General features: G+C 40.6%; 1 protein-coding gene across 5 annotated transcripts; it reads right to left on the reverse strand.

Annotated features, from left to right (window-relative positions):
- Positions 1–788: 788 nt before the first annotated feature.
- Positions 789–118,960, reverse strand: Atp2c1 (ATPase secretory pathway Ca2+ transporting 1). 5 transcript variants are annotated; one of them, XM_051140453.1, is made up of 28 exons: positions 89,957–90,020; positions 89,494–89,676; positions 56,353–56,463; positions 53,927–54,043; positions 52,366–52,455; positions 50,348–50,383; positions 46,938–46,999; positions 45,529–45,637; positions 41,287–41,442; positions 40,441–40,509; positions 39,384–39,459; positions 36,552–36,618; positions 32,791–32,915; positions 31,738–31,835; positions 30,198–30,293; positions 30,022–30,111; positions 27,516–27,620; positions 23,735–23,891; positions 20,470–20,640; positions 19,407–19,504; positions 12,693–12,743; positions 11,458–11,624; positions 9,839–9,907; positions 8,433–8,549; positions 6,738–6,885; positions 6,201–6,296; positions 3,855–3,996; positions 789–2,015 (listed from the first exon to the last, which is right to left on the reverse strand). In XM_051140453.1, exons 2-28 carry the CDS (start codon positions 89,497–89,499, stop codon positions 1,885–1,887), a joined length of 2,760 nt encoding a protein of 919 aa, XP_050996410.1. In that variant the 5' UTR covers positions 89,500–89,676; positions 89,957–90,020; the 3' UTR covers positions 789–1,884. The 5 variants fall into 5 exon arrangements, with proteins under 5 accessions (XP_050996410.1, XP_050996411.1, XP_050996408.1 ...); XM_051140454.1 differs by lacking the exon at positions 89,957–90,020 and adding an exon at positions 57,065–57,137 and having other exon boundaries at positions 89,494–89,714; XM_051140451.1 differs by lacking the exons at positions 89,494–89,676; positions 89,957–90,020 and adding an exon at positions 118,567–118,960.
- Positions 118,961–144,179: the final 25,219 nt, after the last annotated feature.

Genomic DNA, 144,179 nt, shown 5'->3' on the forward strand with positions numbered 1-144,179 from the left:
TTACATCAGAGAGATCCCAAATTAAAGCAATTTCAGAAAGATTACATTGTATCAGATGTATAGTGATATAGATGTATCTGGATCTGTATTAGAAATTTTTTTTCAAAACTACTAAACTGTTTGTATCTTTCAGCATCTACAGATGTAATATTAATATTAACAATACTAACTGGGAAGTCATTAATGAACTTATGAAAAAAGTCATTTTATTTTTATAGTTCAAAAACCAAGTGAAAAGATAGGCACATTCATTTCATGAATCATATTCTCAACCTATAATGTAAAACAAGTAAGACTGAATATGCACTTCATATGTATTTTCAAGTCTGTAACAGAATGTAAAAACCATTATAAAATTTAGCTATGAGACGTCAGATCTCTTAAGAGTTGATTAGACAATGATTTCATGTCCCCCAGTCAGACAGAACAACGTACACGTGACAGTTCAGCCCGAAAGAGTAAGAACAAAGTGCAGACACTCTGGCTCCTTATGCTCATGCTTCAGCAGGAAAGACTCACCAACAGAATTCTCCTACCAACAACAGCACATCAATGTTAACAGTCACCATTAATGTTAAACAAGCTTAGGAACAGTTATTTTTTTTCTGACAGTTTATGAAATACAAAACTTAACACTCACCTTTACTTTGCCAGACTTTTATAAAAACTGATGGTATTACACAAAGCAAATCCATCAGTTTCCCAAGCATACCCAATGAAACAGAAGACAGAGCACAAACAAATCGTAGAAAGGGCAGACTCAGGGTTGTGCTACAGTCTAGGCCATGGCAGCTGCCTAGAAGGTTCAGAGGAGCAAGGCCAGCACAGGATCTTCCGATGTACACCCTGGTTCATATGTTATCTCTCTGAGTTTAGAACTGTTTTATTTTCTAAGTATAATAGTCTATATTCTCTAAGAAATAGGCTTAAAAATACACATATGAAATAGTAATAAAGGTCAATTATTCAGCTGATGTGTTGATTTATAAGCAAGGAATGACAAGATGATACTGACAAATACAAAGTGTATCTGTATTAAACTAGAAAGGTGACAAGGACACGTTAATATAATCTGTTATAAATTCCAATCCTGCCTTAACTGTTTTAGACTCTATAACTGTGCGTTAAGTACATTACTCTAAACTGTAATACCAAAGACAGCCATGAACTAATTCTGCTAGACCAAAGACTCACACCTCTATGAAAAACAAAACAACCATTTACACTAAGAAGAGCAAACATTTACTTCAATTATAGTATATGCTTTTCAGTCACAAAAAGAAAGAAAAGAACAGTGATTAGACAGTGGTTGCATCCTGTGACAAAAAAACAAAAACAAAAAAACAACTTGAAATACAAAAATGGTAGCACAAAGTATCAGTCTGCTTACATTGCAGGAAAAAGGAACACAGTAACTGAAACATGGCACTCCTGGCAATTTCTAAACCAAATAGAATGCCTCTGAAATGATTAAATTTATTTATTAGTAAGAAAGCCCCACCACCATAAATAGTACAATATTTAAAAATAAAAAAAATATTTATATCCATCTAAGACAGATAGTGTATTTGTACATTAGAACTCTTTAAGTGCAGAAGGTGGTTCAGGTTTTGCCTTTTGTACTTTTTATTCAGTAATTGCCTATATGTTTATAAAGTTCCATTCAATTGCAAAAGCCAATTCAAATCAAGAAACGTGTCATCAAAGTTGCATAATTTCATTTGGGACTACCAACAGGTTAAAGGTTCAAATCAAGTCTTCTTATATTAATGTTCATGGAAAGTTAAAAAGTCCTTAAATCTTCATTATCCTCTTGAACTTGCCCTTCTAAATGATTCTCAGACTGCAATTCTTAGTTTGCAAATTAAAAAAATGCAATATGCATCATACTTCAAGAAAAGACGATGATGTCGAGCTAGCATTCTTCTGGATCTTTTCCCTGCTTCTTTCAACCTTCTTTATAATTTCAGACACAATGCAGACTGACGAGGTAAGGCCCAAAAGAAACAGCAGATCTGCAAGAGAAAACAAGCTGAGTTTTACAATTCTTTGAAGCAGATTACATGTTAGAACGCACTGTTTCAGAAGAATTTCATGAGGTAGAGATGATTAGTATAAGTTTAAAATGTTGAAAAAGAAATGTAGGAAAAGCAAGATAAATTCTTGCTGGGCAAGCTGGACTGCCCAAGTTCAGCCCCAGAACCCACCCTGGAAGGTTAAAAGCAACTCTGGAAGTTGTCCAGACCTCTGTTATGTGTGCTGTGGCACAAGTGCTTGTACACACATACAAACACACACTAATAATAACTAACTTTAAACATGTGTGTGAAAGAAAAATCTTAGAGAAGTCAGAACTGGAACCCAAATTCTCTGACGACCTTCTCTGAATCCTAAGATCATGTGACTAACTTTTAATAGCAATGCCAATGGTTTCCTATCTGACAGATCTCAAGGCTTTTGCAAAGCACTATTCAAGTATTAACAGGACCTCTGATTCAAAGTGCCTTTCTAGTGATTGACAAGTTTTGCACGTTACATTTCCAAGCCTAGAAGACTGTTTTAATAGTATTCATACTATCTCTGTCTTATTTATTGCTTTAGAAAACTGGAGCTGACTTTTTAAATTTTATTTTTAAAAAGTGGAGGCAATGTGAATATAGAATTAAAATATTAAAATTAAGCTAGCTCACATTTTAAGGTAATCTTCACTTTATATCAAAACCACTAAACTTATACTAAAAAAATATAGGAGACTATAAAACTCACTTTATAAATAAAGAAACGAATTTTTAAAATATGTAAGAATTAAGGATACATTTTCCAAATATACTCTTCTACACACTTAATTATATATATATATATATATATATATATATATATATATTTATTTTTTTTTTTTTTTTTTTTTTGGAGATAGGGTTTCTCTGTGTAGCATTGGTTGTCCTGGACTCACTTTGTAGACCAGGCTGGCCTCAAACTGACAGAGATCCATCTGCTTCTGACTCTGCCTCCCCAAATGCTGGGATTGCAGGTGTGCACCACCACACCCAGCTCTAATTTTGAGTGTATTTTATATTGTTGGTTGTTAGTAATGCTGGATCAAACCAAGGGCCTTGATTACCACCTAAACATTTTACCAGTGTGCTCCACATCTAGCCCTGTAGCATATAGTTAATGCAAGCCAAATTAAAGAATTATAATTTCCACAGAAACACTATAAAGGTTAATATCTCCTGGATCAGACTGGGATATCATGAAATATGAATGTGTTAATAAGAATGGTGAAATACTGAGTTTATTTTAAAATGATTATGTTTTAAGGACAATTTGATTTTCAATGAGCTTAAATATAGTTCTCTCATTTCATAATGGAAATGTCCACATTTTAAAATAAAATATTATAAATTACAATTGGGGCTGGAGAGATAGCTCAGAGGTTAAGAGCACTGGCTGCTTTTCCAGAGGTCTTGAGTTCAATTCCCAGCAACCACATGGTAGCTCACAACCATCTATAATGTGATCTGATGCCTGTTCTGGCCTGTAAGTGTACAAGCAGGCAGAGCACTGTATACATAATAAATAAATAAATCTTTACAATTAATCTACCATAGGTTTTCTAAGTTGTTATATTTAAAAATCATGAAACATGATTTAATAACATATACAGAGTGCAGAGGGTCAAATAAATGAAAACAAGTTTTCCCCCTGAATATCCTAAAATGAAAATATACAAGACCTTTTGTTATAAGTCCTGTCAGTTATGTTTTTATTTCCTATTTTAAAATAGCTTTCTAACAAACACATTTTAAAAAATACAACAATTATCAATGGTACATAGACAGCATTTTCTTTACCCAGTATACTTAGGCTCTCGGTCTGAAAAACCTTCTGAAGTGGAGGGAAGTAAATAACAAGTAACTGTCCCATGATGGATCCAAGAACTGCGTAGCAAAACATCTTATTGCTGCAGAGTCCAATCTCAAACACAGACTTCGTCTGTTGGCAAAACAGAGAGTTCCGATTACTCAGCCCTGCTCACAGAAGTGACATCATGATTATACTTTATTCAATTTTGAATAATCAGTATCACTGAACTCTATCATGCCAACACCACAAAATGCCCTAACTTTATTATTTTTTTGTAAAATCCATATGGAATAAGAAATTCTAATCCAACTTTTTATTTATCAAGAAAAAGGTTGGGGTGGGGGCAAAGATTGTAGGAGCCAAAAGTGGGGGAGGTCTATAGCAGCACAGCATTTGCAGGGGTGACAAGGCTGCTGCTGCACAAGGCAGAGATGGCACAAGACCTGTACAAGATCTAGCCAGCTAAACCTCAGCTGGACAGAAGAGGTCATGACACCCCAACCCTAACTGGGAAGCTACTGGCAACTGATGGCTGCTGAGGGAAAGAACAGGTATGGCCCCTAGGAAAGCAGCCCTGCTCAAGTAAGATGGTCCTACAGCTATGCATATATGGGCAACACTAAGCAGACTGTTTTGTTTCGTTTTTTTAAAGAGAGCAAATGAAGTGGGAAAGGAGGCTAAACGAGGATTAGGAGAGGAGGGGAGTGGATGTGACCAAAACCCATGTATATGTATATGTATATGTATATGTATATGTATATGTATATGTATATATGAAATTCTCAAACAATAAAAATAATTTAGCAGGTTATATTTATATATGTATATGTTTATATATGTGTATATAACAATGAATAACTAATAAAAAGAGCCAGCAAGTTGAAAGAAAGTCAGGAATGTGAAGGACTGGAGGAAGAGGACATGAGAAAGTCTGGAGTGAGGAACAGGAAGGGGGAAATGATGTAATTATGCTTTAACTAAAATTCAAAATAATTGCAGGCTGGGAATCTTAATCCCCAGCACTAAGGAGAGAAGTGGAAGTGACAGTGCTGCCTGTAATCTCAGCGAGCTCCAGCAGGTGCAGACAAGAAGGTCTCAGGGGCTCACTGGCCCTCCTCTCTCTGTCCCTCCCTCCCTCCCGCTCCACTCCCCACCCCTACCCCTACCCCTACCCTTAACCCTACCCTGTGGAATAGTATGTAGCCTCAGCTCCTTCCCCAGCACCATGCCCACCTTCTACCATATTCTGGGTCATAATGATAATGGACTAAGTCTGAAATTGTAAGTGGGCCCCAAACTGAATGTTTTTTAGGAGTTGCCTTGGTCATGGTGTCTCTTCACAACCACAGAACACTGACTAAGACAGTATCTCCAAAATATCAGTAAATTTTTTTCATATTTTGTGAAATTTTTTTTATCCATTCACTAAGGTAGATAACCCCAAACTCTTACCCAACAAATACACTTAATTATGAACATATGGAAAAAGTAAAACTACCTTTCATAAAAAAAATACATGTTCTGCCTACATGTAGGCCTGCATACCAGAAGAGAGCACCAGATCTCATTATAGATGGTTGTAAACCACCAGGCTGTTGTGGGAATTGAACTTAGGACCTTTGGAAGAACAGCCAGTGCTCTTAACCTCTGAGCCATCTCTCCAGCCCCACAAGTACTAGTTTCTAAATTAATAGTCTAAACTAGTGATAAATCACTATACTTGGAAAACTCTAGTATGATAAATGCTTAAGGAAAGAGTTAGGGACTATCAAAGGGTTTCAAAAGGGTAAAAGACTTCTGGAACCAAAAAGAAACAACAGTACATAATGTGCTTTGAAACTGCAGTGAATGGCCACGCAAAGTAAATTATTTTTCAAGGACACTACACTCTCAGAAAGCACCCCAGGTTTTGGTGCTAGTACATTATTTTCTATCAAGAAAATGCAAACATCAATTAATGTACAACATAGGAAGAAAAAAAATAAGAATTCTAAACTTTGACACAATGACAGATGTGACGAGGAACAAACTATCCTTATAACAAGCCTTTCTAAAATGGGACTAAGAGCTTTATAGCATCGTGATATTTGTCCTATGGTCAGATGTTAGTCTAAATATATTCTATACTTATCTAATAATTGAAGATCAGACACCATCTAAGCTCAAATACCCCTTCTGTATTGTTGACCATGGCACATCTTTATACAAAGATGTGTGATGCTGTAATCTGTGGCTACAAAAATAAAAGCTAAAGTATCCATAATCTCTGTCCATTTCCTATGAAAGGCTGTTCTTCTCAAACGGGTGAATTAAGTAGGACATTTTAAGCATACCTGTGACCTGGAACTTAGTGCATTGAACATGTCAAAAAACACAAAGCAAGTGAAAGTCATTGTTGTATCTCGTGGTGTTATCACGTTGTCACGAAGCTGCCAAGAAGAAAGACAAAATGATCTCTTTTTTTGTTTGTTTGTTTATAGCTGAATAAAATGGGCAAACATTGCATGCTTTTAAAATTAAATAGCTTCATTCTAAACATGAAACCTATCTGAACTTTCTACAAACCACCTAGTGAACAAATACACTCTTCATTAAAGTTTAAAAAAAAAAGCTCATGAGCTGTGTTCAGGAATTAAAATACTGGCACTATTTTAACACACCTATGCAAGGACTTAGATTTTCTTATTCTCCCCAAATTTCCATGCACATACTTTACTATATACTTAATGACTTTAAGCTATATTCACTTAATCCATATTTTTCATTCAGAGGGCTCTTCACTTGCCAATCATCTGTACAACACACTGAAATAACTAAGAATCCCAGTACACAGATGCATGGTAACACTGCAGTTTATCCAGTGAATATACCTCTCTCCAGAAGACAAACAAAGTCCCACAAACGATGATTATTGATGAAACAAGTATTTTAAGTATCAAATTTTTTGTCAAAATGCTGTCCTTCCAGTTTCGGGGAGGTTTCCGAATGACATCTTTATCCACTGGCTCTACTCCAAGGCTTAAAAACAAAGAGAACAAAGTACTTTAAAATGTTGTTTACACTTACTTTTACAACCTAATTAGCTTCAATTACCTAGGAAATTAAATGCTTTCTTTTGAAAACAAAATGTTGAATCATAAAGAAGACACTGGCCCCACTGTGGGCCATGCTGGCAGCTGTCTATAGCTACAAGCAGGAAGAAGGAAGCAGGGGACAAAGGGAAGAACAGGAAAGGAAGGAAAGAGAAAGTGAGGGGAGGGCAAGGGAGACAATTGGTTTTGTCATTTTTCTAAACTCTTACGCTTACGCATTTGGCAAAGTATAGCAGGCAATTGATAGCCAATTTTCAAAAAAAAAAAACCCATCTAATTTCATTTACATATAAATTGATTGTTCAAATCCATAACCTACCAAGAAAACAACGTATTTCATACAGGGCGTCTTTGATTAGGCAGATTTACTGCAATGGCCATGACAGACACCATTCACCTACCACACTACTAAAAAATGAGGCACTGAACTTTTTAAACACATATCTTACCAAGGCTCTTAAACAGAATTCAGATATGAAAGTAAATTTGGAGAGTGTTGATTCAGTATTATGAAAGCGTCTCTTATATACAAGAGACTGAACTGTTGCTAGACCTCAGAGCCACTAACAACTGCTATGCACTCAGCATGTGTAACCTGTTTTTGAGAGAACAGTTTAACAAAACCAGTCTTGCCTTGATTTCCCATGCAATCAACGTTTACTGTGTGAGCTATTACATAGCTGAAATCTTAAGTTACATACTTGTCCATGCCCTGACCCAGAGTAGTACATATGTATTTTCATGTGCACCATAATCATTTGCTGGAAACAGCAAACAGGCTGAAAGAGGCCTTATAAAATGGATATCTACAAGTGCTAAAAGCAGCATTAGGAGTCAGTTGAGTCAGTGACTTGATTCCTTGTACAACTCTCATTAAGACTGTTTTAAAGTACCCTTCATTCCTTCCACATGTGATGCTTTCTGTGCTGTTCAATAAAAGAGCCCTTTATTGGACACAGATACGCAGACATACAAGACAGCCTTCAGGCAGGCCTAAATCCTCAGATTCACACGTCACAGTCAGAAAACAGAAGACATGGGGAGTGTGAAGAGGAGAGTTTAAATGCTGGCTCACTCTTGGTTAAATAACAATAACTGGGTGGGGAAAGGGGTGGCACTTCTGATTTCTTCCCCTCAGCCAACAGCAATGCATTAGTGGTGACTGAGCTTATTACTACTGTGTTCAAATTGACTGCAGGAAATGTCTTCACTACAGCCAGTTCTTAGAACTCAGCTTATGTCCTAAGAACAAGAACTGTGATTGTTCCCTGTTCTGTTCCTACCTAAAAGCTGGCACCTCACACAGTGTAAAGGAACAGCACTACAATGAATAAATGCAAAATCAAAAAGAATAAATGATATGCACATATGACAATTCATAAGCAGCATGGTGCTGAAGAGTCCATGAGGAAGGTTTGAAATGTCTCATTCACAGCTGCCTTGTCTTTCCATCATTCATGAATAAAGACTTACCTCTGAGCTGGGGGTCCATCCATAATAATATTGATCCACAAAATCTGCATTGCATTGAGAGGGTTAGGAAAGTTCATTAACGTAGCCAATGAGATTAAAGTTAATGCTGCTATACTCCTGTTGAAAAAGAATCATGTAAAAATTAGCACAGTAAATTTTATACATTTTACTAGTCTCATGTCACTGCAGCTGAGAAGCCAGCTTAGTTGTGCAACACTTGCTGAGAAAGCATGCGGACCTCAGTTTAGACCCTCAGGACCCAAGGGAAAAGTTAGGGTTAGTGGTGCATGCCTGTAAACCCCAGCATGTGAAGATAGACAGGAGGGTCCCTGCAGTTTACCAGGTGGTCAGTCTGGCTAATCAGTAAGCTCCAAGTTCAGTGAAAACATGTTATCAAAGATTAAAGGAAGAGATGAATGAGAAAAACATCCAATGCAAGCACATACAGATATGTGTACACATTCATTACACACACACACACACACACACGCACGCACACGCAAATCATCATGTTCTACATATTTTAAAGTTTCCTATTAATTCAACTGACCTATACTTCATTCATAGGAATATTTTGTTAAGAAGTGAAGAGGCATTTTTAGAAAGTGAGTATGACTCTGCAGCCCAGAGTTGTGCTAATGTAGGCTGAGCTGGCTCAACAATCTACTCAGTCTCCCCACCCCCAGGTGCTGGAATCCAAAGGGAGAGCCACTCTGCCCAGCAAGCAGAGTGTTTTAACAAAAGTGTTGTTGTTGTTGTTGTTGTTTTAAATGCTTACACAACAACAACAAAAGTAGTAAGATCTCCTAATTCTGGTAAAGGCTCTCCCTTAAGTAATACAGACCAGGCCTCTGTAAGTCTCCTGCCTCAGCCTTCTAGAATGCTAGGATTACAAACATGTGCCACCAAGCCCAGATGAGAAGAAGAATTTTTAAACCTACGAAACAATAGTTTCAAAACTATTTAACCATTTTTTGACTATAGAAAACTATTCAGTCTTTAGAAAAAGATAACCAAGAAGCATTACTGGGATTTGACACATCCTCTGTTAGATTTCAGGAACAATTAAATAAATCTCAAAAGATTATCCAGGTATCCTTTAGTATTCATGGGAATTGGCCACTGAATCTCCTTTGAAATGTCAAGGCCCCAGTCACTTATATAAAATGGCAAAATAGCTACTACCTATTATTTATACATTTCCTATTACATACTTTAAATCATCCTACATAATTGATATCTAATATACCTAAACAGTATATTAATAGCTGTTAACACTTTTTTCTTTTTAGAAAGCTACTTATAAGCAATCTTCAAGATATAGGTCAGAACTTCTAGGCATTCTGTTCGTACTTTTCAAATAATTTCTCTTAAAAACCCATTAGTAAAAGTTCTTACAAACTTACGTGCTCAGTTGGAATCTAACAAAATTTTTAATGTTATTATAAATGCCTTTACCCTCTTCAATTGCAGACCTGAAATTTAAAAATAGAGAAATAAGAAAATATCACATAAAGTATGCCTATACGTTTTGAAACTAAGTTTCTAACCAAATAATAATACGTGCTTTAAAAAAAAAATCTATTGTTAAGTAAGATTAGGAAACATGAAAATATTTTAATTCACCAGAGAACTAAGCTCTATTTAAACTATTTTCATTATACAATATTCAAATTTTCTTTCCTCAAAAAACAAAAACAAACAAGCAAACAAAAAACCTGATAGGGCTGAAGTGATGGCTCAGTGACTGAGAGGGCATTCTGCTCCTGCAGAAGACCTGAGTTCTGTTCCTAGCACCCATGTCAAGTGGCTCACAACCAGCTCTAGCCTGAGAGGGGCCGCCACCTCTGGTCTCCATGGGCATCTGCACCACTATGGACACACATACATGTAATTAAAATAAATCTTTTTTTAAAAACTAAACATAAAAACTACATATTCTCTCTCCACCTGAGACAATATTACACATTTCTGATACTAAAACAATGATATTCTATATCCTTCACAGCTCATTTTTTAAAGTAGGTTAAATTAACAGGTCCAAAATTAAATGGCCCCAGGCAGTGATGGAACATGACTTTAATCCCAGCACTTGGGAGACAGAGGCAGGGGGATCTCTGTGAATCTGCGGCCAGCCTGGTCTACAGAGCAAGTCTAGCACTGCCAGGGATGCATCAAGAAACCTTGTCTCAAAAAACAAAACAATACCAACAAAGCCGTGAAAGAATTATGGAATTTCCTTATTGTTCCTTCATAACTATTAGACTAATATGCTATGAAGAATTTAAAGATGTGGTTTACAAAAATTTACTTAAGAATTCTCACATTCACCTTGACCAAGGCTAGAAAAAGGTGCATTCTTAAAATAACTGTATCTTCCAGGAGGAGAAAAAAAAAATACTTCTTTCCTTGCAAAAAGCTGGCAAATGTGGAATCCTGCACTCTAAAGTGAATCCCTTTAGGACACATGTGGGTAACAAAGCATGACAGGACTCATGATTAGCATGTACCATTCACGGCAAAGAGTGCAGCTCAGGTCATTCCATGGGCTGTGCAAAGTGGGAGTCACAGAGCTCTGCCCTGGCATTCCCCTCGAGTCCCAATCAACTGGAAACCATGAGCAGCAAAGGCATTCAGAGCTCAGAAGCAGTATCATGAGCTGAGGGCAACAACAACACTTAATAATATAAGAAAATACACATGAATGTGAACTTAACCACTAATACTACATACATGTCTCTCATAGCTTTAATTATAATGAAGACTGGAGCAAGAGAGTCACTGTTGTAATATCACTCTATGCCCAGAAAACTGTGAAAAATGGCTAGCACTCAGTAAATATTTCTTAAAAGAACAGACTCATCATTTATTATGTCTGTTCCATTTATACCATTACTTTTCTCCTGAATTACATAAAATAAGTTATCCAAAAAACATGGTTTAATCTGCCCAATACTACCAATTCTTTTCCAGCTGAGTTATCTGAAGGTGAGGCGCGTGAGACAGAGGAGACCTAAGGTCTTACATTATGGTCTGGAAATCGTCATCCACCAAGATCATGTCTGCAGCCTCTCTGCAGACATCCGTGCCAGTCTGGCCCATGGCTACGCCGATGTCTGCTGCCTTCAGAGCAACTGCGTCATTTACTCCATCTCCTGTCATGGCTACAACTGACCCATTCTTCTGCAGAGACTAAAGAGGGCCAGAAAGGTAGAGCAGAGAGAATTATTCTGATTTTAAAGAATCAGATAATGGGATAAATAAGTATTATCAACCACTTTTCACAAAATTGAGATTAGAAAAAATATAACTTCATTTTTCAATCAACTTCAATAAAATTTACAAAATAGCTGTTACAAGCACTCTCATCCAAGAGAACTGCGTGTCTGAAATATGACAGTGCACTATATTATGGTTTGTAACTAGGGGATTTTGCTTTCCAGAGAACATCTAACAATGTTTAGTGGCATTTTGACTGCCTTGGGTTGTAAGATGGCACTGACATCTACTGGGCAGGAGCTAAGTATGACACTAAACATTCTAAAATGCCCAAGACAGCACTATCTCCCCTAGCTACAAATAACCCACCATAAACTGTCAACAACCTGAAAATTCAGAAGCTCTTAATTATATGATGGCTAGCTACTATATATAAGTAAATCTGCTTATCAACTGTTGGATACAAATTCAGTTGTCCTGTACTTCAATCAAATGGTATATAATAATACTCTAGTCAATGATGCATTAAATTAAGACAGCAGATGAAGCTGAAATAGTCTTAATGCCTGTTGATATGCAAATGGCATTGGTGTGTCACACACTGCTCACTTATTTGTGGAACATGCCACATAATGAAAAGTTATTTAATGATACAGTTCTAAAACATAGCTTTATTAACAAACTCATGGCAATAATAAGCCTTTCTTGATACTGTGCACCCTCTTAAAACATCTTTCTTAAATTCACACAGTGTCTAACTATCACTTCTCATTCTGGGATGATTCAGCTATGGATCCCTGCCAGAATACACATCTACACTCTGTTTAAAGAGGCTCTACTGGAAAATGATTAATAGCTTCCTTCTATGACTTCCTATGCTAACTAAACTGTTATCGTTTCTCTGTAAAGCTCTTCAAGAACTGTGTGTTTTGTCTCAAAATACTTTTAAGTTTGATATCCCATCAATACTCTTTGTAATGAAGACAAAGTAGCAATATTTTATATAGTGAATTTAAGATAATTTGGTTTTCAGGCACCCACCTTAATAATTTTCATCTTGTGTCTCGGGCTTGCTCTGTAAAATACTGCAACCTGTTAAAACACAGCTACAATAAGAATCTCCAATGTTAACAAGTAGCAGTATTTCTAGATAATAACACTTTTAACAACTTAATTTGGCACAAAGACTGAAATCAATACCATATATGTGCCAACATCCACCTCATGCAGGAATGAAACCTTTACCAAAGCAAAGGGTATATTATATTCATCAAAGGGAACTGCCTACTTGTATAAAGCCTTCCTCTGCAGCTGCCCAGCAAGATTCCAGGACACGGTTTTTGCCTTAAAACTCCCTTACCCTTCTGTTTCTCCCTTCTCCAATGTTTCTCTCACCTAGAGTGCCAATAGGGTCATTATAACAGGAGGATCTGGGCCCAGGGGTCCTGCTCAAACTATGGTACCAGCCAAGGACAATATAGGCAGTAAACTTCGAACCCCTACCCAGATCTAGCCAATGGACAGGACATTCTCCACAGCTGAGTGGAGAGTAGGGACTGACTCTCACACCAACTCTGGTGCCCCATATTTGACCACGTCCCTTGGATGGGGAGACCTGGCGGCACTCAGAGGAAGGATAGCAGGCTACCAAGAAGAGACTTGATACCCTATGAGCAGATACAGGGGGAGGAGGTCCCTCTCAGTCACAGTCATAGGGGAGGGGAGGAAGGGGAAAATGGAAGGGAGGAAGGATACAAGGGATGGGATAACAACTGAGATGTAATATGAATAAATTTTATACACACACACACACACACACAAACACACACACACACACACACCACATATCCCTACCTTAAACACTTGCTGCTACACTGAAGTAGTGAATGCCTGAGTACAGTACAGTCCTAGCCAACTGGAATAAAGACTTCCAACTGGCTATAAACTGTGTCTGAGTGGTCATCCCTAGTGGGCTCCCTGTAACATTTAAATGTATTTAAAAAAAACAAACAAACACTAAGCCACATATATACTCAAAGCATACTTGTAACAACATATGTAAAAGTCCAATTATTCAGAAATCAATGATGAAGTATATGCTGCACTGAAATGCCATGTAAATGTTTGGCAAAAGCCGTAGAATGTACAATATATTCAAATAAAGACTGATGGTGAGTACTAATGTGCTACACTGTGCCTTTGTTCCACATAATTTATTTTCAACACTGGCAAAACACTTCTCTGTAACTATTCTAGGTTACCAAAAATGAAAAGCCTGGTACTGTTTGACTGAAGATGCATTCCTTTACAGGCAGGCACATTTATTAATATGCAATAAATACATCTGTTAATTATAAGGTTTTAATATGCTTCTGATTTCATCTCAAAAATAGAAGCAGCCACTTTCAGACCAAGCAGATCAATCACAACCCATAATGTCAACGATTACTTGGTCTTTTATATGTAGTACGTATCACCACACAAAGTAAAATGGGTTCTTAAAGCACCCAAATAAGTTCATACTGCTCAGTAAAAACAACAAAATTTGGTAAATGTAAAATTAAGGTCTAAAGAAACTATATCCTATACTAAGAAATGACTAGAAAGTAAAGTGTATCTCTACTACTTGCAATTGAAATCAAACTTAGAGATAACACACTGATAATCTTTTGAATTTTATTGTATGTTTGTCTATCAAAGGGGAGTAACAGTGATTAAAGACCAAGTACGACCACTGTGGTTTGGAAGTAAAAAGTGAGGCAACAGGAGGACAGGATAATGCAAAGCTACATTACAAAAGAAGAGAATACAGGGAAATATTGGGGATGGGAGAAACACCAAGAAATTATCCACAAATGGCCTACATATTCTCAGAAGGGCTCTGCAAGGGCATTTCACTCTTCCCTGTTAGCATTGCGCTGGGAATCACATTAGTGATCGGCGTCCACAGCTGTTTAGACTGACATAAACTGACGAGGTATGATGGGGAAAGGAAGTTAGGAAGAAAACAGAAAAGCTTTAAAGCAAAGGTTAGTGAAGAAAGAGGTTAGGGCGATTAGAATAACCAGTCAAAGGTCCTCAAAGCTCATGGAAGACTTCCTACTCATGTAGTAGATAAATTGTAGGTGATTTCTTTTAAAAAATGTATAACCTCCAGAAAGTGAAGCAATACACAAACCAGGAATATGAGGATTCATTAACAGACTGAGTAAAGAAACGGATGTACGAATATGAAACAGAGAAAACAAAGAATGAATAAGGAGACCCTGCCCTACCTATGAACGGCAGGACACATTCTCTCCAACAGAGAATGATGACAAGCCCCACGTATGCTTTACAAGCAGCCAAAACTCATCTTCCACATTCCTCATTATTCTAGGTAAATAAATAAATAAATGCACATGTAGACATTAAAAGATTTGGAATGTATTCCACAGAATTATGAAGATGAAATACTGAAATGGCAAACAGAATTATACGATATTAAGATATAGGAAAACTAGTAGACTGGTAATTTAAAACTCTTATCTATAAAGTAAGAAAAAGGTTCTGCAAATTAATCAGAAACAAAAGCAGGTGAAATAAAACCTGCTGGCTGTCAAAGGTTTACATGAATACAAGACGAAGGGTGGGGGCAAAGTGGAAGGAAGAACAGTCCTGCTCATTAAAAAATCCATTAATGAGTCTGGCATGGTGACACACTCAGGGAGGCAGACACAGGTGGATCTCTGAGTTCAAGGCTAGCCTGGTCTACAAAGAGAGTTCCAGGACAGCAAGGGCTGTTACACAGAGAAATCCTGTCTGGGGTCGGGGGTGGAGTGGGAGAGATCCATTAGTGTTTAAAGCACAGACTCATTTAAAACACATAAAAAGCCTGTAAGAAGGCCATGCTATTATACAATTCCTCTCTATTTAACTAGGTCAATAAGCTAACTTCAAGGCTTGGACTTGATTTTATTTGTCTCTTTAGAACAGTGCCAGGGTATCTGCCATAATCAACACACCCACACTCTACTTGGGAAAGAAAGATGACGTCATCTGTCCAGGCTAATGATATAATTCAGAATTTGCTTCTTCCTTCTCTAAGTATCTTTTAAGCTTGTTTCCAGAATGTATTAGCATTTTGTCAAAGAACCAGGGGGAACTGGAAAAAAAGCAAATCCAAAGCTGGAAGCCCAGGAAAAAGGCTGAACAAAGGTCTAGTGGGGAAATGTTTAAGTGACTATAGATTTTATAATCACTTAGTAATGCATCCCTACCCCATACTGCTGCAGAGGCCAATATAGGGTTGATTTCATAAACTATAAGGTAACACAATACACAAGCTCCCATTCAAATATGTTAAGACCGCCCCCAGCCCCACCCTACCCCCATCCCTTAATCTCAAACAAAGAAAATGTATATGCTGCCCTGGACGCTCTGAAAGAACATTCATGAATGACTAGGGCTTGATAACACTCGAAGTTCTTGAATTTCAGGTGAGTAAACAGTGCATTTCTGATAGAAGCACCCCACTTCATCTATATACTCAGAGATAGAGAAAGTGCAGCCAGGTGTCCAAGGACTCAACACTGCTGCATTAAGTACGGAGTGTGAAAATACAAACTGAAATCTTGTCAGAAGACAGTTCAGCAGGAAGTTTTAAGAACCTTCCCCATGCACTGAACCTTGGTCAGATTATTTCAGATGCAGGAATTTGGTCTACAAAAGTAATTCTATCTGCAAGTTGCATGTACAGTAATGTTCAGAACTACAAGTAACACAAGATGAATTTTTAAGTTACAGACTTGGGCTCCAGTAGCAATGCCATCCCACTCTCACTGGCTCTGAGACATCAAACTTTACTATTGCCCAAAATGGAAATAACCAAGATGCCCTTCAAAACCAAGTGCCACAGTCATATATTCAAGTAAAAATCATAGTTAAGCAAGTTACTGAGTCAGAAAAGGGCATGGCAATGCTTAGTCCAAAGAGCCAGCCTGGAAAGGCTATTTATGATGTAATTTCAACCCCATTACACTCTTAAAATATAAAGAACAAGTAAGGGAAACAGCAAGGATCTCTTAAAGCAACAGGATAGTTCTATATAACACTAATGGTGGGCAAAGTAAATACCCATTTGTCAAAACCCCTAGAAGTAGTAGAGCTGGGGTAGGTATAATTTCCTCACTTATTCAGAAGAATCAAAGCTTGTGCTAAAGAGTCCATTAATTGCTAAAAATTTTCTAAGTGGAGTAATCCATCCTCTATAAAGTGACTATAAATATGTGTAATATGTACACTCCTGATTGTTTCATTACCATTAAAATATTCACAGTAAAACTTCATAAACTACATAAAGTAAAAACTAAGACTTCACTAAAAAAGTGGTTATATAAACACATCTATACCAGGTGTTCATTTACTCATGCACAGTAGACAGCCACACAAAATACAGTATTAAAGGCATATTTTCAAGTAGTATCTCGTTTTCAAAATGATGAAGTTACATAAAATGAGTATTACGCTTGTAAATATATAAAGTACAAACTATGTTTTTGCTAAAATATGTATTTTAAAATTCACACTGGTTAACTTATTATACTAGTGTTATATAACTTAGTATATGTTGAGTGCCTCTATTAGGTTATTGATAATTTGAATAGTAACTTGCTGTTTAATTTTTCTACAATAAGCATATGCTATTATTGAAATTTTTTCTAATAAAAGTTATTAAAATATATATTACAAGCACATACACATAGTAAAAAATATATATATATATATTACACATACACACACACACACACACACACCCGTAAGTTAAGATGTTGATATAATTTAAGGAAATTCTGTATCCTGAAAAGGCAGCTTTTAAGTATAAACCGAAGTAAAAGAAGCAATACATTTTATTATTACTGGCAACATATGGCTAAAACAGCTAGTGGGTCAGGCATAGTAGCACACGCCTTTAATCCCAGCACTCAGGGAGGCAGAGGCAGGAGAATCACTGAGTTAGAAGCCACCCTGGTCTACAAAGTGAGTCTAGAACAGCCAAGGCTACACAGAGAAACCCTATGTAGAAAAACAAACAAAAAACAGCTAACCAAATAAATTCCATATAGTACTTACTTGAAGGACACATGCACACAAATAACAACACGGAAAACATAATGCTGCTCAGCCAGGTTCAATAAGGCCTCCATTAAGCAAAATCAGATAGTGAAAATAACTTCATATAAGAAAATGTGGCTTTAAAGAAGTCACTATGCTATTCAAAACTGGAATGTTTTTTTCTTATAATCTGCTACAAAAGCATTAGAATCAAAGATTAAAAAGCATTCCAATGCCAAACAATCAGCCTTTCAACAGATGGTGCTGGAACAATGAAATACCATGCATAACAAAACAAATTCTGACCACTGCAATATATATAATTAAAATTCTAAATGAATGCTGGCCAAAATAAAAAGCCCTAAAGCTATAAACCTAAGAGAAAACCCTCTGTAATCCTACTGTGGACAAATCTCTTAAATAAGAAATCAGAAGGATGACTGACCCATGAAGTAAAGACTGATAAGCCAGACTTTATCAAATTAATATTTCTCTGCAGCCACCCCAGAAAAAAGCTGAAAAGGGCTACAATTTTTTTTTAAATCTCAGAATTAAAAAAGAAAGCAATGTAATTTTTAAAACTATTCAGACCAGGTAAATAAAGGCCATAATATGGCAAACAAGTACATTTAAAAAAATTGAAATGGAAAGGTTTTAAGGGAAATGCAAATGAAAATCACAGTGAAGCATTCCTATACACCGTGAGAAGGCAGTGAGGGAAGTGACCACTCCATAGGTGCTATCACTAAAGAACAACAGAACAGTCCCACACTGCAAAGAGAAGCTCACAGTGGTGCCACACTGTCACTCAATGCGGAGTATCTTACAAAGTTAAGAACACAGCAGCCATATGACCCAGAAATTACTCAGGTATTTACATGTGAGGAAAACTGACTTTCACAAAGAAACTGATAAACACAGCTTTACTCACTATCAGCAATCACTGAAACAACCCAGCTGTCCTTGGACTGAAGAGATACAGCGCAACCATACACTCAAACACTGCTCAGCAACTGGGGGTGGGCAGCGCACTAAGACACACAGCAACACAGTGAAGGGACATCTCCAATGTGTTATGTGTCAAAGACTCAGGAATCAAAATCAAAAGTCTCATACTAAATGGCCTTATTCTAACAGAATTCAATGAAGTACAGGAACAGAAAATGAATCACTGTGCCAAGCTCTAGACCTAGGGGAGCAGCTGAATGTAAGAGGTCATGAAAGAATTAAGGGATAGGAAACTGTTCTGTGTCCTGTTTGTGACAATGTCTGTAAGTAATGTAGGAATCTGTCCACGCTCAGAACTGTACTCAAGAATAAGTGTGTTTTACCATCTGTAAACAACACCTCGATCTCTTAAAAAAAATAAACAAACTCAAGCAAAAATAAAAGCAACTAAAGTGTAAGTAGTGTCAACTAAACTGTCTTCTCTCCGTCTTCTAATTTATACATACAAGCCCTGAGTTACCACAGTCTTTCCTCGGAGGAGATTCAGTTTTTACCAGAGGTAATGATAACAATATGGTTTATTTCAAAGAAACGTCACTTCAGAATTTGGAGAAGCAAAACTGGTGAGCATTTCTCATTTGCAAGTGGGCAGCTTTGCTGTAACACCCATGATGGCTGGTGCCTGGGCTCTCAGTGGCAGCAGTGCAGGCCTACCTTTGGCACTATCTGTGAAAGCTGCTGGATCTCCATAGCATCCACCTCTTCTCCAGACACAGACTGAGACATTTTAGAATACAATCCCAGGCGGCTAGCTAAAGTAAAAGGAGAAAAAGTATATAACTAACCACATTTCTTTGCTTGAAGAGTTAGTAAAACTAGGATTATTTAGTGTTTTTCTTTAAAAACTGTCAAGGGATCATACAACTGGTAAGACAAAGCTATCTGAAATTCATAGCAGTCTGAAGTTTTCTGCTTGAGTATTTCGGTTTTGTTTAAAATTAACAGTAAAGAATTGTCCCTAAGTCAGCAAACCCTAAAAACTAAAACTAGACTAATCAATTTCTGCTCAGCAGCTCAATTCTAATAGCAATCAGAATGTACTAAAGCAAAAACTGGTGGCAGATTGAGTTGCATGCAATCATGTAGATGCATATAAATGAAAGCACAGGTTGAAAAATCATTCTCCCAACATCATGATTCTAGTGACCCTTAAGGCAACTAAATTTAAACATTTTAGCCCAGACCCATCACAAATTAATAAAATCAGAATTAACGAAGCCTAGCAAATGTTAAATTTAAACTTTACAGGCTCCAAAAAATTGGCACTATGCTTCTCCCCACCTGACATTTCTGAAGGTAACTCTAACTTTCAAACCATGTGATGAGAAACAAAAAGTAGAAAACACGCTATCCTCTTAGTATTTGTGTTCAAGTCTGCTTTGAAAGTTACACTTAAGTTGAAAGAATATATATCCTCAATTTATTCTTCCTTTCACCTCCCTGAGCTGTGTTCACACCTGTCAGCAAGTGAATTATAAAGCATAAAGTCAACTACCCCTCTGAATACACAAATGATTTCATAATGAGTTAGTTTTCAATATTCTTTAATCAAAATTCAGTTTATCTACAATCTTTGATAAGTTTGAGCAAAAACGAGTAAGTTGCTATATAAACTCAATAGTATACAAACGTTATTTCCTAGCTAATGTTTATAAAACTAGGCACTGCAGTGTTTTATGAAATTTTTTGAAATCAAAATGCAGCAGCTCAGCTATACCGATGGCAATTGCAGTCTCCTGTGAGTCTCCAGTGATCATTTTGATGGAGACTCCTGAGGCAATGAGGGTTGTGACAGCTTCTTTGACACCAGTTCTAGGAGGATCAATGATTCCGACCAGGCCAAGGAAGGTCAGCTGTCCCAGTTCCGGACCAGAAGCCAGGGCAAGAACTTAGGAAATAATAAAATACAAAACTGGAAAATACTGGTTGTGAAAGCATTAAATTTAGCTGACAAAAAAAAAAAAAAAAAAAAAACACATAAGGCATATGTCATCTGTAGTTACTGCGTATTATTTACAATTCAAACTTATCACATACCAACACATTGTAGTTCAATAATTCTGTAGGTTGCTTTTAGGCTATTAAAAATTAAAAGAAATAAAACCAAAGAATATTAAGCAGAGAAGACAAATGAGAAAGAATTAAGAACATTCTTTCATAGCAAACACATACAGCCACCATCCAAAGAAACTACAACATCCTTAGAAAATATCATTCATTATATAGGGGAAAGTAAGATTTCCTCAATTAAAACTCAAATTTAAGCAAACAGGCCCCTTTGAAGGTAGCTTCTAATATATCTTCATCTGAGAAGGCTTTATTAATTGTACACAGCCTGTATATACACAATTTTATATATGCTAAACACTAAAAAGAAAAGTTCATTTATAAAGTGTTCTTAAGGTCATTAATACCAACAAAGTCTGTTTTCACTGCCTCCAAACATTAACAAGCATCTCTTGCTCATAATTTTAGCTGTCCAGGAGCTCTTATCTATCTTATCATTATGTTTAGTTTCCTGTCATCATTAAGCAACAAGATTAAAGAGAAAGTTATGCTCATTTTCCAGGTATCACTCAGCTTACTGAGAATTCTGTAACTTCTAGTCACTACCATGATAAATCAAAAGGACATATGTAAAAGTAACTTTTATTCTCCTTGCTCAATTGTCTCAGAGGCTTACTGCCTCCTTCTGCTGGCCTAGGCCTAGTCCTGGAAGCTTATAGCCTCCATACCATCTAACCTAGGCCTAGCACATTTTCAGCCTCTGAGGCTTACTGCTTAATAACCTCACCCTTACTTGTTCTTTCTGAGCTCTGGGCTGGCTGGTTCAACTCAGCTGTTCTGGCTCAAACTCCTCTCCCAGCTGACTTATTTAATCTAACTTCTCTCTCAGGTCTGAATTGCTCTGCCTGGCCTCAAATTAACTCAGCAATCTGCTCTAATCTTCTGGCTCATTGTCTTCACCTGAGTTCTCTCTCTGCAACCTATCTCTCTATTACCATCCTGGTAAAAACTGCCTTCTCTCTCTCTCTCTCTCTCTCTCTCTCTCTCTCTCTGAAAAACTGCCTCTTAAATAGCTCCTCTTTCCTCTCTCTTCTCCTGAGAGTTGGACATATCCTATTCAATCAAATCTTCTCTGATTCACCACCTTTTCTACCACTAAATTAGGCATCAGTTTCAAACATGGGTGCTTCCTTCTACAAACTAACTTTACCTTCGTTTGGGAATAAAAGCATGCACCACCACAACTGGACCTACGCTTTTCTTTACCTGATACTTGCTCTATCCCAGGCTGCCCTTGAACTCAGACCTGTTTGCCTCTGTCTCCTGGATTAAAGGTGTGTTTATATTCCAGTCGGATCACACAGATCTAGAAGATCTTTGGATGTGATCTCTTGCCAGAACAGCCATGTTCTGAATTAATATTTTTCTACAAACATATCTGCAGCAGGGAGATTATGAGACCAAACACTTACTAATAAGTATCCGCAAAAGCACACTAAACTTAAGTGTCTCAAAGGGAGCTTGCAAAGTCCCAAAAGAGACCAAAGAACAGTACTTATTCTTATTTAGGCAGAAAACACACATGGAGGATTGAAAAGTCAAAGTTGAAGACAAACCACTTCTGTTTAAGTGTGCAGGTATACCCCACAAAGGCTTTCACGCTGAATGGAAAGAGCTACCTGGCAGTCCCTGGTGCTAGGAGAGAGGCAGAAGGCAATACAAGGAGTATCAATGTGCACGCTAGCTAATGCTAAGTAAGATCATTTTTCCGTAGGGTGGCACTAGCCCAGAGATCGTTCTTCTGTATTTAGGCACTCTTTAGAACTAATAAAGACCTATTTAGGGCGAATCGATAAAGAATGTGTAGACAGAAGTCCTCTGATACAAAAGTTACCATACCCTCCTGTGTTTGAATACCTGGTCTCTAGCTGGCAACATTTTGTGAGGTTGAAGAAGCTTCAGGATATGGGACTTACCTGGAGGAAGTGGGTCACTTTAGGATAGAAGCTAAGTGTTAGAGCTCACCATCCTGGCCCTCTCTATTGCCCTGATATATAAGGTAACAACTTCCCTCACCTATTTCTACCACAAGCCACTCCCACCACCATGATGGACAGTACTCTTCAACTATGCATCAAAATCTTCCTCAGTTAAGTTTCTTCCTGTCAGATAGCTGGTCATAACCACCACAGGAAGAACTAAAATATGCTGAAATTTCAAAATGTAGGACCACAAACATTTTTAAGAAACAAACTTTGTAAAATGAAGCATAAGCATACATCAATTAATATTTTAATGTATACACATTAACATTTAACACTTTAACTTCTCCATTATAGTAATAACAAGGAGAGAAAGGATGGACAAAAGACTTAAGAGACAAACACCACATTATTTCCTAAATTCTATGAAACAAATGTTTTCCTCTAACAATTATAGTTTACCTCCCAATGCTACACTATTACCCATACACCAAAAAAAACTCAGCAATTCTTCAGCCAAACGGCCCAGCAGATAAAGATACTTCCTACAGACCCTGACAACCCGAATTTCATTCCTGGAACTTAACACAGTAGTAGTAGAATTAATTTTCATGTATTATCCACTGTGAGACTGACACACACTCTCTCTCTCTCTCTCTCTCTCTCTCTCTCTCTCTCTCTCTCTCTCTCTCTCACACACACACACACACACACACACACACACACACACACACAAATCTAAAATAAATCTCTACACTACATGAGAGTACTGTAGATCTACAGAGACCCAAGAGTTCACATTGTACTGTCATCTTGACTTTCCATCGTTTGAGGGCCAGTTCTCCAACTCTTATAAAACACACCACCTCAGAAATCACAACAGTTCTGACACCTGGAGTAGAGTTGGACAGCTCAGGCGTGAAGTAGGGATTCAGCTACAATTAAAAGAAGACCTTTTCTCCCCGAACAGGAACTATGCTGAAACAGCCTTACCTCTGAGTCCTGCTGAGCCCATCCGTGCCTTCTCTTGTTGGTATAAATCCCTCTGCTGCTGGGTAAGGGCCAGAGTCTGTCCTTTGTTGTTGTACGTAGTACAATACTTAATCACCTGTTCATAAGCACCCTTCATAAAACAAATCTCTGGTCTGTCCTAAAAAGAGAATCATACCAAGTTTACATTCAAATTGTATATATATATATATATATATATATATATCCTACACAAATCCAAAAAGAGGCATCATCTCTCATGATCCTTAGCACAGTTATTCAACAAGCCCAATGCTTTGAGTGGTACTTACACTTTAAAAATTATTAACGCATGTAGGGATTTGCTGTATGTTTTATAAAAACATCTGTCCTACTATACCTTATGCTAGAAGCAACACTTTACTAAGCCTCGAGTTGGGCACTGTGAGATCTGGGACATGGTTCTTCACCATGCAGCAGGGAAATGAAAGTGATCTAGAGTCAGTCCAAGGGTAATGGTTCAGGCTCTTAATTAACGACTATGTTTCTATGTATCTACCTACCTATGATGCTCTTTATGCTCACAACCCCCTTGTGATTAAGAGAACTAACAGACTTCTTCCCTTTATCATAGTAGAAATATTAGTCTAGCACATACAAGGCCCTCAGTTCAATCCCAAGCACGGGAAAAACAAATACAAAATAATCCCCAGTGGCTTTTACTGACCACCTGCAGTCTCTACCAGTCCTTCTTACTCTAGGCCCTTGTCACTAAGCAAACCAATTTATAATTCCTTCAGCTGTCTTCTTTGGCTTGTATTCCTGAGTTTTTAATACAGTTATACTGTGTCTCCTTCAGTTAACAGTTTACATGCTGTCCACTGCAATGTCAGTTTGATCAGGTGCATCTATGTTCATTCTCTAACCTCTACAATATAAAGCACATGTTGTCAGAATGTGCACTGATTCCTCCTTACTGAGCCAACAACAAGAGTGAGTACAGTTGCTCTCTACCATGCTGGCTCTCTGCACCCCTTAACCCAAAAGTCAGATGTGACTTATTTCATCCTGTGACTATGTCAAGAACCCTGTCATCTCCACATGGAAACTAAGCCACTTCAGTTTGCTTCATCTACCCATGGCTGTGGCAGTGTGTGCTCACTTTCAGCCTCCATCCACCAGGATTATCAGCAAGGGATGAATTTGTGAGAGGTTGAGAATGCTTATATAGCCATTGTACCTGATCCATCAAGTCATACTTCTCTTTCTGTTCAAGTTTTGTCATCTGAAAAGTTAATATTTGTTTTTCTTTTTACTTAGCTTCATTGACAACTTCCTAAACTCTCCATGTGGTAATGATCACAGGATAAAAAGAGCAGCACTTCTCTCCCTTCCCTTCACTCTTCCTCTCCTTCCCCTTTCTAACCTGAGACGGCTAAGTTTGGGGCTGTTACATTAATGAATCAGGAACTCCCTTAATCCCATGCCCTTGCTATAGCCAACAGTCTCCACCTTTGCACTCCCACACTTCTAGGATCTCCTCCTGTGGAGGCTTTGCTGCACTGACTCCCACGTGCCCAGTGTTGCAGCACAAAGCACCAAAGAGCCCCAATCAGCCCTAAGCCTCCTCTTGTGGTCACTCTCTCACCTTATACATGGCATTGCCTCCTATTTCAAACATCTCAAAAAGATTTACAAATGCTCTTTTTCACTCCTATAAGGGTGCATCCTTTCGTGAGTATGGACCACATGTTTATCCCCTTACACTATCCCCATTTAACACAGCTTTGAACAGCTGGGGATTTCTGTTCGGGAAATATTTCTAGCATTATCTGACAAAATTTCATTTCTTCTTTTTATTTGTTCTGTTTTGTCTGGCTGGTTTGTTGTTGTTGTTGTTGTTGTTGTTGTTTGGTTGGTTGGTTGTTGGTTGGTTGATTGGTTGTTTTTGTTTTGTTTTGTTTTTTAAGAGATAGACATCTCTATTTAGCTCTTGGCTGTCCTGGAACTTGATATACACAGACCAAGCTGGCCTTGAACACACAAGAGATCGCATGCCTCTCTGCCTGCATGCTGAGATTAAAGGCATGAGCAGCATGCCTAGCACAATCTTACTTCCTGTCCTCTCTATGCTATTCTCACTGTTACATGTGTCTCAATCTCCAGAGCTTCGTTACCTAATCTCCTCCACTGGCTACTTCTCACTTTCTACTCTGCTTCTGACAGAGTCCTTAAGTATTTTGCCATTACTTCTCATGGTCTTCAGGAATCTCCTGCGGCCTCTGGCACTACCTTTGCTCACTTGCTCTGAGCCTTTGTATGCTACTTCAGTCTGTGTCTTTATATTACACACTTCCCCAGTCACCAGAAAACCTACCTATCCATTTAGGCTCCCAGCTAAAGAACCTAGCAGCTCCCTGGGTACTAGTAACACTAGTCAGATGGCTGACCTGCTACAAGGGAGCAGAGAAAGCCCAAGAGTAGGAAAGCTTTTGTCCTTGCTACTGAAAAGACCAGGGAGCCCTTCTAGAACTCTCCAATATTCTAAGACAGGACCAACTGTACACACTCAAAGAGACCAGTGAAAATGAGGCCTGGAGGCTTGTTCTTTATGGTGACTTTCCCTCAGTCAGCTTTTGTCATTAAGCCTGCCAGCACTCCACTCCTATCCTCTGCTCAGACCTCCTATAAAGAAATACTAATAGTTTTAAGTAAAGAGGCAGAAAAGGCATTTGGAGAGGAAGGGTTCCTACCAGTTCCTCACTTAAGGCTCTCAAGCTTTCCTCTCATTCTTCGCCTGTCTCACACCTGCCTTTAAAAGTACTTATGGCTTTTTATCTTTTATTCTGGAGATTAAGGAAATAAGTATACTGCCATATTCAAAAGACACCTCTAAAAGCAAACTAGGGAGCCATTCTAGTTATTTTTAAATTAGCAAGTTTGACCAATCTCTCAGGCTGGCCTCCCTTCTAGATCCACTTAGTGTCATTTGTGTGCTTAAGTTGTGCCCGTTAATTCCATTGGTTGCTTTCATCTTCCAGGGAGTCTTCTGGTTGGAAAATGAGAATAACCCTGTAATTAGTGTGGTCTTACTTATTCTATGGTAAGACATTCCTTCAGTAAAGAGCAGTCTGACAAGATAAAATCAGCAGCTTATAAAGAATTCTCATTGAGAAGAAAATCATATCAAGAAAACCTGATGTCAAAAGTTGTCAATATCTAAGATCAGGTTATAACTCACTAACGCTGTCAGCTCACAACCCAAACTAAACATTTCAATTCAAAAAGTCCATAAAGAAGAGTGTCATAATAAAGACACTCTCTACACTGTTGATTGTTATGCTCTTAACCAGTGGTTCTCAACCTCCCTAACCCTGCAACCCTTTAATATAGCTCCTCATGCTGTGGTAACCCCTAAAAATAAAATCATTTTCATTGCTTCTTCATAACTGTAATTTTGCAACTGCTATGAATCATAATATAAATATCTAATATGCAGGATATCTAATATGCAACCTCCAAATGGGTCACAATTCAAAGACTAAGAACCACTGCTCTAAGGCAACAGGACCTATTACATACAGCAATTTGAGGGATCTAATGGTAGATTAAAAAATTAAGTTGTCACCTAAGCTGAATTGGATGTGCTCTTTTATTGTTTTGAAGTGGGTATGAGATAGAGACTCACCCTATAGCCCAGGCTAGCCTGGAACATACTATGCAGCTGACCTCAAACTTTCAGCAATCCTACTTCAGCCTCCCAAATGCTAGAATTTTGTACAAACATTTTTAAAGAGAGCAATACCTGTTGTGTTCGGTGTACACACTTAACAGCCATCCACTTTTGCTCAGAACTAAAAGGGTATTCAGTTTTTCTGATGTAGTCTTGTTGCAGTCCATCAAGTCCCATCTGTCAGACCAAAACAAAAATAAAATTAATTCTAACCAACATGTGTTTGTTTTTACCTTTAACAAGCAATGCAAATCACAACTGAAACACGTTGAGTTAACATAAATGGATCCTCTCCCAAGTATTGATGAAAGAATAGTAATGTTCTATCTATAGATTGCATTTCCCTGAAGAGCAGCATTTAATTTCAACATGAAAGCCTGGCTGCTATACAGACAGAATACTAGATTATATGTACACCAAGCCTTCACATAAACTGTATTAATCTCTCCAGCAGTTCAAATTCTGGAAGAAAATAACATAATAATAAATAAACGTGTAACCAATAAATATTAAAGATGAACTTTTTTTAAATCAAGAAAAGTTTCATATTTAACTCTTCACTTATTAGCAACTGTGATGTTTCTTGTCTGTTGCTATCACCTTTATCCCAAGACTTTAGTACACTATTGTGAAAGTGTTTATCAGATTGAAACATTCCATCTTGCAGAGAAAGTAAACAAACCAAAAGAACTTCAGGAAGTCCCTGAAATTGACCAGATTGACTATGCCCCTCCCTCCAAGACTAAGCAATAAAGACAGCTGAAAGCTGCTTTCAGACAAGCTCAACTACAAAGACAACTGAGACCAGTTAGTTGCCTAGAAGAAGCAGAAACCAACTGAGCTACCTAGAACAGTTTTAAATCAGAGTCACTTGGAAAGAACACTCTCCAGCCTGTTCAAGTGGCTCCAGGCTATGCAGGATGCTCCAGATTTCCCAGCTTTTGAGCTCTGCCATGCACACCGGGGGGTGGACCTTGGTGATGCAGCTGTCTTTAGGTCACTTCTGCAACTGTAAGTAACTCCAATAGAACTCATTGGTTCACCAAGTCGGACTTTAATAGTGTCTATGGTTTGGTCTGTCATGGGTTTCCTATCTCAGTTGAGTATACTGTACATGTGTGCATGTGTGTGTGCACATGTGTGTGTATGTGGGCACACATGCGCAGGCATGTATGTACCTGTGTGTGTGCGCGCACACCACGAGAGAGGGAAGGAGAGAGAGACTGCTGTGTTTCTCCCTAGGTCCTAGGAAGCTTTGTAATACAATACTCATCACTCTATAAATCCTAACTACTAATGTCATATAGTGGTTGGTTCTCACTCCCACTTCTTTGATTCCTTTGTCTCTTATTCCAAATATTCAAATGTATTTTAGAACTATTAAGAAGTCCATGCTATTTTCTTCAGAAATATGTTCAGATTCTCTTGGCATTCATATACCCACCAACTACCATCTATTTAACCATTTCCCTCTTTTCCAAACATCTTTCACTCCTTCCACATTAGCCAAAGGATTAGTCTTGACGCATTTGCTCCATACCTACTTATTCCTTCATGCTTTCATTCTACCTCCTTCCTAGCTATGCTCACTAAGCTCTTTCTTGTCCTTTAAAGTCAAGCCATCGGCTTTGAACTTGCTCTGCCTTTTCTTTGTTCCAGGGATGTCAGTATTAATGCCTAAAAGAAGCAGCTAGTAAACTGTTAAACAGAAACACAGGGTATAACTGATATCTAATTTTTTTTTATTCTTATAAAATCTGTACATGTTTTTTACTTTTAAGGACAGATGATAGAGGGCTGTACTTTTGTATAGGGAAAGCAGATATAGTCTAAAACTATTGGGCAGTGGCTTATCTAAGAGTTAGAGTGCTTGTCTGCCATATGGAAGGTCCTGGGTTTAATCTCTATTACACACATTAAAATGAACAAGTGAGTGATCATCTTCTTCTGAATTAAATGCTGTAGTAACTTGCAACTGTATGTGAGATTCCCAGGAATCCTGCTTTATTCAAATTTCAGTGTTTTCTCAAACTACTCTTAAAAGTGGGAAAGGTTGCTTTACTTATGTAACTAACAGGTTTCTCACTGAAACCAATGCAAATTTAGGTTGTGATACGGAGCAATACATCCTCTCCCAAACACAGATTTTAATAGCACTGACTTTGGGAAATAGGTAAAAGGAAGGACATATCTATTGGAAGGGAAAAGCTGATTTCCTATTACTGCATTAAGATTGGTATATGAAGTTACTAGAGAATTTTCATCTTTTACTGATGTAAAGGTACAAAAGTATATCAGAATATTATCTTTTGCTCATGTGCAAGTATTTAACAGCAACTACACAAACTTAGAAAGCTTTTCAAATTAAAAACATATCGATCATTGGTCACTAGTCCACAGCCTGCAGTGTGGAGTAAGTTACACTGAAGTGGTTCTGCTCTGTATACTTAACTGTTCTCCAATGCAGTTAAGACCACAGTCTTGCTGAATATCCAAAAACAGAGTAGTGATGATTCTGAAAGGCCTTGCACTCAGCGGGCAGGATCGTATCCCACAGCCAAAGATAACCAGCACATACCTTCATCGCAAGGGCAGTTAAGGCTCCCTCAGTTGGCTTTCCCATCAGAGTGTTGTCCCTAATCACAGCATCATTGCACACACAGCCCGCCTAAAAGAAATGCATTAGAACTATAAGCTCCCCACTCTGGCTTGTCATCATTAAGCAAGTTAACTTTTTGGACAATATAATTTTACCTCAACAACTCTGCTAACAGCTGGATTATAGAATCCATGAACAACATCACCATCCACAATTACTTCACCAAACTGATTATAGCCAACTCCGGTAACCTGAGGAACATGAAGTGAGATTAATAACACAAATAGTACTTAACTTAATGGCAGCTTGCTCTGACAGCACACCACATGGCCATCCTTAAAATCATGAGAAAAGTGCCACGTATCCCAAGTGGCTAGAATCTAGCTAAACAACTATCACAATGAAAATAATAAAATTTAGAAGAAAAAATAAGAGCAATCATTCATGCTTAACATAAAATGATGGACTCTGAAGAGAAACTAATATCCTGTTTGCCATATATGCAAGCATAGGTCATCCAACTACCCTTCTGAAAGAGGAGCACATAACAGCATCACGGATCCTTGATCAAACCTAACAACCTAGATTCAACAATCTCACTTTAATAGTCAATAATCAATTCAATAAGACTCAATAATCTCAGTTTAAGGACTATGTAAAACAGACCTAAACAAACCCAAGTATAACCTTCTGCCAATTTTTCTAATGCTTGTTTTATTTGATGAATTATCTGTACAGTTTAAAATTCTGTGCCCTTCATAACTACTATTAAGAATATTCTAATCAGAGAGTCCACAAAGACCAGGAGGGCCTAGAACTAGCCTTCCGCCAGCTTCTGAAAGAAGTACAGTACAAAGATCGTCAATATCTAAATTTATATAGACATTCATTTATTGATTCATTCAAGTGTTTACTATGACATGGGTAGCCCTGGGATGGTTAACACAGCTCCTGCTCTTAACAACTCACCATCTAAAAGGAAAGAGGAAAGAAATTTTGGGCTGGAATAAAAACTGGAATGCAAAGAAAAAATGCAGCAAATGGTCAGTCAGCATAGGGCCAGTTCTCAGTGTTCAGCAAGGCTTTCTTGAAGGGGATGGGTAGAATGGAAGCCAAAGATAAAGAGGGGAAATTCTACCACACAGAAGGAATGATGAAGCTAGTATGTTTCCTGTACCATAGACAATGGGAAGGTAGCCAAGGCCAGAAAAGGAAGTAAGAGGCTGCACAGCACCTTAAGAGTCACAGTTGAGAATCCGCAGCACAACGGAGAACCACTGAATTAACTTAGGGTGATGTGCTCACTGCATCTCTACAAAAGGCTTTCAAAGTACAGAGAGTGTGGGAACCAAAATAAATACAGAGAAGACCATTGGAAAGGACGCCTCAGAAGGCCAGGTGAGACGTGTAGCATGGCCTAGAGAAGCTGGCTACAAACAAGACAAGCAGGTAACTCACCAGGTCCACACTGGCAGACTTGGTGAGGAGTGGATGGAGGGGTGAGTTAAATGCCAAAGGATCCAAGCTTCTAAATTGTACACACAACGTGAAATGAGTGATAAGATCACATTTGAAGCAGAGATTTTGGAGATAAAACACTGGAATTGCTAAGCATTTTACACACTAAGTTTACTACTAACAAGGAAGTTTGGGGTTATTTTTTAAGGCTATGTTTTAAAACATAAAACTGAATACCTCAGCATGCAGGCCATCTGAAGTAAATATGTGAGTAACGGTCATTTCATTCTTCGTCAGTGTTCCAGTTTTATCTGAACAAATCACGTTACAACAGCCTAAAAATAAATCACTGGGTGTCACCACAAATCACGTTACAACAGCCTAAAAATAAATCACTGGGTGTCACCACAATAGGAAAAACAGGGTACCTAAAAAAAGGAACAGAACACCTGGAAACAGCATTCTAGTCCTCTAAATTCACAAGTCATTGTAATTATAATTTCTTACATTATGTTTGCTTTGTCATAAGGTAAAGGTTCTGAAGTCAGAAACAAATTTTAGATGTTTAATTTTTCTTAGTTCCTAGAAAGCTGCTTCATACTGGTTTTGGCCAATGACATTCAGAATACATTTTCTAGGAAGTTTGAAAGAGTCTAACTTATAAACGCACATAATTTCTTCAGCCAGGGTACTACAAACAAGATATTGAATTTAAAGCATTTTTGGATAGCTAAACTGTTTGTTTGTTTTTTGAGACAGAGTTTCTCTGTGTAGCCTTGGCTGGCATAGATTTGCTTTGTAGACTAGGCTGGCCTCAAACTCACAGAGATCTGCCCGCCCCTGCCTCCCTGAGTGCTGGGATTAAAGGCATGGGCCACAATGTCCGGCTCCAAACTGTTTTTAAAAGAAGTTCTGTGATATTTTAACACTAAAACCCTTCTATCATTGTAACTAGGAAGTACTCATTGTTCTTACTATAAACAAAGTCAACCCAAGCAGGAAATTTTGAGCTCTGTAATTATCAACTGTCAAAAACAAAAACAAAGAAGCAAAAACATTTCATTACATTTGCTCCAAGACTTCATTTGTAATATGAAAACCAAAACATGATCTAAGTATTAACATACTCCATAATGTATAAAGATTCTGCTTGAGAAATGAATTTTTAATTGCTTATTTTGATTACTAAAACCACACCCATCGCTGCTTAGGCCCAGCATCACTATGACATTAATAACAGAAACTGTAAAGTGCAGTGACTCTCTAGCTCAGTGCTCTTCACACCCTTACCCAGCGTTTCAACAATCGGCAGTTTCTTCACAATAGCCCTTTTCTTCACCATTCTCATAACACCGAGGGCTAGTGTCACTGTGACCACAATAGGCAGACCTTCAGGAATTGCGGCTACAGCCAAACTATAAGCAATAAATACACAGTATGAAAAGTTAAGTTTACTAATGTTGTCACAACAGTAATTCCTACTCCTGCTTCCTAACATTAACGTTCTGTGCTGTTTCTGTAGCCACAATTTACTTTCTCATTCTTTTTTAAGAGGCTGATTATAAAGGCTGAAACAAGCAACATTTAGAAATACTTGGCAGACTGAACACCCTGAAGGGTTAAACACACATACTACCTTCTACCTCTCATTTGAGCAAGGTGAAATGAAATCCTTTGCTCTTGGGCTTCCACTAGCCCTTACTAGACCAAGAAAGAGCGCGCATCACGGCTTATAATCCACATCAACAAGCCTGTTCAATCATTCACTCGTAAGTCAATTAAAACAAGTAACATGCAGAAGAATAGATTACGAACAGCTTTGCTATAATTCCTTTAATCTTACTCAAAAGCTGTTCCTTGTTTTGACAGTCTGTATAACTCAAGTAGGTTACATACTCTAGTACAGCGGACTGCCCAAGCATAAACAGATTTCAACAAACATTCCTAACAGATTCTTACAATCCTGGTTCTTCTTTGATGGTCTTGGGGTTTGGGGTTGCTTTTTACTTTTTGTATGCTAGGGTCTTACTACCCTGGGCTAGCTGCAAATTCATGATCCTCCTGCCTCAGCTAGGTAGCAGACATGAGCTACCCAGCCAGGTACTTCTGCAGTTATATTATCAGGGGGAAAAAAAAAAAAAGTTCCAAAAATAATGAGGCTCCCAACTTGATGGGAAAGACAGTCATATTTTATATAACTGTGAAATATTTCTGTTCTTAGCTTTTGAAACATCAGTTACAGTGGTAATTTTCGCATTTCTGAATGACATTTGTTTTCTAATCACCCGTACAATCAGGCTGTCTCCACTTACATATAAGTAGTATACGTGAACAGAAATGAGCATCATTCAAAATGAAAGGAAGCCATCATGTATTGTCTTAGCAAAAAGGAACGGTCTAAATTCTTATTGGATTTTTTGCTACAGAAGTAACTGGGAGAAAGGGTCAGTTTCATTTAGTCCTTAAAAACACACCGCTCACTCATCACCTCAAGAGTTTACAGCCATTATACTTCAATTACATGGTTAACTTCACCCATTTTAAAGCCCAAAGAGTTTCTATCTGGTTTTCTGTATTCTCTTTTGTCTGATAATTGCTTTAGCTATCTGTCCATTTTCTTCTTTGCCATTATGGTACAAAACTCCAGAATTCTCACTTTTGTTTAATGAATGTCCCAAAATTAAGTGATTTTTTTTTTTTTTTAAGAAAAGCCCACCTACAAAGGCCATCTCTAAAATTTCTTTTATACGTTCTTTTATGATAGTGGGATATACTGGTCAAAAAACCCTAAAGGATAATAAGATATTGATAATTTATTACTACATCAGTCTTCTACTTCCAGGCAACTCCATCATTCTACTTTTTACATCAGTCATTTTGGTACATACAGAGACAGTTGTTCAATTCTTAAAGTGGTAAAAGCAAAACGTTTCAAAAAACGAGAAACATTAGATCACGAGCAATTCCTTCATGAATTATGTATTAACACATGAGTCCAATGGACCCATAGTTTTTATTCTACTACCTTTCTTTTTAATTTTTAGAATGTTGAAATATCCTAGTGAAATACCAAAATTCTGTGAATGCAGAATTAGTTTAAAAAAGGGGTAGGGGAACACTGAAGTTCTATCATATGCTAACAGTACATCAAATATATTCCCCACCTTTATTTCTTATGTAATGCCCCCCACAACACACACTTTTTAAAACAAGAGTTTTGGCGTATGCTCTAGCTCCTTTACGATGTCACAAATACCTTTGAGAGAAGGTATCTCTTTTCTTTCTAATATATTCCTTATAATCTACTCAATTTGTCCTCTGGAAATAAATACTGTGTCCTTTGTTTTGTTTTGTTTTAATATTTGAATTTTTCCATCCTGGTCGACTACAGAGAAATGCTACTTAGAATTCCTTTTCCTTACGTTGCCTAGGTGAGTTCTATCCTTTCTTGGATACCCACGTATCATCTTTTCCCTTTTTCTTCCCTTCACAAATATCCTGAGCATTTGCTACTTTTAACTGATTGAAATAATACTTGAGCAGGCCATCAATTACTTATAATAATTTTCCTCTGTTGTTAGGCATCAATGTCCTACCATCTTACGATGTAATCTGATGTTGCCATAGATGGAAAGTGAATAAAATGTTTTCCCTTCTTCACCTGACTACCTCTCTAATTCTGTTCCCTAGTAACCTGATAAGAAGTATTGTCCAATTTTGCTAGGTCACACCGTTTATAATAAGGGATCTGCTGATAATCTTTCTCTGAGCTGAGAAAAACATAATTATTTTAGAAGAAGACACAGTTACATATTACCTAAGCACAGTGACTCTTTTAAATAATCTGCATCTTGCGCGCACTCTGTGGTCAATGAGGCCAATGTAACCCAGGGGGGATGCCTGAACTTGAATCTCCATGCCTGTGTGCCTGAGTGAACAGCTGCATGCTCTGGTGCTGGAGCATTTCTCTGAACCTGCACAGCTATCAGATGTGCTCTGGGAGGGAACAGCTGCATGCTCTGGTGCTGGAGCGCTCTCTGAACTGACCCTGCTGTATCAGATGTGCTCTGTGAAGTGCTGAGTTACATCGCTATTACAACGCGCAGTGGGAAATCACAGATACTGAGGAGTCTGAGGACAACTAAGTATACTTCTGCTGTAGCTGGCTTGTGTTCCTAGGCTCAACAATGACAGGGGTTGCAACCTACAGACTTCTCCATCTGGCTTGGTATACGACAAATCCATTCAGTCTCCACAGACCAGGGTGCACTTAAAAAGAAAAAAAATTTATTTATTTATTATGTATACAATGTGCTGCCTGCATGTGCGCCTGCCTGCCAGAAGAGGCAGCAGATCTAATTATAGATGGTTGTGAGCCACCATGTGGTTGCTGGGAATTGAACTCAAGACCACTGGAAGAGCAGTCAGTGCCCTTAACCTCTAAGCCATCTCTCCAGGTTGCACTTTATGTTGAGAAGATACTCATATTGTTTCTGGCATGATTTTCTCTTATTTCTTTGTTAGAAATGATATTTCCTGAAATTATTCTTGTTACTTTTATCTCATTATCTTTGGGGGGTTTTGTTTTTCTGTTTTCTCTCTTGAACTTCTACAATAACCTATCCCTTTTCCATAGATGACAAAAGATACTTGGTGTTTAGAGATTTTCTTTATCTTTGAAGGCTGATTATTCAATTAAATCAGTGTGGTTTTCTATTTCATGCAATGAACTTTTGAACATTTCCTTTCTAGTTATATACAAAAATATAGTAGTGAGTTAACAGTACAGTCATGTAGTCTTCTTTTTCTCCACTGACAAATAAATAGATTTCTCTTTTCCCATGACCACTACTTCAGCATATGGCTTTTGTGAGGCAAACATTATAACGATACGTACACTATACACAGACAGACACGGGATATGACTTTTGAACTAAGTGGAGACATTATACTCTAATGAACTCCATATAAAGCCAATCCCCATAATGAAGTAAACTCTACAAGGAAAGAGAAGCAAGAGCCTGCATCTACAAACACATATTAGAACTTACCTTACACTAATAGTAAACATTTCCAGAATGTCTTTTCCTAGTAACCAGCCAACCAACATGATGATACCTACAACAAAATCAAATACAAATTACCTACAAAGGATAGATTAACAAGTTCAAGGGTACAAGAAAAGTCTCTTGACAGAGAAGGAAAAGTGTATCAGATCACAATGAAGGCTTTGCAGAAATCACTAAGCAGGAGGAGTACAGTCCCCAGAGGCTGTCCTGAATGGGCACTGCAGAGGCTCTGCTGTTCCCATTCGTCTCTCAAAGCACTGGCAGCACTTCATTGGATGGCATAGGAAGTAGATCTATAAAACATACAGGTCTTACATTTACTATCAACTTTGCAAACTTAACACTAATTTTACTTTACATATATCAATATGCAGACATCAAGTTTGCACTTCATATAAAGGTATATTTAGAACTACCTTAAAGAGACTGAGATTTCTTACTAAAATCCTCTTCAACTTATCAAATTCACTAAAAGCTCCTGTAAATAACAGTAACTGAATAAAAGGTACATCAGCTAAAAGCAAAAGCATTATCTTTCTACCTCCCAAGGAGACAAATGATCACTAAACAGATATAAAGAAAAAAGATATTTTAGGGGTTATTTCACTGAAACTACACAAGAAAAAGATTGCCTTAAAGTGCATTACTGACTTTAAAACACTGAGAACTATAATAAAAACAATAGAAGAATCAGGGAAAATCTACAGTAAAATTCTAAATTAATAAATTAACATATGTACTTTATATATGATAAAGATATCATTCCAAAACATTAAATGATGAATTATAAAATTGACATTACTGGGTTACAACTCTACTAGAGTTACAACTCTAACTTAAGATACAATTTTAAGAATAAGTGTTTTGTTTAAATTTAAATTATTAACTGATATAAAAACAAAAGGTGCTTTTACACAATCCCAAGCAAAGCTGACACCATCTATATACCACTCAATATACTATACCACTTTCTTCTTAAACAGTTAAGATTTCATTTTGATACTTTCTATTTGTTCTTTGAGAATTTCATACATGTGTACACTGTAGTTTTATCCTATCTACCCTTCCTCTCTCCAGCTCCTCTTGGATACATATTCCCACACAAACTTCAAGTCTTCATTTCTTTCATTATAAAATTGATAGTACTGGGATAATTAACTTTTAGCAAAATTTCATAATCCACTGAGCCTAATTAGTGCTGCTCTTGGGCACATGGTGTAGGGCCATCCATTTGAGCATGGATAACCTTCCAGGGGCCACACGCTTATCAAAACTGACTCTACTCAGCAGCCATGCTTGCCAATAGCTCTTCAGTTAGGAGTGCAGCTTCATGAGCCCCTTCCCCTAGCCACACTAGAATGCTGACAGGCTTGATCTTGGAGATGTCTCATTCAGGCAACTACAGCTGCCGTGAATCAATGACTACAACGACCCTGTCACCTTCTGAAGACACTATTTCTGACTCATACAAACTTTCTGCCACTCGTCTACAATATTCCTAACCTTAGTGGCAGTGTGCTATAGATGTCTTGTTCAGGGCTGAGCACTCCAGTCACTTATTCTGCACTTTGACCAGTTGAGTATCTCCCTCAACCACTGTCTAAAGCAGCTTCTCGTTTGGAGATGAGAGCTGCATTCATCTAAGGGTGTAAGAATATGTATTCAAATGATACTACATCCATTTACCAAAATGAAAGGAGATGGTAAAAGTAAGCCAGGCATAGTGTCATAGTCCTGCAATCCTAACCTTTGAGAAGTATAGGAAGACCTGGAATTCAATGTCATCTTTGGCTACAAAGTAAATTTGAAACTATCATGGCCTACATGTTACCTTAGTAGTAAAATAGAGCATTAAAATTTAAACTTATACGGTGGCTGGAAGTGTAGTTCTAAAGTAAGCATTTGACTAGCATTTGAGAGACCCTAGGTTCAATCATCAGCACAAAAAAACAAAGCAAAGCAAAATTTTAAACAAAAAGAATTAAGAATATTTCTGTGGCTAGATTCTTAGACATTTTTATAAATGTGAAGATGGAAAATACCTACAATGACCCAAACTTAAAATTACTTGGACATCTATTACCTCAAATATTTTACTTCTAAAAACGTATTCCAATAAAATGAACAATAGTTACAATATGCTATTAATATCTGTACTGAAAGAATAACATCTATGAATTAAAAACAATCAGAAAATCTAAGTAAACAGAATACTACACTATCTTTAAATTTGCTTTACATCATCATCTACTTAATGACAAGATGTTTATGATAGAATATCTGAAACAGAAAGAAAGAAGGCAGACAAGCAGACAGGCAGGCAAGAAGGAAGGAGGGAAGGAAGGAAGAAAGGGAGGGAGGGAAGAGGGGAGAAAAAGGAAGGGACAAGAAGAAGCGCCATCAACACTATCATAGCTAGGAAGACAAATATTAAAATGTTTAGAGAAATGCTCACTGACCGTATACAGGAATTACACAATTCTGGTTTTATGTTTCCAGAGTTGTTTTATAATTTTAAGAAATCAATACCAAGCGAAAAGGAAACATGTGAACAAAATCACTCTACCCTTCATACTCAAAACAGAAAACCCAAGAAGGCAATGAAATGGCCTAGTGGGTAAGGGAGCTTGTCATCATGTGAGACAACATGAGTTCAATAACTAGAAGCCACATGGTGATGGAAAGAACTGACTTTCCGAGTTGTCCTCTGGCCTCCCAACATGTGCACGTGTATGTGCAAAATAAATAAGTATGTAAAAACCAGAAAAAAGAGAAGTCAAGTAAGAAATGCGCACATACTCACTCTCCTCTTACCTATTATACCAAAGGAGTAGAAGGACAGCTGTTTGCCTAAGAGGTCCATGCTCTTCTGCAGAGGGGTTTTTGGTGCCTTGACAAATTGGAGAAGGTTGTCACAGTAAGTTAAATTTAATATATTTTCCAGGTGCCAGAAACTCTGTGAGGTACCTAAGGGTACATTCTTGAGTCCAGCATGTAAGTCTTCTGGAGGTTAACACTCTCACCGTCACTGAAGAAACTGAGGCCAATGCTCACACAGTGCAGGCCACACAAACACAGTGAAAGCTTTCCATTTAAAGACCTGCCTTACTTGAAAAGGCTTCTTGATACACTTCCCACCAAGCTGAAAATCTCTCCTCCCAGCTTCTCCAGGCTGTCCTTACTATCAGCTGTTCCTGCCATTTCTAATTTTCTTCTCTGTAGCCACAGACGTGCTAGTAACCCAGGTTTACGTTTTATCCTGTGGCTCCCTGATCTGCTAACCTTCAGCGAGCTTTCACTGCCAAGCTTCTTGTTACACATCACATCACAAACTGGAGTCTTGCTCAGTTAGCTGAGAAATCGGAATGATTTTGGAAGAACATAGCATTTACAAAATGCAACTTTTACACATACACACACACACACACACACACACACACACACACACACACACACACACAGAGAGAGAGAGAGAGAGCTGTGTTAAAATTCTGAGTAGAAGATATGATCTGAGTTAAAAGCACATCAACAAGAATCCTCAGTGACAGAACAGGTGCTGAGTACATGCTACACATAAGGTTAAATACCAACATAATAACAGAACTATTTTCTGTAAGAAATAACGCCTACTCAAATGTTGGCTATAAATCTTTCTAACATAAACAATGAGTAAAAAAATACTCTTTTAGAATAATCACAATGTAAACTCAGGCCCTTCCAATCTTAGGACTTCCTACTGTGTTTGTATGCAAAGATAATGAGCAATATCCTGAAGAAAATAGTTTTGAACAGCATATCCAACAATCTATAAATACTGACTTCTCCATATAAGACAGATTTGAAACAAACCACTGACATAGTGAGCACTCACTTCTTCTGCTTGCATCATCTTAAAGACCTCTCCAAATTCTGAATTTTCTCCTGTTCCAATGACAATACCCTAAGGGGAAAAACAGAAATTCACTTCTATTCAGATAGAATTACTGCTAATTAAAGAAGAAAGGGAAGGGGGTGGAGGGAAAGAGGTGGCAAACAAATATCTCTCATTTTCTTTCTTCAGTCTTACCTCCAGACCTGATTGATACATATATATATTCTTGAATTCCTTTGTAAATTTACATGATTAAGCTACTCTTACTAATACCTACTTATTTAGAATATAGACCTTGGAAACAAATTGACTCAAATCTCGGGCCCATATTTTAAATTTCAAGTGTCTTATACTAATAAACATTTAATGCTGCTTCTAGTAGTCCCCCATTCCACTCCTGCTCTTATGAATGGTGACTTTTATGTTGGTAAAAATATTAGAAACCAGGAAACAAAATGGATGAAATGCATCATTAGGTAAAAGAAAAATATGTAGTCAGAACATTATATCAAGTACTATATTAAAAATAAAAATAACCAAAAGAACAGAATAAATTAAAATAAGAAAGAAAAAGATGAATGAATGAATAAATGAATGAACGAATGAATGGGTGGTGTAGCTCAGCAAATAAGGGCTCTTGCTGCCAAGTCTGATGGCCTGCATTGGAATCCCTGCAGCTACACAGTAACAGAGACAAGTGACTTCATAAAGTTGCCCCAACCTCCAAGCACACGCTATGGGGCCCATGTGTCCACCCATATACATACACACACAAAGATATCTTTTAAGTTTTTTTTTAAGGAATAATAAAGAAACTGCTGTTTTCAAGAGAAATATTATCATCACCTTCGCTTTGCCACATCTGACCAGAGTCCCCATGAAGGCAATGTTACTTCTTGATGCAAGATCTCCATTAGTAGCAGCTGGCTGAGGAGCTGTCACCTTAGAACAAGGAGTTGTCTCTCCTGTCAAGCTGGACTCATCAATGGAAAGATCCACAGCCTTGGAAAACAAATGTTCCATAAATTTAATTTACAGTACATTTCACATTGCAGGAGTTCATGACCGTCCAATATTCACATTCCAGCCATTAGCTACTTCTTGCTTTATATCCATTATGTTAGGAGACCAGATCAGTATAACCATGTATGTCAAATGAAGTCAACAAAGTCTGACACACAAAACAAAGGATGCTTACCCTAAAAAAAGGTTAGCATAAAACTCAAAATACAACTCAACAGCTGTCACTGCAGCTAACCGCTATAGCTAAGAACCCAATTTTCCTAACAAAACATCATTGCTTAGTTTTGTCATGTCTTAAAGTGTTCACCTTTTTAAGCATAGAAAATGCCATATAAGGTAAAGAAAATGCCACTTATGTGATCTAGATCTGTTTCTGAAAGCAAAGCCCATAAAAAAGAGTATTTTCCAAGTGTAGGGAGCAAATGAAGCCCCTGGGTGAATGAGGTACTGAGAGAGAGAGAGAGAGAGAGAGAGAGAGAGAGTGAGTGAGTGAGTGAGAGAGAGAGAGTGTGTGTGTGTGTGTGTGTGTGTGTGTGTGTGTGTGTGTGTGTGTGTGTGTTGCTGACACAAGCCTCAGCAAAGCCTCTTACTTCCCCTTTACCTGGGAGGATCTGATGTAAGCCAGAAATCACATATAAAGTCAGGCATGGTGGCAAGGGTTTGTAATGCCAGGGCTAGGAAGTGCAGACAGGAGCCTACGGCCCGCTGGCCAGCAACCATACACTACTCTGAGCTCAGGAACCAGTGCGAAGCCTTGTCTCAAAAAACAAGGTGGACAGCACCTGAGGAATAAGACCCACGCTGGTCTTGTGCCTCCAAAGGCACCCACACAGGCACCCACACATACACATACACAAATATTTAAGGACATTTGAAGTTATGTTCATCCCTTAGTAAATGCTATAAATTGCTGATTTTCTGACTCAAGTCCTTAAACAAGAAAAAGATGCCTGCAATTTGGATAAGTAGAATTTTGAAAACATGCCTACTATCTGCAATCATCCAGAGATGATTATACCATCCCACAAAAACATAGTTAAGAAACATGGCCTTGGGGACTGGAGAGATTGTTTAGCAGTTAGGAGCACTGGTTGTTCTTCCAAAGGAACCAGGTTTGATCCTCAGTAAAGAAGGGTTTCTCTGTGTAGCCTTGGCTGTCCTGGAACTCTGTAGACCAGGCTGGCCTCGAACTCACAGAGCTCCATCTGCCTCTGCCTCCTGAGTATTGGAATTAAAGGCTTGCCCAGCTGTTATGGCTACTTTTGGGTGTCAACTTCACTACACTGGAGCACTTCCTCCATGAAAATGACAACACTTTGACCTTACTGGAGCACTTATTCTGGCTACAAATCTGCCTTTCCTGCACATAATGCATCTGCCAAAACCACCATACGTAGGTAGAGAGAATGCCTTATTCACCACAATATTGAATTCCATTATTGTATTGCTTCTGACCAAGTAACTCACTTCTCAGCCTAAGGAATGAAGGCTCATGATGATGGCATCCACTGGTCTTATTATGCTTCCTACCACCCTTCAAGCACCTGGCCTGTCAGAAAGACAGAATGGCCTTTTGGAGACACAATTACATCGCCAACTAGGTGGTGGGGCAAGGTTCTCCAGAAGGCCGGCAGGATATGTTTTGAATCAGTGTGCAATATATGGTATGATTTCTCCCCAAGCCAGGATCCAAGGTCCAGAAATCAAGGGGTGAGAAAGAGAAGACGTCCACTCACTATCACCCCTAGTGACTCACTAGGAAACCTTCTGCTTCCTGTTCCCACCAAGGGGCAGTCTGAGCTTCCAGTTCAATGGAATGTTTGCTGTGACTCTTGGTAGGAGCACTCTCCCCTCTGGAACCAAATCTTCTAGGCATGACCACTAAGAATATAACAGGGGTGTGATAGTTATTCTGGGTTATCAACTTGACAATATCTGGAATTAACTAATACCCAAAGCGCTGGACACAGCTGTGAGGAATGTAATTCTTGATTAGAATGTTTTTCTTTTCTAATCCAGGTCTTTGAGGTGAGAAAATCCACCTTTAATCTGGACCACTCCTTCCGCTGGCAGTCTATATAAAGGACATGGAAGAAGGAAGCTTGCTCTCTCACTGCCTGATAGCTCTCGCCCTTGTGCTTACTAGCACGTCCACTGGCATTACAGCCTCTTCCTTGGAATTCCAGTATATACTGAAGGCCAGTGGAGAATCCAGCCTCACGGACTGAACAACTACTGGATGGATTCTTAGACCTTCCACTGGTCCAAGTCACTGTCGGACTAGCTGGACCAGAGCCCGTAAGCCAGTCTAATAAATTTCACATGTAGATGTGTGTCTGTGTGTGTGTGTGTGTGTGTGTGTGTGTGTGTGTGTGTGTGTGTCTGTGTGTGTGTGTGTAGAATATGCACATACTCATTCTAAAAGTTCTGTTCCTCTAGAGAACCCTGACTAATAAATATGCATATGTATCACATGCATTGGCTGGTGCTCACAGAGCCCACCAGAGAGCATCGGATCCCCAGAAACTGCAGTTGCTGATAGCTGTGAGTCAATATGTGATTGCTGGGAATCAAACCTAAGTGCTCTTAACCACTAAGCCCTCTCTCCAGCCAACAATTTAGTTCTTTATGTAAAAATTAAAAAGTATCTCCATCTCACTGGTAAACTTGTTTTTCTCTTTAATAAATAGTGAATATATGCATACTAAAGAATTATTTTAAGGTTCTTTGTGGTGTATTATCTGTTAATGCTTGATTTAAAGACATATTTTATATACCTACATTTGGAGTCACAGAGAAATTTCTCAGACAAAGAAGTCATGAGTGGAGGGATCTAGAAATATATTCCCCCAGATAGCAGCAGGACTGCAGTAACATAAACAGCAAGATGCTTCAAGTGTAAGTGGATTGAATTTACTATGGGTATATCCATAAAATAGAAGAATATATGGCAATAAAAAGTAATAGATGAAGTACCTGAAAACATGTTAAATGAAACAGACAAAAAAACAAAACAAACAAAAAAACTATATATTACATGACTCTATTTAAATTAAGAAATGTGTAGAATAGCAAACATACTCTAGTGTCAAAAAATCAGTAGCTGTCAGAAGTAAGAACACAGTGAATGCTAAAAGACAAGAGTTTTCTCTAGAAAGTTATGAAACTGTACTAGACTGTGGAAATGGTCACATAGCTCTGAATAGACTAAAATCCACTAAATGTTACATTTCAACTGTGTATATCATATGTGAATTATATCTCTAAAAACACTAAAGCCAAGTGTGGTAGCTTCAGGCCTATAATACATCGAGGAAGGAGGGGGACAACTTGATCTACATTTTAAGAGCCAGACTGATGAATATTTAAAGAACCTATACTCTTTAAAGATCTATATTCAAAAGAACCTGTCTCAAAGATATAAACACTGGATTTTTAGTGAATCTGCAATGGGGTGGTGAAGCAGCACGTCTGGCAGGAGCTGGTTGCATGCACAGAATCTTGAGCCACCCGACTGTGACCCCAGTGACCCCTATGCATCGCCAGGGGACTGTAGAGAACTCTGTCTCCACGGAGAAAGTAAGACTCAGTAAAAACCATACTTCCATTTGTTGCTTTGTTCTTTTCTAGGATTGCAATATGATGCTCATGGGATGCTGGGCCGTGTGGTAAGCAGAGCTCTGAGTCAGACAGGCATGTGAGTGAGCAGTCAACACAGTGCACTGTGTGTCTTAAGCCTCAAAAGATTAGGTACATGTGAGTGTCCCCAAGGGGTAACACTTCACACTGATCTGTGTTCACACATAACTGGATTCACTAATGAACAAAACTCCATCATCTCTTTCTGTTTGCTACAGTACCTAACTCAGATTTTCATAAATGCACACAAATTGACTAAGTGGAAACCTCCAAAGACTGTAATCTATTAAGAGGAAAGAAAGGAAGGAACATATTTATGCTGGTCACTACTTCAGTCAGAATATTAAACGTTTCAAATAAACTATGTGTTAGTCATTAAAACTGCAAAACCTTTAATTGATCAATATCCATGTACCCTCAACTTACTTCAAATAAGCGTAAGTCCGCAGGAACTCTGTCCCCCACAGAGAGGCAAACCGTGTCACCTGGAACCAAGTCTCGGGCAAGTGTATGCTCCAATTTTCCTTCACGCACACTGCAGCATAAAACAGAAATTATCACAATAAGAAAACCATACTATTTCTCTTTAAAATTACATTTAATTTTTCAGTGACTCTGTCTTAAGAAAAACACTGTTACTTCCAAAGAGATAAGTTAAACATAAAAATTAAGAGGCTGGGCTAGAAAGATGGCGCCGTGGTTAAAAAGCACACATTGCTCAAGTGTCGTTGGTTCCCAAGCACTCACAGCAAATGACTCACAACTGCCTACAATTCCAGCACAAGAGAATCCAATACTTCCTGCCTCCTCAAGAAACTGAACTCACATGTACAAACCATGCACATTCATAATTTTTAATAACTTAAAAACTGATCTTTAAAGACAAAATTTTAAAAAGCTAGGCATCATGACAAATTCCTCTAATCCCAGCATTTAGGAGGCAGAGGAAGTTTGAAAATGATCTGGTCTATATAACTAGTTTTCAGGCTAGCCAATGCTATATAGTAAGACCTGTCATTAAAAAAAAAAAAGGTAGATGTTTAAAAATATGTTTTGAAATGCTTAATTAAGTCAACAGGACTGAATTCCATGTGATGTTTACCTTTAGAATAAAGATAATACTTTTAAATTAATAAAATGCACTTTAAAAAATAAAAAAATTAAAAATTAAAAAAAAAAACGCACAGGTAATGGGGGTTAATGGAGAGAGAGAATCATTGGCAAAGCTGATTAGCTATTCCAACATGAACATTGAGGCTATCTTGAGATGTATTTCATCACACTGCTTTCATCATTTACTTACAGTGTTCAGCATACAATCACCCCTGCACACCAGAAAGTACCTGTGGGTGAAGCACTTAAAGCACAAGCAAGCCAAACTGCACACAGTAGAGGCATCAGTGACATCCCTGCCTGCCTACAGGAAGACAGGAAGCAGAAAGAACGAGAATCCCCAGAAGTTCCCAGGAGCGCCAGGATACATGGTGGTCAAGAGACTCTGCCTCAAACATTGTAGAAGGTGAATGCCAAAATCTGAAGTAATTCTCTGACCTTCCCAAGTGCATTATAGCCCGTACATGCCTACACTCACACACACACGAACATGCACACACGAACATGCACACACTCACACACACACACTTACTCTAAAACCTGTTGAATAAAGCTGTATCAAAAACATCAACAGTAGGATGTTTGCTACACTGATTTCGTCATATTCAATAGTCTTTTCTTTATATTAAAACAAAGCTGGAACAACAATGCTTACAGTGCTAGTCACATTCAACTTCTATTTTTTAAGGTATAGAAATCTCTTTCAAGTGAAAGGATCATACCAATGGCATTCTGGTGGCACAAGTTTACTCAATTCTTCTAGAGACTTTTCTGAACGATATTCCTATTTAAACAAAAAGTAAAATTTAGTATTAACGAAAACACAAAGTAATTCAAATATATATAGTACTCTTAGAGTAAAATATTAACTTAAATTATTGCTTAAAAGTTTCTCCCAATTCATATCTTGATTTATTTATCCCTATATTCCTAAACCATAAAAACTTGTCCCTAAATTATAGTAATCAAATAATTATGAAATTTAAGTATTCCCAATTACACATAAAAGTCAATATGCAAATCTAAGATTGTTTAGAAGAAAATGAAAGCCAATTATTACATCCAAAGAGTACAATAAAAGTTAAGATAATTGAGTCTCATTTTTAAGTTAATTTTACATTTGGTGTTTAGTGACCAGGAAAGTCAAAATAATAACTATATGTAATGTTTGCTTTGAGGACCTAAGCCCACACTAACTACACCAGTTTGGTTGGAAACAGCAACATGGCTGAACTATTCTGACACTCACGTTTCCTGTCACCTGAATCACATCCTGAGAGGCCCTCTGGTGCTGTTCTGCAATCACATGTAACTGACAGCTATGGCTGAAAAACATCCTCCACCTCACTGTGCTACTTAATCTATTCTTCATTGGCAGCTGCTTCATATGGTGCCTGGCTATTCTTGTCTGTGAGCTGCACACTCATCTTTTGGTCTAAAGTTAAGGCGTGAGGGACAAAAGCAGGAGTGAAAGACACGGAGTCTTGAAGTATCTGTCATGGTAGTCCTCGCCAAATCTACCCATCATCAACTACTTCAAATGACAAGGCAAAGCTATGGAGGTTATCTCAGAACTACATCGGTCACCACTGAGACAAACGTTAGCAAAATCTAAACTATAAAAAATTATTAGACATTCTTCTAAATACACCAACCATATTGAAGAATTTGGAAGTTTTATACAAAAATTTCTGTGTGAATAGAAAATACTAAGCAAGTGTAGTCTCTAATAAGCAGTCAAACCGCAGCTTCCAGTCTTTATCTTTGCAAAGTTACCATAAGAGCTATCACTGATAATATGACAATACGAAATAGCCAGAGGCCTGAAGGGCTGGCAGAAGGAAAATGATTTGAAGAACGGTATCTAATTCATTTTTAAAATAGTTTGTTGCTTTCTTAGACATGTTTGAGGAAAGAGGTCAAATCTGTATTTAAATATATATATATACACATACTTATTAATTAAAAATGGAGGTTTTTGTAATGTTTTGAGGCTTTTTTTTTTTTAATTCCCCATCTACTGTGGTTTGAAGGTAAAATGTCCCATAGGCTCCTGTGTTTGGATACTTGGTCCCCAGATGGAGGTAGAGCTTCACTGGAGGAAGCGGGTCACTAAAGCTAGCCTCTGAGTTTTATATTCTAACCCACTTGCTGCCCGCTCTCAGCTCCATAACTGCAAATTTGAACCCAAGTGGCCACTTCACGATCCAGCCTCTTGCCACCACACCTTTCCTAAATGCAATGCTTTTTTCCTCAAGTTACTTCTTATCAGGTAATGGGTCACAGCAATGAGAAAAGTAGCTAATGCCACATTAACTAAAACTACCATTGAGGCATCAGCAACAGATCCCAGCTACACTTAAAATACTAATACCCTCCATGTAAAACTCCATATTGACTATGTTAAAACATAAACTCTGTGGGGTTTTGCTTTTTTGTTGTTGTTGTTTTTATTTTTGTTTTTTCTTCAAGATAGGGTTTCTCTGTGTAGTGTTGGCTGTCCTGGACTGACTTTACAAACCAAGCTTGCCTCGAACTCAACAGAGATCCACCTGCCTCTGCTTCCCTGAGTGCTGGAATTACAGGCATGCGCCACCGCACCTGGCTTCTGTGAGGTATTTTGAGGATAGGAGCTTTTTATTTTCCAAAGAGAGCAAGTTGCTAGTGTTTTTCACACAATGGTAATACCTATATGGAATCTTTCATCCATCTGATATATTAGTGAAGATCTAAGAGGGAGTTGCTTGCCATAATGTCGGGTGAGAGGTTATGAGAGGGTTCCAGTAACCGCTCCAGTACAGATCACATCAGTCACTTGGCAGGAGTGAGTAAGTTCCTTAGATGATGCAGAGCCCGGAAGGGCTTATACTACATTTTCCAGCTCCAGCAGCACAAAGGCAACACTGTTATAGGAAGATGACCAACTCCTGACCCTTCAACACTGAACAAGAACACTGGTGGTCTACTAAAGGAGCTCATAAATTTGCAAATAATCGGACTCCGGCCAACTTTCTACACTCAGTTATTATAGAACTAGTAACTTGCTGTGTCAGGGACTGCTTTTAGACACCAGGACAGTGACAGAAGTCACCAAAAAAATAAGTTATACATGATGTAAGAATAATTACAGTCACTGTCTTAAGAATCAGAGCATAGACCTCAGGACACAAAGCACTACATTCTCCCTACACTAGATTATGCCTTCTACTCTTATTAGCCATATTCAAAGTGAGACCTGATGATATATGGAAATTTCTAAAATATACAGAAGTTTCAAACATTTCAATAAGCATAAAACAAGCGTATAAAACTAAGCCTATGTTTTTATTCTTACACTTGTTACCCTGACACCATGCCTGGTATATTTTGATCCCTTTCGTCTCTACCCACTCCTTTTTTCCTTTTCCTCTTCTTTATTCAATAGTTTTAACATAAGGACCATGTTAGCCTTAAACTGACACTCCTTCAGCCTCCACCTGAGTGCTGAGAAAGAAATCATGGCACCATCTCCAGATTAGTCAGAACAATCTTTTTAAAAGAGACTTCTTATCATGTTTCATTGGCTATTTGAATGGCTATACATACAGGAAGTATGATCACCCCTTCTGAGGAAATTAAGAACTTTTGAAAGGAGAGTAAGGGATTACCAATAATGAAAAAATAACTTTAACTATCAAAAAAAGGCTAATAATGTTAGGACATAACTAAGAGAACTTAGAGAAATCAGTTGAAATAACCTACAATGGTATCTAATAAACTGCCCATTCAACTTCCTACTTATTTTTTGTTTTGTTCAGCTAGACTTAGCCCTAATAGGTACTGGCCCAATTTTATAACTGGAAAAAAATCTTTTAAGCTTAATGGTAGATTATACTGTTGCGGTTTTTGTTTCCATCTGTTTCAATCACAAAAAGTGGCCTATGTTCATCTCACTACCTAAATCACAGCAGTGCCTTCCTCTCACAAACCCACTCAGAGGGCTATTATCTGAAATTTTTTTAAAATAATAAATTATTAAGATACACACTGCCACCCAATAATAAGTCCAGATTATTTTACATAAGTCACTTTAATTTGTTTTTAAGTAATCAAGAAATATACCTCTCTTACCTTGGCAAAACAAATTACTCACCTGAACAAAGGCCACAGTGACGACAATAAGTATTGCCTAAAAAACAAAGAGCTTTTTAAATCAGACATTAACAAGAAATAACTTTTAGTCACGCTGTATTTCTCCAGCTGTGCAGTCCCACAAGAATGGAATTTAACACTAAAGCTAGTGAGAGAAGAAATCAATTGCCTGAGGGCCTGAGGGAGAAGAGCATGAGCTCAGACTGCTAACCATCCCCACGACAGCTTCCAAACCTGCTGAATCTACCCAAGCCTTCCCAAAGGAAGGACCATCTTTTGTTTATGTGGGTAGCATCTGCTATAGGACACACATTTTAATTATCCCTTTAATTTTAATTCCTACATACTAACTGGTAAAAATAATTTAAAAATCCAATACATGTTAACATAGTTTTTTTGTGGAAAAAAAAACTTAACTGGAGGGGGAAAAAGTGACCATTTTCCCCCCTGTGTTGATTTGTTGAATACATGATAGGCAAAGACTCACTGCAGAGCTAAACTTCAGTCACATTTTTTCTACAGAAAGCTAGAATCCAACTGGTGTGTTTTAATGCAAAATTTGAATATAGGAATTTTTCAATCAACTCTGAGGAAAAACATCAAGCCTCAGACAAAAAAAAACATTGTAAAAGGAAGAAATATTTGCCTTTCAAGAATACAAACCTTTTTTATCTAACACACTAAAACTCAATAAACATCACTTATATTACTATTAGTCAAAACATTATCACTTACAATGTAAAACTGTATCAATGAACTTTTTGTAGTCTGTTGCATTAAAATCTATTGTCAGCTGGGCACAATGGCACACACCTTTAATTCCAGCACTTGGGAGACACAGGAGGGCAGGTCTCTGTCAGCTCAAGCCAGCCTATTCTACAAAGAGCATCCAGGAGCCAGGGCTACTTAGAGAAACCCTGTCTCAAAAAGCCAAAAGTAAATAAATAAATAAACTCTACTGTCTACCTATTATTTTTCAATTGAATCCATTGACCTATCTATTTTCTGCTGAAATTTGATAATCTCAGACACCAATCATTTGGAAAACACTGGTTCATCTAATTATTCAAATGCAAATGCTGACATATTTACTAAGTGTAAAACTTGCTAAAAATCACTACTAATGTCATCAGGGTTTAAACATTGGGAAGCTAATCTAAAGTTTATGGTAGTACATAAAAATGTATAGTAACTTGAATTATGACTTGAAAACCTATTCTTATCACATCACTCTTTAAAGTAAACGGCTGGTCCCCCACAGCTGCCCTTCCCTGAGAGAGCTACTAAGCCTCAATCTATACATGCTTCCCATTCATCACAGACTACTAAAAACATAGGCATCCAAGGGCCAGAACTTTATAAGATTTATTCTATTCCTCTACCAAGAACATCCCAGATACATGAGGAAGGGTTTTCTTCACTACGTTGCCTATAATGCCCTGGGGCTTGCTATCCCCCTACCTCTACCTCCCAAGCAGCATAGCTAGTAACTGCTGTAACTGTCTAAAAAGAACAACAAAGGGAAAAAATGACTATTGATACAGCTTAAAGCCACTTTCAATTGTGCTAAAGCTCTAACTCTTTGAAACATCATGTTTGCCATTAACACAAAGAGTAAGAAAATTTCAGTGTCAAATAAAGTTTTGACATTACAGATTCCCTGAATAATTACTATTAGTCAAAACATTTTCAACTGAAAAGCCACAGAAATTTTTATTTAACTAGAAAATTATACAACATTTCTTATCTGTGAGACTGACTGCACAAGCCTTAATCACAGCTATCTGGGAAGCTAACACAACAGCACAGTTGAGCCCAGGAGGGAAAGACCAGCCTGCATAGCAGAATTAAGACCTCCATCTCAAACCAGAACAAAAGAAAATCCTACAACTAAAGGTGGATTTAACTTTTTAAAATCTAATTCATTTTGATTCACGTTAATTTCCAAAGTAAAAACCAAATTCAATTCATACAATTAACCAACAGATTAAAATTTTAAAAAATGAAAGCCTTTCTTACCACAGTGATACTGACAGCATCATCAAACTGATGCATTAAAACACTGATGACTGCAGAAGCCAGAAGCAGCATAATAAGTGGATTTTTAAACTAGAAGGTAAAAACAAACAATTCAACACTCTTATATGAATGGCAATTCTGCTTTATCTCAATAAAGACTTTTTTAAAAGGACATCATTATAAAATTATACAGTCTATATGTGGCTTATTTTCAATCAACAAAAAGTAGAGCTCATGCTTAAAAGCTACATAACTGTTCCTTTTCAGAGAAAGAAAGTTAAACATCAATCTAGAAGAGAAGGCACACACAGCCCCACCATCATAAAGCTTTAGTTCTGATGCTTTATAGACAACCACATGTTCAAAGCTTTGCTCTTTAGCTGACCAAGTTTGGGAGGCTCAGAGCCACTGCTCACAAGTATCTATTTATTTAGCATACCAAACTCTCCTAGTTAAAACTAGCCACAGAATCATCCTACATTTTACACTAATGTAATTGTTAACAAAAAATTTTAAGCTATAGTAAGCCTTTGCTAAAACTTAAGATAAAAGTAATTATGAATGGCCATAATCTACTGTGAGCTTACTATTTCCTGAGGTCATCACCAATGGAGGCCAATGGAAACCATAGAGTTGATAAGAAAGTAACCATGTTTTCTGGCAAATAAGACAACTGGGCATATAAGACGACCCAACTTTTCCAGTTAAAATATAGAGTTTGGAATATATTTGCCATATAACACTACCCCTCTTCCAACGCACACCGTGTGCAGCAGACTCGGGCCTATGTCTATCTGCAGGCCGGGCACAGAGAGCCAGGTGCTTTACTAAACGCTGGCAGACAGCCAGTGCCAGCCCACATGCCCCTTTTAGGCGTGCTCCACACTCAGCCTGGTATGTGCAGCTTGCTCCTCCCTGCTTCATACTCCAGCTGCAGCACGCCCCCCCCCACCCACCCACACACACACACTATATGCACCGGACAAATGAAGCAAGGGGAAGCATGCTGCAGGTAAGTACCTGGCATAGAAGATGACGACGACGATGAACGATGAACACACACACACACACACATACACACACACACACACACACACACACATACACACACACACACACAACACTTGAGTTGTCTTATACGCCAGAAAATACATTAAGTATAGCTTTTGCCCTGTCAGTATAGTTTATGCCCTGTTAGTTAGGCTATAATTATGCATTTAATAATTTCCTAAGCTGGCCCAGATTGCCTTCAACAACATCTGCCTCCTGTAACTAGGAAGCCTAAGCTCAGCATCCACTATTGCTTGCTGACAGCCCAGCAGTAAGAAAATGCTGCCCCCTGCAAGTTATACTTTTCATCAGCCTTTTGCCTAAAATCAAATGAAGAGTTAGAACTAAAACTTTAGAAATTCTAACTTAACATGTAAATTTTTAAAGAAAAAAAAAAAAGACATACATTGTGAGACAAGTATTTCCTTTCTCTGGAAATAAAGCTCAGTAGATTCACAACTGTAAAAGTCAAAGTAAGTTATACACCAGAGACACAGGGGAAGCAGCGCACCTGAGAAATATACTTCTTCCACAGGGGTTCATCCTCACTGATATCAAACTCATTCCAGCCATGGAAGGCTCGTCGATGACTAACTTCAGACTTGTTTAAGCCATTCTGAAGATCAGCCTATTAAATTGTACATTAAGTCATTTCAATGTTAGTCAGAGAGCAAACAGAGAAAACACAAAGAATATGGTGACATCAACAGAAGCTTTTTTAATGTATGCAAATATTCTGCCTGTGTGTACATTTATCTTGTGTATCACATGCTTACACTGCCTAAGGCCAGAAGAAGACACTGGCTCCGCTGAACTGGAGCTTCAGACATTGTGAGCCACTACGTGGGTGTAAGGGAACTGAACCTTGGTCCTCTGCAAGAACAGGAAGTGACCATAACCACTGGGCTATCTCAGCAGCCTCTAACAATAATAGAAAGTTTCCCAGAGGTTTTGTATGGGACCCACATCCATGGTCAGAAAGGTTAACTATAAAGGGACAAGGAAAAGCTTTCTGGAACAATAAAAATCTTCTATATTTTAGCAAGCATGGTGGCTCATACAATACTAGCAGTCAGAAGTTGGAGGCAGGAGAATTATCTTTCATTGGAAGCCAACCTGAGATACACAGAGATTTCCACACCACAAGGGTAAGATCCTGTCTACAAAAAAATAAAAATTCTTTATGTTATTAGTGGTAGTCACATTTGTCAAACTTAGAATTTATTTTATTTTGTTAAAAGGGCATGTCAAACTGTCTCTTAAATACTTATTTATTTCCACAGACTAGTGCTGTTGTCAGACTTGATCTTCTCCTTACCACATATGGCAGTAAATGAAGACTTTCATAGCTAGTCAAAGTTCTCCTGAGCACAACTGACTTCTGAGTGCTTAGCATTAAACGGGAAACCCAAAATCACCCCTGCCAAGGAGGCTTAGAGGGGAAGGGAAGAACATATGAGCCAAACGAGGAGCAGAGGGCCAACAAACACCATCTTATGGGTATGACATAGCTACTGTCTCATAAACATGACATGGCCATAGCACTCATGAAGTCACTATAGCTATAGCCGCCTGCACAGGGCCTGAGCAACACTGAGTCAGTAAATATGCAGTCTCAAATCAGGATAAGGGTTCATGGAGCCCCACCTACCAAAGGAGCTAATGTCTGTCAGGAGCTCCTAGAGAAGTCACTGTCGTCAGTGCTGTAGCCACTCACTCATGAGCTATTCATGCTCTCTCTAATGTACAGTGCCACACCCAGACCCACTCAACCAGTCCTAGCTAAGCCCTGTGGGGCACCCAGAAAAATCAAAGTCATGGAAGTGGGATGGCGACCTGGTGGGAGGAAGGCCTGGGCTGCTGACTAAGAGGGTAAAGGGATATGTGTGGCCAGAATGTATTATATCGATGTATAAAATTATCAAAGATTAACTTTTTTATAAAAGCACATCTCAGGAAGCAACAAATTAATTTTTCTTTTTCTGTGGAGAAAAGGAATAATAAAAGTAGGCCATAATTTTAATAAGTTTTAATTATTTTTTTCTAAAATTATTGTTTCTAAAAGAATATCCAGTGAGCTACAAATTCTCTTCTTGTTTTATGAGCTTATTAAACCTGAGGCTGAGATATTTTTTGTTTTGTTTTGCTCCTGTATATTATTGTATCAGAATAGAAATTGGCGTCTTAGGTTACTCAAAATAATAAAGCTAACATAAACTTGTTCTTGGGACATGACAATAGCATCAAAGTTTAAGTTGCTATCATGATTTTAACAGTCATAAAAAAAATGAAATTACACATTCCAGAAATGGCTAATATCTCTGGCCAGCAACTTGGTAAAAGATAAGTAATTAAGCTTTCTAAAATTAAATTTAGTTAAAATAATTTGTTTTAAAGCTAAGTATAAAATAAAATTTTCTTAAAAATGGATACCAATGTTTTTGAAACAACAACTAAAACGGCTGAAAATTAACAATGTTCTTTTCTTCATGTTTGATTAGACTGTACTTTTTAAAACTAGAAAGAGAACAAAATAAAATTACATAACTAATAGCTCCTTGTAACCCTGAGCTTGGACTTAGTTTTCACATTACCTTAGAAAATCTAGTTAATTTTAAAAAAAAAAGAAAAGAAAAAAAATCTAACATCACTTATGTTGCTAATTGAATTACTTACTTTTCTAACCCAACTGGTAAACAGTGCAGGCAGATGCTGGCCACACTGCTCATCTTGGGCCCAGCTACCGCACAGCTATTTAAGCATATTTAAATTAAATGCAGTTTCTCCACAACTCCATCCACATTTCCTGTCATGTCATCGTGCTTAAGTGGGGCTGTTATGCTGGACAACATACACCAGTATTTTCTATCACTGATGAAAACCGGCTTAACCTACATGGCTGCTTTACACTCCCCCTCCTCCTCGCCGACCACTTACTTGGAGAATGCCTGCAACCTCACTGACTGGTAATTCACTTGCTTTCTTTGATGTCAATACAGGAATCATTGTCTCATTTTCACCATTAGGTAGTTTTTGAAAACGTGCAACCTGGGATTAAAAACAAAGGAAAATTATTTGAATATACTACACAACTAGAATGAATTCCAGAATAATACATGAAAATGAAAATTTACAGCAACTTATGCTCCACTTAACAAAGTCTACTCAGATCAATTATGAATCTCTAAGACAACTTAATACTAACAATTTTATTGAAAGCAAATTTCAAAACCATCGGCACCCGTTAATACGAGGTTTTATACAAACTCTTCAAATTATGTTTTTTAAAGATGCAGTTTCTCCACCAACATAAGACTCAAAAATCAAACAGATGCTTTTCTCTCAGATTCTGATGACTATGCACAATCATAATCCTATAAAGTCATTATGTTAATTCAAGGAACAAGAGCTCTAAGCTTCCTGCACTTTAACTGTTCCCGTGTTCACTTCTCTTTTGGGGACACCTGGCTACACTTGCAAACACTTCAACAGCAAGCAAGACTAAAAAGTAATTCTCACACCAGGAGAAAACCAAGAATCTCAAGAGATCAGAGAAGCCGAGGGGACACAGGTTAGTAAGTCACAGAAATGGCAGCAATGATGATGGCTATTCCATACAGTTTTATAAACATGTGTCAGTAGTGTTCACCATGATTCTAGAAGCAAATGTCCAATTCAGATTTGCCTTTGGTCCTGAGCCGAGATTCCTCACAGACACAGCCCTGAAGGTAAAGAGTTACAGGCTCTTCACTACTGAGAAAAGCATCCTTTGCCAGATACCCGAGCCACCTGGTGAAATAATACTGAAACTAAGACATCCCTGCTCCTGCTAAGACATGGGTTTATAAGCTAAAATTATCCATATTTTCAGGACAGATAATTTCCTAAATTTTCTAAGTAACTATTCTTTCAGACAACAAATGAGACCAGTAAATAATTCACAAATTCTACTACTACTAAGTAGTACAGTGGACTACTTACTACTTACTACATATATATATATATATATATACATATATACACACACACACACACACACACACACACACACACACACACACACACATATATATATATATATATATTCTTTTGATTTAGTACAAACAAAACCAAAAGAACAAGGAAACCGCCAGGGGCGGAGGACTATTCCATCAACATGATCATGTTCTGGAGCAGAATACTTACTCCCTAATCTCAGTTATTAAAAAGCACTACTAAATTTTACATATTGCAAAGCAAACAGTAGTAATATTTTACATTTGTAATAAAGAAACATTAGTGACAAAATTATGAGGACATTTTAAAGTACCTTACTCTCATGCAAAGCCTTTAAACTGTTTTGTAGCATATTGTTTTCATACAACTAAGAAATTTAAAGATATTAAATTTGAGAATTTCCTAGAACCACTGAAATGCTAGCTTTCAAATTCATAAAACAAACAGAGGGGCCTTTACTGAACCATCTCCAGGTAAATATGGAGAAAATGTAATGAGAAACAAACTTATTGCTATTTTACCTTGTAAGATCACAACAAAAAAAAAATTTTTTTAAGATCAGTTGTATTTAACATAGCAATGCAAATAATATAATCTTTTACTTCTAAAATTGCTGAACCTTAGCATATTTGTATATAAATTAGAAACAGGAGTGCCTAAACAGAGTTGACTAATTCAACAACTATAGCATGTGATCCACCAGTACCAAGGGATCACATAATAGCGGGCTGGAAAAACAGCTTGGTACATTGCTTACCACTCAAGCTGACGACCTGTGTTCAACTGCCAGAACTCAGTGAAGGCGGGTGAAGCAGTGCACACTTATGATACAGGACCAGGGAGGTGGAAAGGCAGACTCCTATAGCCAGCCATCCTAGTCCAAGTAGTGAGTTCAAGACCAATGAGACACCCTGCCTCACAGCCAAGGTAGACTGCACCCGAAGCTGACCTCTGCCCTCCAAACATCATGCACACACACATGCACACACACAAAGAATGCATATGGCTGGTTTTCTCCTACAAATTACTAAATTATTATATGTACTTAGTCACTTGTATAATTAACTCAAGTATGTCAATATAGAACTTTAATTACTTATCAAAATAAGTTAGATTTACAATAATGTTTCAGTTAAAATATGTATTTCTATCATTAAGCTACTAGCTGGAAGTATAGTTCAGAAGTAAAGTGATGCTGACGCTTAACATTCTTAAGACTCTGGGTTAGATCTAGCATGAAAAAAGTATTGACAACTGCTAACTCCAGCATCCAATGAGCCTTATTCAAATTTTTCAAGTAATCGTTTGGCAAATGGTGCATATAAAAGGTCTACATTTGAGCACACTTTATGCAAAACCCTTCAAGGGCATTCAATTGGCTGAAACCCACTGGGAGGTGGTGGCTCACATCTTTAATCCCAGCACTCGGGAGGCAGAGGCAGGGGGATCTCTGTGAGTTCCAGGCCAGCCTGGTCTACAAAGCAAGTCCAGGACAGCCAAGGCTACACAGAGAAACCCTGTCTCGAAAAACCAAAAAAAAAAAAAAAAAAAAAAAAAAAAGAGCTGAAACCCAACAAAGGATCAGACAGTAAGGAGACGTGATGACAACTCTCTATGCAACCACATCTGCTGTCTCAAGTGTGTTCACAAGTGGAGAAGTGGAGGGAGAACCCAACAACTAGAAAGCAAGCCATCCAAGTCCTGCCTAGAATGCTGGACAGAGTTTACCACCATCACCCCAATGAGTACTCACTGAGGCAGACGGCAGACAGCAGCTGCAGCTGAGCTGGAAATGAGACAATGAGCAACAAGGCATGTAGGGGCCTCCATGAATGAAGGAAGGCTGCCCATTGGGAGGGAACTGTCTCTAAAAGCCTGCTTACCCTAACCCTGAATAGAGGCAGCACTAAGAACAGAGAGCAAAACAGATGCCAGCCCGAAGAGGAACTACTTGAGGGAATCCACTGAGGGAAGACAGCAGCAGCTCCTCTGATGTCCACAAAGAGCTGTCATCCTGTGCAGCACAAGTGCAGGTGGAGAAGGCAGCCGCGGGTTTAAGAATGCGACCCATGTCAGAAGAACTGAAAGAGCTTTATGCTTTTGTCCCACAACAACACAGCATGGCATGTGAACCTGTGTGCCTCAGATAACAGCTGTCCTCTGGTGGTCTGAGTGCCCGGTTCTCTCCTCACAGGGCAAGACTATCACATTTCAGGTGCAGTCACAGTAATTTCTATGCAGGTCCCATCTTCCTCCCCCAGGAGAAAGCTGCTCTCTCTGTTTATACGGTTTCAAAAATAAATCTCTGAGACAATTTCCCTTCAACCTGAATTTTCCTGTCAAAGTAAACTTACTCCATCTGTTTCCAACCAGATCCACTTTCCACGCTAATTCTGAGAACCCCAAGTACAAAAGAGGAAAATGCTGACCCCACTTTAGGATCAAGAATGAAGGTGATGGGCAGAACAATCGAATCTGGAAAGTAAGCAGCCTTTAAGGAGATCCCTATGGTTTTGGTCTCATCTCTACATATTTGTGCCTGCATTTATATCCACCATACATGCCTGTTTACTGGTTTCAATTTCTTTTTTTCAATGCACAAGAAATACTGAGTAATTAGACTCAGGTATAAATGCATTCAGGCATTTACTAAGCTTTTCATAATAAGAAACTGGGAGAGAACAGATAAGATGCAGAGGCATAAAATAAATTTGGGGTGGAGGTAAGTCCCCATGATGCACAAGCTTGTTTTGTGAGTCTAGACATGCAATCAGCTGCTTATCCATGCATGCATGTATACCTTAACATTCCTGGGAAATCCTAGTCTCCTGGTTTCAGCCTACTCTAAGGGACAGGTTTTTCAGACTTTTGTTTTGTTTGAGACAAGGTCTCTCTCTATGTAGATCAGGCTGGCCTCAAACTCAAGAGATCCCCATGCCTCTGCCTCCCGAGTGCTGGGATTAAAGGTGTGTGACACATCCAACAACAAGCAGATTTAAAGGGTAAAGTAGTACATTGGCACTGCTAACTTTGTCTATATAAGAGATTAATATACATGTGAAAACCATCTCACTAGCCCATATATTAATGCAAACTGAGTCTAAGACAAATATTTAATGCATTATGATCTTCCAGCCAGTCAGGGAACTTCCTAAAAGAAACCTGTCTTCATTTGAGGAATTTTATTATCAGTGTTTTAATGTTTATTCTTCTAAGCATTTGCCTTACTTCACTCCAAAAACATTGTAAGTGGACACATGCCATTCAAAATTACATCCTAATATTTACTGCACTAGAGTAAGTGGTTTGCAGTAACAGACCATGTTTTTCTACTACAAGAAAGAAAGTAGTCGCCTTCTAGTTGTCAGAAGTGGAAACTAGATTTCCAAAGGAGAGGGGGGAGCCACATCTGTGTTAAGAGTTTCTACAGGATTGGCAGAATAATTATAATTTCCATAACTGTATAAAGATAGAATGTTGCAGATACAGGCCCAGTTATCTTGGGCTACATTAGGCCTATTAATAGCTATTTTTGCCCACCTCTGCTTCTCACTTAACATCTTAACTACCAGGGAAATCCTTTAACAATGAACTGACAAGGTGCTAATTTCCACCAGCCCAAAGGCTAAGCCTGTCATCAAACAGGACTAACAGGATACACTAATAATGTAGATAAGAAGTGGTACAATACAAATTAAGACCACAGTAAGATATGACTCGAAAGTACTAGAATCCACTAAAATAGTTAAAGTCAAAAGAACAGAGGGGGGGAAACACAATGGTGGTGAAACGCAGATGTGTGGCTGTTCAATGTACAGCAATTACAGGAACAATTCAACAGCTGTTGCATATTACTCTTCCATTATTAAGCAAGCATTTGATCTTTCTTAGTTAAGTGAAAAGTTATTTCATCCTTTAAAGTCTGAATGGTTTATTTAGGTTTAATTTTGAGATACAAAATATAAAAAGATCAAGTTCATCTGAAGGTAAATGCATCTTAAGAGATATCGTGGCTGCCATATGGTATTAAGTAAGTCCACTGGCTATGTCAGAGCTGTCAAACATGCTTATCTACCATTTGGTCTTAAAGGCATCCTGAAGGCTAGTAATCTCCACTGGGGGTGGAGGGGTGGGCTGAGCTTCAATTTACCTTCAATTCCCTCAAGAGCCTTTCATTGTGTGAATCACTAACTCTTGCTACCAACTAGACCTTTTACAAACAAAAGCCCACAGGCACAACCACTCCTTCCATGATCTACATCCTACAAAGGTGAACTAACTCAAGAGAAAAGTCAAGTAATCACAACACCCACACAAACACACAAACACACAGACTCCAAAACTTCAGAACTTTTCAAATATTTATAATGTGTAAATAATTGATTTACATGTTGGTCCTGTATGCATTAGACTCCTTCAGAGTTGCACTGAAGTCAGATTTTCATTTTACAAAGAGTCAAGGATTTGGTTTTTTTATGGTAAGCAGTGCTAAGTACCAGTTTCTAACTAATATATACCAGAATCTATGGACTGAGCCCCTAAAATTCACACTGTAATCACAACCCTATCACAACCCAACAAAGTGATGGGATTTAGAGAGCCCCCTTTAGGAAGTTAAATAGGTTCTGAGAACAATGCCTTCCTGGGAGGTTAACTGTCTGACAAAGAGACAGGGAAAGCTTCTTCTCCCTTACCCACCACGTAAGGAGATGAGCAGGGAGCCCTCCTCCTGAAACTACATCACACAGCACCTCCTGACCAGGCTCCTCTCATCCTCTGGAGCCTAGAGAAATAAAACTCTGTTGCCTATGAGGTCCGCAGTATTCTATTACAACAACATAAATTGACTAAAATATGAATGGGTCTTACATGGTTTTTGTAAACATAACTATGCAACCACCACCTCCAGAAAGCATAAATCATTAGGTCTGGAGTGAAACCAAAAGATACTTTTTTTTTTAATTCCTGATGTTGAGTCTAACGTGCAGCCGAAGTTAATAATCACTGACTTGAATGTGAAAGGGGCATATTATAGACAGAAGGGGAAATAAAGAAAAAAGAAAGCCAGGGTGACAGCAGGTCCAAGCAAGAACTGAAGTTCACAGTGATTTCCAGAAACCAAGCAGACTTAATTAAAAAGCAACTGCTTTGCTGGCTAGGGATGTGGCTTAATTGGAAGGAAGTCCCAGGCTCAATGTCTAAAGCACTGTGTCGGTGCACAGCTGTAATGCCAGTACACCTGAGATGGAAGTAAGAAGCCACGCTTAACTACACAGAATGTTTGGAGACAGCATCTTAAATTTTAAATTTATAAAAAAAATTTTTTTTTGCTTGTTAATTAAAGCCAAAAGTGAAGGACACTAAATAATTCAATCTGGAAGTAACAGAGCATACATACATGAGCATAATCAGGTAGAACATATACTTTTGATACCTAGATAAAGTTAGACACACAAAGGCCCACACATTATTTTGGTCCCCAAAATATCCAAACACCCAAGCCCCACCCCTACAAATTCCTTTCACTGGTGTTCTGGTTAGGAGCCAGTAGGTATTTTCCTGCATCAATCTGCAAGCCCACTGACTCATGCCCACATTGTACCACACTCCACTGCATAAAATAACAGCACGGTGTGACAAGTAGCAAACCAAACCCCTTCAGAGCTTAAGACAGGACGAGACAGCAGGCTCTCCAACTTCAACAAAAAGCTAATTTAAGCAAGAGTTGTACAGCTTTATAAGAGGACAAAAGAAATCCTTTAGCTCACTGTCCTCACAGCCTAACAGTAAACAGCAAGAGGCTTTATAAAGCATGGGTTACTGTACTGAGTCCTCAGCACTTCTGAACCAGCAGGTCTGAGTAAGACCTAGAAGATGCATTTCTAACAAGGTTTAAGTAATGATGCTTCTGGACTGGGGACTACACCTGAGAACCACCACTACAGTAAGGTCAGGCCCCATCAGCTTTAATTCATGATTCCAAGTTCATGTTTTCCCAGCTGTATTACCAAGAACAACTTGTTTATCTTCTGTGTTCTTTCCCTCAGAGAAAAACTAGGAAAAAATATCTATTTTGGTTTCAATAGGAATAAGAGACAAACTCTTTACAAAACTGTATATCAGAATATATGACAAGTATTCAAATTCAAACACTAACACATATGTTTTATCCCATTCTAGATCTTCAGAAGGGTCAAACCATGCTTTTGACATCTTGGCATCTTTTGAAAAGTTCTTAATAGCATCAAAACTACTAAGAGAAAAAAAAAGTCAGTACGCCTTACTGTCTTAATGGGCGATTATGCAGCATACAGAAAGAGAATGCTACCCTTTTAAATGATCTCCCACTGGAAGCACAAAAGATGAACTGATCTGAAAAATAGCCCTCCATCATCTGCAAATTACAGATGTTTTCTACAAAGAACAGACAAAGCTATAAATTCCACTCGAAGGGCTGAGATTACGGCTTGTACCCACCACATGCTATTTTATTGGTAAATGAAGCTGAGCAAACTAGAGGTCGCCTCTCCTGATGAGGTTCTTCCAGGATAACACCCTAGCAAAGGGCTAACAGAGGTCAGCAATTATCTCAGAATGGCCAAGTCCCCTTAGACTAGGATCTGTGTTGAGCCCTACCAATGAGGAAATGCTAGCATGGCAAGGCAGAGACAATGTGAACACATTCCTGTGAGATAATAAATAGGTGAAAGAGGCTAAAAAGTCACTCTGTCTAGAGACAAACAGATACCAAATTATTCAGGAACATCCACAAATGTTTCTGTAATATTCAAGCTGACAGATGGCCTTCCAACTATTCTTGCCAAAATTACCAACAGAAAAATTCTATCTTACAGTCTAAAGGGCAAGATGGAATGAGTTGATTCTCAAACAAGATCTAGATCAATGCTTCTTAGCCTTGTTGCACATTAAAAATCAGAAAGGAAGCTCTTGGGTTTTTTTTGTTTTGTTTTGTTTTGTTTTGTTTTTTGGTTGGTTGGTTTTTTTGTTGTTGTTGTTGTTGTTTTGTTTTTGTTTTTGTTTTTCTTCATCTCTATGATCAGGAAGCCAGAAAAACTGGACCTGACTCATATGCCACCCTGAGGATGAGCAGGCTCCAGAGATGGGTCCTTCTCTATTCTCTCCAGTTACAAGCACAGGAGCTGGAGGAACATACAAAACTTTCCAAACAGTGAGTTCAGCAAAGTACAGGCTGTGCAAACTCTACAGAACAATAAGTGTGCTCTGTCCACAAACTGCAAGGAAAAGAAAGGGTGACATTTTCAAACTATAAGATATTCAAAAGACTTTGTGTCAACCAAAGGTGCTGTGCAGTGGAGGCTGCTGAGTGGATCTTGGTCTAAACAACTGTTTTCCAACTTCAACCTGGGATTTCACACTCAACATGTTTGTCTCTTGACTTCTTAACTCTGAAACAATGCCTTACATCCTTTTACCTTTCAGACTGTCAGTTTTTTCTTAAAGACAAGCAGATTATTTTTATAGAATAGTCCCATTTTATAAATCACGATTTAGATTTTTCTCATTGGCTCAGGTAATGCACTGTGAAGGGAAGGGAACACCAGCAAAAGAATGGTATATCCTTCTCAGCATACACCAAAAGGCAAAGAAGCTTCCTATGGAATAAACTGTGTCCTTTGCCCCTCCAAAATTCCTATGTTGAAACCTTAGCAATGTGACTGTTGACTGTATTTCAATGTCACTGCATTAGAAACAGGTCATTACAGAGGTAATGGTATAGAGGAATTTTAATTCAAAACATGACTACTCTGGCTGCCTTTAATCCCAGGAGACAGCGACAAGCAGGATCTCTGAGTTCAAGGCCAGCCTGATATAGAGCAAGTTACAGGTTAAAAAAAAAAAAGTCTAGGCATGGGGGCGGGGTTTGGGGGGGATTGTACATGCCTTTAATCCCAGCACTCAGAAGACAGGATCTCTGAGCTCTAGTCAGTTCTATTCAGGCAGTTCAGCTGAATCAGTGAGTTGAGAGGCAGTGCAGTGGAACTGAGTTTGTGGCAGTTCAGTTTGTGGAATTCAGAGGCAGTTTTAGCAGAACAGTTTTAAGAGACAGGTTGCAAAAGAGAACAAGATAGACACAGATAAAGACAGAGCAAGTCAGAGAATAAGGACCCAGAAGATTAAAGCATACTGCCAAAGTCAGTATGAGGCCAAGCAGAGCAATTCAGTCAGAGGCTGAAAACACTCTAAGCCTAGATTAGACTGCAAAGAGGCTAAGAGCTTCCAGGACTAGGCCCAGGTTAACAGACAGAGGCAGTAAGCCTCTGAGATGACAATTAAACAGATGAGTAAGTTACTTTTACATAAAGGTAGCTCCACAAAAAGAGAAAGGAGAGGATGAACACACAGAAGACAAGGCCATGGAAGACACAGCAAAGGGTAGTGATATTTGACAAAGAGAGGCCTCACCAGAAGCCAGTGCTGTGACTACATAACTTTGGACTTCTAACCTTCAATCTACAGAAAAGTGATTTTTGTTTAAAGTACACAGCAGCTCAGACAAACTAATATTATATAACTGTCTTGTTACCTGTTAATAGTCATGTGAATTTTGATTACTTTACCAAAATAGTTACCTATCAGATTGGGGTTTTTTGGCTATCAAAAAAACTATTTGAGGAAATATTATTAGAACATTTCATGCACTTACTCACTTTGAAACTAAAAATATTAGGTCTTTTATCATACTTTGCTTCTTCCCAATAATACTGCTCTCAAGTTGTTCTGTCTATATAAATTACATGAACTCCTCAGGTCTCTGCTATTTCTATGTGTGGCTTTACACACATATAATGACATTTTATGTCACAGACCTCCTATTAGTCTGTGGATTAATATATTACACAACCATTCTAATGCTTAAAATGTGCCAGGGAGCACCGAATAGGCTGGCTTATAAGTCCTTCTGACCTGTGCTCACAATTTTTTAGTATTTCCTTATTTTCTAGCACAAGATGTTCCAAGATTACTTTTGTATTTTCTTAACTATAGCACAGGAATTAACCATTTCTCAGGCAAGCTTTGGTTCCTTTTATTGAAAGTAATATTCAGAAGTGTTATAGATTGTAAGGCGCTGCAACAGAGTCAAAAGATTTTTATTTACACACACACACACACACAACCACACATTTGTTAATCTTGAGTTTATGAAAACATAACTTAATTCTGTCAAAACTACTCAAAAACAGGTAAAACCAGAAGTTTTGTACCCGCCTCCATTCTTCCCATCTCTCTATGACCCATCTGTTCTAGTACATCCTGCCTGTTTCCTTTGCACAAATAAGGTACATGGTTTCTTAGTTCCTCCTTTTTGATTTAGTGCAACAACGAGTACAGGTTGTACCTTCTTTTTACTTAACAGTATATATCCAACATCGCTTGGTTATTTAGAAAGCTTCCTTATTCTTACTGCTGAGAGTTTGTAAATAACCAGTTTTTTTCAAAAACTGCAAACAATGAACCATAAAACAAGCATTTCATGTTGGCGCTATGACTTCAAGAAAATGTCCTGAATGGAAGACAAAAGGCAAAGACACATGTTATCTGTGGAGTTTGTTAAATAGTGCTCAATTCTCTACATGGGACGGACACACCTGCACATGTGTGGGATCAGAGGACAACTTACAGTCATCAGTTCTCTTCTTCCAACATCTGTTTTCCTGTAGCTTTATCATTAAGGAGGGCTGCTAGACTAACAGTGAGAGCTAAAACATGGTGCCTCTGTATTTTAAGTTACATTTCTTTGAGTGAATCTGAATTCTTTTTCTTACATGCAGAGTTGATTTTAGTATTTTATAGGAATTATCTTTTATGTACTTTGAACATTTATCAGGTTTTTTTCAATTGTTAGAGCTCTTTACATAATAGGTATCTTAGCCTTTATTTGCAATCTAGTGCAGACATTTTCTCCTGACAGCTCTACTGCCTTTATGTTTTATAATAAAGAATTTCCATTTTTATATAATAAAATTTAGCAAGCTTCCCTTATACAACCTCCATATTTTGAATCATTAAGAATGACAGTATTTTATGGAGCTGTAATGCCTAATTCTATTAACCTGATGGTTCTCAATAATTATGCATAATTCTATTAACCTTATGGTATTCAGTAATAATTAAGCACATAATGACAAAATTGTACAATTGTTTCATTTATGTCCAGAGTTTTTTGCCCAGCCTGCACAATAGAGCATGACACCTGTGTCAAACAAACCAACAAACAACAGCCACAGGCTGAACAGAATAATCAGGTGCCAGGAGTTCTGTTCTAGGGCTACGGCAAATACAGTTTAAAAGACCCAGATACTGAGGCGCTAAGGTTCTTTTCAGCATTTCTCCAACAGCCAAAACATGGAAATAGCCCTGTCTGTCCAAAGGGGAAATTAATAAATACAATGTGGTATGTTAAAGTCTTCCACTCATAAAAGAGATGTAAGTTTTGACATATGACATACCATGAATGAACTTAGAAAGCATACTAAGTGAACTAAGACAGATGCAAAGAAAGCATGCAGTTCCACTTGGGTTAATTAGAAAACACATTAGCAGTCACCAGAGCATAGGACCAGTCAGCTAGTTTCTCTTTAGGGTGATGAAAAGTTAGACATATATTCCAACTTTCTCTGTCTCTTCCATTTCAGCTTATCTGCTAACTTTTATTTGCCAGAGCCCTAAGTGCTTTCTTCAAATAAAAGAAAAGGTAAAATCAGTAAATATTGTTACTGTTAAAATCCCACCAACCTTGCTTTCTACACAGCCAGTCCCACCACACAGCTCATGTTTTACATGGAGTAACTCATCTTTTTTTCTAAAGCATTCAGTGTCTTTAGCCCTAGATTTAATATTGGCAATTTCACTACCCTAATATATAGGGCTATTCTTTGTTCTTTTCTTTGGCAAACACAGTTATCTTACCATATTATGAAATATAGTAGACAAAAAACAGAAACAATGACCATTTAAAAATTTAGCTCAATTTGCTCTATTACCTCTAAATATAACCAAAAATATCCATTTATATCCTTTAATAAAAGTCCCTCCTTTAAAAAAAAAAAAAAAAAGTCCTTCCTAGTACTTTAAAGTTAAGTTTGAATGTTTTTCTTCAACATGCATTAAGAAGTCAACTATAAACATTCTAATGTCAGAGTCCGTCCATCAAATACCTAAACTAATGGGATACAGCAGAGCAGCACTAAGAGGGAAGCTAATGGCAGTAATACCTACATTAAAAAGAAACCTCCAACACCTAACTTACACGTCAAGCAAACAGAAATGGCTGCGTTGAGAATGTAGCTTGGCTTGTGAAGTCTTGTCTGGTGTACACAAAACCCCCAGGCTGAAGCAGAGCCACATTCAAGGTCACCCTTAACTATACAGCAAGCTCAAGGCTAGCCTGGGTAACAGAAGACCTCGTATAAGAGAACAAGAATAACTCAAGAACTAAGAGGACAAGTGACAGAGGGGGAGAAGGGGACAGAGGGGGGGGAAGGGGACAGAGGAGGGGAAGGGGACAGAGAGGGGGAAGGGGACAGAGGGGGAGAAGGGGACAGAGGGGGGGAAGGGGACAGAGGGGGGAAGGGGACAGAGGAAGGGAGGAACGGAAGAAGAGGAAGGAAACAGGAAGAAGAGGCGAGCCCAAAGTTAGACATAAAGATTAGAAGAGAAACAAATGAAACAAAAATTGGTGGCATCAACTAAGAGTTGGCTTTTTAAAAAAGATAAAACTGACACATCCTTTACTAGACTAACGGGAAAATTTTAAGTCAGAAATAAAAGAACCATTATAACCCTAGATACATGAATTCTCACAGAATACAACTATCAACAACTGTCCACACAAATTGAATAACCCAGAACAAATGGGTAAATTAAAACAGAAAAGAACCCAGAAATAAGCCTGTACATATACTATAAATGGATCTTCAAGGACTCCAAAATATATATAGTAGAAAGGGCATTAGAAAAACTGATAATCTGCAGTACAAGAGAATAAATCCATTCCTTGTCTTCTAACATAGAAAGATTACAGAAATGGAATTCCAACCCAAACTTAAGATCTGAAACTGTAAAAATCTTAGACGGAAACAGGGGAAGGCTTTGTGTTATCTGTCTTGACAATCCATACACTTAACATAAAAACAAAAGCAGCAAAAAATAAACAAGTGGGACTTTATCACACTAAAAAGCAAAATCTTCCTACTTATAAAAGGAAGCCCGTCAATGGGGACTTGGTTACACTTTCAGAGGACTAGCACACGATCATCATGGTGAAGGACACGGCAGCCATCAAGAAGGCATGGCGCTGGGGCAGAAGCTGAGAGCTCACATCTGATCCACAAGGAAGGCTGAACCTGGTATGAACCTGGTATGAACTCTCAAACCTACCCCAGTGAAACACCAATAAGGCCACGCCTCCCAATTCTTCCCAAACAGTTCCACTAACTGGGGACAAGTATTTAAATATATGAGCATTGGTGGCCATTCTCACTCAAACACCACAGACTTGATACAAAATAGCATGGCCACTATGGAAAACTATGGCTGCGTCTCAAAAACCTAAAAGGTCATTAATTGCCAAGTGCCCCAAAAACTTTTTTTTTTTTTTTTTTTTTTGAGTCTTGATTAGAAAGAATTAAAATCAAGATCTCAAATCTGTTAGTATTCCAGTGTTCTTTGTGGCACTACTCATGTGATAGGACAGGTATGGAAACAACCTAAATGTCCATCAACAAATTAATATATAAAATGTGGCACATGCACATTATTCGGTTTGGGAAAAGAAAACTCTGCAAAATATCAGAACACAAACCTTTAATGAAACAAGACAGATGCACAAAGACAAACACTACAGGATTCTGTTTACATATAGGTATCTAACATAGTAGAATTCATACACTCAAAGAATAGAGTGGTGGACACAAGGGGCTGGGGAAAGAGGGAAGGAAAACAATGAATTACTAAATAGCATAAAGTTTCAGCCACACCAAAATCAATCAAATTTAAAAAGGTGTTTATAATCAACAAATGGACACTTAAAAATGTTAGCAAGGTGCATTTGTTGTTGTTATTGTTGTTTTTGTTGTTGTTTTGTTTTGTTTTACAAGACAGGTTTCTCTGTGTAGCCTTGCCTGTCCTAGACTCACTTACCATGTATTGGGTAGTTTGTCAACTTGACACAATGAAAGGTAAGTAGTCTGGGAAAGAGACAACTCAATTGAGAAAACGTTCCCCATTGGATTGTAGATAGGGCTGTGGGGTACCACTGTAGGTGATGCCAACCCCAGACAGGTGATCCTTAGTTATGTTAAAAAATAAAAACAGGCTGGGCAAGCCAAGAGGAACAAACTAGTCTGAGTAGGGCTCCAGGGCCTCTACCTCAGTTCCTGCCTCCAGGTTCCTGTTTTCAATTCCTTGCCTTGCCTTCCCTGTGTAAAGTATAAACTGTAAGCCAAATAAATCCTTTCCTCCAGAAGCTGGTTTTTGTCAGTGTTTTATTACAATAGAAAACAAAATAGAACATACTACAAGAAGACATTTTAACAATTTTTTGTAATTAAAATTTCACCTCTTAATCCCTAGTTTTAGCAGCTTTATATCAGAGTAAAATAAAAGTGCTACATTTCAATTTCTGGCAGAAGACACTTAAAGCAAGGTTCTAAAACAGACTCTGGCATTCATTTCCAACCACTGGGGCTGAATACAATTGTAATTGTCAACCATCTGTAATCCAACCCAACTATGTCTGACTTACATAAAGCCAACAAACCAATTTCAAATTGTTCACCCTGTTAGTTTGGGAAAAATGCCCTTTATTCAGTAGGTAAGTTTATTCTTTGTAGAATCCACCACTGTACTTTGTTTCTGCCAACCAATGGCTGACAGTGATTGCTTGGAGGGCACAATTTCAAAAATGTATTCAGTCTGCACCCACCAAAAGCTGTGTCTAGAAAAGCCAATTCCCCAGCATGAATAAAGGCAGGCAAAAGTAAGATAACAACAACAAAGTAGCCAAGAAAACACCACATGCATGTTTTTATAGGCAATAAAAAGATGGAGACCCCAGGAGAGTGGTTACACAGAAAGCAAGCTAGGGCAGCTCTCTTCTCACTGACTTGTCAGCCTGACTTTACCTCTCTGGTAACCAGCTCTTTCCCTCCCAAGCAAAAGAAACTGGTATTACATTTTCTGGCACATGATGGTTTTGAGTGTGCTTTTGGTTGGTCGGATGCTTAGTTGGTGTGTATGTGTGTGCGCGTGCACAGGTGCGCGTTAGTTGGTTGAAGGTGGAGTGATACAAGATCTCCTGACCATAACTGGCCTGGAACTAGCTATGTAGACCAGGATGACCCCAAATTCTGCCTCCCAAAGATATATGCCACGATTTTAAAAACAAAAAACAAACATTAATGCTTACTGATAAAAATATTCTAGCCTATCTTCCAAACAAACCATTATCCCACTATTTCTCTGAATATCATTGAAAGAAATGTGACCTAACAGGCGACCATAAGAATCCTACTAGCTACTAAGTATTTTGCTACTTGTCACAATGTTGGTTAACTCAGTGGTAGAGTGCATGCATGAAACTGTGGCTCCATCTCCAGCACCACAACGTAAAGTAGAATGTTGTTTCACAGTGCGCCTCAATAATGACGCCCTCCAAATACTACGAGCAAGGTAAGTAACCCACTCATTTAATGACAACTGGATGGAGACTGACTCATGACGTTACAAGTAGCAGTCAAAACCTCAAGCCCCAAATCTCAGGAGGAAGCAGAGGTAAGGCCCCTGGCAACGCCTCCTCTTCAAACACCAGCAACACTTACCTCTGAGCAAGAGACAGTCCTGCCTGTGTCCCTTTACCTACTCAGCGTTCAGGCCTCACTCCTTCCTGGGATCATTCCCTGTCCTGAGGAGACTATTTACCTCCTCACTCCCCACTTACTACCACAATAAACTTAAGCATGCTTCCCCGTAAACTCAAAGACACTCAGGACTGCAGGCTCCATGAACCAGCACTGCCCATGTTGTGTCACATGAATGCATCACAGCGGCTGCTCAACGAAGGACTTAGGAAATAATCTAGTCAACCACAGAGTACCCTTGATTGTCAAATTAACACTAAGTCACTGATCAAAATCTATGCTTTCTTACAATTAAAAATAAATGTGGGAGAGAGAGATGTGACTTAGAGGTTAAGAGCCTTGTTGTTCTTCCAGAGGAAGAATCGGTAATATGAATTAAGTTTAAATATAAAACTCTATGGTGTTTAGTATTAGAAGTCTAAAGAACAAAAATCTGTAACTATAAAACTTACAAAAGCATCATCTTCAGCCTTCTGGCCCAATATCTCTGACAGACATATTTGTGAGGCAGGAACTATTGAGGACTTGCTCACCCTGTCTTGGCAGAGTTTGGCCATCGACTCTCCCTTTATCCAAGCTTGCCCATTATTAGGCAGAATTCTATCTGTGGCAGAAACAAGGACATTTTGCTCAGTGGCTTGTTTGCCATATTTGAAGCCATCTCCATAAAGAGGTTCATTGATGCTCATCGTCTTCAAAGCTTTGAGGTAGGTTGAGTGTTGCTAGGAGTTAACCTGTCTTGTTGTCAAAGAATCTTTAAACTAATAAAAACATCTTCAAATGCCATATTCTGTAGGTCTCTGAGATTTTTGAAGACCTTTTCTAACTATTTTATCTTATCTGTCTATAGAATCATATTTATCTGTTAAACCTAGGGTGCATATTCTTTTGATAAAAAACGGACTAGAGTAACTGACATATCCATGATTTGGTCAACTAACAATTAACTTGTATTACTGAATTACCCTAAGCAGCCTGCAGTAGCACTGTCAAAGTACTAGGAGTAAGCCTTGTACTGTAGTTGAGTTGTGTGGGCACAATACCTCATATTAGAGTAGGAATATATACGCTGTGTGTGGAGAATAATTTTAAATTTGAATTCTATAGCAATGTATCAAAATTAAACTTATTTTGCATCAATATACAAAGTTCTATATCAGTGAATTAAAAATAATCTTGTGAGTAACAAGGTATTAATTTGAGGAGTAGATTCAATAATCTACTTTTTGTCCTATCACCCTATATATTTCTATATTCTCCCTTCTTTCTTTTAAACCCCTACCTCCAAACCTAAGAAAGAAAGATAAGGGAAAATAGAAACATCCCTGAGTCCAACCATGATTTCTCTCTGAACAAGACCATTAATGTTCCAATGTTACAGAGAGATTTGGGTGACTGTTCAAGCATAAAACTGTCCCTGTCATTTTCTCATTGTCGAAGCTGCTTACCTACACTTCCTGTCTACTCAGGTAATTAATGTTATTCCTTCTCAAGTCTCTGATAGGGTTAAAGACCAGAGAGTTTAGTTTTACAGCTAAGCTTTGTTGTTTTGGGGTTAAGCTGTTTTTAGGTCTAGGTAGATGTTTTAAGTTGATAAATATGAGATATGATAGATACTGATTTACATTCAGAATTTCAGATGCGCCAAGATAGGCTTCAAGGTTTCCAAATACAAATAGCCAAAACACTATGAACGCAACATTTATATAATTCCTGATTGTATCATGATTCTTCTTTCTCTAAGTAATTTATTGTATAGATGTGCAATAATGTAAATGTATATGTAAAAAAAGTAAATATAATTTTTTAAATATGCAAAAGAATTTCATTTTAAATAATGAACGTGTTGCCCTTAAAGAACTTGCCATATATAAGGGTTTCTATTATTCTCTTTAATTAAAAAAAAAAAAAGTCTAGGGCTGGGTACATTAGCTCAGTGGTAAAGTACATAACATTCAGAAGTACAGCAGCCAAACACACAGAAAGGAGTGAACAAGAAGCTGAGAACAGGCTTAAACCTTTTGGCTACTGAGTGCCAGTGTAGACACAGTTCCTTACCTATATTATATCACATAATCCTAAAAAAAAAAAAAACCAACAACAACAACAAAAAAATCCTTTTGAGGAGGTATTCTTATTTTTATTTCGTAGTTGGAGTAATTAAACATTAAAAATAATTTGCCCACGAAAAAGAAAAACTAACAAGACTACTCAGTAGTATGGCCAGGGACTGAGCCAATGTCTGACTCTCAAAGAACTCTTAACTCTACAGAGTATATTTAAGCCAATCAGGTAACCTAAAAGCTTAAAAAAAAAAAAAAAAAAAAAAGGACATCACACTCAGAACTGAGACCAGATTTAATTAGTCTGAAAACAAAATTTGCAAACTCAGAATAGGAGGGTTTATACCCTCCCACCTTCTCATTTTTTCCTAACACACAACAAAATTTCTGTAATAGATTGAGTGGATAGTTTCTGAATTTTGTACAAAGTAAACAGTGATCATTTAAAAAGCAGTATTCATCTAAGGACTCTAAGACTGTACTGTCTGCCAACAAAACATTTCACCAACTTGGTCAAACTAAAGCCAAAGACTACGCCAAAAACTAGCTAATTTCTGGCTTGGTGAGCCAGCAGTACTAGTAACCCTGTACACTAGGTGTTCCACTAGGCTGCATCCTGGTTAGTACTTTATTGACAACTCAGATAATCAGCACTTATCCAAAAAGACATCAGCAAAGGCTTCAATATGGAAATAAAACTCAAAGGAGCATATCAGAATGCACCAATGTATAAAAGCAATATATCTCCACTTCCTCTTTGTAAATACCTACTTATTACAGACAAATGTAAAAACCAACTAAGTACCAGATGGTAAGGCTCTAGAATTCAGACAAACATGAAGGTAACCTGCCTTTATCCACCACTTCAAGTGCTGTGAAAGTCTCTTCCCCGTATGACTTCAGTGCTTAGATGGCAAAAACCAACCCTACACTGTATTACAAAAAGACAGCTGTTCCACCAGGGGAGTAACAAGCTCAGAATACTTAGTAATAATCTAAGGACGCCTTAAGGAGTGTGCATTGTAAGGCACTACTGGAGCTTACTCGAAAACGTGTCTTACCATGGTAAGATTTCTGGAAATTATTTTTAAGAAGATTTGAAGGGTAACAATTAAACTTTTAAAAGGAATTAGTAGGAAGAATTATGGCCTGGAAAAGAGACTTATGAAGGCAGTACCCAGCCATTACCCAGATTTCAATAGGGTTTTATATAAAGAAAGAACATGGCAGAAACAGTCAAATACTTCAGGATAGAAGCATGACATGTGTCTAAGAACAGAACGAATACAACCAACTCCAACAACTGCCAGAAACTCCTTAGGTGAGCACTGGAGCCAGCCATATGGGATAGGAAGCTGGCCCCCTTCTGACCTTATCATCCTATGATTAGCCTGGCCAACTGCAAGGGGTCTCAACTGCCACCGTGAGCCAATGGTAAGGTGTACACGAAAGTCTCCAGCACTGAGCAGGTATTTCTCTAAGGAGACACTATAAAATGTTTCCTCCATACTGATCCCTAACTTTCAGAGCATGGCCTCTATGGGGCTCACACAGGCTAGTTTTTAAATGTTCTGTGTAGATGAGCTAAATCTGGCAGTCAGGACAGCTATTGCTCAGTGACAGAGCACTTGCTCAGCATTCACAAGGCTCTGGACTGGCGCCCCAGCACCACAGAAACAAAACCCTGGCATACTCACAACTAACGAATCATTTGTTTGTCTTCTCCCATGCTTACAATACTTAGAAATGAAATTAAAGGTCCTAAATGCTATAAAAAATTTGTACTTAAATGTTCATCGTAATCCATTTGTAGTAGATCAAATATAACTAAAGAATGCATTTACCTCTGGAGATCATCAGGGATTGTACACATGAAAAAAATAATAATCTTATTCCTAAAGTATAGTATTTTAATAATTTTTTTTACAAAAATAAAAATTTGCTCATTTAAAAAAGGGGGGAGGGGGAGCCAAGTCATAGTTTGAGATCAATGTGGTGGCGGTATGCATCCCAGTGCTCCTATCCCAGAGGTAAGCTTCCTCTCCACACTATGCCACCACCTTCTGTGTAGACACGCTTACTTTTGGTTTCTGCTTTATCATTATTATAAACAGAACCAAACAACAATTGCTTTTTTAAGTCAATTCATCTTGGACCCTATGTTACCACAGCTGCTGCAGCAGACATTCCAGGGCAAGCTACAATGTGCAAATATAGTTTACACTCCCAGTAGAGACAGTATTGATGTGTTTGTTATTCTGGTCCTTACTGCTAAACAGACCTCCAAAGAACTGTGCCAAGACTCTCCCACATTGTTAGGAGCTTTTACTCTGCCTGCAGTCTGGCCAAGGCCTAACATCACCATACTTCTAACTGCTCCCAATCAGACGAGTAGAAAATCATGAATGTGTATGTTGTTTTTCTGCTTTTGGTGGGGAGGTGTTTAGGCTGACACTGAACTGTAGGTGCTTCTGCACCAGCTAGCCCTTGTTCTGAGCTCCCCTCTTCACCCCCAACACTGAAAACCTTTTCACTGCCATCCATGACCTCTTTCTGTGAAGTACATCCTTGTGCCTTTTGCTTGTTTTCTCTACTATTTCTTGAAGATTAACATCTTCTGAGGAAAATCCTTCTACCAACCGTTTCAAGTGTATATATAATTCATTTTGAGATTTCCTATCATGCTTTGTCTTTACCATTCCAACTTCACATGTCCTCCCTAAGGTCATCTAGCCATACTTAGAACACTTGCTGGATAATTCATCTTTCTTACAAATTATTCTTTGTGGAAGCAATCAAAGAAAAGAGAAATTAAACAGATGAATGTAAGCTCTTACACAGCCTCTCTATACAGCTACTTAGAGTAAGGTCATAAGTAAATGTCTCAAAGGCCCTTGTTCGTGGGGCTGGAGAGATGGTTCAGCAGTTTAGAGCACTTGCTGCTTCTGCAGAGGACCAGGATTTGGTTGTCAGCACTTACATCAGGCAACTCAAAAGTATAACTCCAGCTCCAGGGAATCTGACACTCTCTTCTGGCCTCCTAGGGAATTAGGCATACATGTGGTACACAGACATCTATGTAGGCACTCACACATACACATAAAACAAAAAATAAACAAAATCCTTTTTTAAAAGCCATGTTTTGTACCTATGTAAGAATACTAAATCCTCAATTAAAAGGATAACTCAATGTAATACCTGTGATGATTCCAACTAAGTCTTTTACAGACACAGACAAGCAGATCCCAAACCCACATGGGAATGCAAGAGAATCAATGTACTCCAAAGCTGCAGTAGACAGAGTAGTGTGACGCTGGCATCAGCACAGACCCAGGCAATAGAATGCAGCCACAAGCCAGGAGATAAGCTTCAGTTATGGAAAACCAAGGGTACAAAGACAACTCAATAAAGAAATACTCTCCTAAATGGATGGTACTGGATAATACTCCCTGAAAAAGAATACAGCTGGATTTTACCCCAAAATTAATCAAGTGCAAAAGCTAAACTATAAAATGCTTAGAATAAAACATAAATCTTTATCATGTTTAATCGTCATGGTCTATAATCAAAGCGCAAACAACAAACAAAAACATAAATAATCACAGTTTTAAAGCTTATGATAAATGGAAGGAAAACCACATCAAGAAACTAAAATGAAAGCCCACAGAAAAGGGGAATATCTGAAAACCATATCTCTTAAAAGGGTCTAATAAATAACTGTGCACTTAACTCTTATATAAATACAGGCAAAAGATGTATTTCTATCCAGTATCTAGGATATTTATGTAGAGATATATAAAACTTCTCTTTATCAGCTTTTAGCTAAAAAGTAAAAAGCAAATAACCAAATTATGAAACAATTAGAGACCTGAATTTCTCCAATGATATACAAATCGCCATAAGCACAGGAAAAGGTGCTAGGCATCATCAGTCATTGGGAAAATACACACCAAAATTAGAATGTACAACCACTTAATACCCCCTGGAATGGCGATTTAAAAACAGAAGAATAAAACATAGGGAAATACGTAAAGGAATTATTTTGATACCTGCACTGCCAGAAAGAACAAAAATAATCAATACTGCTACAGTTCCTCAACTAAACACAAAATCACCATACAGCTCTGTATTCCAATCCTACATATACATCCAAAGGATGGAAAACACACGTTCATGCAAACCCTATATATGAACAATCACAGCAGTATCACTTATAACTGCCCCAAAAGTATAAACAGTTCAATGTCCATCAAATGATGAATGAGTAAATATGGTTCGCCTATACCTTAGAATATTATCTGGCCATGAACAGGAATAAAATACTAATACATACCAAAATTTGGATAAAATCAAAGAAGCCAAACATAAAAAGTTACGTATTGTTCTATTACATTTGTACAAAATGCCCAGAATAGGAAAATCCAAAAACAGAAACTAGGTTGGTTAGTGGTTGCTAGGAGCTGGGGAAGGGGAGAATTGGAAGTGAATGCTAATAGGCTGGAGATTTCTCTGGAATCAGACTACACAGGGATGTGATGAAGCACAATGAATTACACTTCAAAACAGGCTTTTATGGCATATGGATTGTATCTTTTTTTCTTTTAAGTGAAGGTCAAGGTTTACAAAACAAATCATGATTTACGACACCAACAGAGAATAAGCATTTAAGCCAGGTGACTCTAGGACTAAAACAAGAGAGTGAAGAAGATTCATCTGAGGAAGCAGCATCAAACACTGGCAGCCATGGAACTCTAGCTGGTAGGAAGTCCCCAGTGAGAAAGGAAGATGGAGGACTGAGAGCTGTAACTAGGGAGCCAAGCAAGCCAACCCAGGGGAACGACTGCCCCAGCACAGTGTCCTGCACTCCTTGTCACAGCAAATGTAGCTCTGCCCAATTGTAAGCAAATCCTGTCCCTTTATAAGCAGCTCTCTACTCCAAACAAATACAAGAGAGATGTGGTCACTATTTACCCCAGGTAGATTCAAAAATAATCAAAATCAAACAAGCGGCGGAAGGAGACTAACGTAGAACACCAACAGCAAGAAGCTGAACCTAAGCTGCATTGCACATGGAAGCCCATGTGGGCAGGGATGGGAGCAAGCCACGCAACTCTGGAAAGGAGAATTTGTCTACGTACAGTAAAACTAATGAAAAATAGTATGTTCTACTTTAAAATTTATTTCCTGGACCAGGGAGATAGCTCAACCAATAAAGGCACTTGCCACACAAGCCTGGTGACCTGAGTTCCATCCCCAGGTAGAAGAAGAACCAATTCCACAAAGTTGTCATCTAACTTGTATATGTGTGACATGCAGCATGAACAACCAACATTTGCATCATTCATAACACTTGTAACATGTTTAATATATTTCTTATGAGGAAATGGTTGTGAATTAGAACTGAACAGTCAATTACTGTGGATGAGAACTTTAAAGACAGCAACGTGTGGAGAGCAGAGGAAGCCTTGAATGAATATGTGAAGAGTTAAAGAAGTCCTACTGTTATGAGAACAGCCAAATCCAGATGCCTCAGGCCCATGGGAAATGACAAAGAATGAACACACACACACAGACCAGCTCAGGCTCGGAGGTATAGCAAAGCCTTCTTTTGGTCCAAGCGCAAACACCGGCAACCATAGCCTCCCTCCCAGATGTTTATATCCTTAGACTGCTAAAGACCTATCTAACCACCACACCAACCTCTCGGTGCTATACGTAATGAGCTCTCAGTTTCCATGTTGCTGTGAAGTTGGAGAGGCTCCTTAAGAGCACACACAATCCTTGTGACCCTAGCTTTTCTGTATGTGTGTCTGTCCTTTCCACAGTCCCTCACTGCCCCTACACAGGGTTCCAGGACCAAATAGCAGTAGGAAATAGAGGTTTCAATAAATATTACACTAGAATAAACCTCATGGTTCTACAAGTTGGGACAAGCATCAGTTTCCACTCAAAATGTAGGTATAGTACAAGCGACAGATAAGGAAATAAAAACATGTAGATGTGCATGTTACCATACATGACTTTGCTAACTCAATACAACAAGACCTCAGGAACACTGAGCTCACCTGCCACCCACATGGTGGTTTCTAGATCCTGTGCTGCATGTGCTCCCAGCTCATTTAGGAAAATGGTATGATTCCATAGGTGGGTCAAACAAACAACAAAACAAACAAGATGCACCTGCAACATCATGTGGTACCAGAAAGTGTATTAGTACTATCAGAATAAGAATGTATTAAAGAAAGAGCACAGGAATAATTTGATCAACACAACTATATTCCATGTTAGTTCATAAAACAGTCACAAATCCACATAAATAACAAACAGGAGTACAGTACTTTCTTAAGAACCACAGGAAAGAGGCTGGAGAGATGGCTCAGTGGTTAAGAGCACTGGCTGCTCTTCCAGAGGGCCTGAGTTCAGTTCCCAGCAACCACATGGTGGCTCACAACCATCTATAACTGTAGTCCTGTAAGAGCCAATGCCCTCCTCTGGTGTGCAGATGTACATGCAGACAAAATATCCATAAATGTAAAATACATTAAGTAAATAAATCTTTTTTAAAAAGAGCTGCAGGAATGAGGAAACTGGCAGTCATTAAGCAAACATCACAGAAGTAACTATTACCTCCAAGAAATAGTACAGATGGGAGGGCTAGCCTAGGAAAATGAAGGGGCTTGTAGATGTACATTGCTCCCCCCTGGAGGAAGTGCTCACGACAGGGGGTTAACTATTCCATCACAAAGACAAAAATAATGTGCACTGTTTACTGCAAAGGGAAAACTGACTTTAAGTGGAGAAACCTGGCAGACACTGCCTTAATCAAGAGAGTTTAACTTTACCAGTCCTTAGACATACTGATCATGAGTAATCACCATCCAATGAGCTTAAATCAAGAGACAATTAAAAACAAAAACTGACACTCTTCAAGTGTCCAGCTTACACACAATGCGTGGGGGAAAGATAGAAAACAAGACAGATGGCAGGAAACAAGGACGATGACAACCAAAAGGGAAGGTGGATCTTGAACTGGGCTAGAAAAAGAACATTTTGTAAGCCAATTTTAGAAAAACTTTTCTTTGACATTTATATTTACATCCAACAAATAATCATACTTGAATTCTATTGCTCTGTGGAAAGAAGATGGCATTTCTTTTCATCAAGTTACAAGGCAGACAGACTTCATTAATACAAATCACTGAGGACATCTGGTAGAAGAGGGTTTTTTCAAAGCCCCACATTGAGCACTTGAAACCTTTACTCCCACTCTCTCACCAACTGCAGAAACAATGTTAGATCCCATCATATTTTCTAGCAGTATTTTACACAATAGTCACTTCATTAAGCAATTAGCTGATGATCTTAACTTGGCCAGCTATTGCAAAGCAAACCCTTATGAAATCACAGTCATTGTTGTGATACCTTCCACCTGCTTGCCAGCATGTGTAGCTACAGGTACAATGGGGAGCTGCTAAGTCCTTAAAAGTAGTTTACTGGCAAGTATAAATGATTATCATAAAAAGAAAATTCTGAGCGCTACACACTTACATTGAAGGAAAGTGTTTTTGCTGAAATTAAATACACAATAACTTCAGGCCTCCAAGAGGTGCAGACTGGAATTTTTGTAAATGGGTAAAGGGAAAAAAGCATTATAGACCCTGATGGTCTGCATATTCCCAAAGAAATCGTTCAGAGGGCTGGGAATGGCTCAGGGGATAAAGTTCCTGCTCTACCAGCATCCCCAGCATCCATGGAAGAAGCCACCTGTGGCTGAGCACATCTGTAACCTTGATGCTGGGCTTGGGGTGGGGGGACTGGGGTGGGAGTGTTGGACCCTAGAGTCCACTCGCGTAGGGGGTCATCGCGAGAGACCACTCGAGGACCACAGTGCTGATGCAAAAGCACAAGGTTTATTGCTGACGCGCGTCAGGGTACCTCAGCGCTCACTCGGGAGGGAGGCACACCGAGTCACTGTTACAGGCTACTCTTAAAGGCTAAAACCACAAAGGTTAGGAGGGGCTGTGTGCCCTATGTTAGGATTGGCTCTGGTGGTCGCTAAGGGTGCTTGTCTAAATGTTATTGGCTATTGCAGGGGTCGTTGGTCTTGGGGGCTATTCTTGGCAGGGAGGGGTGTTGGGGAATTTCCAGATGGTACTTTTCTGAGAATCGTTTACCTTAGTTGAAATTGTTTATCTCGGTTGGCCACCTTGATCTCAAAAACTGAAACTGGCCTTCAATTCTTTCTGGGTCACTTTCCCAAGCTTGTCTGGGTCACGTTCCCAGCCTTAGGCTGAGAGAGAGCCTTACAGGGAGGGCTGACAGGAAGATCCCAGGGCTCACTGACCAGCCCATCTAACAGAAATATCAAGCTCTGGTTTGGTGAAAGTCCCTCTCTCAAAAGTGTGGTGGTGGAAAGCAAGAGAAAGACACACTTCCAACTTATACAGGCACGCATGTGCTTACACACATGAACACAAATTTATACTACCTTAGTCTTGATTTTAAAATTAAAAATTTCAGAAGCAACAGATAATACTTGCAATGTAATTATGGTCTAAAAGTAAAATTAAGAATCTAACCCCAGTGACCAGAAGCAAATATGGCTTCCAGTATTTTTGTCTCCTACTAAGTTATGAAATGCTAAAATCCCAAGTCAAGGAAGCAGATACTTAATAAAACTATTTTTAAAATGTACGAATCTATAAAAGCTACTATAGGCTTCCTTAACATCCAGCTTCAAACTAAGACAAATACTAAAACCTTTGAATCCTAAGCCAAAACATCAGGGATCAAAGTTTTCTTAACTCTTTCCTTCAACTAAATTAAAGAAAATCTGCATTTGCTTTGCAGCTTTTGACTGCTAGACACCTGTATACGCTGACCCTATTTAACCTGACAAACCTAAGAATAGTCACCACCTCTTTGCAATGGAGGAAACCAAGGCTCAGGAGTAATTTCTTGCCTTTGTTTAGAAAAGTGTCTCTCAATAGGCACCATCATTTGGGGATAAACAATGCCTTGAGGGGGTAGGAATGAGGGTCGTGCTAACTTGTGTATAGGGCAATGTTTATCAGCATCCTTGGTGTCTACCCACTGGATGCCAGCAGCACTACTGCAGCTGTGACAACCAATAACGTCTCTAGATATAGGCAAATGTTCTCTAGAGTGTGAAATTACCCCCACATGAGAGAAGCAGTGAAAGCCAACATTTCATTCAACCAACAATGTACATGTGCCAGACCCCGCTCAACCTGAATGAGACAACCTGAGGGTCTCGACCCACAAGAATTAACTTTGAGCCTTGGTCTTCCAACTGAACTGGTATTTGATTTAAAACCTCTCTCCATACATTGCCCTGTAGAACTCATTAAAAAAAACAAAAACAAAAAACAAAAAGCAGCCATCAATGGTCACATTTTTTCTGGGGTGGAAAGGAAGCTGGAGTTCAGGATCACAGGCATTTCTTTCACAAGCCAGGAGTCGACTCTGGGCAACAGCAGCCCTCACAAGCATTAAGACAAGGACCTAGAGGAGAGTGGTTTACACACCTTTACAAAGTGTACCACTTGCTATTTCTGGCACTCGTGGCATTAAATGCTTTTGCCTCCTCTGAAGAAATGCAGCAATGACACACCACAGAACAAGGAAGCTCTGACCCCAAAGAAGGCCTGAGCCAAATATTTCTACCCCCACCTACGTTGAAACTCAGATGTAGAAAAGCAAATCATCTACTAAGGAAACACTCAAACAGCCAAGCAAAGCCTACTGGAACCACTATGCACAGAGGGGAAGGGCAGGGGGGGGGGGGGGGGGAGGGGGATCATAACATCATGAATGAAATGACAATGACAACATCAATGGCTGAGCTCTACAAGTGAAAGGTGGCAGGATGAGAGGAAATCCAGAATGCATCGTAACTTTGCCCTAAACTCTTCCAACATTCCTTAGGAAGTATTATCCTTCCTGATTGCATGCTGCTGGGGATCTGACCCAGGGTCTTGCCCAGGAAGGCAATGAGCTGCTGAAGATGGCACAGACAACAAAGCCGTCCAATGTTCCACTTCAGCTGTTCTGTTTTTCTGTGAAGCGCTGAATATCAAACAACATAACATCTGCTGGGGTCTAGTTCTACATGAGTAAATTAAAATAATCTTTTAGAAGGATGCTGCCAAGTCATTCTAAGAACGTCATGTTAGATTACTGAGTGTACCCTGGGAGCAGGGACACACAACTTAAGGTCAGCACATTTACAAAGTGACCACGTAGCAAAACCAAAAAGGCTTCACTTAAGCAGTTATATTACCAGGTACACTACATAAATCCAGCTCCCACCTTCTCTAGTCCTTCTCTGCAGCAGAAAAAGCAGGCAGGCAGAGACAAATCAGATGGCAGTGACAGCCACCCTGGACAAGGTTCTTTACCCCTTTAATCACTGTCCAAATCTCTAGCCCTTTTTCCATTTCAAACTTTTTTGCATCACAAGTTCAGTCCACAGGAACCTAACTCAACACCATCTGAATTATCTGCTTACAGACTAAGACTTATGATCTTGCAACAACAACTTAAAGCCAGAAGACAAAGGAAACAGCCACAAATGCATATAAATTAATATGTGAATATGAACCTTGGCCATTAAAATTTATAAAGAAATGTATCAAATTAGCCTGATATGTTAAGAGAAACTGTTTTCTTATATGAAATTATGAAACTAGCCTGAGAGCTCACTGAGCAGTTTTACTTCTTTTTACCATTTGACATCAGGAAAAGCAGAAAAGGCTACCTCACAAAGGACACCTTGAAATCATGACAAAAGCACTATTTTTTCACAAGGTAAATTCAGGACTCTCTTGAGCTAACTGTAAGCTATCTTCCTGCCACCCTTAACCCCGAGACAAGGTTTCTCTGTGTAGCCTTGGCTGTTTGGCTATCCTGGAACTCGCTCTGTAGACCAGGCTGGCCTCAACCTCATAGAGATCAGCTTGCCTCTGCCTCCCAAGTGCTGGGATTAAACACATGCCCTACTACCACCCTCTAGACAAGAAGCTAGCTTTTTAGCTTTTTAGCAATGTAAACCTCATCCTAATTTACTTTACTAAAAAGATATGGTATTCTTGCCACCTTTAAACAAAACTCAACTTTGTAAAACACATCCTGGTTAAGTAAGATCTCCAAAGAGAACCTTTGGGCCTTAGGGGTGTGTTCCCCAGACAACTATTTTGTTTCATAATGTTTCAATTAACAGAGCTAAATTCCTGACATTAAATGGTAAGAATATTAAGCTAATCTAGGGCTCAGGAGATGTTTTAGTTCCTGAAGTATCTGTTTCACGAGCATGGGAACCTGAGTTCAGATCCCAGCAACCACAGAAAAGCTGGGTACAGCAGCAGGCATGTCTGGAACCCCAGCTGGAGATAGGGAAATAAATATCCCTACAGCTCACTAGCCAACCAGCCTAGCTAAACTTGTGTCTCCAGTTTTAGTAAGAAACACATAAATACACACACATACACACACACACACACACACACACACACACACACACACACACAGAATGTGTAAAAAAAAAAAAGTTCTAAAGGCTATTGAGTCTATTACTTACAAACTGCAATATTCTCTACCGATTAAAAAATGTTCTTACACACTCTTTTAGTTTCAGGCCTTTTTAATAAACCAATTAAGAGTACCTTAGAGACAATACTACAAATAAAATAAATTACATTTTCCACACTTGGAGACTTAAGATACTTTCATGGGTTGGAATAAAACTAAAGTGCTTTCTTTTCCTTCTGCTCTTTCCATCCTATTGTCCCTCCAGCTGTCCTAACACAGTAGTACTTCCTTGAGACATTCGAGGACAACCATTTGAAATTGAGTGACAAACTACTTTAAAAAGTATAAATACAAATGACATCAAAAAAGATATGGAGTTGTCTTCTAGCTGGATGTAGCCTTTCCTGAAATCCTGAAGATTATTACATCTCTACTCAAGAGTGATAGACACATTCAAGCAGTATTAAAGCACACCAAACTCTTAGAAAAGCTCTTTAGAAAAGGTCAGATTTGTTACAAAGACTAACCCAGACTAACCCAGTTAACAGGAAGGGAGGAAAATTATCTGCAAAACCTTCCAGCTAGAAATGTCTTTTCTAATAAGCCATCCTTTAAACTATCAACAACTATTTAAAAATGTAAAAGATGTATTATCTCACTAAGTGATAGTTACCTTGTTAATGTAGACTTATAATAAGTATGTTAAAAGGACTTTTAAAGGATTTAGACACAAGAAAAAAATCCCAACAATTGTGTCTAGGACTCAATCCTTGAAATCTCTGGAAATAAACTAAGGCCTTGAATGTTCCTACTGACTGGTAGGACATACACATGAAACATCCAGGAGACTGGCTAAAAATAGGTCAGACTTTCCAGAAAAAGTTTAAGTGGGGGAGGGACTTAGAAGAATCAAAATCAAATGCCAATAAATCCTCTACTGTGGAAGTTTAAAGTAAATGAACAAAGCCACCTCCTCTCAGGATGTAAGCACTGTAAGCACAGCTGCTGCGAACTCTTCCCATGCGGACACCACTATCAGACAGCTCACACTAACAGGGTAACTTACCTGCCCACCTGCTGGGAACTCTCTGCACAACAGTAACATGGCTTAGTCGCTCATTAAAGCTGTGTCAACCATTCTCTGGCTTCACTTACTATGCCAACCCTCTAGGATGGCAATATGCCATTCACAGACAATTAATTTAGAAGGCTTGGTGGAAGCCTAACCTCTGTTTAAAACTCCAACTCTACAGAAAATTCCTTAAACCCACCCGACACTGAACAGCAACAACTTCATTCTGAGAATTTTGGCCACTACTGTTCCCACTCCAACAATGAAATGTCATGACATTAATGCCAGGTGGCTTAACAGTATGCATCAAACAGTGGACTAGGCTATTTACGATTAACATTTATTACTTATTGTATGCCAGATGCTGTTTTGAGACCTACAACACTCTCATGAGGCAACTACCATTACCCTTATTTTTATACATAAAGAACCCATAGGAAAAAAATCTTTTATAATCTGCACAAGGACAAGTGGAGACGCAGTACTCACAGTGAGCTGCCTAGTTCCCCAAACCATGCTTCAACTCCAGTGTTCCCGTCTCCCAACACCATGTCTGCAGTGCTTCTCACTCACCATCTCCACTTGGTGAGCTGCACTCTTTCCATCCCAACCTTAGATGAAACTCAAAAAAGGGGAAATGTGCCTCAAGCCACACAGCTTTGCATCGGGACAAGATTGTTTAGTATTTTGGCTCCACGCTCTCTAAGCTGCTGATTATCAGAAGAGGGTACAAACTATAAGATGAAAAGAAATTCAGATCTACTTTAAGATAGTCAATTGCTTTTGACTAGGCTATCCACAAATTCTTCTAAAAAAAAAAAAAACCCAACAAACATTTAAACAAAAAAAATGTTATTATAGTAAGAGATTAACAAAATATTAGTTTCCTGATCATCAAAAATAATGGGGCAGAAAACCCCTCAAGTTTTTAGGACGTTCATCATCGTTTACTATGAAGGCGCATCATTCTTGTGTGGCCATAAAACATGGACACGCTTCTATGTAACAGCCACCCTCTTTTCCCTCAGCAGATGAGCGCTGGCTTCATTACTCATGCTCTGATTCCTAAGACACCAAGAAGGAAAGCCAACAGCCAAGGATCCACCTACATCAGTCTACTCCCCTAAATCTGGTAATACTCTGAAAATAGCTCACAGATGTACCATAGCTTTGAGATTCGACTTACAGAGATGTCTAAATAGAAACCACTATATGAATGGACTTGATACGGCCTTTTGAAAAACAAATCTGACTTTCTTAAATCTATAAAAGGCAAGAGAAAAGGGGCTTAGGAAAACAATTTTCCATAACACCAGAAGGGGGAAAAAACGGCTTTTCCTCAAGACCCAGTTAGCGCAACCCCTCTGCAGTCACACACTTTGGAATGTCAGAAGATGCATCCCAGCAATTATCCATGCAGAATGAAACTAAGCCATATTTCCTACATGTGCCACAGTTCTCCAATAACACAACAGAGCACTGCGTCCATGAGAAACACTTATTTAAAATTTCAAGCCCTACTCAGCCAATCAAGCTTATATTCTCAACAACAGAAAAAGCATTCAGCTTAACTGCATCTCCTGTGTACCAAATAAAGATTTTTAAACCAAACAATTCAAGGAAGGAGGGGAAAAGCAATCATTTGTCAAGTACCTTTTCTAGCATCTTGCAGCCCAGTCAAAAGAGAAGGGGAGGAAAAAAAGAAAGAGATGAATGATCACAGACAAGCCAGAAGTCAATCCGAACAATAAAGGTGGTTGGTTCAAAAGGGAAAATCAATTATTCAGTTATTCAAGAAATTTTTAAACCTACGTGTTATAAGTAAAAAGCATTATTTTAACGAGGCCAACGCGGCCAATGTGTCCAAACACAATGTGTAATAGGGACAAACAGGTTCTACTGTCAATGTCCTGGAAATGTTTTGAAATTCTCAGAAATTTTCATTAATTCAAGTGTTTTGTTTTGTTCTTTTTTTTTTCAATCTGTAAGTTTAAAAACACAACGATTTTTTTTCCAAAGCTAGAATTCATTTTAAAAATCTTTTCATAAGTGAATTCAGTCGCACACCCTAACAAAGCTCGCTATGCAACTATTCAGGGATGTGACCCAGTCTTCTCTTCCCATTTCTACTTCCCAGCCACTGATTCCTTTCAAAGAGCTAGCTATGAGGGCATGCACAGATGCTATCTCAAATGAAAACTTCCGTCCCATTCCCAAGGCTACAGAAAATAACCATTTCCCAGGAAAGCAGAACCAAGCTGTCACCCGCAGAACCTTAATCCCCGCAATGCCCATGTTGCCAAAATAAAAGCTAGATGCCCTTAGGGAAGCAAATCCTCAAGACATTTCGCATGCAAAGAAAACAAAAAAAAAAATTTTTTTTTTAATTAAAAGGTGGGAAAAGACAGAGAACTTAAAAAAAAAAAAAAAAAAAAAAAAAAAAGCAAACCACCACACCCTCAACTGTGTTGCAAACCCATCTGCCAGGGGCCTTTACCTTCATTTTCCATCGAAACTGCACTCGGGTTGATGGCTACAAAGTCTTTAGTGTCAGCCACGGCCACACTGGGAATAGAGAGAGGAGGAGGACAAGGAAGAGAAGACCCCGGAATCCCAGGCTGTCAACCCCGCTCCCGGCCACGCGTCCCACGGCTGCTCCCACCACCCCTAGCAGCAGCATCTGCAAGAGAAACCAGGAGAAGCGGAGCTGACGAGAGGGGGAGAGGAGCGGGGCGACCCCCGCCCAGGCGCCACCTCCCTAGCCCACCCCCTGCGCTGCCCGCAGCGCCTCACCGCCAGCCGGGCGGCGCCCGCGAGGCGCCCTACTGGCAAGAGACATTCCCCCGGATTCCTCCCACCCCCTTTCCCGCCGGACCTGGAAGTTTCTGGAAATAGGGAAAGGAGTGGCTACCTCCCCGATACCCCAGACGTCCCCCTCCCTCCAGGCTGCGAGGACTCACTCGCGGGGCTACGGGGGGCGCCCCACGCGCCTCGGGCGAACGGGCGCTGCTGGCGGCAGCGGCGGCGCTGCCACACGGAACCCAGCCGCGTCCTGAGGAGAACGAGCAGGTCGGCGGCGGGGAGGGGTGGGGGGAGAGGACGAGCGGCGAAGGGTCCGTCAAGCTCGGCCCACCGGCTCCGCGCGGCTCCGCGCACCGCCGAGCAGCTCTGCTCCCGCCTCCGCCTCCTGCGCTCCACCCCTCCCCGCCGCCCGGCGCGCCCTGCACTACCCGGCCCGCCGCCCACCGAGCTTTGTCGCTACCACTTCCGCCGGGGAGAGGCGCGCGCGCAGGCGCACTCCAGCTCTCTGCGCCGGGGAGCGGAAGTGCAGTGAGGCCCAGCCTGCGGGCCGGGATGGACGTTGTCGGCGGATGCAGAGGCTCCGTGGGGGGGAAGCGCGAGGGACCCGCGGCTCCTCGCGGGCCCTGGGAGTGGCGTCTGCCCTCTTTCTACACACCCTCCGGGCGGGCACAAGGGGCGGGAGCACGTCCGTCCCCTTCTCAGGCCACACGTCCCCTTCCAGGAGGCCGCGGGGCCGTGATGTTGAACTAGGCATAGACATGGCCGCGTCCCAGAGTCGCCTGGGCGCTCTCTACACTGCTCTGGAAGTCTCTCCCGTCCCGCAGCCGTCACAATCTCCTTGGGCGACGCAGAGACAAGCTGCTCTTCCTGTCAGCGGCCTTCCCCTCGCTTGCAAACACCTGCTCTAGCGCCTATCTCTTGTCTTGTGAGAGCAAGTCATCATGGAGGCGGTTTCCAAAACGCTGCCCTGCTCAGGAGTGCTCCGAAGCCCCAGGTGTCACGAGAGGGCGAGGTTCAGTGCGACAGCCGGAGGAGGGACTCCTGACCTTTTTCATTCAAAAGAGCTGGCATAGCAACTAGAAATCAATCGGCCCGCCATCGAAGCTGAAGAAGCGGTATTACCTTGGCCTTTATCATTTTCCAAGTCACCCTTTCGCTTAGCACCTCACACAAGCCCCGAGTAAGTGCTTTTTGATGACTAGTTGGCTGTTTGGTGAGCACAGGTAGCCATCGGACCAGTCTCTCACCTATGTCCACTAGGGGGCAGAACTACACCTGTGGCCAGTTCTTGAGCGTCTTCTGAAAGCCCCTCCCCCTCAATCTTAAAAAAAAAAAAAACCCTACATGCTATAAGTATTTTTCCTCAGTGTCTAACCACTACATGCCTGTAAACATGCTTCCCAACACACGCTCAACATAATGGACCAAGCTGCCTGTCTTTCTTTGTTAGGTGCCTGTTAAGCTATTTAGGAGCAAATATTCTGGGCGGCTTCGAGATAGACACTGCTTTTATTTTGAAAAACAGAAAAAAAAAAAAAGAAGCTTTTGCCAGATGTAATAGTACATGCCACCCTTAGGAGATAGAAGTGGAGACGGATGGCCACAATTCTGAGGACAGGCTGTTGTCAACATCTATAATAGCCCTTATCTCCACTTTGCTATGTATGCTTAGTGATGTTTGCATGCCCAGTGGTATAAGCCGGTGGCTTTTATAATAAATTTGCTGTCTCGTGCTCAGTCTTACAGTTTGTACGAGTTATTACTTAGAGAAACATTAATGCTACAAGCACAATTTAAAACATAAAGTTTATAAAATTACATTATATAGATGCTTAGAATTCATACATAGACTTACGGAAAAAGCAATTTCATTGTTGTACTTGATACAGCTCTTGTCATCTGATAAGATGGAACCTCCATTGAGAGAATGTTTCTGTCAGGTTGGCCTGCAGGCAAGTCTGTGGGGCATTTTCTGAAGAGATTGGTGTAGGAGTGCCCAGATCACTACGGGCAGTGCCACCCATAAGCAGATAGATGGTCCTGGGTTATAGAAAATGGCAGGCTGAGCGAGCCATGGAGAAGCCAACACGCAGTGCTTCTCCACGGGCTGAGCTCCAGTTCCTGCTGCCAGGGTCCTGTCGTGGCTTCCCTCACCGATGGACTGGATTGGGAAGTGGAAGCCAAATAAACCTTTACAAAGAAAATGAGGACATCTTTATGGTTAGTTATTGGACTAATTTGCCGAAACGTGTGTATTGCTTGGGATGGTTTTTCTATTCTTTACCAAATTACTATCCCACACTAGGCAACATCAGGAGCATCGGCTTCTGTCTCCTACAATTGAAAGTTAGTATTATGTGTACACATATAATTTATATACTAAAGCTTTAATTAATACTATTAAAGCCAGAGTGGCAAGTCACAAACTTCAGAAATGCTCTCTTCGCTCCTTTCCTCCTCAGAGCATGCTGGACCCTTCTGTGAGGTATTGTAGCCGTTTCCCACCTCAACGTGTGACATAGGCACTAAAATACAGTGAGCTGTAAGTGCGCAACACACATACAGGTGTAAATACTCCTTTTTCCTCCTTACATAGCAAAGTTGTTGGAAGGGACTGAAAAACCAATTGAAGACAATATATGAAGTACAAGCATTGCCAAGGTATAAGCTTGTTACATAAAGAAACAAGCAGAAGACTAGCTACAGTGAGACTGGTGGCCATGGAATAGAAGACATCCAAGCTTCCTTGAAATCAGCCCCCTAATGTTCCCTTAGAAATCAACCTCCTGTGGCTTGGTGGCACACACCTTTAATGCCAGCACTTGGGAAGCAGAGGCAGGCGGATTGCTGTGAGTTCGAGGCCAGCCTAGTCTACAAAGTGAGTCCAGGACAGCCAAGATAACATAGAGAAACCCTGTCTCGAAAAAAAAAAAAAAAAAAAAAAAAAAAAGAAAGAAAGAAATCAACCACCTAAAATGTGGGTCTTACTCCTTTTGTTTTGAATATTTAACCTACAAAATTAAATGGAGCTGAGGGTGTGATAGGGCACTTTGATTCAAACTTAAGCACCACCAGAAAAGAAAAGTGGGGTGAGGAGATGAAAAAGAAAAGTAGTTACAGTAATGATAAAAGGAGAACTGGGAGGCTTCTTTTTTTGGGGGAAAAAGTTACAATTCAGGATGAGTGAGGGAAATGCTCCTGATGCTCCCATGTTATTCATATGTGTCTTATTCTAAGAGGATATGAGCTACCTTGTTTTACTGTTAAATTATATAATAAAAATGAGCACTTAAAATAAATGAAGACAAAATACTTCTTATAATTTAGCCTAGTCCAACTATTTTTTAATCCAATAACGGACATGCATTGTCAAGTATGACAGCTGCCATTTTTATAAGTCCAGATGATAAAAAAAAAATGGATTTTAAAACTTAAGAAAAGTTATTTTTAAATCTCTCCTCAGCTAATGTCTTCTTTTAAACTTTTAACATAATTTGGAAAAAAAAAGCATCAAAATTTAATAACTCTCCTATGTCCTAGGAAAAGTTAGCCAGCAAAGATATGTGCCCTGAAGTTCACTAGCCACACAGTTGGTCTAGAAAAATTACTGACCATGTTCATGTGTATGTATGCATGCTCGTGTGTGCGCGCTCACGCATGTGTGTAAAAGCCAACCTTGGGTACCATCCTTAGAAACACCTTTCACCTCTTTTAAGGCAGGTCTATAATTGGCCTGGGGCTCCCCACTCAACCTAAACAGACAGGGCCGGGCCAGCAAGCCCCAGGGATCCTTCTGTCTCTGCCTTCCCAGTAATGGAATTATCTGCACGTGCCACTATGCTCAACTGGAGATAGAACCCAGTAAGCTTTCAAGACAAGTGTATTACTGACTGGGCTATCTTCCCAGACTCCAGAAATTGAACATTTCTCTAAAAGATAGAAAGACACACAGCTCTTTTTGTAAATTAACCTACTCCAACTACACAACAGACTTTTTCTTATACAATAAAGGGCAAGTGAAATGTCATGTATGAGGAAATAGGTCACTGCAAAGAATGTCACATGAAATCAGTGTCTAACAGCTGCCTTCCAGAACCACTATAAATCTGCTTGATTCCATGTTTTTTGGTTTTTGGGTTTTTTTTTTTTTTTTCAGTGTTACAGTAAAAGTTGAAGGCAATAATTTAAAGTTGAAGGGATTAAATACAAGTTACCTGTGTTTGGTCAGTTTAATTGCACATAGATCCCTAAATACTATGCAAATATTTTATCTCCCACAGAATTCCATAGGCTCATGCACATTTAATAGCATTCAAAATGTGAAATATTTGATGTGCCTGAGACAACGACACTGGGGAACACTTTTAACCTTTATTTCTAAAGTTTCCCCTGAGTATGACTCCCCATTCTACAGAGTCTGAACCTTAGAGTGATATTTAGAATTGTTACTGTTTACTGCCAGTCTTCTCTGCTGGAGATGAACATGCCAAGGGGTGCAGTTGAGGATAAGAAAGGGAAAAAAATAAATAAATAAAACAAGATGAATGTGAGTAGCCAGCCAAGAACCAGCTCAAGACTTCATGATTTCCATGTAAAATAGGCACCCAGTATCCCAAGCTCTATAAACCTTCAGACTTACTGCAAAATGCCAATGCACACATTTAAAAAGATATCATCCTGAGAGCTGGTGATATAGATCACTGGTAGGTAGGCCTGCACCAAGCCCTAGCTCAATTCCTAGCCCCAAAATTACAGAAGAAAGGAAATGCCATCCTATATGATTGCCAAACTCCATAATTCATCTCTGCCCCTAAAACATTTGACTATAGTAAAGTGTGTGTGTGTGTGTGTGTGTGTGTGTGTGTGTGCACGCGCGCGCACGCTTAGAGTTGCTGAATAAGTGTATAATCTGAAAGGTTGTTATTCTAAGTATTTATTGTGGAATAAATAAAGGACTTTGCTACTGAGCTTTGCTGTAGAGCAAGGGCGGGGGACTTAAAGGATATTCAGGATGTAACAATGTAACATTCGTCTACAGACTAGGAGTAAGTCCTGAGCAGTATCAAGCACTGCTCAAAATAGGAAATTGTAGATGTTGAACCCAACTAAGGGCTTAAAATCGGAAGCCAGCAATGCTGAGGGGCACACTTCCTTGCACATAGGAAATCTCTGCTTTGCCTGGCCTTTGGATTTTGATGGCATGCATATCAATGCCTGACAAAACCCAACGTGCTTTTTAGCTTGGGCATAGTTTTCAGCCACGCTTTCAGTGGTTAAAGAACACACTCTTCGTTCCTGCTCAAGACAGTGGTGAGGAAGCAGCAGGCTTTAGAGTAGCCAAGGAACTTGAATAGCTGCCGGTGAGTATGTTTACTGAAGCTTTGCTGGTGGCGTGGTTGTCAGAAGTGAGAGTTTGGCATCAAGTTGGCAGGCCACCTACTGTGTTTGCAGTTATTAGGCCTCTTCTCTCCACTTGGAGGTCTTCTCTTTGCATGTGGGAAACATTTCAGTCTCTTTATCCTGCCGCACCCTGGTCTGCAAGAGCTTTGGGAAAAGCTTATATTTCCTCCTACCTTCAAAGCAGCACATTCTATACTTCAAAGTTTTCTACTTCAACTACAAGTCAATATATATATTTTTTTTCCTTTGCCCAAACTTGTCCTATGTCCTTCCATGCCCCCCGCAGAAATCATTTCTCTCTACTGTGTTTCCTATTGTGCAAATAAATGAGAAAAGGGGCCATTATGATAATAAAAGAGAGAGGGAGATACTCAAGAGAGAAAATAGCCCAAGGCTTATGAGAATTCTGACGTTTAGTCCAAATCAGTCATTCAAATGTACTTTTACAGCCAGTCACCATGCTGCCCAAAATATGGACTCCACCACAAAGAGATGGTTTAAAAGATAGTTGATTTAGAAGAAGGAATTACAATTTGGCAATATGACCTGAGAGAAAGAAGGGAGAAACACAAATCCAAAATCAGCAGGGAAGAGTTTCTGCAACACAAGCAAATTGTTAAAACCTTTAGGCTAGAAAGTTCTTTGTCGCAAATAAAGATTATATGGAAAACCAAAAGCCTTTACAATATACCTTCAGGTAACTTTATTTTTGGTTTTTGGCTATAAGAAGCAATGCCTGAATACCTATATCCTACATTAGAAGATATTAAAAATAATTTAATGTTGCCAAATGTTCTTATTACGGTAAAATGTGTAATCACAGGTGACCAGGCAGTGGAGATGTTTCTATAATCTGGGAATGTCCTGAAGATTTGAGACTCGATCTGTTCCTAGTTCAAACAGCCAGACACAGCGCTTTTCAAAGAAACTGATACATCAGCTGCTGGCTGGGATTATTGGTGGTATAAATGGAAGTGTTCTGGTCCAGAAAAGTTTCACCAACTAGAAATTACATCAGGCCCTTTGGAAGGTGGGGAGCAAAGAGGTCTCCGTGCTGTACAACAAGCGATAAAATACATACTGCATGGTCATTAGGAGTGACCCTCAAATACCTACACCCTGGTTCCAGGCCTCTCAGTGCCACTCAGTGCCAGTCTCAGCAGCAGCAGCCCCAGCAGCACCCGTGAACTCAGCAGAAATGCCCATTCTCAGACCTTACAGGGACCAACTGAGCCAGAAAGCCTCAGGGCAAATTCAAAGATCTGTGATTGAACAAGACATCCTAATGATGCTGAATGCTTAAGAGGGCAACAACCATCTTAGCATCCCTCTTTCCACATGTCTCTAGTGAGAAATGAACAGCAAGGATGCAAAGTAGTCGTGGGGGCGGGGGGTGAAAAACCAGCTTCCTTAATGTATGGCTAAGCCTACAACCGACCTGGAGCCTGGCGCACCCTGGGCTTCCTGCAATAGCTAATATGTCACATTCTCTGCTGCTTGTAACTAGAGGCATCCAAGTTGGTAGATAGAATGAGAAAAAAAAAAATAACTAGATACAAAGGTTAAAAATTAGCTGATTATTCCTATAAGAATGCAAAGGGTTTAATGCACTATGGCATGTGACGTCATCAAATGACAGTGCCGTGCCAGTCATTTAAAATGCTTAAGGCAGTGTCGCTAGGAGGGCACAGAATAAGATGTAAGTGAGAGGTCTGAAAGAAGGGTATGGCGTGTTGGTTGGTTTGGTTGGTTGGTTGGTTTTTTGTTTTTCTTTGTTTGTTTCCTTGTTTGTTCAGACAGGGTTTCTCTGTGTAGCCTTGACTGACCTGAACACTCTGTAGACCAGGCTAGCCTCAGACTCACAGAGATCCCTTTGCCTCTGCCTCCCAAGTGCTGGGATTACAGGCATGTGCCACCTTGCCTGGCTTAAGGATACTTTTTTTAAAAGGCTTTATTAGCAAGTAAAGTAAAAACTTGGCTATTGACTTCAGTGGTTCTATGAATAAGTTTTCTTAATTCTAATTAGGGATGTTCGCATTCTTGAAAAATAAAGTGACGTTTAGGCATGTTGTTCTTTATGTAGCTGGGAGCACTGACACTTTTTGTTTCTTTCGTTGGTTTGGTTTGTTTGTTTTTGTTTTTTTTTTTTTTTTTTTAATTTTTGTTCCAAGCTGAGGTTTAAACTCAGGACCTCTTACATGCTAAGCAAGAATCTTACAACCACACTGAACCCTTATCCCAGGTTGTCTGGGTTTTTGCTTTTCTTTCTTTCTTTTATTTTTTTCTTAACTAGTGACTATAGTGGCAGATTCCACAACAGAATTGAAAACTGAAGTTGAGTGTGTACCTTCTCGTTGCCTTACATGATTTGTCTTCCAACAAACTTAAAGATGGTTAGCTGCATAGGATTCATTCTTCTACTGGTTTTTATCATCTACTTTAGGGCAAGTAAAAACCTATACCACTTGAGGTTTTTAGAATGCCTTACATGCGTTGATTCCTAGTTTAAATGCTCATGCCTGTCTTTTTGTTTGGTTTGGTTTGGTTTGGTTTAATAGGAGAGAATACTTGGGATTGAAGCTAAGGCCTCAGTGGACTCTACCACTGAGCTATACCACCCTACTGGCTCATTGACACCGTGGGAAAGTGCAGATGTGCTGGGAAGGGGGAAATGCCAAGATTTCACATTTGATTAAAGCATTTAATTTTTGAAAAAAATTAAACATCAGTTTTCACTGAACAACCCAAACCAGACATTTGTGTAAGTGTTTTTCTCTAGAGATAAAGCAATTCTACGAGGTGATTAGGCTCAGTCCTCATAAACCTGTGAGTCAAACAACTCACTTGCTTCTTAGAGCTCATGAAGCTGTGACTCTCACAGGTGATGCTCCTTGCACAAGGGTTCTTTTTTTTTTTTTCCTGTCTGGTGTAAAAGTTGAATGTCCATCTTTGATTTCCTACATATTTCCAGGGTGCCCGGCTAGGGAGTACACAAGATGCTACTCAGCTTACTAAATTTCCCCTCAGCTCACTATTTTGTTTTACTGATGTCTGGCCCTGTTCACTTCATACAGCCTTGAGAGGGACTAATTCCAGAATCCAGGACATTTGTCCTAAAGCTCCCTTGATGACCGTCAAGACTATATTATTTAATTATATAGCCATTGTCTTTCTTGGCTGTCCTCAGTTATTGTCTACAATCTGCTTGTTTGTTTTTATTTAACCTTCAAATACCATTACTGGGGAATTCGTGCTCCAAGCAGAAGCTTTTCAAAAAATCTCTTGGGTTTACCTCCTCAGAGTTGGAAAGGGCTGCTAAAATGAGAGTGTAATCTTATGAATAAATAAGCAGAGACAAGTATTTTAGAGAGATTATTCAGAAGGTAATTGAGACATGTTCATAATCGTGCTCTATTGAAAAAAAAATCAACAAGGTACACACTAAACATATGTCTAGGATCTAAGAGCCACTCAGCAGTGTCAGCAATACTAAGTTCATCTCTCCAGCTAAATTGTTCTGAGTCTTTAGCGTCCTTTTATATATGAAGCCGACTAGAAGCAAAGGAAATTTGTTGTTGTTTTTTTTAATATTAAGTCTTCATGGTGGCTTTCATTTGGGTCATATATAGAGGGCAGGACAACTGTTCTACCCTTCTGATGTCCCAAAGTTTAAAGCCACAATTAAAGTTCCCAGTTGCCCCTTCAATTTTTAATCAGTAAACATCTATTTTTTAAAACGAAGTAGATAGATATGAATATGTATGGTAGAGTCTTAGAGCAAAGAAACTGCCTAATCATTTCTTGCATTAGTAAGTATTATGTAATGCTTGGCATGGGACTGACGTAGTTGAAAATGGTCAATTAAGAACTTTCCAAGATGTAAGTCCTCATTACTGTTCCCCTGGCATTAACAATGGTATTACATCTTCCTAAGTAGCACCCAGGCTATTCTTGAGAAGGTATGGCAACCCGTATCAGCTCTGATTCTAAAAAAAATAGACACCATCAAATGGCCTCCATCAGCAGTTCTCAAAAACGGGGTCCCTGCCACCTGGGAACTTGTTAGAAAGGCAAATTCTTGGGCTTTATCCAGCCCTACTGAATTAGTAACTCTGAGGGTGAAGCCCAGTAGTCTGTGTTTTAATTAGTCCCTCGGGGATTCCATTGCCTGCCTAGGTTTGAGCGCTGATTTGCAAGAAGCATAACACATTCATCTAAGGACTGGTTTGATCATGGTAAGTAGTCTTTAATTCCAAAGAACACAGTCAGGGTGCTTATCAGTATTTAAACTCTCTCCGCCGTCCTTACATCACGTAAGACTTGAAAGTCCTTCAAGTAGATGCCTATTGGCCACAGGAGAGGAAAGCACAGATGCTCATAAAAGGATCCTGTTTCACCCCTTGTAGGCCCCTCTGCACATCACACCAGCCACACTTTGAGCAGTAAAGACAAAAGATAGAGAGCAGTGCCGTGGTAAGAACTAGCATTGTGACTCCAGCTATGAAGCCAGCCTTTGTTTCCTGATTCCAGCCTGGACCTTTTGAACAATGCCTCATTGACCAGAGGTTATCAGGCGTTTTAGCCAGACCAGTAAGATGAAAGAAGGAGTTTTTTTTTTTTTCTACAAAGTAAATAGAAAATGCCATTCTCTTGAAACTAGATCCTCCCCATGGAAATACTTTCATTAAAAAAAAAAAGTTTTAGTTCTGTATCAAGAAGCAATAATGATTTTTAAGACATGTAAATATTGTATTGGAGACAGAGCAAGAGGGAAGGTTTCACATTATTCAGTGCCTTTTGGGGATTTTTATTTTATGTGTATGCAGATGTTTGGTTGGTTTTTGGTTTGGGGTTTTTGGTTTGGTTTGGTTTGGTTTGGTTTTGTCTGCATGTGTGTCTATGCACCACTTGTTTGCCTGGTGCCCTGAGAAACCAGAAGAGAATATTAGGTTCCCTAGAACTAGAATTATAGATGGCTGTGAGCCACTATAACAGTACTGAAAAAGGAACACAGGTCCTCTGGAAGAGTAGCCAGTGTTCTCAACCACCGAGCCATCTCTCCAGCCCCCTATTCAAACATTTTGAAATCTCTCATGGGCTAGAGAGATGGTTCAGTAGTTAAGAGAGTATGTCACTCTTTCAGAATGCCTGGGTTCACCTCCCAGCAGCCACATCAGGTGGATCATAAGCAACTCTAACTTTAGCTCTGGGTGGAGGACGGGATCCGATACGTAATGTTAAAAAGAGCAATATATTGCTTTTGCAGAGGACTCAGGTTCGTTTTCAAAACTCACATCAAGTGGCTTAAAGCCACCTGTAACTCCAGTTCTAGGGGATCTGATTGACACCTGTACTCACTGGTATGCACATTCCTACACACACACACACACACACACACACACACACACACACACACACACACACATTTGCTACATAAAGCTAATGTGTCTCTATAATTTGCTGTTTTTATTTATAAACCATGGCCTAGTTGAGTGATAAATATTGTGGCACAGATGATGGTACAGACACAATTAGAAACACCACTTACATTTTGAAAGCAGTTATCTATGGATGCAATAGCTTCCACTGAGAAGAGGACCCATGGAAAAGCTGGGCCTCCAAAGGCATGAGCAACAAACACAGCAAGAAAAGTAAATATAAAGGTGACTTTTTACAGGATATCGGGCAAGTTACAGTAAACTGTTATAATTGCAAATAACAGATGGGTTTTCAAAAGCTTGATTACTTCTTAATGAATTTTTAAAGACTTCCTTTAGTGCAGTTATAATTTTTCTACTGTGTGGACTTTAATGGCAATAACATGCTCTTACCCTCTATGAGTTAACTTGCTTGGTTAAAAGAATAGTCAATGGTGTGTTTAATATTAATTAAGCTAACATAGGAGCTTGAAATCTATTGTATTTGCAAACAATCCCTTTGCAAATAAAAACCCCTTTTCAAAGATAAATGGGGCCAGAGAGGCGAGAACCTTTGAGACTTGCCAACACTAGAACATCTCCAAACTACAGCACTCTATTTACAAAACACACCAGAAGATGAAAAGAACAAATGCATGCCTCCCTTCCCTCAGTGAGGTTGGGCACTGCGGCTCAGGATAGACCCTGTAGGCCATCTCTTTGATGAATCTATGACATAGAATCTTGTGTATTACAGTGTAAGACCATTTTTTAAAATGCTGTACCCGCAATGAGGGCAGGTTTTCCTGGAAGCCAACCAGAGTTAGGCTTTAGGGAAACTCACTCGCAAGGGTCCATTTCAAGAATAAACTCTAGAATGTTCTCACGGTCTTGGGCTTTTGGTTTAAAAAAAAAAAAGAGAGTGCAGATTATTTGAATTGCAGTTGATTTTGGAGCGTTGGCTTTGCTGACTTTTCTGCATCTCCTGCCATGTAAGTGACCATGAGTGTATTCTGGATCTGACTGGAAGGAGCTTGAGTGGGGAAAGCATTTAGACTGTGTTAGGTCAAGTGGCATATATATAAGCGCGGTTCCCGCGCAGTGTTTGTGTGATTATGTCGTTGCCAACTGCCCTGGTGGAGAATTGACAACCAGGAATATTCTAAATCAGGGAGCCCAGAAATGTCACTACATATGTGTTTCACAGTAAGGAGCGCCTGAAGGACGTGGGCAGTGTAGGAGAAACAGACCCAGAAGCCAGTCTACGGTTCTTTCTAGACTTAATTTAAAAACGAATGTCTATTAACCATGACCAGGGAGTGTTGGCATTCCTGTTCTTGCTTTTAGTCATATGGCGGGGGGGGGGGGGTGATTAAAGATCTCAGACCCCCAAAAGTTAGGAACAAATTATTTTAGGATAGTTCAGTTAATTAACAAAAAACAATCTAACCCTTTACATTTTGTGGTATTTGTCGTACTTGTCACTCAATTTTGTAATTGTTGTGACTTATTTTAAATATGTACTTTGTATCATCATTGGTATTTATGGCTTCTGATGTTTAATTTAGTGTAGCAATCTCACTGGGCTAACAATGGCTGGCTGGATTACAGCAGGTAAGACATCACTTCTGAGTCTATCAGGGAGGGTGAGAATAGATGCGCATTTGAACCAGTAGGTTCAGCGTGCACAGCAGCATGGTTAGTCATCACAACCCAGCCCCAAAGGACCACTCAAGAGCCTAGAAAAGGCATGCTTGCTCTTCTGTGTGGGGCCCTTCATCTCCTGCCCTCAGTGTGCCCTGTTCTCAGGCCTTCTTCCTTGGACCAAATTAAATCACCAACTCATCTGGTCCTTCAACTTGCAAAGGAAAGAACATGGGCATTCTTAGGCCCCATAATCACATAAGAGATACCTCATAAATATCCACAATAAATATAAGCATCTCGATTTTTAAAGAGGCACATCTTCCCGATACAAGTTACTAGAGTTCTGTTTCTAACCATTATCGTTTTTACTCACTCATTTATTTATTTTATGTGCCTTAGCATTTTGCCTGCATATATATCTGTATACCGCATGGGAGTTACATGTGGGAGCTAGAAATTGTACCTGGGTCCTCTGGAAGAGTAGTTAGCACTTCTAACCACTAAGCCATCTCTTCAGTTCTGTTATCTTCAGTAAATTTAAGAAAGTCTAATTGCAAGAACACAATAAAAGGAAGGCCGAGAGGAAGAAATGGGACAAGCAGTGGCAGTGGGGGTGGGTCGTGTAGGATCTGCCTCACATGGAGAAGTTTTATCAACAAATCTGGAGTCAAAATCTTACTACCACCATTTATGACCTATGTACCCAGTTATTCTACCTTTTTAAATGTCATGTCTCTTAGTCATAAAATGAGGATGACGCTACGTATGCACTTTGCAGTGTTATGGGGATTAGCTGATGACAGTTCTAGAGGACCTCACCAAGTGCTTAGCACAGGTAAGGCACTTGAGAAAAACCATTTAGCTTCCTTATTCTAGGCCCTGCTGGCAGCTGTGGGGCACATTCTGCTGTCCTGAGCTGCATGCTGTCCCTGACCTCCACTGTAGGGGGCTCCACCCAAGGTTGCCAAGCTGGACACTCCAGGGTCATACAGGAACACACAGGGACAAACCAGATCGCTAAAGGACAGTGTAAGAACACAATCAACAAGAACCAAGGCAATATGGCACCTTCAGAGCACAATGATCCTACTACAACAAGCCCTGGATAACCTAACACAACCGAAGCACAAGAAAATGAACTCAAATCCAATCTTATAAAAGTGATACAGATCTTTAAAGAGAAAATAAATGAATATCTTAAAGAAATACAGGAAAATACAATCAAACAGGTAGAGGCCTTTTAAGAGGAAACTAACACATCCCTTAAGTAAATGCAGGAAAATAAACAGATGAAGAAAATAAAATTGTTCAAGACCTGAAAATGGAAGTAGAAGCAATAAAGAAAACACAAACTGAGGGAATCTGAGCAATGGAAAACCTTGGGGAGAAAACATGAACAAGAGATGCAAGGATCACCAGCAGATTACAACAGACAGAAGGCTCTCAGGAATAGAGGATACAATGGAAGAAACTGATACCTCAGTCAAAGAAAATGCTAAATCTAAAAAAATTCCTGACACAAAACACTCAGGAAATCTGGGATTTTTTGAAAAGACCTAACCTAAGAATAATAGGAAAAGAAGAAGGTAAAATGTCCCAGCTCCAAGGAACAGAAAATATTTTCAACAAAGTCACAGAAGAAAATTTCCCCAACCTGAAGAAAGAAATGCCTGTAAACATATAGGAAGCTTACAGAACACCACTTATATTAGACCAAGGAAAAAAAATCCTCCTGCCACATAATAATTTCTCTGCCAAGACTACACAGAGAAACCCTGTCTTTAAAAAAAAAAAACAAAAAATATTAAAAGTTACAAGGGGGAAAAGCCAAGTAACATAGAAAGGCAGACCTATCAGAATTATACCACAGTTCTCAAAAGAAACTCTAAAAGCTAGAAGGGCTTAGACAGATGTCTCACAATCCCTAAGAGCCCACAGATGCCAATCTAAACTGTTATGCCCAGCAAAACTCTCAATCATCATAGATGGAGAAAACAAGATATTCCAAGACAAAATCAAATTTAAACAACATCTATCTACAAATCCAGATCTACAAAATTACTAAAAGGAAAAATCCAACCCACGGAGGTTAACTACACCCAAGAAAACACAGGAAATAAATATTTCTGCACCAAAAAAAACTCACATACACAACAGGCAGAAATGGTGTACACCTTGAATCCCAGCACTCAGGAGGCAGAAGCAGGTGGATCACTGTGAGTTCGAGGCCAGCCTGGTCTACAAAGCAAGTCCAGGACAGCCAAGGCTACACAGAGAAACCCTGTTTTTTAAAAACAAAACAAAACAAAACAAAATACAACAACAAAAGGTGCACACACACGTGCATGCACGCACACACACATATGCACACATGCACATCACCAACATCAAATTAACAACCATTGGTCATTAATATTTCTCAAAATCAATGAACTCAATTCCCCAATAAAAAGACACAGCCTAAGAGAATGGATGAGAAAACAGGATCCATCATTCTTCTGCTTACAAGAAACACACTTCAGCGACAAAGATAGATGTTTCCTCAGAGTAAAGGGCTGAAAAAACGTGTTCCAAGCAAACAGACCCAATAAGCTAGCTGGAGTAGGCATTCTAATATCTAATAAAATAGACTTTCAACCAAAATTAATCAAAAGAAATAGGGAAGGCAACTTCATACCCATCAAAGGAAAAATCCACCAAGATGACATCTCAATTCTGAACATCTATGCCCAAACACAAGGGCATGCACATTTGTAAAAGAAACATTAGTAAAGTTTAAACCTCCCATCAAATCCCACACATTGATAATGGGAGACTTCAACACCCCACTCTCACCACTGGACAGGTCATCAAGACAGAAACTAAACAGAAATAATAAAACTAACTAATGCTATGAATCAAATGGACTTAATGGATATCTACAGAACATTTCACCCACACACAGAATATACCTTCTTCTAAGCACCTCAATGAATCTCCAAAATTGACCATACAGTTGGTCACAAAGTAAACCTCAACATATACAAGAAAGTTGAAATAACTCTTTGTATCCTATCAGACCACCATGGATTAAAGTTGGACTTCAACAACAACAGAAATCCTACAAACTCGTGGAAACTAAACAACTCTCTACTCAATGATCACTGAGTTGGGGAAGAAATAAAGAAAAAAAAAAAGACTTTACAGCACTCAATGAAAATAAGGGCACAGTATTCCCAAACCTATGGGTCACAATGAAAGCAGTGCTAAGGGGAAAGTTCGTAGCACTAAGTGCCTTCATACAGAAATTGGAAACATCTCACGTTAGTGACTTAATAACATACAGGAAAGCTCTAGAATAAAAAGAAGCAAACACACCAAAGAGGAGTAGATGGTAGGAGATCAAACTCAGGGCTGAAATCAATAAAATAGAAACAAAGAGAACAATACAAAGAACCAACAAACCCAAGGGCTGGTGCTTTGAGAAAAATCAACAAGATAGGCAAACCCTTAGCCAAACTAACTAAAGGCAGAGAGACAGTATCTAAATTAACAAAATCAGAAATGAGAACAGACACTGAGAAAATCTAAAGAATCACTATTTGAAATAAAAATCTTATTTCAAAAGCCTGTACTCCACACATTTGGAGAATCTAAATGAAATGGATAAATTTCTAGACAGACATCATGTACCAAAATTGAATCAATATCTGGTAAACTATTTAAATAATCCTATAACCCCTAAGGAAATAGAAGCAGCCATTAAAAGTCTGCCAACCCAAGAAAGCCCTGGGCCAGATGGTTTTAACACAGGATTCTACCAGACTTTCAAAGAAGAAATAATACCAATACCCCTCAAAGTATTCCACAAAATAGAAACACAAGGAACATTGCCAAATTCATTTTATGAGGCCACAGTCACCCTGATACCTAGACCACACCGATTCTACAAAGAATGAGAATTTCAGACCAATCTCCCTTATACACCTTGATGAAAAAATACTCATTAAAATACTCACAACCCAAATCCAAGAACACATCAAAAATAGCATCCACCATGATCAAGTAGGCCTCATCCCAGGGATTCAGGGATGGTTCAATATACAAACATCCATCAAAGTAATACACCATATAAACAAACTGAGAGGGAAAAAAATCCACATGATCATCTCACCAGATGCTGAAAAAGCTTTTGACAAAATCTAACACTCTTCATGATAAAAGTACTGGAGACATCAGGGGTACAAAGAGCATACCTAAACACGATTAATTAAGGAGCATGACAATGCCCAACATTAACTGGAAAGAAACTTAAAGCAATTCCACTAAAACCAGAGACAAGGCTGCCTGTTCCCTCCATATCTATTCAACACAGTACTTAAAAGTCTAGCTAGAGCGGTAGGACAACTAGAGGAGATCAAGGGGATAGAAATTGGAAAAGAAAAAATCAAAGTATCTCTATTTACAGATGATATAATGGTATACATAAGTGACCCCCAAAATTCTACCTGGGAACTCCTACAGCTGATAAACACCTTCAGCCAAGTAACTGGGTACTAAATTAACTTTTAAAAAATCAATAGTCCTTCTTTATACAAACAATAAACAGACAGAAAAAATCTTCTGATTGCTTCAATTTTTTTTTCTTCAGAGGCTTGAAGTTCTTGTCATACAGGTCTTTCATTGCGTGCTTAGAGTTATACCAAGATATTTTATATTATTTGTATTCATTATGAAGGGTGTTACTTCCCTAATTTTTCTGTCTGTTTATTGTTTGTATAAAGAAGGACTATTGACAATGGGGGGGGAGCACCTTCAACAAATGGTGCTGGTCTAACTGGATGTCTGCATGTAGAAGAATGAAAATAAATCAATATTTATCACCCTGCACAGACAGAATTCAAGTCCAAGTGGATCAGAGACTTCAACATAGATCAGATACACTAAGTCTAATAGAAGAGGAAGTGAGAAGAGTCTTGAACTGATTGACACAGGAAACAACTTTCTGAACATAACACCAACACTCAGGCCCTAAGATAAACAATTAATAAATGGGACCTCATGAAACTGAAAAGCTTCTGTAAGGCGAAGGACACTGTCAATACGACAAAAGCAGCCTACAGACTGGGAAAAGATCTTCACTAACCCTACACCAGACAGAGAACTAATATCCAAAACACATAAAGAACTCAAGAAATTAAACATCAACCAAATAACCCAATTTAAAAATGGGGTACAAAGCTAAACAAAGAATTCTCTACAGAAGAATCTCTAATGGCCGAGAAGTACTTAAAGAAATGTTCAATATCCTTAGTAATCAGGAAAATGAAAATCAAAACAACTCTGAGACTTCATCTTACACCTGCCAGAATGGCTAAGATCAAAAACTCAAGAGACAGCACAGGCTGGTGAGGATGTGGAGCAAGGGGAACACTCCTGCATTGCTGGTGGGAGTGCAATCTTGTACAGCCACTATGGCAGTCAATCTGGAGGTTTCTTAGAAAATTGGGAATAGTTCTATCTTTAGACACAGCTGTACCTTCACTCCTGGGCATCTGCCTGGAATATGCTCCACAAGGACAATTGCTTAACTATGTTCATAGCAGCTTTATTCCTAATAGTCAGATTCAGGGGACAACCTAGATGTCCCTCAACTGAAAAATGGATAAAGAGACTGTAGTGCATTTACACAATGGAATACTATCAACTGTTTAAAACAAGGAAATCATGAAACTTTCAGGCAAACGGGTGGAACTGAAAATGATCATCCTGAGTGAGGTAACCCAGATCCAGAAAGACACGCATGGCATATACTCACTTATAAGTGCATATTAGTCATAAAGTACAGGATAACCATGCTCCAATCCACAGACCCAAAGAAGCCAAAGGAGTGCCCAAGGGAAGATGCTTGAATCTCACTCAGAACAGGAAATGAAATAGACACCTGAAGTAGACTGAGGGATGGAACTGGGTGGGAGAGGGAGTGGCGAGGGTAATGGGAGAAGGTTGGGGATCAGGTGAGTGAAGAGCTGGGAAGGAAGGATGAGGACAAAGACCAAGCCGGAGGAGCAGAGGAACACGAGGCCCACACCTCCTGTAGCCAGATGGGACTCCCAGTAGAGGGAGGGGAACACCAGCCCACCCAGAAAACTTTCAACCCAAAATGTGTCTTGCCTACAAGACATGTAGAGGTAAAGATGGCGCAGAGATTGAGGGAATGGCAAACCAATGATTGGCCCAACTTGAGACCCACCCCATGGGAAAGACCCAACCCCTGACACTATTAATGCTCCTCTGCTATGCCTGCAAACAGGAGCCTGGCATAACTATTTTCTGAGAGGCTTCACCCAGACGCTGATGGAAACAGAAACTCACAGCCAAACAATAGGCCAAGCTTGGGAGGTTCTGTGGAAGAGTAGAAGGAAGGATAAGAGGGAGCTGGAGGGATCGAGGACCCCACAAGAAGACCTACAGAGTCAACCAATCTGGGCCCATGGGACCAAACTACTAACTAAAAAGCATGCATGGACTAGGCCTAGACCCCTGCACATATGTGGCAGATGTGCAGCATGTTCAACATGTAGGTCCCATAACAATGGGAGTAGGAGTTGTCTCTGACTATGTTGCCTGCCACTGATTCCTTTCCCCTAGCTAAGCTGCCTTATTATGCCCTGGTGGGAGAGGACGAGCTTAGTCCTGCTTCGACTTGAGTTGGGAGGAGGGAGGTGTGAGGGTAGGACTGGGAGGAGAGGAGGGAGAGGTCTGAGATCAGGCTATAAAGTGATAAATAGAGATAGATAGATAGATAGATAGATAGATAGATAGATAGATAGACAGACAGACAGACAGACAGACAGACAGACAGACAGACAGAAGATTCCTTATTCTAAAATGTACAATCATTGTTTTTCCCAAGTCATACTTCCATTAGGGTGAGCTAGCAAAATAATTAGTAATTTCAGCATTTTCACGGCAAATTTTGAGCAGCACAACATATGTAGGAAGTTCATTTCTTTTCCTGTCAAGACATGGAACTGTCTACACAAGGTGTGAGAGTGTGTCATCTTCTGTTCTGAACAGAAATTGGCAAAGCATTGTGTGTGAGCTGTTGATAGAGAGAAACTGGGTAGCAAACCTCTATATTTTGGATCCTGATGGTCCCCCAGAGAATCATGTATCGAAGAGGCCCAACCCTGGTGCTACTGACAGATGATGACTGTTAGGAGGAAGGGGCTAGTGAAAGAAATGTCACTAGGATCCCCTCAAGAAAGATATTTTGGGCCACAACCCCTCTTCCTCTCTGTTTCCCAGATACAACAAAGTGAGTGGCTTCCTATGCCTAATGTCCCCACTGTGCTCTCCTGCTTTGTCACTGCCCCCCAAAATGAGTGAGCTAACTCTGGACTGAGGTCTTCTCTGTTATTTTGTCACTGAATCTTATGAACTCGTCATTTAGGGACTGCGTGATCATACAAGGTTTGCAGTTGTGATCCTGTATCTCAGAGACATAACAACAGTCCAGGCAGTCACCCAGTTAGCCTGGGTTCCCAAGGCCACTGAGCACAGCTGATGACAGGACTAGTAACAGCTCAGAAGTCAGCCCAGGATGCACGTGCCTCCTAGATACCTGTGCACAGCTGTGGTGATGTGGACAGTAAGGATGGGGCACGGTCTTTAGAAGGTCCATTGAAAACAGAACACTGGCAGTGTTGCACTCAGAAAAAAGGATTGAAATGAACAAGAGGCTTTACAGCAGGGGATGGGGCTTAATGATTAAAATGTCACAAAAGAACCTGAAATTCCTCAAGCTCCTATCCATCCAGGACTATGTTAGTACACGGGATTATTTATCTTTAGACTGGAGGGGGCTATAAAAGCTACAAAGCTGTGGATAGAAGTGTTCAGTGGTCCATTAGGCTCAGGAAAGTTAGTCCTTGATACATAAGCTTTTTACCTGAGGTCTTTACTAGACATGTTTCTATTTCCTTTCTTGCTGGAGGATGTGCACTCTACCCGAACCTCTCAAGTCATTTGAATCTGTCTTCTTTGGTCTCAGACCTCAGAGCAACATTGCTCATTCTATAGACTTTTTAAAACTTGCTAAATGAAATGAGAAAAAAAAAAAAAAACTAATCCATCTGTGTTTTTCATTTTTCCATTGCCCACTAGTCTAGAATCTTCGGGCTAGAATGGGCCAAGTAAGTCATTCAGTGTTCTCTGTGATGATCAGAAACCAGTATTACAATGGTCTTCAAAGAGGGGCATGTAACCATGTACCCTGAGGGGCAGTTCATTCCTCCCTCTCTCCTTTGACTTTACTATTACATTACTATCCTTCCCTGCCGTTCTACCCACGAGTCATGCTTAACCTTTTCTGTAGCCTCCAAATTATATTCCTAGCTTTCTTCACAAATTATTCTATGAGCCTTATGAAAGACACAAACACGGATGAAACAACTACATCCTGTCTCTTCCCCCACAGACCCTAACAACCAAGGTGCTTTCAAGCACTTCTGTTTTGGGATAGAATTCATGGCACCTCTTACCCCCATTGACGCATTTCCACCAGCCTGTATTCAGTGCCCTACATCTGATTGCTAATTGGCTAGCACCCATTGGTATTAGATAGCTCCATAAATTGATGGAATTGCTCGGGACAGGTACAGCAGAGGATTGCAAGGTTTCTTTAGAGCATATATTTGCCCAGCAGGGAAAGCTGCCCCAGGGGAGTGAGTACATAATGAAGATTTGAAGGGAGAGTAGATGTGCACTAGAGGACAGAGAGGGAACAAGTGGAGGCAAGACCATGGCCAGGGAAGAGGAGGGGGTACTGGAGGTACAGAAGGAGGTAAAATCAACACGTAGTGAGGAAGGCCATCAGAGCCAGACCAGTCAGGGCCCTCCATGCCAGGAGGGCCTCTGGGATATGGTTCTGGGAGGGAGAAGACAGGTATCTAACTATAAAACTAAAAGGACACAGAGATAGCATAAATACAGACAGAGGGCTCACGAAAGGGCCTGGCTGGGTTACAGGATGCATGGGCGGTGCCAGTTCCCTAGGACAGAATTGTGAGGAAGGCAGACCATGACGCTAGGTGATGGTGACTCAGAAGCCATTAGTCTTTCTTCAACCTCTCAATTATAGGCTATCGGGGTGTTGGTAACTTTTCTTTTCTACAAATACAGCATTTCCTCCTCCCATCAGAGGAATTTTGTAATTACCATGATAAACTAGTTCTACTTTTAATGACATGTTCAATAGTCAGCAATATTAAGGCACGGCTTCATCTTCTCACAGCACTTGACTTCCAACGCAGCCTACATAGAATTACACACATCCCACACAAAGGTGGTGTAAAATCTCTGCCTCTAGTTTAAATTCTATACAGCTAATCTTTTACTCCTGCACCCAAACATTAAATCTTTCTCTTCTCAAACCAATCACAAGGACACCGGACACTTTCCAGTGTCCCCTCAGGTGTCACTTAAACTATCAACGGCATTTCAGTATTTCATAAAACACATGTAAGCTTGCTCTGGTCAGGGAGGAGGAGGGAGGGGGAGGGGAAGGAAAGGGAGAGGGAGAAAGGGAAAGGTAGAGGGGGAGGGGGAGAGGGAGAGAGCCCAGAGCTTTGTGGTGCTAAGTGAACACTCTGCCACTTCATTGCCAGCTCTCATGACTTCTTCTTTGCATTCTTACTTATTTTGTGTATTTGCATATATGTACTTGTGTGTATGTGTAAGGACGCAAACCTCAGTTCTTTCCTTCCATGAGTCTCAGAGATCAAACTCAAGTCACCAGGCTTGGCAGCAAGCGCTTTCAACAGGTGAACCATCTCACCAGTCACATCATGACTTACAAATAGCAATCAACAAACAAAACCCCATAACTTTTAAAAATAGATAACTTTGGTATAATCTCAAGCTAACCAATTTACCTTAAGGAGCTAAAAGCCTTTCACATTTCTTAGAACACGCTATAGGGCTTAGGGAGGCCAAGCATATATCAGCAGCCCTTTAAATCGTATTGGGTATACTGAGCCTCAACAGAGATTTATCTGGGAGGGGATTAGAGTACCCTCAAGTTTTAGAGTGTTAACTCAGGTCCAGGCTAAGAGCCAAAATAAAGACCCAAATTTCTCAAGTTCAAATTCAAGTCAAATACTTAACATCCCAACTTTGAAGTAGGCATTCTCTGAGAAACAAAGGAGAAAAAAATGAACCCATTGATCAGGCTAGAGATGTAGCTCATTGGTAGAGCACTTGCCTTGCATGTGCAAGGCCCTGGAGTTAAGTCCCAGCGCCATTGTTTTTAAAAGGCAAATAAAAAAAGGAAGCACAGAAATTGCTTTAAAAAATAAAACAACACCAAAATCAAAACCAAAACCAAACCAAACAAAAAAACAGGGAGTCTGTTTGACTTAGACACATTCTCTTAAACTATTGTGGAGACATGTTAGACTAGCCTTCCAAACAAAATTTGATTATAATCTATAATTAAAATGTACTTTTAATTATGGTATGTCCCTCAGCTTCAAAGGGGACTCTTCTTATCTCAAGAAGACCCAGACTTGCTGTCAAACGGACAGGCTCTATCTGGTCGGTTCTTGACGGTATTTCTTATGCAGAAAGAAATGTTTCTATGCAAGAGAGCAAGGCTCTGTTAGCCTAGACCATCTCAAATTCTTGCCCCTTAAGTTAGGCAACCTGTATCTTCTGACCCCTCACCTTATCTTGCCCTTGCCAGGGATCCATAGAGGTTAATGAGGCTGCTGCAGGCCAATTCTCAAAGACAGGCGCTTCTCTACCTCAGCCTTGTGTCATCATCGTTAGTGTCTTTTGCTTTGAATGACAACGTCCTATCCCCGTGACACACCTGAGCCTACAACTTCTTCAGCTGAGATCCATTTGACTACGTACACAAACGTGTCTCGTGTGTACCAGGTATGTGCTTGGTCCTGGTGCTGAAACAACAAATATAAAGAGCCGTGTTCTTTCATTGGGGGTGGAAGAAGACTTCATTCAGAGATGACAATTCTGACCGGCTACAAGGAGTGAAGATTACAGCAGGGAGAGTGGCTATGGGACACAAACTGGAAGGCTATTCTTGCAATAACCCAATGAGGAGACGCTAGTGGGATGATGGTGGCAAATTTAATAATTATTTGAGAATTGCCTTGGAAACCTTCTGATGGGTGGCCATACAGAGATCTCAGGAAAAGCAGTGCTGCTTGCCTGCTTGCCTGCTTGCCTCTGCTTCTTGCTGGTATGTCTGTGAGTTACTGTTGTTACCATCAAGTTCTAGATCCTTCAGTCTTCCAACATGGACTGAAGATGACTGACTCTCTAGGAATCTTCTAGGCCTTCAGCACCAGAACGCCAAAGCACTTAGTATTACAGACTGACCGGCTATGAGGTTCTTTGCTTCCAGCATGTACATGACCATTGTTGGGTTACCCAGCATCTTCCTTGGAAGCCCTTTCAGTAAGTCTGTGTGCATGCGTGCGTGCGTGCCTCTGTGTGTGTGTGTTTGTGTGTGTGTGTGTGTGTGTGTGTGTGTGTGTGTGTGTGTGTACATTTTATCAGTTCTTTTCCTTTAAAGAACACAGTCTTTTGAAATGATTGGGAAAGGGAGGTAAGAAGGCAAAAGGTAGATACCAATGTGACACCAAGGTTTCATGGTCTGAGCTTCTAGGTTGATTGATGAAGAAACTGGATGAGGAATCAGTTTGGGCAGGGGGAGTTTGTTCTCTGAACACATTCAACTTGCCACGCTTTCGAGACACTCAGACAGAGGCATCAAATAGGTGCCTGGAGATACAAGGCTGCAGTGCGCTCCCAGGAAGCGCCTGAAAGTGATTGGCTTCAAGGTAGTAATTAAAGCTATGGCAACGGCAGACCTCCTCAAGCAAAAAGAGAACAGACTTTCCAAATGAGCTCACAATCTGGGTCCTTCCATTCTTACATCATGTCTATGCCAAGTGCACACCGTGAAGAGCCGCAGAGAGCTCTAGATCATCCTAGGCCACTGTAGGCTGAAGCCACGGAACGGGCTCCCAAGAGGTAGAACAAAGTCTCCCTCCCTACTCAGTGTCCCTCTTGGTCACCTGAGCCACAGCGCAGCTGGTCTCCAGTATTCAGAAGAACACTGTCTACAGGTCACATTCATTCCCTACTAGCTGGATCTGACATCTGAACCAGACCTTGGCTTTGCTTTAAGGCCAAGATAAAGTCACTGCAAGCATGTGGTCTCCCCAGTGTCTGGGCAGACCTTCCGAATTCATCTGAGGTCCATTTAGACTCTGGCTGGCCACCACTACTACTCCATCTCATAGATTTTGACAAAAACATCAGTGACTCCTCCCAATCTTTAGCATCTTCACCTAACCATAACCTTAATCTTCTACCTGTTTAGGGACCTGGATTTGTAGAATTGCTTGCTGAGGGAGATACAGGGGTACAAAGGAACAGAAGCTTGTTCCCAGTTTGATAACCAGCTGTTAACCTGTTGGTTGATACACCATGGCAGAAATGTCACCACACTGACAACAAAACCAAGTCCTGTGTCAAATCCTGTCTCTAGAGCACCAAGGACAAGGGGGAGAACAGACAGGGGACATTTCAAAGAAAGCATAGTGGATAAGGATAACAAAACAATGACTGTGACTGAGGCTGTGACCTGGGGGCCTCGCTGGCCTACTCAAGTCATGGGTAAAAGTGAGGTGTGTCAGAGATCTAGTATGTATCACCTGACTGCGGTGCAGGTGTCTCTCACACCAGCCTTTGCCCTATTGCAAAGTGAGCCTCAGGGGGAAAAATTGCCTATGAGGCAAGGTGACATGTGCGTGTGTATATTGACATTGTAAGCTAACAATTACCATGCTGAATACAGTAGCAACGTATAGTTAATCGAAGCAAAGGGAGAGCTGTGCTGCCTCTCCCAGCAGAACCTGAGAAAGGTTCTCCTCTCCGTCCAAGCAACCTGAGTCTGAGGGCAGGGAGAGCATCTCCTGGCAGGCCAATAATAAGCAGAGGAGGAATTCTAAGAAAAAGGTGCATTTGAATGCACAGAGGAGAAGAAGCAGATGGCATGTCTGCGATACCACGTCCCTGTTGGTACTTAAGAATGAAGACATTGGCATGCAGACATGACATTCAATAACTATGAATCACTCAGAATTGAGAGAGTTGTCTAACCTTTTAATCCTGCCCCCCCTCCATCTTCACTCTGGAGGCCGCCTCAGCCAACCGCCAAGGAAGCTTTAAGCACTTCGGTGGTAGGAGACGCCGAGTGTCAACGCTGGGGCCCTGTGCATGGTAAGTGAATACTGCTGAGCCACACTCCCAGCCCCAAACGCCTCTTTTGCAAGCCACCTTTTTTCCCCTTAAAAATCAGGTTTTAGGCTTAGGTTGTTTTGATGTTCCTTTTTCTTTTTCACTTTTGATTTTTTTGGGGGGGACAGAGTGTCACTATGTAGCCCAGGCTAGACTTCGGTCTGTCATTGTCATCCTCATGCCTCAGCTTTTCAAGAGCTAGCAGTGCAGGTGTGTGCCGCTGCGTAGGTAACACTGTCTATCTAAAGAATGTGCTTTGAGTGTGCTTAGTCTTCTGGTTGTAGCAAATGACACTGACTTTCCTTCAGTCACAGCAACAATATGAAATTTTTTTCCCAAGCAAGTTTGCCAATGAGTCATTTAAGAAATAAGTACAAAAAATAGGAATATATATCTCACATATATGGCATGATATCATAATTATCACACATATGATAATTGCAGTCAGAATGATGACAGTGGTCTGTGATTTTGAATATTGTTCAGGACAGGTCAGCGGCCTCCTGTTCTCATCACTAGCTTGTTACGGGGTGGGGTGTATGGTGGAAAGGACCAAGTCTAAAACTCAGGCCTTTTCATTTTAAAAACTCTCCCTTTTATATTTCCTAGCTGGTTGGCCTCCAGGACAACGCTCATACTCTTTACGTCCCTGTCCCGTTAGCATTCTGTTGCAGATCTGGTTCGAACACAGACATTGTTAACCTTCTTTGCAACTTTTTACCAGGCTTTCCAAGTTTAACCAGACTGACCCAGTTTCTCTCACTCTGTTAGACTGCGTGTCTGAACAGCTGTAATTGACTTTAGAAAGGAGTCAAATATAGTATCTTCAATAACGTATGTAGGAGGTTAATAACACAGCATAACGCTCCCAGGTCTTCTCAGACCACCCCATGGTTGTAAATCGGGGAGGTGACCACCTACCCAGCCTAAGTCTCATGTCCCCATCCTGGGTCCTACGGTTCTTCCGAAGGCACAATTGTGTAGCACTTTCCAAATGAATTTTCAGCAGCCAGCTGTGGTGGCACATGCCAGTAATCCCAGCACTTGGGAAGCCGAGGCAGGAGGATGAGGAGTTCAAAGACAGTCTTGGTCAACCTGTGAGCCCATGCCTCAAAAAAACAGAGAAGTCAGGCCTGGACTGACTATCTGTCAGTGCTTACTGGACATGTTCAAAGAGCCGAATTCTGATGCCCAGAGCCCACGTGAAAAGCCGTGCTCAGCAGCACACTTCTGTAAGTCCAGCACTGGGATACGGAGAGGCATCCTGAGGGCCTGCTGGTCAGCCAGTCTAAACATCCAGCCTCAGTTCCAGTAGGACCATCTCAAAAAGGAACACGGAGAAGAAACTAAGAAAGGACATCTTGCTCTCACCTCTAGCCTTTACAAGCCATCCTGTGGGCACCCCACCCCCCACAGCACACACACACATGCTTATATGTGCACACACCACATGCACTCTCTACATACATAACACAGCACACACACACACACACACACACACACACACACACAAATAACTTAATAAATAAGTAAACAATTTTTTTAAAAAGCCCACAGGATTACTTAAGCAACATAGCCACCTCTCTACACCCACAGTGCTCAGAATGGGGAAGAAATCAGGGCCCCACACATTACATATACACACACAGTGTCAGCCCATTCTTTCAGCCTTTTCCCCCTCCCCTATACAGAAGATGCCTGTTGATTGCTACTGGGGTCAACAGAGACTCTGGGTACCACCACGTGGTTCTCCCACCTTCTACTTTAAAACCAAGTCATGCTGAGCACGAACAGAGACACGGTTTTCCCTGAGTGTGCCAGCACAACCGAGAGGAAGAGAAGAGCAGCCTCGCTCCCTTAACGCAGAGCTCCTGAATTTCTAGTGCTTGTTAAAACCCGTGGAAGTAGGAGCCGGGGAAGAGCAGCTTCCTTGTCATCATCATTGTTAGAATAGTGATAATAATGATAATGATGACTGGTCGGCTTTTCACATGAGGCTTGAGCTTTGGGGAAAGGGATCACTGAGGGGGTCCCTTCTGCTGGCCTCTGCTTCCATTCCTGGGAAGCGTATTACTTAAGGGGTCACTTTCTACCACAGAGGAACCAATTGCAGGACACCAGCAACCTCTCCTGCCTGGCTCTGCTAGAGCACAGTGCATAGCGCTTGTGACTGGTCATCTTCAGTGTGGTGACACATCTGACTCTTGCATTTACATTCCATTGTCATGCTTCTAAATGAACTGCTGGATGTAAATGGGCCACACACTGTTATTTCTTCTAACAGCACAGTGCAATTGTAAAAGGAGTTTTTAGACATCAGTGTATAATGCAGTCAGTGTATAATGAACACATGTGTCTTTAAATGAAAATAAGCAGGCATTTTAAACAGACTCTTGAAATGCTTATACACCCATATACAAGAGTCTCTTGCTGGAAACTGTGGCTTTCAACTGAGTAAAAGAACTAATAATTATTGTGTGCTATCCCCTACCCACCACATACAAGAAATTACCTGTTTTATTTAAATGATCCCATCAGCCCATTAATAATCTGATTATGGCCATGGAGATAATCTTCATTTTGCAAATCCTGGGGACATTAACATAATCACAGAAGTATGTGGGAAAAACAAGTTTGCTTCTAGGGTACGCTATTTCATCTACTGCGCTATGAATAGTTTCAAAATTTGTCTTTGAAACCCTGAAAAAAAATTATCAAAACATCAAAGAGTGAGCCCCGCAGTGTGGTAGGTCCATCTGGGTAAAGTTATGTGTGTTCCTCATGGAACATTTGCTTCATCTCGGAAGCCAAATGCACCAAGTTCAAGAAAAGCCTCCCAAGCCGTCCTGCTAAGTGCAGCTAAGTACAGAGCTCATCCTCTGAAAAACGAAAACAAGTAAACCAGCAGAGAAGCGGTCCCTAAGCTTCGATAAACCACACCCAGAAATAAGCGGCAGCTATTTTTAAAGTTAGCACAAACAAAATGATACCTGTTCTTCGGCTCTTTGGTTTCTCAGCGTTGATAAATACTTCCTAATCGAGTGGAGAGGGTACTTTTTGAAGTAAGAGCATCTAGACGGAGGCAATAAATTCTCCATAGTGAGGGGAAGCCAGAGGGTGCTTTGTCCGCCCCTCCCTGCCAGCAACCAAATGCAGATCTGGAAGCCCGGCTGGCCGAGGATGCCCAGTGAACTGGTTGAAGCTCTGTCACCCCCACGGCAAACAAAGCAGGTGCACTTCTTAGATCTCCCTCGCTGAGTGAGAGTTCCTGGAGAAAGTAAATAGCTAAGTGCAGATCATCTAGAAGCCTCCAGAAATGCAATGCCCAGGGGCCTGAGCTGGGAAGAAGTTTAGGGCTGGCCCTAAGAATGCAAACAGCTCAGTGATAGCAGTGTGACTGAGTGTCCTATTTTGAGCAACAGTGCTCTGTCACGGGCTATGTTAATATTAGCTAGCTGGTGACTTTCCATGCCCACAGACTCTCGTGAGGTTTAGTTTTAATTCTTCCAACAGTATTTCTGTTTCTGTTTTTTTTTTTTTAAGAGGGCAGGACATGTGGTTTTTCCAGTTTCCTTTTAGATTTCTTGTTAGTAGGAGCACACCCTAGCAACCTTCAACTGTGTCTCAGCTCAAAAGTGGCAACTCATTCCACCTTGAGAAGCTCTGTTTTAGGAGACTTCTTTTTACTCTTTTTATTTTTATTCTTCTCTCATAGAGTCCATCTCAACTACATGTTCTCCTCCCTCTCCTCCTCCTCCCAGCCTCTCCTCAAACCCTATGCCTCCCCTCCATGACCCCCCCCCATCTCTGTCCACTTCCTTCCAAATCCTCCCCTCAGAGAAAAGCAGGCCTCCCAGGGTCATCGACCAAACAAGCTATAAGACCAGGCACATACCATCACATCAAGACTGGACCTGGCAACCCAGTAGGAGGAAAAGGGTCCCACAAGCCGATAGAAGAGTCAGGGACATCACCCCGACCCCCCCCCCCTTACCCCATTCCCATGGTTAGAAATTCCCAAGAGTTCTAAGCTACTCAGCCATAACATGTGCAGAGGACCTAGGTCAGACTCCTACAGGCTCGTGACCTCAGCGAGTTCCCATGAGTCCTTGTCAGCTGATTCTGTGGGCTATGGTAAGAAACTTCTGTTTTAAAACTGAGCAAATCACACACACACATACACACACACAAACACACACACACACACACACACACACACACACACACCCTTCATGGGCATCATCGGGTTGGCCAGCTCTGAGGACATTCCCTGTGCTCTCTGGTGCATTACTGCCAGTAACAGGATACTTTACATTAATTGGACAACAGCTGCAAACAGATTCTTCTCTGAGTTTAAAGGCTTCATGCCTTGAATCCTTATCACAAATCCACAGGCTGAATTCAGAACCATTAAATTTCCCCAGGCTTTCTCCTGAGTGTTTGCCAGAGGGACAAGCATACTTCTATTATAAAAAGGATCCACGCTTTCAGAAGAGAAAAAAGGGGGTAGAAAAGAACACAACGAGAGGTCTGTGGTCTTAAAGAGCATACAATTATACACTTGAAAGTTCATTTCTTTGTGATCTATAGAGGTCATCGAGTTTGTCATGTAAGTCTGTGTGTGTGTATGTGTGTGTGTGTGTGTGTGTGTGTGTGTGTGTGTGTGTGTGTGTATGTGTGTGTGACACAGCACACGTTAGAGAATTCAATTATGAGCTATCATGTGGGAACTAAGGTGAACATGCATCGACAAGCATGTAGCTCAGAGGTGTGCTTCAAGAGGACAAGCTGGTCTCTTTTCCCCTCCAGTAAGAGCGGAAGTTGAGAGGAAGAGGGCGTAGGCAAAGCTCATGCCACAGACTGAGCTGCTCCCCCAGGACAGCTTCTCTGGTACTCCTGGACCGGGTCACTTGTCAGCAGAGAACACACCCGAGGGCCTGAAGCAGAGCATGCCACCAGCAGTGAGACCACCTGGCAGACTGGCATGGGGCCCATCAGCAAAGTGATTTTCTAGATTCATTAGGCCTGGAGGCAATTCCAAGAAGGCCTTTCTGCACTGCTGCTGGGGATGGCCAGGCAGAGGCCCCGCCCTCCAGCCACCTCTCTAGTGTCCCTGATATGTGCTTACAGAAGCTCTGAGTGTTCTCTTCTATATGCTGGAGACTGTAGGCTCTAATGAGGCCAGGAGGGAAGCTGTGTGCACTCAGCCAGTTTATGACCCAGAAAAGCAATCAGCTTGCAAGCCCTGGGCCACCCTATGTCCCTAGAAAGAGAAAGGGCCCCAGGGACAATAGGGAAAAGTTCTGCTCACATTCATTCTGGGATCTACAAGCTGCCCTCTTTACAGCTCTTCTTAGAATATTTGAACTTTTTTTTTGCTTTTATTGTGGGCAGAAGCCCACAGCCTGCCCAGCATGGCTGCTGATCAAAACCTTCTCCCAGTGATGAACACAAAGCAGGCTTCATTTTAGACCAGGGGCTTGTTTTGTGAGCACCTTTTCCAGGCCTAAGGAGAGCGATGAAAAGAGAGGAGAGGAGGAGAAAAGAGAAATAAAAGAAAAAGGGCACAAAGCAAATGTCTGTTCTATTGTAACATAAAGCAGAAAACATAAAATAGATATTGTTGGGCTAGAGATGTGGCTCAGTGGTAAAGCGGGCCCCTAGGCACAGTCCCCATGCTGAAAAAAAAAGGGTGGGGGAGGGGGAGGAGAGAGAAAAGGTGAAACAAATAAAACTAAGATTCCTTTAGTATTTAACTAATAAGAACTGTAAATTATAGGGATTTGTTTGGCCTTTGGACACTACAATTGTTTGTTCTGTGTCACTGCAATCTTTTTTTTTTTAATATATTTTATTGATTTATTCATATTACATCTCAATTGTTATCCCATCCCTTGTATCCTCCCATTACTCCCTCCCTCCCATTTTCCCCTTACTCCCCTCCCCATGACTGTAACTGAGAGGGACCTCCTCCCCCTGTATATGCTCATAGGGTATCAAGTCTCTTCTTGGTAGCCTGCTATCCTTCCTCTGAGTGCCACCAGGGCTCCCCATCCAGGGGACGTGGTCATATATGAGGCACCAGAGTTCGTGTGAAAGTCAGACCCCACTCTCCACTCAACTGTGGAGAATGTCCTGTCCATTGGCTAGATCTGGGTAGGGGTTTGAGGTTTACTGCTTGTATTGGCCTTGGCTGGTGTCACTGCAGTCTTATAGCATATCTGAAATGAAGGCCCAGAGAAGATAAACAATGTGGCAAGGTCACGCAGCTACAAAGCCAAGGGGAAGGGTCTTCACCACACTGGCATTCCTCCAGAGTCTCCCTGCCCAGCCAGCATACTGTGCAGCCTCTTAACCCACACCCAGAACTGCACCGAGGATCAAGCCCTGTGAAGCTGTTAAAGAGAGGAACACGTGTAGACTGGTAGGAGTTTGAACACTAGGATGATTGGATTTAAGACCAGATGCGCCTTTATGGGGGGGAAAAAAATCACACACTTTAATCCTGAATTTTCTAGAAATAAAATATGCACATTGCCTATATTTTTATCGTCTTCATTGCACTGGGAATCAAACTCAGAGATTCACACACGCGAGGCAAGTATCTGCCACTGAGCCACTCTCCCAGCCCCACTTAAAGCTTTTTTTTTTTTAAAGATGTATTTATTATTATGTATACAGTTCTCTGCCTTCATGTACACCTGCAGGCCAGAAGAGGGCATCAGATCTCATTATAGATGGTTGTAAAGCACCATGTGGTTGCTGGAAATTGAACTCAGGACCTTTGGAAGAACAGGTGGCGCTCCTAACCACTGAGCCATCTCTCCAGCTTTATTTTGCGATAGTGTCTTGCTAAATGGCCCAGGTTGGTCTTGGCCTCTTGGTTCTCCTGTCTTAGCTTCCAGAGTAGCTGGTATTACACACGTGTGCCACCATGCTTGATTTCCCTAGCTCTTAAAGAGTCCTTTATACTATGAATTCTGGTGATGTCACAGAGAGGTTGTGTCTGTAGATACAGGCGTCCTGCCCCCCAGGTTCTAAAAGCCACGGCACTTCCTGGTTCTGTTGTCATGGGTTCCGGCAGCCCATCCCATGCTAATATGAACACAAGAGAGGATGTCTACACAACCCATTTCTTAGATAGGGGTCATTTCTCGGCTTGCATTTCTAGTGTGGATATCTCTGTCATTGTGACCTTCACAGGTGACAGTTTTGATTGCCACTGTAACTCAGTTGTAATTGGTGAAAGGCAGCTGAGCAGAGTCCTCGTGAGTACAACATACATCTGCAAGGACCAAAAGGCCCCTGCCTCTTGTACAGCCACACGATAGGGGATGAGGGCGATTATCTCTACTGTGCACAGCTCACTCCCACCCCCGCCCCTTGGAAATAGAAAAATAACCAACAGGAACCAAACTTCTAGAAAAATTATGGACTAAGGCTGCAGCCCCACTGGGAGAGGACAGTCACGTGTTCTCTTTAGTTTTTAAGAATTGCCAGCTTTTTAATAAGTGGATTAAACCCTCATTTTTGTTTGTTTCGTTTTGTTTTGTTCATTAGAAAAGCAATGCTGATAGGCCAAATAGTGGCAAGGGGTTGGGTCAAGATCTGTTTTAGTTTTCTCCTTTTCAAATGTTAGGGAAGACTAGGGTAGAAATGTGAGTGTGTAAACCATCTAAGTGTGCGCTGCACACAGTTGGGTGAGCAACAATGCACACAATTGCACACTTATTCCAAAAAGAGGCAAAGGGAGAATAGAACTGAAAAGTTAAGTCAGAAAAAGACAATAGAAATGTATCTCCAAAATGCTTTGTTTTTTTTCCAAACTGTATCTGGACCCACACTAAGACCCCACTAATCTCCTTGTCCTTCCAGTCGGTGCTGAGAGTCTCCATCAGGAAAATGACTCCTTGCTCTGGCAACTAATCCAATCCAGAAACAGAGTGGCAGGCGGGCAGAATGATGGAGAAGCTGCTAGCTCAGAACACGGAAGCCATATTTTATTATAAATTCTACTGTGAAATCTCCCTCTCATCCCTCCTGATCTGCAGATACTGGCCTGGCCTCTGTCTCTCCTCAAGGACAGTGCTAAATGAGATCAGCAGAGGGGAATGGGAGCCAGTTAACTCTGCTCCTCAGGACAAATTAATACAGTGTCAGATTCTGCCTCACGGCAAGATGAAAACCCAGCTGCAGCTACACCACACAGGGAATGATCATCCTACAGCTACATACGGGGCATTTGACTTTCCCAAAAGCTTCATCGAGAATCTCTGGACATTCCCCATTTCAGCTACAACCAGAAAATTTGACACGTCTAACTGTTCTCTAAGCGATGTAACCTTTGATGCCTTTAGCCTTCTAGTTTCACATGTTCATGTCTAGGATTTAACAATAACTCAGTGCCAATAAGACTATTTGTCTTGCTGGGCGTGATAGCACACACCTGAGTTCGAGGCCAGCCTGGTCTACAAAGCGAGTCCAAGACAGCCAAGACTACATACATAGAGAAACCCTGCCTTGAAAAACCAAAAAAAAAAGTCTTCTATTTAAGAAATAAAGACCTATTTCTTCAGAGTTTAGGTGCAGCTGTTATCCACTTGTGGGTCAAAAAAAAAAAAAAAAACATTTATGTTATTATTCATAACAATAGCAAAATTGCAGTTATGAAGCAGCAACAAAAATAATGTTATGGTTGGGAAACACCACAACATGAGGAACTGGAACAAAAGTTGTTAGGAAGGTTGAGAGCCCCTGGTTCAGAGCCAACCGTAAATGCATATAAGCATCACCTGCATGGTTTGTTGACACATCTGTGAGGGCTTTACCCTCCGTGTCTCTAACTCATGTAAGTCTGGGGTAAGCAGCAAGCATTGGCCTCTGCTATGTTTCTGGAGGTGCTGATGCTGCAAGGCTGGGGCCTCCCCTTTGTGCTGCTAAGTAGGGACGTGGATGTAAAGGAATGACTCCTGCATAGACGCCCTGCTGGCCAGGGCTGTTTGAGAGCTTCCGTGCAACCCACATTTGTAAACGCATTTCCTAGTGCTGGTGTGTTCCCCCCAGATCAAAGCCCGTCTCTTTTCTTAGAGCCACTTCTTCAGGAGGAGGCCCCTGTAGCTCATCAAGTTTCGCGTGGGCATCCCATTAGCTCCTGTCCTCTCAGGCACGTCTTGACTTAATATCGCGTTGCTCTCAAACTCTCACCCAGTTCTTACTGTGTTGCCATGACTCTATCTGCTCGGGCTCTAACACAAGACAGATCAACCGTCAGTCAACACAGCTCTGCCTGCTCCTGTCCTTCTACCACACGTCCTTGTCCCTTTCGAGTTAGAGGAGGAAGTCTAAAACCAGGACTTCTAAAATCTGTAGCCCTCTCTACAAGCCATCCCTAGGCGTAATCTGCCTGCCTCTGCCTTCCGTGTGGTCTCTCTAAAACCTGTACATCAATGATTTAACCGCCAGTTCTTTGGAAGAAACGCGAGGAGCCACCGGGAAGCTTACTGTTTGAGAAGGGCGTCGGAGCTTGTCCTTGGAGCTGCGTAGCTGTCTCCTCCCTGCTTTCCTCTCTCAGGAGGCTCAGCACCAGCCCAGAAGAAGGGGAAGGAAGCCTTTCTGGTCAAGGAAAATGGCTCAGTTCCAGGGCAATCTTCAAACTGGGATTTTGCACCATTCTGTAGGGAATAAACTGTTTTGTCTCCCCAGGATGATGGAGTGAGTGGGTGGGCAGGGGCACACAGTGTGTTCCCATCTACTACCTTCGATTTGGAAGCTAAGGATGTAAATGAAACCAGATGTGTGTGATCAGGCTGGGCCTACTTCCACAGGTGAGGACCATCGGGATGAAAACGTCACCAACACCTCCCTCCATCCCATCCTTCTTCCCCGTTTCTCTGACTCTACCGCCCAGGTGGAAGTTAAATGATCAGAGAACACCGTACCTCAAGAACATCCTCAGCTATTTATTTGCCCTGGGTCTGGAGGGAAAAGCCCAGGCCTAAGGCATTTATCTTCGATCTCAATTGGAGACAGGGCTAGGGGAGCCTGAAGGAGGCAACAGATGATTTCATCTGAAGGACAAATAGTGGAGAAGTTGTTTGCTACAGCAAAGCTTGTCAAGTTGCTCTCCTTCACATGGGCGGGTTTTTTAATACAATAAGAAACTCCTTGACATACAAATGGGAGGGGCCTCCCTCTGGCTGAATCACAAACAGGCTTAATAACATGAACAGCAGTAACCACAGAGCCAATCTGCCCCTCGTTGAAATCTGGGGGTATAAAATACAGGAACGTGTGGGTGTGCTCATTTATTAGTTCTTAGAGCGAGAGGTAGGCTGGGTCTGGGGACACAGGCCTGTAATCCTGAGGTTTGGGAAGGTAAGGAGTGAGGGCCTACCTAGTGAAGTCCAGGTCAGCTGAGCTGCCTAGGGAGAGACTCTCTCTCAAAAAAACCAAAATAGGCCTGGGGAGATGACTCAGTGGTTCAGAGCATCAGGTTCTGTTTTCCAGAAGGACCCAGGTTCAGTTTTCTAAACTCCCACGGGGGCTCACAACTGTTTGTAACTCCAGTTCCAAAGGATCTGAAGGGCTCTTCTGGTCTCTGCAGCAGACAAGCGGAGGTATGCAGTGGGGTATGCGTATGCATACTACTTTAAAATGACAACAACAATAACAAATGCAGGGATATTTACTTTCTCCCAAAAGACGTGTTAGGTGTTGACTAAAGCCTTGCTATTCCAAAGGCCCATGGACCAGCAACATTAGTGTCCCCTGGTCCTGGAACTTATTCAAAATGAAAGATCTCAGGCTCTGTCCTCAGGTAATTCCTAGAACATGAGAAATTGAGACAATGCCAGGAACAGAGATGCCCTATGACTTGGTCCTACTTATCAACTTCATAAAAGGACCTGTTTTCCTGGTCTGCTGCCCCTTGGCTAGAGACCTCTTCCCGGCCAGCCTTGGGGTCAGTGACTGGGTCTCTATCTGTTGTTCGTCAGAGTTCCCTCACGGTCAACAGAGTTACTAAAGGAACACATGATCAACTGCACATAGCGATTATTCGCCGAGTGTAGAATTTGCATGTGACCACCTTGAGTTTTCTTATGTCCTACTGGTTTCTGAATCCAGACTGGTTGTATTATGCCAGTTCATGTTTTTATATGTGTGCCTACAGGTCTTTCTTCCTGAATATTTCTAGCCCAGTACTTTTGGGAGCCATGGGCTGTGTCTCTGTCTAGCTTCGAGGAAATGCTTGCCTATTACCAAGCACTGCCCACTGTTGCCTTTTTCTGCTCAAACTCTGTGCCCCAGCACTGTGCAACTGTCACCTCAGTAAGGCTCACTTTCACAAGGAAGGCCTCAAGATCCTCAAGGCTCAAAGCTTTTTCCTGGCTTCTGCCATTTGATCTTCCGCCCTCCATCCCTCTGTACAGCCATAAGCCCCCCAAGGCTCACACCCACTCATGAATGTTGTGGGAGGCTCCCTCGACTCCCAGGATCCTCTTTCAGTCTCCACTTCTCAGCACAATCCACAAATTTTTCGGAGTTTCTCACTTGGCATCCTGCCCCTCACACAGGATCCTTTTATTGGTGGCGTCCGAATATTTCTGTTCCAGACTTTCTACTTGGGTCCTACAGCTTAATGTCTTTTAAGGACACACACGTATAAGCGTAGCACTTGGAAGCTTAATAAAGGAAGAGCCTTGCTTGGGCTATGAAGAGGTTTGCTCATAGAATGATTTCCTTGTTTCCCTATGCACTAGATTCCCTGGCCTCCAGTTGACAATGTGGCTATCCAAAGTCAGGTTCCTCCGAGGCCTTTGCTCTTGTTTTTGGTTTTGTTTTGTTTCTTTCTTACTAGTCCCTCAACGGTGAGCTCTACCCATGGCCTGCTGAGCCCACTTTCACCAAGAATCCTCCTGGGTCATTGCAGCAGAAACCGTATCTCTTCATTGTTGCCTTATTAAATTCCTTATCCCTTGTCCTCAATATCACCTGCGAAAATCTAATTGAGTCTGTCTAACAAAAAACCCTCTAGACTTGATGTTTCCTCTCGGTGATTTTCCACTCACTGATGTTGAACCTGCTCTTTGACGGCATCTCTAGGTATCCTTATTCTATTTGGACTTGAGCCCGGCCTCTCTCCCCTTACAACGTCCGATTACAATAGTCCCTTCATAACTGTTCTTTGCCGTCTATAACTAGTACCGGGAATATCATTTTCTTTTACAGTACTGGAGATGCAACCAGGACCTCACTCATGCCAGGCAAGTGTCTACCACTAAGCCTCATTTCCACTTTAAACGCATGAGATACAAAACAGCCATGGAAACAGCAGGGCATTTTCTTAATTAGTGGTGGATGGGGCGGGCCCAGTCCATTGTGGGTAGGGAGGGCCCAGTCCATTGTGGGTGGGCCTACCTCTTGCCTGGCATCTTCCAGCTGTAAGCAAAATGCACTCAGTAGATACATATCGAACCTTATAAAAATGAACTGAGATGACGATGTACACCAGCCACTTGTTATGATGTCATTCTTTCCTTTTAAAAATCCTCGTCACTACATGTAAAAGAATAAATACAACTTAAAAGTTTAAATTATCCTTAAATACTCATATTTGATGTTAATAGCAATATTGACTATTGCTGACTGTATCAAACTTTGCTTGTGGGTTTCATTTATTTCTCCCATAGGGACCAGATATCCTGCATATCTGTTATTTACATCATGGTTCATAACAGTAGCAAAATTACAGTTATGAAGTAGCAACAAAATAATTTTATAGTTGCGGGTGACCACAATATGAAGAACTATATTAAGGGGCTGCAGCGTTAGGAACATAGAGAATCACTGGTTTCTACTGTCTTGTAATTGCCCTGCCAAGTAGGAACAGGCATCAAACAAGTCATATTATTAATATGTGCCCAAGAGCTCATAAGAAATTCACTTAAGAGTCCAATCCAGCTTGTGTGACCCTAAATCCCAGCTTTTTAAACCATCATGTACTACTATTTCCATGGCTGTCTTGTAAACAAAATGCACAAATATAGGAACTTAGAAAAATGGACCCAGCTAGCTGGATGTGGTGGTGCACGGGTTTAGTCCCAGCACTCGGGAGGCAGAGGCAGGCAGATCACTGTGAGTTCAAGGCCAGCCTGGTCTACAAAGTGAGTCTAGGGCAGAGTCAAGGCTACACAGAGGAAAAAAAGGACCCAGCTGGAAATGAACATCAACCAATTGTTATGATGTCATCCTTTCTACTTAAAAGTCCTTGTCACTAGTGAATTACTTTAGGTGTGGATTTCTGTGGCTAGAGTAACAGATGTGTGACCAAGAAAAAGTCACTTTTGCCTCCCTGTGCATTGCTGGTCTTGTAACATCACTTCAGGCCAAGCTCATGGCCTGTTCTCCTGAGGTAGTTAGTGCTCATCAGCCTGCCAATCAATAGCATAAAAGCCTTCATTGGAAAATGTAAATAACCATGAAAGAGACAACTTAGCACACACCTGCTCGGTTTCAATTCTTCCAGATCATTAATGAATGCCTGTGTGTTTACCTATTAACATACTGAGAAGCAATAGGTAGGCCAGCAGGCCCCATAGCCTCCAGTGGAAGAGTAGTCAGGCTGTCCTTGGTAGTCACCCACTGTTGGCTCCGTGACCAGAACATCACCTGTCTACAGCTAACTTGCTCCATCTCCCTGTTTTTATAGCATTCTGAATAATAGTGCCCCAGAATTTATGTACAACATGCTTAAGTCTGATGGATTGGGAAAAAAAAAACCCTCTGTATTATTTAATGGTATAACACATTTCATCAAAATGAATGATGTCTCCACGTTTCTATCCTCAGCGTTCCACTACAATTCTCACTCTAATTCATAGTTGTTAGGAATTGTTTTGAGTTATTTCCTATTGCAAACAATATCTTTACTCCCTTCATATTGGTTTTCAGACACACACACCTCTCTCTCCAGGTGCCTTTGTTTATAGTTATAAAAATTCTTTTTATTGCTAGCGAGTTCCTTTTATCCCTTTATGATTTCTCCTGCTCTGAGGTCCTGTCTAGATCTGACATCTTCTGATTCTGAGTTCCACAGATGAAACTGGGGTCTGCAATGAAAGCTGCGTTTTAAAACTCTGGGCTTGTCAAGTTCAAAAAGAATATAAGGTCGAAGAGGCAGGTAGGACAACAAAGGGCTGTTACTGCCGCGGCTCTTCAGAATTGGCAAAGCGGCTTAAACCGGCAGTGGGCAGCGCGTGCTGCCCGGTTTATTTACGGGGCTATAAATCCAGAAGGCAGCCTGCTTTTCAAGAGCACATCAAGATTTCCTCCTTCCCAAGGACTTTCATCTGTGTGCTTTTGTTCCTGGAGAGGTTCAGCTCCGAGCCTGGCATTCCTAACAAGCTGGGCTCAGCCACCCCATCTTCAATGTGGCTATTAATGAGACAAATAATAGTGAAAAGTAGAGATTTATCCAGTGAGACCAAATAAAGCCGGTGAGTTGGAAGAGTCCATCTTCGGTTCCTGACATGAGGGTTAGGAGCAGAAGGTGCAAGGCATGCTGGGACTAAGCAGGCCTAGTTCCTCCCTTTGCAGATCCCTAGTTGTTTTGGCTCCTGGCTCATGGTCAGTCCTGTATGTGCTCAGTACTGTACGAAATTTTCTGAGGTGCAAGCTCCCGCCCTGGCTGGCTACAGGGCCCCAGCTTTCCCCCCTCTCCAGCGTGAGACTTGGGGGAAATCCCAGTTGATTGCTTCGACAGCTCTACAGTCACAGCGAAGCACACGCTCTTTCCTGTGTTTGTTCCTTCCCGGACAGGTATGTTTTTATGATTCTCTTCAGGTATAGCTGTGTAAAAACTGGCAGCCCGCCTCCGCACAGCAGGTGCACTGCTTTCAGGTTCCATATGCACGGCTTCTTAGACTTCTGTCCTTATTAGGAACTTTGTTTTGTTTTGAAAAGAGGTGGCTTTGTAGCAGGTGCCTCCACTTGGCAGCTGACACTGCCAAACGCCACTGAATTTCTCAGCCTGGGTCTGGGTTCCTTGCTTCTGATAGAGGCAGCTGTAATGCAGAGACCAGCATTTAAAATTTAATATGCGTCGGGTTGGCTAGACCATCTGAGGAATGGAGAATTCCGCCATGCTAATTTTAAACACAGGGATCATTAGAGAACACGTTTGTCTTAGTCAGTTTTTAGGTGCTTTAACAGTACCCAATAGGGAGTAGATTATAAGAGCAAGTGTGTTGCCAGGTTTGGAGTCACAGCCTGTGTCCCAACAAGGCAGGTTTGGCCATCCGTCTTTGATTAGGCAATTAAGGCAAATGAAGAGCGAAACGGCAAAAGGAGATTTATTCATTATGTCTACATTGGGAAGAGGGGCTTTTTGGCCTCTTGTTCTGAAGTCAAAATAAATGGTACAGACTTTTGCTGGGTTTCTGGTAAAGGCTTCGTGCTGCTTTGACATGGTTAGGAGGCAAGGCTGTGAAAAGACAAGTCTCAGCGCTGGGAGAGGGGGAGGGGCTTGCTTTGTAGCAGCCTGCTTGCAACTCTATTGGCTACTTTTCCTGTTGCTGTAACAGAATAGCCCGACAAAAACAGCTCAAAGAAAGAAGAGCTTCAGCCAGGGAGAGGTGGCACATGGCCTTTAATCCCAGCGCTTGGGAGGCAGAAGCAGGTGGATCTCTGTGAGGTCGAGGTCAGCCTGGTCTACCAAGGCAGTCCAGGACAGCCAGGACTACAAGAGAAACCCTGCCTCGAAAAACCAAAGAAAAAGAAAAGAAAGAAGAGTTTCTTGTGGCTGGAGATGTAAGAAGGAATAAAGGTCATCTTAGCCAAAGAAGCACCAGAGACTGGTGACAGAGCTTCTGCAGCCAGGGAGCAGGGAGCGCACAGGAACTTACCTGTAAGGGCCGGAGGAGACAGATCTTTAAGACCAGTCTCTGGGTAGGCTCCACTCCCTGAAAATTCCATAACCTTTTTACGTGGGGACTGGGTGTTCAAACCCAGGAGCCTCTAGAGCACAGTGGTTCTCAACCGTCCTAACGGGACCACCCTTTAATACAGCTCCTCACGTTGTGGTGACCCCAATGGCAAAATCATTTCTTTGCTACTTCATAACTGTGATTTTGCTACCGTCGTGAATTGTGTTGTAAATGTGTGATACGCAGGATATCTATCTGGTAGGTGTCCCCTAGAGGGGGCGTGACCCACAGGTTGAGAACCACTGCTTAGAGGGGCTGTTTTGCGTTCAGACTGGTAAACCACTCAGTCCTGTGAGTGAGAGTTTTGTGAGAAAGGCAATCAGCCTTTTCCCCACCACTTTCCGAGGGGACCAAGCATCTCCCAGCCACAGCAATACTTTGCAGCCCACTACCTCCTGTCTCTCCTAGCTTAGGATCTCTGTCTGTCCTCAAATGCAGAGTGTATTTCGTCCCCAGGAAGGAAGGGATCACAGCCACGCTTTATTCCTGCTATGGAAAACACAACCAGCTTCGAATGACCACTCAGCAGGCACGGGAATAACCGTGCCACGGGCTCACGCCTACATGCTCCGGGATACCAGGCTTCACAGCTACGAGCCTGCACCTGGGTAGCTGAAGTCGGAGGCTCAGTCTGAAGGGAGCCTGAGATACAGAGCAGAACTCTGTCTCAGAACCACCACCCCCAACCCCCCAAGCAAAGCAAAACCTTGGCTGGCGCTGGCATCCCGCCCCTCCCCCCGCCCCGCCCTCACCTCAGAGCAGTGAGAGCAACGTGTCCGCCCACCCTCTCCCGGAGGTGGGTGCACCAGCACTCAGCTGTTGGCTCTCAATTCCAAACGTGCTGATTTGCCAGCTGTTTCCCATTAGGCTTTCCAATGGAAAGCCGCTGTGAGCTTGAAAGCCTAAGAAGGGTTGTGCGCCTTCAAATTCAGCATTTGCCTCCTGTCCCTGAGAACCAGCCCCAGCATCTATGTTTCAGTGCAGCAGTTCATTTCAGCAGTAGAAGATGACTCTAGCATGCATTTTATCACCGTTGTGCAAGTCCGCATCATTGCCACCCCTCTCAGTTCTTCACTTGGCTTCTTCTCAGAGGACCTTGGCCCCTCCTCGGATCCCATTTGTTAAAAAACAAAAAACAAACAAACAAAACCAATTAGTCAGTAGTGCTCTTGTCAGAAGTCTGGGTCTCCCTAGTTTGGACTTGGAATGTTTATGGAGTTCTTAAGTGCGTATATATGCATTGAATCCATGATATTTTGTTTGAGTATACTAAAGGTAATGGTGTCTGGGCACAGTTGTATATCCTTGCAATCCCAGTACTATAAGAGGCTGAGGTGGGGCGATCAGGAGTTCAAGGCCAACCTCAGTTACTTAGAGAGTTTAAAATTACTTTGGGCTACGTGAGACCCTGTCTTAAAAACTTTAAAATAACAAATCATAAAATGAAAGGAGTGATGTCATAAGAAGGCTAGGGGATTTTAAGACGTTGAGTCTATGTGTCAGCGTCTTCTAAACCTGTGACTGTATGTCAGACATCTTGCCCAGGTTTACATGGAGAAACTATATGTACCCCAAGAGTCAGCATGTTTAAAATGAAATCAGTATCTCTCATCTTAAATCAATGACTCTTAATCTTGCCAACCAGTACCCCATAAACCACGTGCTAGTCACACACAATCTCCAAGTTATGTTCATTTTAATTCTTAAATCTCCTCTTCCCATTGCTACTTCAGAGCCCTAGTTCAGATCTGCCAAACTCAGACTCACTGGCGAAGAGTAAAACCCCTCTTCTTTGTCTCTTTGCCTTCCAACTTCCTGCCTTCTAATCTTTCTAGATTGTATGGTTATAAAATCACCCAAGAATACAACAAAAAATGCACGCTTGGACCCAATCCCAGATATGACCAGTGAGCTTAAAAGACTTTCCCTGCTCTAAGTCAGTTAAGACTTTTCTCTGATAATTTCTTGCTCATGTAGCCCAGGCTGCCTCAAACTCATATATAGCTGAGGCTGGCCTTGAACTCTGATCCTCCTGCCTTTACCTCCTGAGCACAGAGATTACATGCCCTGTTTGAGGTGCTGGAAAGGGAATGCAGGACTTTATGCGCGCCGGGTGAGCATGCTCAGCACTGTTTTTGAATTTGATTATGTGCCTCTTATTTCACGGTTCTCGTACTTACTGTTCATCAGACTTGGATTTGTATATTTATAGTTTTCATCAAGTATGGAATTTGCATCTTTATAGTTTTGTTTTTTTGTTTGTTTGTTTTACCAAAAATGGACATTTATTTCATCCTTTTCATTTGGAGTTCCTAGTAACATGTGTATTATATTGCTTGATGTTTTCCCACACCTCATTAATTTTTTAAAAAAAAATTTATTTTGTCCATTTTGTATACTCTTGGCTTTTTGTTTGTTTGTTTTTTGTTTTTGTTTTTCCGAGACAGGGTTTCTCTGTGTAGCCTTGGCTGTCATGGACTCACTTTGTAGACCAGGCTGGCCTCGAACTCACAGCGATCCGCCTGCCTCTGCCTCCCAAGTGCTGGGATTAAAGGCGTGCACCACCACTGCCCGGCTGTATACTCTTGTTTTTATCTTCAGTTCACGAATCTTTTGCCACATCAAGTCTCTTGTTAGTTCCATCCAGTCTACTTCTTTCATCTCGGTCATTTTAATTTCTCTCTCTAGAGGTTTTGCTGGGCTCTTCTCTTCATGCTTTTCGCTTTACACTTAACATTCAAAACTTACAGAATAGAGTTATGTACGTTGTCGTAACCACTCCAATGTCATCTTTTAATTCCAAATCTGTGAGTTGGTGTTAATAGATTGATAATTTCCTGATTATGAATGATGTTTTACTATTTTTGTATGCCTAGTAGTTTTTGTTTAGGTGGAAGATAATCCAAATTCTATCTTGATGGTTGTTGAATATCCCTGTATTACTATAACATTCCTCCCCACTCTCGCTGGAAGTCTCCAACTTGGTACCTGACACACAGTTGAGTCTCAATAAATATTTGTGAATCCAGTTTTGATCTCAACACATCTTCAATGGCAAGAGTCACTCTTCTGACTACCTGGCATCTATAACTTCTGCCAGTGATGGAGAGCCTGTTTTCTTACTACAGAAAACCACAATGCCCGACACTTCCAAATGGATATTCCTTTCTAAGTTAAACTTTTTCTAGGGGTCTGATGGTCTTCCTGCCCACCATCTTTATGGCACAAATTGGAGGCACTCTGAGTGTCCCTGACTACCACTTTTTCTTTTGAACAGAAAGCCCAAACCAAGCACGGCCAAGAAATGAAAGAGGAGAGAGAGTGAGTGAGAGAGAGAGAGAGAGATTGAGATTTATGGCCTGAATTGGCATAAAAGCTGGCCAGGGGAGCAGAGTACATCGCTCTTAGGTCCTGGCTGTTAGGATGCAGAGGCAGAAGCAGGATCCTTGAGCAAGCTGGTTAGCTAAACTAGCTGCAGTTGGCAAGCTCTAGTAAGAAATCCTACCTTAATAAATAAAGTAGAGAGTGATGGGAAAAGCCACAGTACACCGTTAGGCCCCTTCGTGCATAAGCACATTCCTGCATGAGCACCCATACGTGCATATGCAAGCACATGTACATGTACAAGAAAAGCAAATAAAAATAAAAACTGTGAAAGAACAAATGTCCGTGCGTTATTATGTTAGCCCTAGAAAACTAATACAGCTACAGAGCACATCAGCGCTCCTCACTTGTTATTGGAGTGCGAGGTGGGCAACAGAGGACCAGAAGACACCAGTTTCTCTCTTGAAAATGTGTTATATATTTAAAAAAAAATCGTCGGGTGGTGGTGCTGCACACTTTTAATCCCAGCACTCGGGAGGCAGAGGCAGGCAGATCTCTGTGAGTTCAAGGCTAGCCTGGTCTACAAAGGGAGTCCAGGATAGTCAAGGCTACACAGAGAAACCCTGTCTTGAAAAACAAAACAAACAAACAAACAAAAAAATCAGTTTGAGACCAAGTGTGGCAGTGCACGCCTGTAATCCCAGCACTGGGGAGGCAAAGGCAGGCGGATGTCTGCGTGTTCAGGACCAGTCAGGATTATTGAGGCTTGGTGAGAAAAAGGATTTACAAAAAACTGAACTACTCTAGATTATTTGACTCGGTCTATTCGTGAGACCCTGAAGAAGCCTTGACTAAATTGTGACATTCCAGGCCAGTGAGATGGCTCAGTAGATGAATGTATTTGCCACCAAGCCTGATTAATGAGTTAATTGATGCCTGGGACCCACGTGATGGCAAGAACTGACTCCTGCAACTTGTCCTCTGACCTACACACACACACACACACACACACACACACACACACACATCACACACACACACACAAATTTGAATTTTTGTTTTTAAAAGAAATTGTAAAAGATCATGACTGCCTCACTCTTTGCTCTCTCCTTTCTGTCTTCTATGCTGATAAGCAAAGTCGCTTTCTCGTCGCCATCTGTGGGAACACATAGACTTCTTGAGTTTGGTTATGATGACCTGTCCTCATCTCGGGGGTGGTGTGTTTTGGAATGTATTTCTCCCCAGGTTCTTTTTGTGGGAATCTTTCCCAAACCAGGAGATTAATAAACTCTTGCTAGAGGTGGGCATGGCACGTCTCCAGACCCCTCAGCGTCTCTAACGCCGTTGTCTGACAAGCCACCTTCAAAGAAGCTGGCTTCAGGCTGTGTCCTTGGAAGGACGAGAAGACAGAAGACGTTGCTTTATTAAAGCCCCATAGTTCCTATTTGCCCTGACAGTCAAGCTTTTGATTACAGAGGGAGGAAAGGGGGTGACAGAGAGAAAGCGCAGGGGAGATATTAAATGCGGTCAGAGCTGCTGATTTATTGCTCTCTCAATTCAGCTTGGCAATCATGAATATAATAAATGTGTCTCCTAAGAAACTTCTCTTCCACATTTCCTTTGACTCTTTGCAGCCTTCAATCTTCAACCACTTTTTCCCCCGTCTTTTTGTTTGGATTTGAATATATTCCAGCAAAGTTGTTTAAAGTCCTGCTAGGTTGAGCACAGGAAGCCAGCTCTTGACCCCTCACTGGCACTGCTCACCCTGGAGAGAGACACTGTCTCGACCTCTGGATCCTTCCCCATGGAACAGTGGCACTTTCAGTGGCAAAATTTGCTTTTAAAAAAACAAAAAAAAAAAAAACAAAAAACAAAATTCATGTGATACAGGATTCACCGTTTAAGCACTTACGTGTACACACTTTGGTGATTTTTTAATGTATCCACAGTGCGATACCAGCATTATCTAATTCTAGAATGTTTGCATTAGCTAACAAATAAGCCTTGCACCTACCAGTTGTCGCATCTGACTCTGCCAGCCATGGCAACTACTCATCTACTTCCTGACCCTACGGACCTGCTTATTCTGGAAATTTCCTGTCGATGGTATCCTATAACTCTATTCTCTGTATAGCTTCTTTCACACAGCATGCTCAAGGCTCACTCACATTGCCGTCTTCACAATATTGTATAATATTTGCATTTATTGTATTATATGTTATATTGTTTTATATTATATATTTGTATAATATTTGTACTATTTGCATAGCACGGTTATATGGACACACCAAATTTCATTTGTCTAATCACCCATCGGTGGACATTTTAGATTGTTTCCATTTGGGCACTGTTAGCAATGCTTCTATAAAGATCTATGTACAAGTTTTTGTATGGACAAGTGGTTTTGGTTTTTCATGGGATTGAAATTTCCGGCTCATACGGAGGCTCTTAAACATTTTAAAATTATATTCATTTATTTTTCTATTTACTTATTTATGCGGGAGAGGCATGTGTGTACCACAGTACACACAGGGAGGTCAGAGTCAGTTCTCTCATTCCCCCATGTGGGTCTCAGGGGCCAGATCAGGTCGCCAGGCTTAGTGGCAAGTGCCTTTACCCACTGAACCATCTCCCCTGCCCACGGTTTTGCTTTATGAGAAGCTGTGACCTGCTGTCCAGCCTCTCACCATTCTGAACCCCGAGGGGAGCAAGATGATGAGGCTGATTCTAGGCACCATGACACCGTGGAGACGCTGAACCATCAGAGAGAAATGATCCCCACGGAAGGAAGGCCAAGAGTAGCAGCTACACACGATGCCAAGGTTACACATTTCAATTTCAGCGGCAGGCAAACACAGTGGTTGCCAAGAGCTGTGGGGGAGATGAAGTCTCTGCAATGACATGAAGTACAGAGAAGGGAACGCAGGGACCTGTGGCAGGCTGAGCACCGTGCACCATTGTACTCGATGTGTGACGTCAGTCAGTCGTTACACCATGACAAAGAACACTACCGAAGCCGAATTGTGTAGGTGGGCTGACCGCCCCGAGGCTCACTGAGGTTAAGCATATGGTCTGCTTGACACAGTCTGTGTAAATAAGCCAGGACTGAAGTGCTGCTAAACACCGTAAGTCCCACCTGCAAACATTTAGGATTAGCCTTAGATTTCCAGAAAGATGGAGGAAGTCCTAAGGTAAAACAGGAAAGCACTCACTGTGCTCCAGACCAAGAGTGGCTTCTTTTTGTTTGTTCTTTGTCACAGGAAAAAAAAAAAAGAGACAATGATTAGGACAGTGTTCTAGTTTCTGTTACTATGACCAAAAGCAACTCGGAGAAAGAGGTTTGTGTGGCTTACACGTCCTGATCACAGCGATCTTTAAGGGAAGTCAGGGTGGGAACAGAGGCCATAGAGGAAAACTGCTTCCTGGCTTGCTTCCTCTGACTTTTCAGCTAACTTTTTTTTACACAACCCAAGTCCACCTTCTTAGGGGTGGCGCTGCCCACAGTGGGCTGGACCCTCCTACATCAATGGCAGCCAGAACCAGAATTCTTCAGGTGAGGGTACTATTCAGGTGATTTTAGTTTGGGGCAAGTTGACAAATAATCAGCAGAAAAGGCACCCAGCAACACACAATGTCTGCATGTCACAATCCCGTTTCTGGCCCATTGCATTGAGCAGAATGTTTCCATTTCATACTTTGTTTTGAGACAGGATCTTGCTAAATAGCCCAGGCTGGCCTCGAACTTACAGCAACCCCCCTCCCCACGCCCCTCCCTTCTGAGAGCTAGCATTATAGGCACACACTATACACCCTAGGGTGCTATTCATCCTTCAGCAGGTATGCCCTGGGTTGTGTGCTGTTGGGCACATTTCTCTCTGCACAGCACTGGCTCTCTGCTACAGATGGCAAGTGTATTTCAGACGGAGTGAGAACCTCACTGTTTGCAGAGAAAACAGCTTCACAAAGCCAGAATTCTAAAGACAATGCAAGACTTTTCTTATAGCTGTGCCACAAAACAAAAAGTCTGAATGGATCGGGCTAAGTAAGTCAGAACTAGGAGGAAAAATTTGTTCAATCACAGAGTTGAAATTAGGCTTACTCTGTGGGTAATGAGGCGGGTCTGCCCGCCTTTTCTCTGTGGTTTAGATCTGCAGCTTCCCCCAGCCTGTCCAAAACACTCTAGGGGTGCACCCGAGGTTAAGGAGGCGCTATTTCAGAGCACTGAAGCACAGCCACAAAGAGCTGGCCTTACGGTGACATCGCGGGCCATTTCAGCCAGTCTCATCTTTGGGCTAGGCCGTGCACAGTTTGATTAGACTGTTGGTTTATATGACACTTAATGTTTTCAAGGACAAAGTAAGGTTGGATGGAGCCTGGTCCATAGAAAGCCAGTTGTTAACCTTTTATGTGGGAGATCGCCACGGAATGATTTAAAAACAAACAAAGAAACTTGGGAGAAAAATAAGATAAAAAGGAAGTGAAATTGATGTCATAAATCTAAACCACAAGCCAGTGGACCAATTTATTCTTCACCATAATGGTTTTGCTTTCTTGCTCAGAGTTCAAGGCAGGCGCGGGGGATGACGGTATATTCCTAGAGTCCCAGCTAGCTAAGAGACTGAGGCAGGCCATTTGAACCCTGGAGTCTGAGGCCAGTTTGGGAACTATGGTGAGACCTTTTCTCTAAAAACAGATGGCAAGAACCAGAGTTTAGCTTTTAAGAAGGGAGTTGTGCTACTTGCGGGCTTTTCAAAGGCCAAGAAGAAGGAGCCGCTTCGGTCGGTATCTGAAGAGACTATGTCTGCAGAGATGCCTCCAGTGAACTGCTGGCTTGCCGGAGTTAGTGCATCTGCGGATCTCGGAGTCTGGGCGGCTTTCCAAATCAAACCACCGAAGTTCAGACCTCAAAGGCACGAGGGAGCCCCAGAGAACGCCATTGCTCCTTGGACACCTGGCTATCGGGAACTCCTGCTTCACTCCTGAGAGGAATATATATTTTCTGGACACGTCTTCATTAATAGTTGTACATTAACTGTGAAGAACAGATTCTGTGGTGGTCTTCCAAGATTTCTGCCTCCTAGTGTTCATAACTGAGTGGAAAACTCTCCCCGAGTGGAAACAAAATAATGGAACTTTTTGCTTTTTAACTTTTTGATGATGCCACTGGGCGCAGTGGTGCACTCCCTTAATCCCAGCACTCAGAAGGCAGAGGCAGGCAGATCGCTGTGAGTTAGAGGCCAGCCTGGTCTACAAAGCAAGTCCAGCAGAGTCAAGACTACACAGAGAAAGCCTGTTTCTTTCGGCGGGGGATGGATTTAGTATGTGTATGGAGAGGGTGTAGCTAGTCACACAGTGTATGGAAGGGCTGTCGGAGGACTCTTCTATAGTCAGTTCTCTCCTTCCATTTTCACATGGGTCTCAAAGATTGAAGTCAAGTCATCAGGCCTGAACGGCAAGTGCGTTACCCGCGGAGCCGTCTTGCCAGCCCCTGCTTCTAGCCAGTGGAATGTAAGAAAGGTAGTCCTATGCCTATGGTTATATTATGTTCTGTAAGGCCTCGTGGTTGCATAATGTTATTTAAGAAAGATTCCAACGTTAAAGCTTGCTGCCGACTCTCCTTGCACATAGAGCGCTGTAAATGGCCGTGTGGGAAATCCTCTACAGCAAGAAATGTGTTAGGTGTTGGAAGAGTCCCACATGGGACACACTGTCCTTTGACCACAGATAAAGGGATTCTACTCACACCTGGTTCAAGTGGATTCTGCACCAGCTGAGCCTCCAGGTGAGAACGGGCTTAGCCTTGATCGCAGCCTTGCTAATGCTGACCTGGGGGCCTTCCAAGGCTGCACCTGAACTCCTACGTGTAGAAACTGCGAGCTAATAAAGGCATGTTATTTTAAGCTACTAAACTGTGGTAACTTACCATGAATTAGTGAAACTAGCATTCATCTATTTTATCTACAGACCCATAAGCCCAGCTGTAAATTTAGTAAACGGCCCTATTCGATAACAACAACAAGATCAGTGGTTGAGAGCTTTGAGTGAGTGCCACAGAGTTCCACAATGTGTTTGCCTAGTCTAGCAAAGCACTTTAATTATTCTTCTATGTGATGGTCAGTTATGGGTTGCCATGAGCAGAGCTGTGGGAGAAGCTCAGGAGAATAAACTGTATTGTACGCACAGGTCCTAAGACAAGAGGTCAGAATGCCATGAAGGGCCCCATGGGAAAGACATCTGAGTGCTAGGGAGGCTGAAGACAGGAGAAGGGGAAAATGTGGGGCTACAGCCTTTAGTAGGGTTACCTTAAAAAAGCAAATCAAGACTGGGCTGTGTGTTTACGGCAGAATAATCTTGCCGAGGCTACAGAATATAGGCGGGGTCCTTAAGTGCTTAGCACCCCACTTAATTTGTATCAGAAGAGTATCATTTCCTGGAGTGAGGGAGTGTCTGGGTCTGAAGTGGCTCCTTGGCATCTCAGAGTCTTGTGTTAAGAAATACTTTGTCTCTAAGAATTGTCCAGCCCTTGAGGGGAAGCCTCAGCCACAAAGATTTTGTGTGTGTGTGTGTGTGTGTGTGTGTGTGTGTGTGTGCATGTGCTCTATGTGTGTGTCCATGTGAGTGTGCACATGCTTGCGGAGGTCAGAGGTCAACATTTGATGTCTTCCTCAATTACTTTGCACCTTACTTATTAAGACAGGGTCTTTTACTGAATCTGGAGCGCACTGCTTCACCTAGGCTCTAGGATCTACCTGTTTCTGCCTCCACAGCACTGGGAATTACAGACTCACACAGCACCTGGCTTCTAACATGTATACTGAGAATTCAAACCCAGGTCCTCATGTATATATGGCAAGCACTTTACTGACTAAGCCATCTTCCCAGCCATTCTTTAAATATATATGTATATATATATAATCTATAATTATAACAAAATGTAGTAGAAATTTTCAAAATACATACACTATAAAAATGACTGAAACTTGCAAATACTTCTGAAAATACTAAGCGCATTAGTCTATCCTAAATATTAAAGAAATATTTGTATCAGACTGAATTAAAAGGGAGGTGCTGGGCTCTTTCTAGTTTGGACTGTTTTCTATGATAATGCGTATTGATTATTCAGATTCAGTGCTTTCTATTTAGTTGGTTATAGATGGCCTCTAGCTCTTAGCTAAAAGGGGTTTAGAAAGGAGAAAGATCTGGAAACAAATTCTGGTGAGCTTCCTAAATTCCGTTCTTCCCAGCACTCTTCAGAAAGCAAAGTGCAGAGCCCTGGGCAGCAGAGAGTATCTGACTGGTACAGAGGTCCCCTGGCAAAGGTGCTCCTGCCTCATTTGGTCTGCTGTTGTCTCTCTTACCTGACTCATCTGTCTTTCTCATCACTGGCCCCTTTTCTCCATCTGATCTCCAGGGTTTTGTCAGAATCTCGACATTGGCATTTGGACTATTTTGACTTCCCTTCAGACTTTGAAATGTGTGATTATGTAAAACAGTCTTTAAAATTATACAAATATATACGATTTTGGCAGGTTCTGATTAGTGTAACCTTCTCGGAAATGATGCACTGAGTTCAGAATGGAGGCCAGCCTTTTTGGCTTGTACTGTTGCTCACAAGATGCTCAAAACTGTGGCTTTAAAGATCACATAGAGAACAGAAAATCATTGCTGCATCTGGCACCTGGCAGTGTCTACAGTTATCAGTGGCCCCGTGTGCTTTTCCTTGTTTTTGCATGCATGTGCATATATTGTCAAGACTCCTGCTCTGAAAGAAGCTGTGCTCTGGCACTTTGGGTAGGGAAGTGACAGTCTGTGGGGAAGATTGGCCATACTCATGGCCCCACCACAGATGAACTAGAGGATTTGGAGCTCTGGATATGTCCAAGACTCAAAATGGACAGCCTGCTTTCTGTGCTGTAAACAAATTGGCTGATGAGGCCTTGTCTGCAACATTCTGAAAGGAAATTGTGGTAGAATCAATTAGAGGGAGGCACGGACTTGTAATCAACACATTAGCTTTCGGAATCATGTGGACACTCCCCAGGGACCTTATGTCTAGTTCAGAATCTTTGCAGTTGACGGCAACAACACCGTTTTTACAAGGCCACAAATAAATATGCTTCGTTCAGAATTTCCTCTAGTGACCAGATTGTCTGTGTTGCCCAAACTCTCGGCATTCGCTTTCTGCAGGATGACCCTTGTCATCACTGGCGTTTAGTCTGGATATTAAATATGAAAAATAAGATGCCAGGAAACAGATATTGGTATGGAGACGTTTATTATAGAAGCATGGGAGAGCTGAGAAGGGGGAGGGGTACCCCAGAGAGAAAGATAGAGACAGAGAGACAGAGACAGCAAGAGCAAGGAAGAGGAAGAGAAAGAAGAGAGGAAGAGAACAGGGAGGGAAAAGAGGAGCAAGAAAGGTAAGAGAGGAATAGAGGAGTGAAAGAGGAGGACAAGGTGGGTTTGCCCTTTTTATACCCTGGGCAGCTGGCTCACCTAGTGGCAGGCAGGTGATGACATCATAGGTTGCTAGGCAGACTGGGGGCAGTATGCTAACACAGGGTCTTTTCTAATTCCTAGATGTTTGTGAATGCCAGCTGAGTGCATCTAGTGGGTCTGTGGTTCCCTCACTTGTCTACTCCTAGTCCTCCTTCGGCCCCAAGATTTGTTCTTCCTCTGGACACCTTCCACACCCCACCCCCGCCCCCTGGAACTTAGACCGCCCAGCTGGTTCCTTTTATCAGGGAGAGCTTTGGTCACAGGGCCTAAGATCTGTCTCCCTGTCTCTGCAGAGTCAGGTGACAGCCTAAGTAGCAATTATTTCCCTTTCCCAACAAAGAGAAACAAGATTAGAGTTTAGCACTTGGGGCTGTTATTTCATAAAAAGAGTTCAGAACTTAGGCGCAGTTTCCAGATCTGCATCACCGCAATTCAATTTCTTCAGGTGGCAGAGAAGAGGCGAAGGGAAATAGTCAAGTTACCTCAAGTTACCTGTTTCCCTGTACAAGAGCAGCCAACAAGAGCCCCGCCCCCAACCTTCTCCGCCTCCCGAGAGTGACAGCCGCCAGGGCTTAGGGGGGCGGGGGGGCGGGGGGGGGGGGGAGGAGGGATGCCACTCAAAAGTATCAAGAGGACTCCTCCAGTTTCAAGGCTGGCTGGCTCTGTGCTTTTTTCAGTCAGAGAGAGTTGACCCGACTTTTCGTCTTCTGATAGCTTTTTGCAGTACCCTGCAGAATAAATGTTGCTTGGATTAGCCTGTGATTTACAGCGCTTCTCACTTGCTCCTCGTATCTCCC

The sequence above is a fragment of the Acomys russatus genome, chromosome 32, assembly GCF_903995435.1.
Source record: "Acomys russatus chromosome 32, mAcoRus1.1, whole genome shotgun sequence".
NCBI classification, from domain to species: Eukaryota; Metazoa; Chordata; class Mammalia; order Rodentia; family Muridae; genus Acomys; species Acomys russatus.

Coding starts and splice junctions, on each gene's coding strand:
- Atp2c1 (XM_051140451.1), bottom strand. CDS start 118,674: ATGGAGAATTTATTGCCTCCGTCTAGATGCTCTTACTTCAAAAAGTAC. Junction 20,641..23,734: donor GGGCTCAGCAGGACTCAGAG/GTAAGGCTGTTT, acceptor TTATTTCCTAAG/TTCTTGCCCTGGCTTCTGGT. Junction 9,908..11,457: donor GACGATTTCCAGACCATAAT/GTAAGACCTTAG, acceptor TTTAAATTTCAG/GTCTGCAATTGAAGAGGGTA.